The 144,179-nt window shown below is 44.6% G+C and overlaps 2 protein-coding genes, 1 long non-coding RNA gene and 1 pseudogene across 6 annotated transcripts; 2 read left to right on the top strand and 2 right to left on the bottom strand.

The window, feature by feature from the left end:
• The first annotated feature begins 24,707 nt into the window (after positions 1–24,707).
• nfkbiz (nuclear factor of kappa light polypeptide gene enhancer in B-cells inhibitor, zeta) lies at positions 24,708–34,643 on the top strand. Its single transcript, XM_078409497.1, has 12 exons — positions 24,708–25,010; positions 26,778–26,905; positions 27,141–27,174; positions 28,037–28,140; positions 28,378–29,087; positions 29,406–29,511; positions 30,210–30,356; positions 31,319–31,382; positions 31,651–31,826; positions 31,987–32,097; positions 32,324–32,491; positions 32,689–34,643. Exons 1-12 carry the CDS (start codon positions 24,845–24,847, stop codon positions 32,740–32,742), a joined length of 1,968 nt encoding a protein of 655 aa, XP_078265623.1. The 5' UTR covers positions 24,708–24,844; the 3' UTR covers positions 32,743–34,643.
• A 69,406-nt stretch (positions 34,644–104,049) lies between these two features.
• Positions 104,050–142,597, top strand: LOC144598915 (NXPE family member 3-like). Of its 4 annotated transcripts, XM_078409493.1 has the most exons (7): positions 104,050–104,150; positions 118,719–119,015; positions 127,846–128,013; positions 132,542–133,320; positions 137,704–137,777; positions 139,293–139,502; positions 141,528–142,597. In XM_078409493.1, exons 3-7 carry the CDS (start codon positions 127,897–127,899, stop codon positions 142,073–142,075), a joined length of 1,728 nt encoding a protein of 575 aa, XP_078265619.1. In that variant the 5' UTR covers positions 104,050–104,150; positions 118,719–119,015; positions 127,846–127,896; the 3' UTR covers positions 142,076–142,597. The 4 variants fall into 4 exon arrangements, with proteins under 4 accessions (XP_078265619.1, XP_078265621.1, XP_078265622.1 ...); XM_078409495.1 differs by lacking the exon at positions 118,719–119,015 and having other exon boundaries at positions 104,053–104,150; XM_078409496.1 differs by lacking the exons at positions 104,050–104,150; positions 118,719–119,015 and adding an exon at positions 122,152–122,244.
• On the bottom strand, positions 104,468–118,869 carry LOC144598916 (uncharacterized). The gene is made up of 3 exons (XR_013547931.1): positions 118,746–118,869; positions 113,689–113,905; positions 104,468–105,196 (listed from the first exon to the last, which is right to left on the bottom strand). It is a non-coding gene; the product is annotated as an uncharacterized LOC144598916 (long non-coding RNA).
• On the bottom strand, positions 138,992–139,109 carry LOC144599031 (5S ribosomal RNA; annotated as a pseudogene).
• Positions 142,598–144,179: the final 1,582 nt, after the last annotated feature.

Genomic DNA, 144,179 nt, shown 5'->3' with positions numbered 1-144,179 from the left:
CGGCATGCCCTCCAGGCAGCGTTGCGTGGCAACAGCGCGGGTCAGAGGCCGTGACCTCGCCTGCCGTGCAACCACTCAATTAAGACTGAATGAATTGCAGATGCTAGAATCTTAAGCAAAAACTTAACACTGGAGGAATTCAACGTGTCAGCCATAGGTAGTTAATTTATTGAGGTGGTTACTTAAGCACATGAGCTAAAGCATTAAAACCGAGCAGAAGTGAAGACATACTGGAGAAGTCAGGTCATTATCAGAAAAATAAAAACATTTGCTCGGTTGTACACCAAAAAAAGGACATAAAGTGTTCGTTGTCCTCATCCTGATGGCCACCTTTGTGTGTGGGTTGTGTTAGGCTTGGCATGGAACCAAAGCATGTGGGCACCAAGTGTCATTGCCTGCAGAGATTCTATCTCTCCGTTTTGCGAAGGATGTGACGAGTGCTGTTTCTGTGTAATGTGCTGGTTAGCTGGATATTGCAGCATCACCTGTACTCTGTGGAAAAGTTCTTCCACACAAACATCTTTGACCACAAGTCCAGTGGACAGTGGTCAACACAAAATATCTACAGGAGGAGGTCACAATAGATCCTTTGGCGTTGTTCCCTGAGCAGACTGCCCAGTTTGTCTGGCAAAATACCTCATCGCCAGAACTCACCAACAAGCACCAGGACATCGCTAGGCTGATGGTGAGAGGGGTTCTGCCGGTCAGATGCTTCCTATACCGTTGGTGTCTTACTACTGACGCCCACTGCGCTCGAGGAGAGGAGACGGTTTCCCACCCCTTCGCATAGTGTGGATTTGCAGAGGATCTGGAAAATGATGTCAGGGTCTTTGTCATAGTTCATCCCAAACAGCTCCATAACAAAGGGCTCTCCGATTTACAGGGATTTCCCAGGGACACATTCGGAGATGGGCATCAAGTCCTGCTGGAAGATCATCAACGAGATTGAAGATGTTCTTTTGTCCGCCCAAAACTTGTTGGTCTACCAGTACAACGAGATGTCCATCAGGGAATGTTGCCAACTAGCCCATCCAGACTGCAGGGACATGTGCTGAGGGATGCACTGAAGATTGGTGCAGTCTACGTCAAGGCTCTTTGGCGGAGCACCACAGTCTAGGGTTCTTATTCTGTTGGACATTGAGTGGCAGAGTCCAGTGGGGACACCCCTCAAACAGGGGAAGGGATATCACGCCAGGGTGCCACATGAGTGGCAAGGGTGTTTTATTTAAAGATAGGTCTGAGCACTACAGGTTATACAGTTTTATGTATTTTATATATTTATTCTGAATGAAGTTAATTTATTAACGTTTAGCACCCACCTAAATCTGGCTGTACCAGCCCCGACACATGGTTCTTCAAAACATCAATCAGTCAATGCTGAAATGCAATGTCAGTGCTGTCACTGATGAAGTTGTGCATTCCAGTGCGTGTCCTCTCTTAACCACATGCACACAAAAGCACAGCACTCCTCATTTGTGTTTTTGTAAGACAATCATGCAAAAACTTGCAGTTATCTCGGCTGACTTTTGCTGCTGTCGTTCAGTCTCCCCCACCCTTTAACCCAGAATGGTCAATGAGTGCTGCAAAGGACATATCCTATCAACTCCACCCCCAGATGTTGCATCATGTGCCACTGCCCCATTACTCATCTACCAATAATCTTGGTCAATAGGACTTTATGCTTGCAAGACATGCTTCATCCCATCCTCACAGGCTGAACACATTTGTATCTCATCAACACCGCCCAGCAACTATGGCAACCACATCACACAATAAGAATGCAGTTCCCTCTTGAAGAGGAAGATGGCGCATAACCCAAGGAGGAAGAAATAAATGGAGAGGAGAGATATGACTAGAGGAGAAATATGCCTTCGTGTTCAATCAGTCAGAGGGGAGACCCCGGAGAAAGGATCATGACGGAGGGAGTGAGGTGGGAAGAAGGGAGTGTGAGACAAGACCAGGGTAACAGGAGGAGAGAGAAAAAAAACATGTCGAGCGCGGGAAAATTGGAGAATTCAATGCTCATGCCAAAAAGGGTTGTAGACTGTCCAGAGACAATATGAAATGTTGTTCTGCTAGTTTGTGTTTGGCCTCACCTAGGCTGTGCTAAATGCTAAGGATAGACAGATTGATGTGTGAATGGAAAGAGGAATTAAAATGGCTGGTAACAGGGAAGAACTGGAATAGGGTGTACAGTGCATCCTGAAAGTAGTCAGACTCCTTCACTTTTTCCATGTTTTGCCACATTACAACCTTATTTTAAAACGGTAGACCGCCGAGATAGGATTGTGTCGAGACACAGATCTGGGAAAGGGTATAAAACAATTTCTGCAGCATTGCAGGTCATAAGAGTACAGTGGCCTCCGTCATTCTTAAATGGAAGAACTTTGGAACCACCAGGATTCTTCATAGAGCTGGCCGCCCGGCCAAACTAAGCAATCGGGGGAGAAGGGCCTTGGTCAGGGAGGTGACCAAGAACCCGATGGTCACTCTGACAGAGCTCCAGATTTCTTCTGTGAAGATGGGAGAACCTTCCAGAAGGACAACTATATCTGCAGCACTCCACGAATCAGGCCTTTTTTCAGTGGTAGGAATTGGGAGACTAATCAGGATCGAGGGAAAGATGAACGGAGCAAAGTACAGAGAGATCCTTGATGAAAACCTGCTCCAGAGCGTTCTGGACCTCAGACTGGGGCGGAGGTTCACCTTCCATCAGGACAATGGACACAGCCAAGACAACGCAGGAGTGGCTTCATGACAAGTCTGTGAATGTCCTTGAGTGGCCCAGCCAGAACCCGATCGAACATCCCTGGAGGGACCCGAAAATAGCTGTGCATCAACGATCCCCATCCAACCTGACAGAGCTTGAGAGGATCTGTAGAGAAGAATGGGAGAAATTACCCAAATACAGGTGCCAAGCTTGTAGCGTCATACCCAAGAAGACCTGAGGCTGTAATCACTGCCAAAGGCGCCTCAACAAAGTACTGAGTAAAGGGTCTGAATACTTATGTAAATGTGATATTTTAGTTATTTCTTTTCAATTACTTTGCAAAAATTTCTAAACACCTGTTTTTGCTTTTTTATTACGGGGTATTGTGTGTAGATCGATGATTTAAAAAAATGAATTTAATCTATTTTAAAATAAGGCTGTAACGTAGCAAAATGTGGAAAAAGTGAAGGGGTGTGAATACTTTCTGAATGCACTGTAGGTGTTTCGCAAAGCACTTGGTTGGTCTGCATTTGATGTCACTGATGAGGTGGAAACTACATGGCAAACACTAAGTAAAGAAAACAAGTTTGAAGGAGGTCGAGATGAATCTTGGATGGAGGCGAGGAAGGAAGTGTAGTGACTGGTATTGCACTTCCTATAGTTGCAGGGGGAAGTGCCTGGAGAGGAGGAGGGATGGGAGCAGAGAGAAGTGTGAACCAGGGATTGACTGAGAGAGTGGTCCCTACACAAAGCAGAAAGGAGTGAGGAGGGGTAGATGTGGCTGGTGAAAGGATCACATTGTAGCAGGCATAAATGTTGAAGAATGATGTGCTGCATACAGAGGCTGGTGCTAGATGATGGAGCCGAGTCGGAAGCCTTTCCAGTGACAAACGGCGTGAAGCAAGGTTGTGTTCTTGCCCCTACACTCTTCAGCATGGTCTTCTCTGCCATGCTGACTGATGCCTTCCATGACTGCCAGTATGGAATACACATCAGGTACAGGACTGACAGCAGGCTGTTCAACCTCAGGCGCCTGCAAGCTGTTACAAAGGTGAAGGAGACCATCATCAGAGATTTTTAGTTTGCTGATGACTGCACCCTCAACTCCAGCACAGAGCAGAAGATGCAGTATGAAATGGAGTGCTTCTCACAGGCCTGTGACAACTTTGGTCTCTCCATTAGCACCAAAAAGTCTGAGGTTATGTACCAGCCCGCGCCTGGAAAGCCCTACCAGGAACCACACATCACGGTGAAGGGGCAGAATCTACAGGCAGTCGACAGCTTTACCTATCTGGGTAGTACACTCTCGCGAGTGGTGAACATTGACGCTGAGGTCAACAGCAGGATTGCCAAGGCCAGCGCTGCCTTTGGGCGACTCCATGGGAATGTTTGGGAGCGGAGAGGACTCAGCCTTACTACCAAGCTGAAGGTCTACCATGCAGTGGTACTCACCACTCTTCTCTATGCCAGTGAGACCTGGACTGTCTATAGCAGACATGCTAAACAGCTCAACAACTTTCACTTGAGCTGCCTACGCAGACTCCTTCACATCAGGTGGCAGGACAAAATTCCCAACACAGAGGTCTTGGAACAGGCCGGAATCCCCAGCGTCCACACCCTCCTACGAAAAGCCCAAGCCAGATGGGCAGGCCATGTCGTCAGAATGCCCGAGAATCGACTGCCAAAACAGCTTCTGTATGAAGAACTGTGGCAGGGCAAGCGCTCAATAGGAGGACAGGTTTAAGGACTGCCTCAAAGTGTCCCTCAAAGACTTGGACATCAACCTCAGCACTTGGGAGTCTCTTGCTCTGGACTGTCCAACCTGGCATAGCAAGCTCACCACAAGAGCCCGTGCAGCAGAGAACAGACGCACTGCAGAGGCCCAGAGGAAACGCACCGCGCGCAAGGTCCGGGCTACCTCCACTTCCACTGCAGCAGCCATCCACTTGTGTCCTACGTGTGGGCGTGCCTTCCGGGCCCGGATTGGCCTCACCAGTCACTTCCGGACCCACAGTCACCAATCCCCCAACTGAAAGTGAAGTCATGGTCATCTTCGAACCCGAAGGACGAACAACAACAACAACAGAGGCTGGTGGAGTCAAAGCCAATGAAGGCCATTCAACCACAGCAGGATGGGGGTTGAAGCTGCATTTCTTGAAAAAGTAATACAAATGTCCTGTAGTAGAAAGCTTATCACGAAAACAGATGCGGAGGAGACTGGGAAACTGATAGAATGGGTTGACCCCCTTACTAGAGACAGGTTGGGAGGAGGTATAATCTAGGTAGCCGTGGTTTTGTAGTAGATATCAGTGCCTCCTGAGACAGAAATGGGGAGGACAAGAAGGAGGAGAGAGGTGTCAGAAATGGCCAGTGAATTTGAAGATAGTGGTGATGTTGATGAAATTGATGAGTTCTGCATGGATGAAGGAGGCAGCACCAATGCAGTGAAGAAATAATTGGGGAATAGTGCCAGTCAGCTTGGAATAAAGTGCTCTACATAGTTAAGGCCCACGCGAGTGCCCATGAATACACCTATAATTAGTAGAAAGTTGGAGAAATCAAAAGGGAAATTGTTAAAGGTGAGAATGTTCCAACAGGCGGAAGAGAATGTCAGTAGAGGAAAATTAGATAGGACATCCATGGTAGAAGTGAGGCTGTGGAGGCCAGGGAACTGTTTTTAAAGTGGTGGAGAGGATGCGGTCTTAGATTCATACAGCACAGAAACAGGCCTTATGACCCACTCATCTATGGTGGCCAAGAAGCTGCATAAAAACTAGAATCATTTGCCTGCACCTTGTCCAAATCTCTCAATACCTTTCCTTTTCATGTATCTGTCTCAATGTCTTTTAAATATTGGTATTGCACCATCCATAACTGGCAGCTTGCTCCATATACCCACCACCCTCTCTGTCATAAAGCTGCTCGTCATGTTCCTGTTAAAACTTCCCTCCCCTCACTTAAACCTGTGTTATCTCATTCTTGATTTCCCCATCCTGTGAAAGTCTGTGTGCATTCACCCTATCTATTCCCCTCGTTAATTTATATACCTCTATATGATCACCCCTCAGTATCCTGCACTCCAAGGAATAAAGTCCTAGAATGTCCAGCCTCTTACTATATCTCACGATCCCGAATGCTGACATCCTCATAAATTTTCTCCAGTCTTTCCAGCTTAATGGCATCGTTCATTTATTGGTCTTAAACTCTCCACATCACCATCTATTTCTCTCGTTTCCCTTATCCCTAATCAGTCTGAAGAAGGGTCTCGACCCGAAACGTCACCCATTCCTTCTCTCCAGAGATGCTGCCTGTCCCGCTGAGTTACTCCAGCTTTTTGGGGTCTATCTTCAGTGTTAACCAGCATCTGCAGTTCCTTCTTACACATTGCTAATTCTGTATCCAGTTAGCTTGCTTTCCCTGGATCTCATGTAACCAGAGCAGCCTACCATGTGGAAACTTTAGCAAAGTCCATATAAACTGTCCATGGCATTACCCTCAGCAACTTTTTTGATTACTTCTTCAAAGAACAAATCAAACGTGAGATAAAATCTCCATAAACAAAACCATGCTGACTTTCCTTAATCAACCCTGTCTATCCACATACAACCATAACTTATCCTCAGAATCCACTCCAGTAACTTTGCTACAACAGATAGTAGGCTTACTGGCCAAAAGTTCCCAGTTTTTCCTCTGCAATCCTGTTAAAGAGAGGCACAATATTAGCCAACTTCCAGTCTTTGTCACATCCCACGTTTCTGACAATGATTCATAACATAATCAAAGATTTGTCTCACCCCCTTTCTTAATTTCTCCCTGCACCCCTACAGGAGCTTGAAAATATGCACCACTAGAATCAGGAACAGCATCTTCCCTCCATTATCAGGCTTCTGAACGGTCCTTCCATAAGCTAGGGTGTTGTTCGGTTCACCACTACCCCATTGAGGACATTGGGCTTTATCTGAGGAACTGATGTGCTACAATACTGAGAACTATATTTTGCAAATTCCCCTTTGCTCTCTCTATTGTACGAGTTTAAATTGATTGTATCTATGTATGGTATATCTGAAGATAGACACAAAATGCTGGAGTAACTCAGAGGTCAGGCAGTATCTCTGGGGAAAAGGAATAGGTGACATTTCAGGTCGGAACCCTTCTTCAGACCCTATGGTATATCTGATCTGTTTGGATAACAAAGCTTTTCATTGTACCTCAGTACACGTGACAATAATAGATCTAAACCTAAGTATATCTCAGCCAGAGCTTCTGCAGTTTCTTTTCTCGCTTTCCAGTGTCCTTGGATGTACCTGATCCCCTTGGATGTACCTACATCCCCTTGGATGTACCTGATCATGCCTGAGAGATTTATCTACCTTCATTTACTTTATGACATCCAGTACCTCTTCAACTGTTACACAGAATCTTTTCAAGATATTGCCATTCTGTCTTCATGTCTTTTTTTGAGATAAAACAGAGGAGAAATATTAATTGAGGAACTTGCCTTTCTCCTACCGCTCCACGTACAAATGTCACTTTGGTTTGTGAGGGGCCTTATTCCTTCTCTCATTACCCTTTTCCGCATAATGTAAAATCTCTTTGGCTTCTTCTTAGACTTATCTGCTGAGCTATCTCCTGCCCTCTTTTTGCCCACCTGATTTATTTCTTAAGTAGGCTCCTCAATCCCCATACTCCCCCAGGGATATGCTGCTTTATTCCAGCTGCTTATCCCTGACCCAGGCCTCCTTCCTTGTCCTGACCAAAAGTTTCAATTTCTCTTGCCATTCAGGGTACTTTAATCCTATCTGCCTTGCCCTTAACTCTAGCAGGAACATGCATACCTTGAGCACTCATTATCAAACTTTATAAAGCATCCAACTTTCCAGATGTTCCTTTTTTTGCAATCAACTTTTGCAAGTTCCTGACTAATACCATGAAAATTAGCCTCACCCCAATTTATAACTTTAACTTGTGGCCCAGCCCTATGCTTTTGAAGGTAATAGAACTGTGGTCACTTGTCCTGAAGTGCTCACCCTCTAATATCTCTTTCACTTGCCCTGCCCAATGCCCTCAAAAGTAGGTCAACATTTATCTTTTCCATTGTAGGCCCTCTACGTGAGAAAATCTTCCTGAATGTACTTTACAGATTCCACCCCATCTGAGCCCATTGGCAGTCCCGGTCCATAATGGGAAAGTTAAAATCCCATACAGAGTCAACCCTATTAGACTTGCAACTGTTTGCAATCTCCCGACATATTTGTTCCTCTAATCTCCATTGACTAGTTGGAGACCTACAGTACAATGTCAACAAGATGAACATCCTCTTTTTATTTCTCAGCTCCACCTATACAGGCTCATTGCCACTGGACGATCCTTCAGTAATGTTATCTTTGACAACTGCATGATGTTTTTCTTATCAATAAAACATACCCCCTCCTCTTTTAACCCCATTTCTATTTCACCTATAGTACCAGTACCCTACAACATTAAGTTGTCAGTTCTGTCCCATCCTGTCTGGGTACGGGTGGGAAAGGATTGGACAAGGGAAAGGTCGCTTAACTTCCCTATTTTTCATTCAATTCCACAAGCAATTCATTCTGTTACCTTTTGCTAATTGCTATCAGAACCTGTATTCTTGACATAGCAGTTTATTAGTTTTCTGCAAACCGTGCAATAGGACACCTCTGCATTTCAGAGCTCAGTAATCACCATTGAGATCATATACTTTATAATTTTCCTGCCAAAATGGGCAATTTCTCACTTTCCCACACCATACTCCATTTGCCAGACCTTTGCCCACCTATACAATCTATCCATATCTTGCTGTAACCACTCAATTTTCTTTTCACAACTTACTTTACTCGCTGTATTAACATTAACAATTTTAGCAACCACACCTTCAGCGCATTTATCCAAATCACTTATATGAATAAAAAATTGTTAAACCTTAACATCAATCCCTATGACATGTTACTCATCCCATCTTGCAAACCATAAATAGACCTATTCATGCCTAATTTCTGTTTTGTGTTAATCAACTAAATCTACAAAGCCAACCATGCCACATGCTTTATTTAACGTTGATATTGCTTTATTATTGTCATGTGTACTGAGATACAGTGAAATGCATTGATTTGTGTGTTATCTAGGCAATTCATACCAAAAGATAGACACAAAATGCTGGAGTAACTAGCGGGTCAGGCAGACCAAAGAAGGGTCTCGAGCCAAAGACTAAAGAAGGGTCTCGACCCAAAATGTCACCTATTCCTTTTCTCCAGAGATGCTGCTCGACCCACTGAGTTACTCCAGCATTTATCTTTGGTGTAAACCAGCATCTACTTTAATCTACAAATTGGTAGCAGCGCTGAGGAGGAGGATTTCCTGGCATGTATACGGGATGGTTTTTTAAACCAATATGTAGGAGAACCGACTAGAGGACAGTCCATCCTAGACATGGTATTGTGTAATGAGGAAGGATTAGTTAGCGATCTTGTTGTGCAAAGCCCCTTAGGCAACAGTGACTATAATATGGTGGAATTCTGCATTAGGATGGAAAGTGACATGGTTAATTCAGAGAATAGGGTCCTGAACTTAAAGAAAGGAGACTTTGAAGGTATGAGACGGGAATTGGCTAGGATAGACTGGCACATTATACTTAAAGGGTTGACGGTGGAGATGCAATCGCAAAGATTTAAAGACCGCATGGGTGAACTCCAAAAATTGGTCATCCCTTTCTTTCGAAAAAATAAAACGGAGAAGGCGGCTCAACCGTGGCTAACGAGGGAAATCAAGAATAGTGTTCAATCCAAGGAAAAGGCATATAAATTGGCCAGAGAAAGCAGCAAACCAGAGTTCTGGGAGAAATTTAGAACTCAACTGAAGAGTTCAAAATTGGGTTAATTAAGAGGGGGAAAAAAAAGAGGATGAAAGAAAGCTTGCAGGGAATATAAAAAATGACTCTAAAAACTCCTTTAGATATGTAAAATGGAAAAGATTAGTGAAGACAAACGTAGGTCCCTTACAATCAGAGACAGGTGAATTTATAATGGGAAACAAAGAAATGGCAGAATAGTTAAACAAGTACATTGTTTGTGTCTTCCTTAGTGAAGACAGAACCAATCTCCCAAAAATACTAGGGGACCGAGGATCTAATGGGAGGGAGGAACTGAAGGGAATCCACGTTAGTCAGGAAATGGTGTTAGGTAAACTGTTGGATCTGAAAGCAGATATATCACCAGGACCTGATGGTCTGCATCCCAGGGTACTCAAAGAGGTGGCCCTAGAAATCGTGGATGCATTGGTGCGTAGGAAAATAACTGCAGATGCTGGTACATATCAAAGGCATCACAAAATGTTGGAGTAACTCAGCAGGTCAGGCAGCATGTTGCCTGACCTGCTGAGTTACTCCAGCATTTTGTGGATGCATTGGTGATCATTTTCCGATGTCCTCTCAACTCTGGATCAGTTCCTGTGGACTGGAGGATAGCCAATGTAACCCCACTTTTTAAGAAAGGAGGGAGAGAGAAAACAGGGAATTATAGACCAGTTAGCCTTATGTGGGTAGAGGGGAAGATGCTTGGGTTGATTGTTAAAGATGTTATAGCAGCGCACTTGGAAAGCAGTGACGGGATCGGTCAAAGTCAGCAGAATTTATGAATCATGCTTGACTAATCTGGAATTTTTTGAGGATGTGGAGTATCTGGACTTTCAAAAAGCCTTTGACAAGGTCCCACACGAGAGATTAATGTGCGAAATTAGAACAATAGACAATAGACAATAGGTGCAGGAGTAGGCCATTCGGCCCTTCGAGCCAGCACCGCCATTCAATGTGATCATGGCTGATCATTCTCAATCAGTACCCCGTTCCTGCCTTCTCCCCGACTCTGCTATCCTTAAGAGCTCTATCTTGCTCTCTCTTGAATGCATTCAGAGAATTGGCCCCCACAGCCTTCTGAGGCAGAGAATTCCAGAGATTCACAACTCTCTGACTGAAAAGTTTTTCCTCATCTCTGCTCTAAATGGCCTACCCCTTATTCTTAAACTGTGGCCCCTGGTTCTGGACTCCCCCAACACATGGTATTGAGGGTAGGGTATTGACATGAATAGAGAACTGATTGGCAGACAGGAAGCAAAGAGTAGGAATTAACAGGTCCTTTTCAGAATGGCAGGCAGTGCCACAAGGTTTGGTGCTGGGACCCCAGTTATTAACAACAAATATAAATGATTTAGACGAGGGAATTAAATGTGACATCTCCAAATTTGCGAATGACACAAAGCTGGGTGGCAGTGTGAGCTGCGATGAGGATGCTATGAGACTGCAGAGTGATGGCTAGGTTAGAAAATAGGTGCAGGAGGAGGCCAGTTGGCCCTTCGAGCCAAATGGCTCGATCATCCACAATAAGTAACCTGTGCTTGCCCTCTCCCCATGTCCCTTGATTCCACTCACCCCTAGAGCTCTATCTGACTCTCTTTTAAATTTGTCCAGTGAATTGGCCTGCACTGCCTTCTGTGGCAAAGAATTCCACAAATTCACAACTCTGGTTGAAAAAGTTTTTTTTCACCTCAGTTTTAAATGGCCTTCCCTTTATTCCTAGACCGTGCCCCCTGGTTCTGGACTCCTCCAACTTTGGGAACATTTTTCCTGCATCTAGCTTGTCCAGTCCTTTCATAATTTTACACGTCTCTATAACATCCCCTCTTATCCTTCTCCTGTGAAACTCCAGTGAATACAAGCCCAGTCTTCCAATCTTTCCTCATATGACAGTCCCGCCATCCCGGGGATTAACCTCGTGAACCTACGCTGCACTGCGTCAATAGTAAGAATGGCCTTCCTCAAATTAGGAGACCAAAACTGCACACCATGCTCCAGATGTGATCTCACCAGGGCCCTATACAACTGCAGAAGGACCTCTTTACTCCTGTACTCAAATCCTCTCATTATGAAGGCCAACATGCCATTAGCTTTCTTCACTGCCTGCTGCACCTGCACACTTACTTTCAGTGACTGGTGTACAAGGACACCCAGGTCTCGTTGCACTTCGCCTTTACCTAATCTGACACCATTGAGTTAATAATCTGACTTCTTGCTTTTGCCGCCAAAGTGGATAACCTAACATTTATCTACATTATACTGCATTTGCCATGCATCTGCCCACTCACTCAACCTGTCCAAGTTACCCTGCAACCTCCTAACATCCTCTTCGCAGTTCACACTGCCACCCAGCTTTGTATCATCTGCAAACTTACTAGTGTTACTTCTAATTCCATCATCCAAATCATTAATATATATCGTAAATAGTTGCGGCCCCAGCACCAAGCCTTGCGGCACTCCACTTGCCACTGCCTGCCATTCTGAAAAAGATGCATTTATTCCTACTCTTTGCTTCCTGTCTGCCAAACAATTCTCTATCCATGTCAATACTCTACCCCCAATACCATGTGCTCTAATTTTGCCCACCAATCTCCTGTGTGGGACCTTAACAAAGGCTTTCTGAAAGCCCAGATACACTACATCCACTGGCTCTCCTTCATCCATTTTACTTGTCACATCCTCAAAAAATTCCAGAAGATTAGTCAAGCAGCATTTCCCCTTCATAAATCCATGCTGACTTGGACCAATACTTTTACTGCTATCCAAATGTGCCGTTATAACCGCTTTAATAACCAGGGGGCGCCACAAGATGGCTCCCTCGCCTACAGTCTGTCTGTCCTTTTTGAACTCTTTTTGTTGTTTTGGTAAATTTCAAAAGTTTGTGTAAATGTTCTCTGGTTTGTTTTATGTGGGGGGTGGGGAAGGGTCGGGGGAAACTTTTTTCAAACTCTTACCTTGCCGGAGATGCGATTGTTTTCCGGATTGTATCTCCGGTCGCTCTGCGGCCTAACATCACGGAGCTGGAGGCCTTGCCTGGGACTGACGTTTAGCCCTTGCGGGGCCATGGACTTAACATCTGAGTATGCGATTCTTTGCCTGGGATCGACGCTCCAACGCAGCCTGCGGATTTAATATCAAGGAGCTCGCAGTCTCGTGTTGGGACTGTCGGGAGTTCCAAAGCTGCATGAGGTTCGACAAGCCTTGACCCGGGGTAGATTGCCGGCGCGGGGGGGGGGCTGAGATCCGCCCCCCCCCCGATGCTGGAGCTTGATCACCCCGATGAGGGAGGCCCGCCGCCGGCCACGGGAGTCAAGATCGTCCAGTCACCGGAAGGTTAGAGGCCCCCGACTGCTGGAGGACAAAGAAGGGAGAGATTGAACTTTTTATTGCCTTCCATCACAGTGAGGAATACGGAGGAGTCACTGTGATGGAAGTGGATGTTCATTAAAATGTTTTTTTATGTGTCCTGTTACTTTTTATTGTTATGACTACATGGCAAATTAATTGCCTCATATGTTGCAAAACATACTTGGCTAATAAAGTATTATTGTGATTGTGATTGTGGTAATTGACTCCAGCATCTTCCCCACCACCCATGTCAGGCTAACTGGTCTATAATTCCTCTTTTCTCTCTCGCTCCTTTCTTGACAAGTGGGATAACATTAGCTACCCTCCAATCTACAGGAACTGATCCTGAATCTATAGAACATTGGAAAATGATCACCAATGTGTCCACGATTTCTAGAGCCACCTCCTTGAGTACCCTGGGATGCAAACAATCAGGCCCTGGGGATTTATGAGCCTTCAGTCCACCCAATACTATTTCTCGCCTAATGCGAATTTATTTCAGTTCCCCTGTCTCCCCAGATCCACCATCTGGGAGATTGTTTATGTCTTCCTTAGTGAAGACAGAACTGAAGTACCTGTTCAACTCTTCTGCCATTTCCTTGTTACTCATAATAATTTCACCTGTTTCTGCCTTCAATGGATCCACATTTGTCTTTTTAAAATCTTTTTCTCTTAACATACCTAAAGAAGCTTTTACTATCCTTCTTTATATTCTTGGCTAGCTTACCCTCATACTTCATCCTTTCACCCCGTATTGCCCTTTTTGTTACCTTCTGTTGTCCTTTGAAAGTTTCCCAATCCTCTGGCTTTCCGCTACTCTTTGATATGTTATACATCTTTTCTTTTTGTTTTATTCCATCCCTAACTTCCCTTGTCAGCCACGGTTGCCTCTTGCTCCCTTTAGAATCTTTCTTCCTCTTTGGAATGAAAGTGACGACCAGCGATGGTGATTATACATCAAGGTACAGATACAGAAATGATCCTGCATCTTCTGCATTCTGCCCAGAAATTCCTGCCATTGCTGTCCCACCGTCATTACTGTTCCAGGTTGGTTGAGGCAGATACACTGGTGGCGTATAAAATAGTTGCATGGATAAGCAGGGAATGGAAGGATATAGATCACATGAAGCCAGAGATTAGTTTAATTTGGCATGATGGTCGGCACCTACACTGTGGGCCGAACGGCCTGTTCCTATGTTGTACAGTTCTGTGTTCCACATTCTTGCGATTTGAGGCAGATCAATTACCAAGCTCGCCTGAGGTGACGAGGGAGACAGCAAGATTTGGGTGGGCTGTCACCCGCTGTTGGTTCCTACAATATCTGCACTCGTCGTTAAATCCCGAGCCCTCGCATTGAACTGCTGAACAGTGGCTCGGGCACTAACACAAGCAGCCTTCTAACACAAGCAGCCTCTCCACACCGAGCCGTGGGGGATTTGCCGATGCGGGGGCAACAGTTAGAAGGCATGGTTCTTGGCACAACAGCGTGCAGGTGCTCAGGGCAACCCTGTTCGTCTTACTGAAGGGAGTGGGGGGTTTGTGAGTGTTCGGACTGGCAGACCAGGACCACCGCAACAGATGGGTGAGTGCTCCGGGGGTGGAGTACCGGTGTACTTCCCAATTACGCTGTTGTGTCCGTGCAAGTTTCTATGAAATTCCGCGTCAGCCACCAAGGCGCTGTATTTCCCCCAGCACTTGCTCTGTACACAATCCGGGGAATCAAATCTCGCACCTTTGTGAAGAAGTGCCCCGACCCGAACCCGAAATGTGTCCATTTCCCCCCACTTCCCCGCTTGGCGTGCTGAGTTCCTCCATCATTTTGATTTTGCTTTAAACCTTTCTGGTCTTCACCACGTCCGGTGTTCGCTTACTTTGCCACTCTGCTTTATATCCATATCTTTAAAAAATAATAATTTGAATGCCTCATATAGCCAGCTGGATCGATAAGTAACATGCGTTATTAAATTGATTACAAAGCTATTGGCCTGAATAGAGTGAATGTGGAGAGGCTGTTTCCACTAGTGGGAGAGTCGAGGACCAGAGGGCACATCCTCAGAAGAAAAGGACGTACCTTGGACTTGATGGGTCGAATGAACTAATTCTGCTCCTATTTCTTATTAGTGTGGCTGGATCTAAAATGCCACGTTTTTTTGGGGTGGAGAAAACGTAGAACATTAACTTTGACCAGGTGAAAAGGTGAGCGTTGTAGAAACAAACCGCGGATGCTGATTAATACACAAAGGACCAGGTTTCTTCACCTCCCCCACCCCCCCCCCCCCAGTCTTAAGAAGGGTCTCAACTCGAAACGTCACCTATCAATGTTCTCCAGAGATGCTGCCTGACCTGCTGAGTTACTCCAGCACTGTGTGTCCTTCTGAGTGTCCACCCCCGCCCCGCTATCATGCATGGATAGATCAGTGGCCATTCATTCGACGCCCATAATGTCAGCAGTAAGAATAGAAGGGTTCGCGGGGCATTTTAAGTGTTCATAAATAAACAATTGCTCGCATTGTGTTGCAGTTACAAACTGTAGCCGAGTGAAATGAGTGCTGGCGTCGCGGCGTTAATTAAGAACAGTTTCTTTTCCGTCGCTGTCATTTAGACTACAGTGACACCACTGTCGAACGACTGGGAATTTCCAAGACGTCAGACCTCGCGGCTGGGAAACACAGTAGAACTCTCTAAATAGTTTTCTGACCTAACCTGCGAATACCTCGTCAATCTTTGCTGAGGACTCCGAGGACACGCACAAGGCAGAACAAACATTAAAATTGTTCGCTTCAATCATTGCTAGGACCGAACTCTGTCGTGGACAACAGCGAAGAGGCAATGACTGGAAATTGCAGGTAACTCGAAGCAGCCGGAGTCCGCGTTTTCTGCCTTTTGCACGAGAATCAAACAGGTTTTTTAAAAATCATGATCGTCGCTTCGACAATTGAGGAAACAGCAGAGGAATGAAAGACTGGTTGGTTATTTATTTCAGTGTATGATTATTATTCAATTTGAGCAGATGAAACACCAGCTTCTGAGCGGATTGGATCCGATGGTTACTGTCTGCTTAATTCTGATGGTTTAAACAATGAACCACTAGTCCTGATAGTTAATTATATAACCATTCAATCTGCCAGTTATATTCTCATGTAAATACTGGTTTACAAGTGGTTCGTACCCAATATTAAGTGTTTTAAAGGTTCTGCGGAGATACTGTACAGAGCCCCTTCGCCAAGCTTCCGCGGGCTAGGGTCAATCAGCGGTCAGAATTGTGTAATCGCCGAGGAAATCGCAGCGAAAATAAAATCCCTTGTAGATACTGGACATCCGAAATAAAGAACAAAATGGTAAAATGCTTAGAGATGAGTAGCATCGCCGGGACTGCTTGCGTTGCTGGGCATTTCTGGCATTCTCAGCCACTGTGGAAAACGTATTGTACGCGTGTGGGGAAAAATGTGAATAATTTGCCAGTATGTCAACAGATAGAGATGTTAGGCGGAAATTTAAGAGCCGGGAGATTCCCTGTTTCTCCGTCATGGGCTGTCGCGGGTTCAGGAACTCCGAAACGAAAATATACTTGACATTCTTTAGATGGAAGCCAGAGATTGGGTACTTTACACATAACATGACTACTCTGCATGGGTTTCAGTCGGAAACTTAACTGAACGTGATTAAAAAGGTCAGCTCTGAAGGATGTGTGAATCTGTTGAGATATGTCATCTCTGTAAATGGCAAACTCTGATGAGAATGACGCTTTGAATTGACGATGCAAAAGGTCTGGGTGCTAAGGGTTTTTCTCCTCATTTCTTGAAGGTGCTGAACGTTGGGACATTGTTTTACTGGCACTGGGTGCATTGAGGTCTTATCCAAGTGGTCGTTTTTCATGCGAGGGCCCAAGGAAGCAAGGATTCTGACTAAACTGTCACAAGGTATAGCAGATTAAACATTGAGGTCTTCCTTGCAATCGGTTTGATGTAGCACATGAAGTGATTTTTATTCTATGATGAATGCCTGTTCTTTTTATAGCCCAAGGTGACAGGAGCAAAAATCCATGTCATTGTTGGTGCCCAAGTATCATTGCTCTGAAAGTATAGGACGAGGCTCCTTGATCCATCAATGCCTTCATTCTTCTGTGGCAAATTTGTTTAGAGAAATAATCATAATGTGAACAACTTGGCCCTTTTCAGTAAAGAAATTGCATTAAAAAAGTGACTGATGGGATGAAATTTCTCCTGTCACTAAAAACAGGAAAAGAAAAGTTGACAGGAATTATGTTGGAACATTCTTACAATAATGTTCTCCTTTGTATTGTTAATGGGTGTATCTTAAAGATATAATAGCATAGTGGTTATGGTAGAGAACTAATAATCCAAACATCTGACCCAGAGTTCAAATCCCAGTACATGGGCTGTTAAAGCCAGTTAATTTAATAAATCTGGAATTTATTTTGGACAAGAGACGAGTGGTGGTAACTGTGACCAGGAAACAGTTGAGATATCACAACTGGAGTAACTCAGTGGGTCAGGCAGCATCTGTGGAGGGAATGGATTTCCTTTGCACATGTTCTGAACATAAACAAGGAAATCAAACCATGCACCTTTGGGTTGGGGCCCTTCTTCAAATTCACGCAGGTGCTTCCTGACCCACTGAGTTCCTCCAGCACTTTGTGTTTTGCTAATAATCAGAACAAGTATGCTCAGATTCTCTTCACTCTTTTTATCATGCTCATGTGTGTCATTAGTGAAGCCACTGCTTATCTCGCTATTATCTCTAGAATCACATAAAAGCAAGGGCAGATACAAATGGAAGCTCTCCTTCCCTTATGGAGATCAGTGAACCACATGGGTCATTATTATTGTCGTCGTCGTGGTGGCTATCCGTCAAGGTTGATTTTATGAACTCTCAGGTGGCTTATGTCCAAAGTTGAGCGATTGAATCAAGTATTCACCGCTTCCGTGCCGGTTCTTGACTAGGAGCATCCAGCCATCACGTAGCCTGCTCCCGTCGCCCTTCCCCCATCGCCGAAAGTCTTGAGTGAAGTCTTGTGCTGCTCACAGAATGAAGATACCTGTGCGTGGGTTTGTTTAACATGTACTTGATGTTGCACTCCAAGAAGCACACGGTCCTTCACATTTCAATCAACTAATTCCTATGGCAATGGAATCAAGACGATTGAAGCTGATAGATCTGTTGCAGCCTTCATCCGCCTTCACAGCCTTTGAGTTCAAGATAACTTTGATCGCCTGGTCCGCCGTTGAGGTCTTGCAGGTTGGATCGTTCTTAGTCTGGACCTTCATCCTCGACCTTACTGCCATGGGTGGCCCGACCAGAAACTAGTGCTTCCGACAGCATCGCTCTCGGAATCATGGGGGCATGCAGGTCTCTTCATCACGACAAGGTGAACGATCCAAAGAGGTCATTATTGACAGTTCGACTGACACTAGCCTTTTCATTCCAAGTATATTTAAAGAATTCCTCAGCAGCTATTGTAGGATTTGAACCCTTGTCAGCCGAATCCCGATCATAGACTTTAGGTCCATTAATGTAACCATTGAGCGACCATACCGAACATTTTTAATGGTGATCGAATGTACAGCATTGGTTGTACCGGCACCATATGAAATTGCGTGATAGGAAATTTGACTGCATCACGTTTTCCCACATGTGATGTTCCTCATTGCAAAAGGAGGAAGTGCCAAATAAAGCCTGTAGTATCTAATATCTTTTCATAATTTAAATTAGCTTCTACCACTATCTAACCTTCCACCACTGCATAATTTTACCTTAGATAATTTGTATTATCCTACATAAGTAATACCAACTTAGCCCTTCATGAGTGAAGCTGGACTAATTCAGGGGCCCTTCATGTACGGGTCCTGTTTGGTCACCTGTCGAATGTAATTCGCAGGCAGTGGTCCCTGATGCTTGTCGTCTGGAGTATGTTCTGCCTAGTGAAAAAACTTTGGGTACCAACATCAACTGGTAGAACAGTCAATAGGGGTCTTGTGCTAACATGAAAATATTTCAAAATGCAGATTAAAAAAATTAACAACTTTATTATGCCTTGGAATGATAACCAACATTCTGAATCTACTTCATTGAAATAATCTTTATTTTTACGGATTGAAGTAAACAACATTATTTTTTCTAAATCTGGCGCATCTAAAATCATAGTAGATCAAAACAGAAATATATTAGATCTGTGGACTATGTGCATAACTAAAAAAAAATAGCTGATTTCAGATTTGCACAGAAATATGAACCTAAACTTAAAAGATATCTGTTTTTTTACATCTTACAGTGAGGGTTACTACTGGGGGTGTTTGGGACCTCTAAAGAAGTAGAACATGAATGTAGATGGGTTTGTTGATAAGTTTGCAGACAATGTCAAAATTGATGGAGTTACAGATAGTGAAGAAGGCAGTCAAAGGATACAGATTTAGAACAATTACAGATATGGTTGGAGAACTGGTAGAAATCGCAGATGGAGGTTAATCCGAGCAAGTGTGAGATGTTACACCTTGGGAGGTCTACTGCAAGGGGGAAGTATACAATTAATGGCAAGATCCGCAAGATCCTTAACAGCATTGATGTGCAAAGGAATCGTAGGGTTCCAAATCCATAGCTCCTTGAAAGTGGCAATACAAGTAGATAGCAGTAGAGAAGGCATATTAAATAAGAGTCTGGAAGTCATGTTGTAGCTTTATAGGACTGTGGTTAGGTCTCTTTTGGTGTATTATGTGCAGTTTTGGTCGCCCCATTATAGAAAGGATGTGGAGGATTTGGAGAGGGTGCAGAAGAGGTTTACTAGAATGATACCTGAATTAGAAGGAGAGGTTAGACATGTTTGCATTGTTTTCTCTGGAACGTAGAAGTTTGAGGAGAAACCTGTACAGAAACATATAAGATTGTGAGGCATAAATAGGGTAGACCTAGGGTTCTGAGAGAGGTAACTTTAGAGATTGTGGAGGCATTGATAGTGATATTTCAGGAATCACTAGAGTCAGGAGTGGTCCCAGATGATCGGAAAATTGCCAATATTGTCCCGCTGCACAAAAAGGGAGCAAGGCAGAATAGTGGGAACTACAGGCTGGTCACTCACTTCGGTGGTTGGTAAGATTTTAGAGTCCATTATAAAGGATGAGGTTACGTACTTTGAAGTTCACGATAAAATAGGGCAAAGTCAGCATGGCTTTGTGAAGGAGAGGTCATGCTTGACAAATTTGCTAGAATTCTTTGAAGAAGTAAATAACAGAACAGTGGTGGAGGCAGATACGATCGTGGCATTTAAGAGACTTTTAGATAGGCACATAGATATGCAGGGAATGAAGGGATATGGATCATGTGCCGAGGAAATTATGTGTCCGATGGATCATGTGCTGAGGACATAACGGGCTGAAGAGCCTGTTCCTGTGCTGTACTTATTCTATGTTTTCTCTGGAGCTTCCAAAGTATAGGGGTGATCTGACAGTAGAACAGAAATAATGAGAGGCATGGACAACATGGACAATCAAAACTTTTTTTCTGAGGGCAGACTGGAGGGCATAACTTTAGGTCGGGGGGGGGGGGTAGTTTACAGGGGATGCAGGAGTAAGTTTTATTTTACACAGAGAATGATGCCTGGAACATGCTGACAGGAGTGGTGGTGGAAACAAATATTATAGTGGCATTTAAGAGGCTTTTAGATAGGCACAAAGATAGGCAGGGAATGGAGTGATATGGATCACGTGCAGGCAGAGGAGATTGGTTTAACAGTTTAACTTTGCATTATGTTTTGCCTCGTCATCGTGAGTCGAAGGACCTGTTCCTGCTGTTCCTATTTTCTATGCTCCAGGGATACAGAATGAGAGGCAATGATACCTATAAATTCTAGTACTTCTTCACGAATGAAAGCGTCACGAGTAAAATAATTTTAACTACACCCATGTCCTACAGGCCTCAGGTAGAAATAACTAGACAGTGCACATTTTTGGCACGGGATATGGGCAATTATGGAAGGCAGATCTGATGACATAATCTCTGGGCCAATTAAGCATATGTCATGGTTTGTGGGGTGTGTGTAATATGGGCAAGAGATCCCAGCAAGCTGGTTGCTGGTAGGCATGTGGGAAAAACACCCAGCAATTTGGATGGAAATTGGGGAGGGGGAAAGTAGCAATTTCAATGGGGGTGTGCTGTGTGAAAGATATGTATTGCAGGATGGCTAGGTGATGAGTAGATTCAGCATTGGGCTCTGTAAATAGAGCTTTGAGAGGGTAGGAGGAGTGTACTGGAGATAAGAGTACCTGAAGGTTAAAGCCATTCAGCTACCTTGAAGCAATCGCTGTCAATCTCATTACCCTGGGAGTATCCAACAGTGATCCCTCCAGGACAACAAGGCCCAAGTTCTTTTGCAATGTGCCCATTGGTGTCTCCAATGTTTTGGAGTGATACAAAATGGCCAGGTCATCAGTATTATATTTCTCTTTGGGTTAAAGTTTTTGTTCAATTGTATAATGAATACAGATAATGTGGGAAATATTCAGCAGGTCAGGCAAGAACTTTGGGGAGAGAAAAAGTATCCATGTTTCAAAATCAATAACCTTTCATCAACATGATTAAGAATCCTGGGCTATAGACCTACAACACTAAAATCCGGTAATACAACATTCTGGCAAGTCCACACCCAGAGTACTGTGAGCAGTTTTGTTCACTGCATTCGCAAGGATGTTTTGACATTGCATGAAATCTATCTGAATTCCAAGAGGTAAATTACAAGGAAATATCACATAAATTAGTCATTAATTTAGAACCTGCTTTCAAAGCTCACCAGGCTAGGCAGCAGCTGTGGGAAAAGTGTAGGAAAATAACTGCAGATGCTGGTACAAATCGAAGGTATGACAAAATGCTGGAGTAACTCAGCAGGTCAGGCAGCATCTAGGAGAGAAGGAATGGGTGACGTTTCGGGTCGAGACCCTTCTTCAGACCCTGATTCTTCAGGTCTGAAGAAGGATCTCAACTCGAAACGTCACCCATTCCTTCTCTCCTAGATGCTGCCTGACCTGCTGAGTTACTCCAGCATTTTGTCATACCTTCGAGCTGTGGAAAGAGAATCGGAGCAACTGTTTCAGGTGGAGGACCCCAAAATAGCTTGGATGGAGCATCTTGGTCATCGTGCATGAATTGTAATGAAGGGCCTGTTTCCATACTGTATCACTTCATGACTCTTTGACGTTGTCAGAACTGAATATGATGAAACAATTTTTGCCATGGGTGTGAATTCTTAGGTTACCGTGTGTGGTTGTGGTTACTACTAACACTGACCTCAATCGTTTGATTTGGATGTGGTGCCAGAAGACTGGAGGATTTCAATTGTAATAGCCCAGTTGAAAAACTGGAGAGAGGTGTGAAAAAAATGGAGAGAGATAAATCAGGAAACTACAGGCCAAATAATCTAATATGAGAGGTAGAAAAATACTACATACTTTCAGTAAGGTGAAAATAATTCTAACGAACAAGTTTGAGCCAATAAAGGAGGAGTAAATAATATCTGACTAAACTGATTGAAGGAGGACTTTGGTGAAAAAAGATGTACAGTTTATAGATGTTGTTTTTGTGGATTTGATTAGTTCAGAAAGTAAAGGGAAATATAGGTATTGAGGTTAGAGAATTATTTCATCCAAAGAATCCAAATAGTGCATCATTCAATAGATAAATCAATTATCAGGATTATTGCTTTAATCGAGAAACTCAGCAAGTCAGGCAGCCTCTTTGGAGAACATGGATAGGAGACATTTTGGGTCATGACTCTTCTTTACACTCAATGTATCTGAAGAAGGGTCTTGACCTGAAACATAATTTATTCATGTTCTCCCAAAATGCTGACTGACATGCTGAATTACTGAGTGCCTGGGTCATAATGTGCAACAAAACAGTCTCTGTGATATCCTCCAATCTTTACCACCATGATAACTCCCTCTTTTCTTCTTGGGCAATGCCTCACAATCAATAATGACTTACTTCCACTCCAATTCTGACAGGTGGAAGATACCTGTATATTAATTTAATAATGTTAGATGGTCACTGACCTCGACAGAGCAAAGTCTTGGTCCAGAGGCATGGAGACCACAGACTTCTACCACAGTGTGTGTCACACAGCAGTGCACTCTGACCCACGAACAGATTGGCGTAGACATGTGATATTGTTTCCTATATCCTTGATCCTCAGCTGGCATTCGCATCCCTCCAACCTCCTTCAACCCGCCCATTCAGTCCCAACCTATTCTCGTCCAAGGCTGACCCCTTGCTCATTTTTTTTTTTTTTTTTTGCTCAGAGATTGCGGACCATGCTTCCTATTCCAAAGGCTCAAGTCCTGGAATTGCCAACCTACATTTTTCAAGTAGATTGGCAAATTTGAGGAAGGATATTCTTGCTATGGAGGGCGTGCAGCGTAGGTTCACTAGGTTAATTCCCGGAATGGCGGGACTGTCGTATGTTGAAAGGCTGGAGCGATTGGGCTTGTATACACTGGAATTTAGAAGGATGAGGGGGGATCTTATTGAAACATATAAGATAATTAGGGGATTGGACACATTAGAGGCAGATAACATGTTCCCAATGTTGGGGGAGTCCAGAACAAGGGGCCACAGTTTAAGAATAAGGGGTAGGCCATTTAGAACGGAGATGAGGAAGAACTTTTTCAGTCAGAGGGTGGTGAAGGTGTGGAATTCTCTGCCTCAGAAGGCAGTGGAGGCCAGTTCGTTGGATGCTTTCAAGAGAGAGCTGGATAGAGCTCTTAAGGATAGCGGAGTGAGGGGGTATGGGGAGAAGGCAGGAACGGGGTACTGATTGAGAGTGATCAGCCATGATCGCATTGAATGGCGGTGCTGGCTCGAAGGGCTGAATGGCCTACTCCTGCACCTATTGTCTATTGAAATGCCCTGCGCCTATCCCATTTCACCCTCCGAGTGAAAATAAATCCCTTCGATTGATTAAAAGATGCGTCAGTGAAACAGGCCCTTTCGGGTCACGCGTGTGCACGCCGAACATCGATCGCAGGTTCACACTAGTTCTACGGTTATCCCACGTTCTCAACACCTCCCTCGCACGCTTGGAGCCATTTCCAAAGGCCACTTAACCTGCACGTCACTGGGACGTAGGAGAAAAACCCCACCCTACAGAGATGTGTGGGGAGGGGGTGGTGTGGTGGGGAGGGGGTGGTGTGGGGGGGAGGGGAGACAGGCGAGGCAGCAGCACTACCAGCTGCGCCATCCACCTCATCTTTGCCTTAAGTAGATTTAAAAAAAATGCTGGACGAACTCAGCGGCTCAGGCTGCATCTCTGGATATGTGACATTATGGGTCGGCAAACACGCACTCTGGGTTATAATCTTCTCTTGGGGAGGAAGTGGGGTCTCTGTATTATCTATGCCCCTCAATTTTAAGTGTCACTGCTTATTTTTTTGTGACCCCTTTCAGAATCCTTTAATTTTGTGTGTGTGTGTGGGGGGGGGGTCGAGCTCACCTGCCCGAACCTCGCCTTATTCGGAAGCAACTATGACTTGGTCTAATTCTAAGCAGGAATCTTTTATGTTCGTTGTTTGTTCCTTCCCTTGCCAATCGCCCTTGGAGAGGGACAAACAATTGGCAACGCCGGACCCCGGCCGACTCCTCCCCTTCCCACATCATCATTGCCAGTAATGTCGCATGTTTTTTTTGCACTTACCGTAATTCCCGCCCCTTCAGGGGATCCTCCCCGTCAGACGGGACGAATAGGAGGTGAAGGGGAGATGTCATAAGACTGCCTCCCGGAAGGAGCCGCAGAAAAATAGTTGTGGGCGCATTAGGTGCGACTAAGACGAGGAAGCCCCTGCAGATCGAGGCGAACTCCCGGAGCTGCTCGGAGCACGTCCCCACCTCCGCATTCCGCCTTTCCTTTCTCCGCCCGAAGGATGATCCTGGACCAAGGGAGCGAGAACTCGTACGACGGCGAGAACTGGCTGATGTCGAGCCCCATCAATCTGGGCTCCTTCTACCAGAGTTCCCCCGCGGCCAGCGAGCCGCCATCGCCCGCCTCGCCGCTGTCCGACACGTCCAGCTGCGGCGTCCCGTCGCCAGGTATAACAGCTACACCTCCTGCCCCTGGTTAGCGTCGCGTCCCCTCACCCAGGCCAGCCCTTACAGGTGCGGTCGCCTGCACCTCTTAATTCCCCCCTGCCCACCAGGTTTAACGCCCCCTCCCCTTTTCCAGTCCAGTAGACCTGCCTCCCCTCCCCCTCCTCCTTCCCCCCTCTTCCCTCCTCCTCCTTCCCCCCTTTCCTCCTTCCCCCCTTTCCTCCTTCCCCCCTTTCCTCCTTCCCCCCTTTCCTCCTTCCCCCCTTTCCTCCTTCCCCCCTTTCCTCCTTCCCCCCTTTCCTCCTTCCCCCCTTTCCTCCTTCCCCCCTTTCCTCCTTCCCCCCCTTTCCTCCTTCCCCCCTTTCCTCCTCCCCCCCCCCTTTCCTCCATTTCCCCCCTTCCCCTTTCCCCCTCGTTCCATCCGAGCAGCTTTCTCCCGCCCAGATTCTAGTCGCTCCGGCCGGTCGAGGCACGGGTGGTCCTGTACTGCTGGTCCGAACGTCCCACGCATATCACCCCACTTCCTCCATACAGAAATAGCCACTGACCCTCCCCCTCTCCTCCCCGCAACCCAAACTAAGTGGGTGTAGATACAGCTGCCCTTCCCTTGCCTTGGCCTTCCAGCCACCTCTCCCTTCTCTACGGTGCAGTACTTGTACGGCCGCCCACTCAAAGTCGGCAGAGGTTCAACCGTGCCCTCTTTAGCTACCGGGACAGGTGTAGCCGCCAATCTTCTACCCCCCCCCATCCCCTCTATCCCCCCCCCCCCCCCCACCTCTATTCCCCCCCAACATCTATTCTCCCCCCAACATCTATTCTCCCCCCCCTCAATTCCCGGCCCACTGTCCCAGCTGCCAACTCTTCCATTTGTAACAGCATTTTTTCCCATACTTCTGAACATTTTGTTCCTGCCTCGTCAACTTCACTTACTGCTCAACTATTGGGTAAATAATTGAGCAGTAAGAGAAGCTGGCGTTTGGGTTGATCGATGAGTAGGGTGGGGCTGCGATGGACAACCGCGAACGGGATTATTTTGCGAACAAAAAAAATAAAGCGTTATTGTGCTGCTTTAATATAACTAGATTGGGAGAAAATAACCCTCTTCCCTAACTGCACCTTCCTTAATGGTATTCTTCAAAATAAAACGAGCGATTTTAATTTGACATACCAAGTGGTCTGGAACGGGAATTTGGTCTAATTTTTCGATTTGCACGAAGGAATCGCGTTTTACTGATCCAGTCTGCTTGGTGTAAGATAATGATTAAGAATTGTTCAAGCTGGAAGCAAACTTCTCCTTAGATTTATAGTAGATGAATTTGGTTTGGGCAACATATTCTTGCCTATTTCAGGCACATGCGAGTCATCTGCAGCCCTGGATTTTCCTCTGTGCCTTGACACTGTTATTCCGACTTCTCGCCTTGGCTTTCATTCCATGACCTTGTCCAAGACAGTTGGTTCCAGGATCAAGTCCAATTCGAGAGATTTGAACATGGACATCTTGGCTGATTCTTTGTGGCTGTCTATAACTTCCAGATAAGAAGTGAAACTAAAGTCCATCCACTCCCTCAGTTAGACGGAACAGGTCCCTCTGCGTTGTTTCAAAATAGAGTTTGCAATGTCAGGGTCAATGCACAATGCAGAGTACCTGGTGTTTACTGCAGTGGTGTTTGTGGGAGGTGGTTGGATTTAATATGGCTGCTGTGTTTCCTTGAGTGTAAAAAGCATTACTGTTGCTATTTAAAATGCTCATCCTTGCATTTCCTTTTCTAGTGGCCTGCTTGGGCACAGCAAGGGATCTGAAACAACCCTTCCAGGGAGTTAGAGTGAAGAATCCTGTCAAAGACCTCCTCAATTACTTCAGGACCACCCAGTCAGACACCAAGCTGGAAAGTCACCTGGTAACTCAGATTTTTATTTTTTTTCTGTTTTTTTGTTAAATTGCAATAAGTCAATTTAAATAGTCAAACATTTGAAAATTCGTCACTTGCTTAGATACTGAAATTTGCTTTTAACATTAAGCAATTCAATCTACTGTAATCATTGACTAAACTTAGCAATTGGATTTAGGTAAATTATCTGAGAATTATTTGGGAAATTATCTATATCCTTAGTTTTTTTTCTTCTTCAATTTAGGCTCATTCAAATTCATCGGAAGAGCCCTTTTCTCGTAAGTAATTATCTTGCAAATTTGTAGATGTTATTTAAAAAACATTAGAAAATGTGCTGTGCAGTATTTTGGGAAGTTAAACATGAGCAGAATATACACTGTGAATGACAGGGCCATGGGCAGTATTGTTGAACAGGGAGATCTCAGGAACAATTATATAGTACCTTGAAAGCAGCAACACGAGTTTTTTTAGGGTGGGAAAGAATGAATCAGTAATGCTTTCCTTCATCTGCCAAGAAAACAAATTGGGATGTCATGTTACTGATGCACAAAACATTGGTGGGACTACACCCAAAGTAGTGTTGCTGCACTATAGGAAGGATGTGATTAAGCTAGAGAGGATGTGGCAAAGATTCACAGTGATGTTGCCTGGATTGGAAAGCTTGAGTTAAAAGGGGGATTGGATAGAATTGGGCCGATTTTCCTAGAGTGAAGAAGGCTGAAATGACATGATAGAGCTATATAACATCACGGGAGACATAGATAGGGCAGATAACCAGTGTCTGTTTCTATTCTTGGAGTGTCTAAAACTGGAGGGCATAGGTTTAGTTGGAATTAACTACCAAAGCAAGTGGAGGTGGGAGCAGTAGCAGCATGGAAGTGACATCTAGGCAGGGATTTGAATGAGCAAGCCACAGAGATATATGGGCCAAATGCAGGTAAATGGAGCTAGTTCAGAAAGGCCCTTGGTTAGCACAGAAAGATTGGGCTGAAGGGTCTGTTTCTAAGATACATAATACTATGAATCTAAGTGGGATTCGTATAGATGGGCATAAGGACGAATGAAAACGGTAGGGCTAAGGGCCTGTTTCCATGCTGTACAAATCCATGACTTTGATAATTTGCTTATTGATCTGAACAGATATAAGAACTCTCCTGAGTGGCCAAAAAAGATCGGCTTTGGAGAACCTTACTGATGTACCTCCATATAAGCAATCTGTAACGCTTGCATCATCTTTCCCACTGGTAAGAATATCCAATGTTCAAAATATAGTCTTGCTTTTGTTATTTCTATAATGTAGTCTCTAGATTTGCACATTATAGTAATATGCTTGTGGGAACCCAGAGTAAAACAACGGTTGTCATTTTATCACAAGGCAGTGAAACCATGACACACTTACTATGGCTGTTGTCAAATAGGGTGTAATTTTTAAATAAGATGATTTATTTGACTAATTGTCTATAATTTGTTTTACAATGTAGACTCCGCCCCAGACGCCAAACTCCGAGAATTCAGATGGAGCCCATAAAACTGAATCACGAAATGATGTAAATCCAGATGTTCTTGAGGCCATAATTAAAATGTTGCAGAATGACACCCAAGAGATTTCTCTGAATACTGTCCAGGTCAACTGGGCCAATATTGCCAAGAGTGATCAAACTTTTCAGAGGGAAGGAAAGTTCCGCAACGACTGTTGTATGCAGGAACTCCGTGAATGCCATCTATCCCCTGAACCGTGCCAGGACTTTAAGCAATTCCCAATACACAGTCCGCCGCAAATTTCTGGACAACAGGAGGACCTGAAGTCAAATCAAGCTGTCCACCAATCTCCAACTTTCCAGCAAGTTCTCCCCTGTGGACAGGTCCTAGGTTTTCACCAGATGCCAAGTGATTTTCCAGATTGCACATTTGCTCTTCCTATGCACCCAAATCCATCCATACCCGATGAGTTATCATTTCCTCAAATTGGTGACCAGTTTGTGGGCAGTCAACAACCATCTGAATTTTATATGCCAAGTTGTGGCTCCCTACAGCCCAACTCCCAGGGTGATGTTTCACAGCCAGCCTCTTTGTACTATCCATCGCAAACGCAAGGCAAGTCCTTTTTTCAATGGCAACTTGAACAAGAGGAGAAGAAATTGTCCCATCTTACTCAAGTGCAACTTCTTTCCAAAGACTCTGATGGTGACACGTAAGTGTCTCTAAATCTTTGTTCTTGATGTGTTTTATTGTGCCCAGTTTTCAATGTGTTGCATTACCTCATTGTAAGACTTGTTTCTTGGATTTGCTCCCTAGACATTCTGGAAAATATAATTGCAATTTCATAGTGAAATTCAATGTTTCTTAATCTGAAATTGCAGCACTGAAAGCGATCTTATTTATGCTAATATGCTGGTTTTATTTTCAAAAATCAAAAATTGAGCACAGTGGTTGAGATCTTGCATTGGAAAGAGACTGATATTATAAGCTGCTTTTACTTTATAATCTATTTTTTGTTTATATGTTCCAGTCTTTTGCACATTGCTGCTGCACAGGGCAGACGAGCTCTTACATATATTCTTGGGAAGAAGATGGCTGCTGTTAACATGATAGATGTTAAAGAACACAATGGTCAGGTAAGCAAACATTGACACATCAGCCATGTAAAAAAAATTGTCAGGATTTAAAGGTGATTGTGGGAACATTGATTTTTAAACAGAAATCCCCCCCAAAACATAATTTGTTACAATCTATTTTTTCAATCGATTTATGTAGTTTGTTTATGTTTGGGTTTAAGGATATAGCAAGAAAACGGGCCCTTTGACCCGCGGAGCCTATGCTGACCATTGATCACCCGTTCATAATAGTTCTGCTACACTGTTTTCTCATACACACTCGTGGCAATTTACAGTGGTCAATTAACCTACGAACCTGCACATCTTTGGAATATGATAGGAAACCGAAGCATCTGAATGAAATCCATGCAGGCACAGGGTGAATGCGCATATACTTCACAGACAGCACCCATGGTCAAAATTGATCCCTGGTTACTGACACTGTGGTGCAGCAGCTCTGTGTCTCTGTGCCACCCTAAGTGCCTCTTTTGGACAAGATGGTTGATCGTTCATTTTACATTGCAAGCAATAATCTCCATCAATATACACTTTCTTGCTAATGTTTAAATGAAATGGTTTGTTTTTCAGTAACTGCATGACTTGCATTTTGCAATAGCTGCACTGTTTGCTTATTACACTAGTTTCTTATCAGTGTGGCATTTGTTTTTTTCATCCATTTCCTTGTATGAGTTGGTCAAACATTCCCTTCTCTTTTAAAGAGTGCTTTGCAAGTGGCTGTTGCTGCCAACCAACACCTGATTGTCCAGGACCTGGTCACCCTTGGAGCACAAATTAATACTTCGGATCGCTGGGGTAGAACACCACTGCATGTCATTGCCGAAAAGGGACACTTTCATGTGCTTGTGGTGGGTGTTTTTTTTTTCTTTCTTCATCTTGTGATTCCATAGAAGCCTCATCTTCAGGAGGCCGCTGATACTTGTAAAAACCAACATGTTTTGTGGTTGTGTTTTCCATTAAATTCCCAAACGCAAAACATTATGGATAGAAATGTATCTTTCAAATGTAATTTGGATTATATTAGAAATATTCATTATTTTGGGACCACTTTTGGAACATAAAGGACAAAAAAGATACGTTTGCCTCACTATTTCCCATAATTTTTGTCTTTCCACCATTTAATCCACCCTCTGGCAAACCTCAATCTATATACTAAAACTCTTGTTTGTTTGTTCCTGAACTACAGCCAAAACTACACGATAGCACAACAATTTTAGGCCCACCTTACTCACTGTCGTCCCTTTGGTGCTAATGGAAGAAGTTTCATTGAAATCTGTGTTATATTTTTAAAGTTATTCACATTTTTAAGTTTAAATCTATCTCCTGGGGAGGGAGGGGGTTGGAGGGTGGGGAGGGGTGGGAGGAGGGAGGATAAGGGGAGGGGGGAGGACGTAGGGGAGGAGGGGGAGGGAGGGAGGAGTGGGTGGTGCACCAATGCAGGAGAGGTTTGCGCCCAACGGGTCCACTTGGTCTAGTATGTTCTTAATTACGTCAGTGAGCTCGTGTACTTGAGGTGATTAAAACACCTTTCCTAATGTTCTTTCTTTAACCCAGGAAATCTGATTTTGTTTTTGCAAAAATATCTTAAAATCTTCTATTTGGTTGCCCTTTTATGTTGACATCTCTGAATCACCTTGGGCAATTTTGTATCTTAACTATTATGTGGATACATATCATTTTTTATGATCTTATTGTGTATTTACTCGACAAACCAATTGTGCCTCATTTGTTGTAACATTTGAATGAAGTAACAACACACAAAATGCTTTAAGTCGATTGCTATTTACAGATTCTCTTTGTTCCTTTGCAGGCCATTGAAAAGGGTATATCACTAAGTTGTCAGCATTTGAATCTGGAAGTTACAAACTTTGATGGTAAGATCTATTACCATTTCTAGCACAAGCAATAGCCAGATTAAAAATGGTCAAAATAAATTTACCAGACACCACTTTTCAACAGTCAGATAATGCTTGTATTGTTTTGTTGAAACAGACAGCAATTTCTCAAATAATATTCACTAAAGGTAAAAAGGGAGCAAAATGGAACTTTGGAATATTTGTTGCATTGTTTTATGGAACTTGTTTTGCATTTACAGCCAGCTGTAAATTGTGATCAGAACTTTGAACGTTTCTCTTATCTTAGGTATGACTGCTCTACATTGTGCAGTCCTGGCCCAGAATCAAGTGATTCATCAGCTTCCGAGTAAACTTCATCAACAACCTCTATCTGTTGAGACACAAGAACTGGCCATGAAAAGCAAGAGCTTGTTGGATACGATTAAAACCTTATTACAGATGGGAGCTTCTATTGAAACTCGGGTAAGTTTGGATTAGATTCTAATCAAGCTATGGAGATTGCAGGTGGAATTAAAATGCCTCCGGGCAGTCAAAGTGTTGTCAGTTAGTCAACCAAATGATAATTATTTTGTCACGATAAACAAATTAAAAAAGCTCAAATCAATGTCTTATTTTTCCCCAGGATCGGAAGAGTGGTCGCACTCCTCTGCATATGGCTGCAGAAGAAACGAATGTCGAACTTCTGCGTTACTTTCTAGAGCAACCCACCAGTCTCAATGTGGTAAATACCAAGGTAAGATTACAACTCAGTCAATAAAGGGAGTTTGTTGTAAAGAGTAAAACATTTGATGCCTTTCAATGTCTATGGCTTTGATAAATTTTCAGGCAGCACTCCATCTAACTGGCGATAGCCACTTCACAAAACATACAAGTGCTCAGAATGAGTGTTTTTATGTTGATGTAAAGGTGGATTAAAACCTATTGTTGTCTAAAAAGTGTGTTTTTGTTCTTATTTGCAGGCATATAATGGGAACACCGCACTTCACGTTGCAGCTGGCATGCAAGACCGAATCAGTCAGGTAGATGCTGTCCGGCTTTTGATGAGAAAGGGAGCTGATCCCAGTGCCAGAAACCTGGAGAATGAACAGCCAGTACACCTGGTACCAGATGGTTTAAGAGGAGAAGAGGTGAGTGAGCGGTTGTAGAGAAATCTCCCCATTCTTCAAAAAGTTGTACCTGGAGTCTTGACTGCAGAAGCAACCCAAAAAATAGCTTCATAAAAGCTAATTAATACGAAGAAAAGTAGCTTACTTCAAAAAACATTTTTAACTGAAGTGAAACAATATTGAAAGTCTAATTGTTTATTCTTGCTTCTTATTTGCAGGTTAAATGCATCTTGAAGGGTAAAGCTGCCCAATCGAGAATGTCCCTCTTCTGACTTCCTATTTTGGGATGTTTCTCGCCACCCTCACTGTCAGTTAGGCAGTCTTGTTAGTTTTGTACAGAGAAATTTGCTAGTTATGAGCAAATGTGTGTTGTTTCTTTGAAAGAAACTTTAATTGTTGACTACTGTGTAGTACTTAGTAAACAAAAGCATTCTAATGGTAGTATTAACCTTTTTAATGTTTTTAGAATTGTGCACCTTTTCCTTCTTTAGAGTTAACAGATGGGATTGAGTTGACTATATCTGTCAGCCTGGATTTTGTTGTCAGGAGTAAAGTGATGCTTCCTAATGTCAATCTCCCTATGAATTGGGTTCCCCTTATCATACCTTGTTTTGTATTTCTGGCAGCATTGATATTGAGCCAAGCAGTCAATCACATTGCAAATTTTGAATGGACCATAAACCAGGGACAAAATATATTTTTTAACTGGTTGTCACCACTTTATAGAGCACAAAATAAAAATTGCACCATGCATGAAATTTAGGCAGAAGCGGAAATGCATTTTTGACATAAAATATTTTTTATCGCTGCATTATATTTGAAATATTGATTAATTATAATCAGCAGAGGTAAGCACATGCGAGTTTGCTGATTAGTAATTACATCTGAAAATGCCATTTTAAAAGTTCCCTTAATCAGTGGATCATTTTCAGGGTGTTTAACTGTGAGGACAGTATGTATATACTTGGCACTTTCATCCAGTCATTGCTTTTATTTGGATTAGACTTGAAGGGGCAAAATCACATAGTTGAAGAAGAGCATGAATGACTGGCAGCCACTTCACTTTATTGACCGGCATCCCAGTGTTTCAGTGGTTGACAGTTTTGTTCTCAATGTAAATAACAAAATCCAGGCCGTGATGATTTAAAATTGTATTACAGATGATCATTGCAACATATAGTAGTGTTCTGATGCATATATCTTGTTGTAAATTCAAAATTCACTATATTTAGTTGTTCGAAACTAGGTACACATCTGTGGGGGCTGTTTAGATATATCCAAATTCAATGTATTCCATAGGTTGGTAAAACATTAAAACTGTTGTATTGAAACCATGTTCAGGTAAATCAATAGATATGGTTTTAATAAGAATTGATGAGGCTTGAAAAAAGTTGCTTTGTTTTTCAGCACTGACGTGGATATTTTGCCTTAGTTCATCCATTTATGTGAAAATAGATCTTTTTAGGTTTATTTGAATTTACCATTGATGCAGTGAAAGGAGATTCCTTCTGTAAATTGTACAGTTCTTCTATTTGGGAAATGTCTTAATTTGTTTGGTCAGGTGTTCATTCCTTCCAACAGGATGGATTTGCTGGATTTATTCCAGGTATTTGCACAGGAGATTCTGAGTTTGATAGATTATACTAATTAATACATTTGAAGTTTAAATATAAACAATGTGAAGATCATTACAAGGAGAAAAGAGGTTTAATGTAAAAGGGAAGTAGTGTGGCAAATATTAAAGTCATTGCTGACTCGGAAATTTCGGTTGATGGAAGAATTACTGGTCACAATTTGGAAGGTGGAAGTGATGGCATATGCTGCATTCGTGTTGAAGGAAAGTGACAAAATAGAAAGAATTTTGGATGACTACAAAATTGTATAAGTGCAAATATCTGAGTTCACTTGGGATATAAACGCATTTGTGTTTAGTATGTTTGTTACAACAGATATATAGTTGTAGTTCTCATTTAGGAAGATTTTATATTTTCCAATTTCACTATGCCTGACTTGGTTTTTTTTTCTTGTGATTATATAATAGTTTTTAAACTAATTTTGTTCATACTTTAAATTTTTAATCATTACATGTAGATGGATGAAATTTAGCCTTAACGTGCTAATAAATTGGCTTTTTGGGGATATTTTGTTAAATCACTCAATGAAGTATGTCTTGTGGACAAATTCTGTTATTTGATAAAATGTTATAATAAAGATTTGAAACATTGACTACCTTGGTGTCAGTATATTTCCTTATTTTGGCTCCTGGCTAGTAATTAAACTCAGACAGCATGGAAACATGCCCTCTGGCCCACTGTGTTTGTGCCAACTATCAGGTACCTACCTACACTACACCCACTTCCCAGCACTTGACCTGTAGCCTTCTACCCCGTGACATTTCAAATGTTCATCTAAATTCTTCTTAAATGAATTCTTCTTCTTCCACCCCCTTCTGTACTTTGTTCCCAAATTTTGGAGGGCAAAAGTCCACAAAGATAGCCCTGGCTGTGTTTCACAGAACAACTGCATGTACTGCAAAAAAATTACGTGGCACCATTACATTTACTGAAATCCTTATGATAGAATGGCAAGTATCTATAACATAGCATCACCAAAATAGAAACAAAATTTGATTTATATCTGCTCTGAAATGTTATTTCCCCACTCATTGCAGTTAAATTCATAGTTTCATTCTATGTAATTGTAGCCACATTTATTATGTCAGCCACGGAAACATTTATAAATACAGACTTGGATCAGTAGATTGAGCAGCCTAGAGCTTCAGATTATTTAAAAAACATATATTTTATGGTTGATTTCTGACAGCACTTTTTTACTATTTTCAACTGGGTGAGTTCATCTATTTGCACTGAGGCACAGAGAGAGATTGTTTAAAGGTTTATCAATGCTTGCACAAACAATATTGTAGGGTGGGGTTGCCACATTGCCCTGTGATGTAATGAAAGATACTGATGTTCAATTGTGTGCTAATTCTGACAAAGGCTCCATCAAAATTATGGGACAGCTTGAACCCAGGAAGAAAGGAGTGCCTGATCTCTTACATATTTTTAGTCTGAGTAAACAGGGAAGTACAGAACAGGTGCTTTCCCACAGTTGTGAAATCCAAAAAACATTGGGTGTTTCCTCTTAACTAGAATGACCAATGGCAGAACACCTGCCTGATTCATGGCTTGTACCTGACATTTGGCAAACAAATGCAAAAGAGCCTCGCACAGTTCTGTACAGACGAAGATGTTAAGAAGTACCTGTGTTTATATAAAACCTTTTCCTTTCTTAGCATGTATCAGAACCAGCGGTACTTTGAAAGGAAGGCACTGGTAAATTCTAATGCAATGTGATCGCTAATCTAGGCACAATAAGAAAGCCATGAATGGCAATATAGTATAGGGCATAATAATTTGCTTCAGACAACAAAAAAAAAATGTAGGAAAGAACTGCAGATGCTGGTTTAAATCAAAGATAGACCCAAAATGCTGGAGTAACTCAGCAGGACAGGCTGGGGGAAAAAAAGTGCCATTTGGTCCTTCAAGCATATTCCGCTATTCATGTCAATCATCTATCTCACTATTCACAAAATGCTGGAGTAACTCAGCAGGTCAGGCAGCATCTCAGGAGAGAAGGAATGCGTGACGTTTCGGGTCGAGACCCTTCTTCAGACTGATGTCAAGGGGGCGGGACAAAGGAAGGATATAGGTGGAGACAGGAAGATAGAGGGCGATCTGGGAAGGAGGAGGGGAAGAGAGGGACAGAAGAACTATCTAAAGTTGGAGAAGTCGACGTTCATACCACTGGGCTGCAAGCTGCCCAGGCGAAATATGAGGTGCTGTAACTCCAATTTCCGGTGGGCCTCACTATGGCACTGGAGGAGGCCCATGACCGAAAGGTCAGACTGGGAATGGGAGGGGGAGTTGAAGTGCTCGGCCACCGGGAGACCAGTTTGGCCAACGCGGACCGAGCGCAGGTGTTGAGCGAAGCGATCGCCGAGCCTGCGCTTGGTTTCGCCGATGTAAATAAGAAAGATCTATCTCACTATGGTTCCTTCCCAAACCACATATATACTTTTGATTTAAGAAAAGTACCCGTTTTCTTTTTAAATATATTTAATCACGTGGCTCTCAGAACCTCCACAGGTACACAACTCTCTACTGCCATCATATGTAGGTTTGCCTTCTTAAACTGCTTGCTAAACCTACATGGGACTGCCATACAAGAACATCATCTCTTTATTCATATGTACTTTCCAATCTAAAGCCTCTTTAAATAATATGCCACTTTTCAGTTTTTAATAGAAACGGGTACCCACATTATGCAATGTCATACGATGTTTGCCTTGATTTTGCCCATTCATTCCTTTGATGATCAGAATGAGTGAGCAGGCAGAGAGACCAATAGAGTACACTTTAACTTTTGGGCGGCATGGTGGCGCAGCGGAGTTGCAGCCTTACAGTGCCAGAGACCTGGGTTCAATCCTGATTACAGGTGCTGTCTGTATGGAGTTTGTATGTTTACCCAGTGACTGTGTGGGTTTTCTCCAGGTGCTCCGGTTTCCTCCCATACTCCAGGTTTATAGGATAGTTGGCTTTGGTAGAAATTCTAAATCGTCCCTAGTGTGTAGGATATTGTTAGTGTATGGGGATCGCTGGTCGGCACCGACTCGATACGCTGAAGGGCCTGTTTCCACACTATATCTCTAAAGAAAAGGCTTCCTTGAGCACAGTTTGAGCACTTTGAGACATACATTTTGTCTACATGAGAATCTCAGGGAGGTTAGTCGCTGCCTTGTGAAATCTGCTAATGAGAGCTGAGAAGCCTTCAATACCATTTAAATATAGAACATAAAAGGGCTGTTTTTCTTTGAATTGCCAAACAAGTCGTTTGAGTAATTAAAGTTCAGCAAGCAATTTTATCGGAGAAAAGTTAAAAAGAAAAGCATAGTTGATCTTTACATTAGTCAATGCTTTCATCTCTGGGCCTTCCCTTCCTCCCACCACTCCCAAGCAAATGCCAAATATGCTTTGGCATTTAGGGAGACATGTCAATCTTTAAGCAAAGTCAACATCAAAATAGTTTTACTTTAACTCTAACAGAATCTCAACAATGTTTTTGTAACTTCTACGCATATTATTGCGATGAAAGTCAAATGATAAAGTCATGTTTGAGAGAAGTCCCATGGTATTAAGCAAAGATTGTGTCAAGGTTTATGTGGTTTGCTGAATGACGCATAACCACACAACCGTGAAGCTTAATCTTTCCACCAGCTGAGCTTCCAAGATGGGGGCATGATGAGGAGGATGATCGAGAGATGAGACAACCCAAAATAGTCCTTTGCTGTTCAAGGAGTCCATGAAGAATTCATCCACCTACCACATTCTCAATTCCTTACTCACCAAAGATAGACACAAAACGCTGTAGTAACTCTGTGAGACGGGCAGCATCTCTGGAGAGAAGGAATGGGAGACATTTCAGGTCCACACCCTTCTTCAGACTAGAGTCAGAGGAAAAGGGAACAAGAGATACAGACGGTGGTGCAGAGAGATAGAACAAATGAATGAAAGATATGCAAAAAAGTAATGATGATAAAGGAAACAGGCTGTTAGCTGAATTCATAGGTTTAAGGTGAAGGGAAAAAGATTTACTAGAAATCTGAGGGGCAACATTTTCACACAAAGGGTGGTTGGTGTAAGGAACATGCTGTCAGAGGAGGTAGTTGAGGCAGGGACTATCCCACCATTTAAGAAACAGTTAGACAGGTACATGGATAGGACAAGTTTGGAGGGACACGGACCAAACGCGGGAAGGTGGGACTAGTGTAGCTGGGAAGTGGCGGCGCCTAACGGCTGCGGCTCGCTAGCAGTCTGTTCGTCTTTTTTCCTTTTTTTTTGTTGTGTGTCGGTGTTGGGATGGTTTTTGTTTTATTTTGGTTGTGTATGTGTGGGTGGGGGGGGGGGGGGTGGTGGTGTGGGGGGTGGGGGAAACCTTTCTCTTTTAGGTCTCTTCCTCACGGCGCGGGGTGCGGCTCGGCCGCGGGACCTAACATCGCCCGGTGCGGCTCGGCCGCTGGACTTAACAGTGCCCGGTGCGGCTCGGCCGCGGGGCCTAACATCGCTGGTGCGGCTCGGCCGCTGGACTTAACAGTGCCCGGGCCGCGGGGCCTAACATCGCCCGGCGTGGCTCGGCCGCGGGACTTTTCATCGCTGGTGCGACTCGGCCGCTGGACTTAACATCGCCCGGTGCGGCTTGGCCGCGGGGCCTTCCATCGCCCGGTGCGGCTCAGCCGCGAGGCCTTCCATCGCCCGGCGCGGCTCGGCCGCGGGACTTAGCTGCGCACGGCTCGGTCGCGGGGCCTTCCACCGCCCGGTTCGGCTGCGAGACGTCTCAGTGCCCGGTGCGACTCGGCCGCGGGGACTTCCATCCCCTTGCGGGGACTGTGCGGGTCGGTCGGGGACGAGCTGTCTGTCCGTGGGCGTGGGGAAGAGAGTGGAAGTTTTGTTGCCTCCATCACAGTGAGGGGGTGTTTGGAGTCACTGTGATGGACGTTTGTGTTGGGGTCATGTGTCTTGTGTTCTTTTTTGTGTGTGACTGCTATGTAGTTTCGTTCGGTACCTTGGTACCGAGTGACAAATAAAGCTCTGTTGTTGAACATGTTGGTTGGTGTGGGCAAGTAGGGCTGAAGGGCCTGTTTCCACACTGTATCATTCTATGACTCTATAAATAGAAGTACTGTATATAAAACTAAGGCAGTACCATCACTCTCCACATACATCTGCTTAATTCCTTTGGGATCAGTCTGAAAGGAACAACCCAAAACGTTACCCATCCATGTTCTCCGTAGAAGCTGCCTGACCCGCTGAGTTACTCCAGTACATTTTTTTAAACACATTCATATTGTGTCTGCCTTTACTTTGAACAAAGCATTTAATTAGTAATATATTCCTATTCTTTCCCAGTTTATTTTCAAGTATGTACATAATGTCCCTTTTATAATTTCTTAAAAAAATCCCCATCTTGCGCTGGTCCAGCTCAGGGTTGGTATAGATATATTGACAAAGATATTGAAAGTCTGATGAAGGCTCTCGACCTGAGACGTCACTTATTCCTTTTCTCCAGAGACGCAGCCTGACCCGCTGAGTTACTCCAGCATTTTGAGTCTGCCTTTTGTGTAAACCAGCATCAGCAGTTCCTTCTTACACAAGATACTTAATGTGTTCTTCTGTGGTCAGCAAAATTCTGCAAAGCTAAAATTGTTTTAGTTTTGCTCTGCAATATGATACCAAATTACCAAAAGCTAGTGGTTATGAATGAAATTTCAAATCTCCCTATGTTGACACACTGCTCAAGCCAAAAAATGCAATGGATAAATGAAGAAGTAAAAGCAACATTGGGCAGCATTTTGATTTTGACTTTCACTTTCCGAGGGCTCAGTTTCAATGATGTTGTAATTTCCTGGCTACTTGTAGCCACAGAACCAAAACTCTGCCCCGACTGTTTGATTGTAACTATTTTAATGAATAAAGTGAAGTGGTAAGATGAAAGCAGAACAAAGTGACCTTGGTTGGTTTCTCAACTAAAATATTCCGAATATCAGTAGAAATTTTCCGTTTACATTGATAAGATTTAAATGCAGAAGTAAGCATATCTACGGGTGTTCATTTATAATGGTGAACAAGTGGCTGCTAAGTAATAGGTAAATAACTGGAACTATTTAACTGAAGTCAACTGACTCAGATTATCTTGAAAAATATGTGAGTTTGGATAGCCTATATATTCTGGGTAACAAATGTAAAAGTTCCTAGTTTTGATGATAATTATTTTAAATGAATTGAGTTTTTGAGTACTGATGTGATTCATATAAAATCTGATTTGAAATACCAAATACCATTATTAATTATTCATCTGTTTTTTGTTCTATTTTAGATGAATAATTAATAATGTCTTGGTATTTCCTTGATAACAGAAAATATTTTTAGCTAGGTATTTATCTGATCAAAAAGTCCAAGGCCCACGATATGTCACCTAGTGTACATACTGGGGAAAGCCTGTGAGAACTTGGTTCTTCTTTTAAGAAGACTAACCTTTTGAGAAACCCTGAACGATTTCAACTTCTGAGTCAAGTGATGTTGGGGGAACTCTTATAACTAAATGCATGAGGAAACCCCAATTTGTTACTTGTGAAGATAGTTAATCAACGGTAACAAATGATGAGCCACAATGACGAGAAGGTATTTTTAGAATTTGTCTTCAGTTTCTCAACATTAGTCAATTTAGAAACTGCCACGCGTGTTTCCTTATTTAATGCATTTGCTTGAGCTTCTGCTTTTCGAATCAAATTTTCTTTTTTACAGTTTCTGTAAAGATTGACAACAGACCTACCCTGAGATCAAGGGCAATATTGTGGCACTTTTTTTGTTTGAGACTGACCTGGAGTATTCTTGTGACATGGGCATCTCCTCTGTCAGGTCCATCTTGCTCCATCTATGCCAGAGTCTGTAGATCCCATCAGGAAAAATGATACTTGGTCATTTGCTAAAGATCCGTAGCCAGGACCTCTTCACAGCTTGTGGTGATTCAATCACTTGCCCATTGCAAACAGGTGTCCTTTAAAACATTGGGAAGTGAGCAAACACAAGTGCCTACATTGTTAAAGTCAAGGTAATCTTAATTTCATGGTCCCCCAGAACCTCCAGTCCTCTTTCTAAAACCAAAGACAAAGAGGAGAATCTGCACCAGCTACTTGTTACTAAACATGATGTATCTGTTCCTTTTAAGACAAATACAATTGCTGGAAGTGCTGATTTTCTGGCTGAATTGTACATTGTTCTCTGAGTCTGGATTGTCCCAGAGCAATTGGGAGCTGGGTAGGCAGTCAGAACCTTTCTCACAGGGTGAAAATACCAAATACTAGTGGGCATACCTTTAAGGAGAAAGGGGCAAAGGTTAAAGGAGATGTGTGGGGTAAGATTTTTACACAGACGATAGTGGGTGCCCGGATCCCGCTGCCATGGGTGGTGGTGAAGGTAGATACAATAGTGGCTTTTAAGAGGCTTTTAGATGGGTATATGGATGTGCAGGGAATGGAGGGGTATGGCAGGTGAGATAAGTTTAGCTTGGCACAGACATTCTGGGCTGAAGGGCCTGTTGCTGTGCTGTACTTTTATATGTTTTATGTTATATGTTCTATGTCAAAATCCTTGAGAAAGGGCATCATCTCGCTATGTAGAAAGGGAGTGGGAAGAGATCAAATCTGGTGACATCTCACTGTGATATATCTTACAATTCTGTCCATGGCCATTGCCAGTCAAGTCTGCTCCGGGGAAGGTTGTTTACGTGCACTGTACTTGACAAGAGGGGATCTGTGACAGTCTTGTGCTACTCAGAGGTATAAATGCCCACAAGCAGGATTGGAATGGACAATTAGCTTGGTTGGCAGAATATTGCATTCTTGCATGATGAATACTTTATGCTTCGTACTTACATGCTCTCCAAAATGGGATTTGGGTATGGGATCTATAATTGGATGCAACTGTTTTTATTAGGCAATGCTGCTGAATCAAAAATAACTTGTTTCCACTCTGGTTGTGTGGATTCTGAGATAGCGAATAAAGTTCATGTGAGATCTGCAGACTCTCCCACAAGGACAAGGTTTTCATGATACAGCAGATAAGAGGGCAATTTGAGAGTGGTACATTCATTCTGCCACTCGCACAGGGTTTTTAGTGTACTCCCAATGCACGGACTTGAGGTTCTCCATACCATCCTACATTTTCAGTTATTGAGATACAGTATAGTCCACAGAGGCCAAAACAACCATCAACCAGCCATCTACACTAATCCTCCATTAGGGGTTGGCGGCCTTTGCTGGAGACCGACTTCAAGAGCTCCACCGCGGGTACCTGCTGACACCATCGCTGAGCCCATGATCCCTCTGCCAGGGATCGACCTCTGAGCTCCAACCGTGAGTGCCTGTGGACTTTAACATCATGGAGCTTGCCGTTTCTGGTTAGAGACCGACTTTGGGAACTCCAAGCCGCAGGAGCTACGACTGCCCCGACGTGGGAGCTTCGATCGCCCCGACGCAGCTTCGATCGCCCCGACGCGGGAGCTTCGACCGCTGGCTGCGGGAGCTTCGATCGCCTCGACTGTGGATGGTTCGACTGCCCCAACCGCGGGAGAATAAAGAGGAAGAATAAATTGGACTTTACTGCCTTCCATCCACAGTGAGGAACGTGGGGAATCCGCCATGGTGGATGCTTATGTTTTATGTTAACTTTTATGTATGCGTGTGTCTTGTTGCTATTTTTTTAGTATGGCTGTATAGTAATTCGAATTTCACTGTACCTTAATTGGTACATGTGACAATAAACTGACCTTGAAACCTTGAGACCTTGAAACCTTGAACTCTGTGGTCAAGTGGCATCTGGGAAGTGGGAGTGGGGAGAATGAAATCTATGACATTTTGAGTCGAGACCCTGCATCAGGAATGTTGGTGACATGGCCTGAGCAATCGTTGAGTGTAACCAAAGGTACCCAAACGCCAAGGTGTTTAGCTCATTTGCCTTCATTGGCAGGGCACTGAGTGTAACTCATGATGGAAGGGAAGACCACCATTGATTTTTTTTATTCTGTAAGTGAATATATTAGATTTTACTGAGGTGGTATTTTTCCAGTCCCTTGAAATGCCAGTTGTAGAATGTCCGGGTCTCAGAACATATAAAGAGGGCAGGGATCATTGCTGCCCAGTTCAGTGCCATGTCCATTGTCATGATCTCTCAATGGACCTTTCCTCAATTAAAGGCTGCAGTGATGTGCTGAATGTGTCTGCAGTTCACAGACATCTGTGGTAGAATCCAAATTAAAAGTGGCAAATGACAATGTTCCCTATTAATGCACTCCTCAGTCTCGTTTGTATGACATTTAGACTTTAATTGTGGCCATCAACAGGAAGATGATGCCAGGCAGCAGAAGAACTTGGGTCAAAGACTTCCTGTAAACATTGTTATTTTCTGCCTGGATCAACTGTCCATTACAAAGTTGGGCATGGATGTAGTGGGGAAGAAGGTGGAGATGGCACCAGTCGACCACAACTAAAGACACCATGTTCTTTGGCAACTGGTTTACTTGATCCTTCATTCACCTTTACTGTTATGCCCAGAGATATCCAGAATCTGCTTTTGAGAAAGGAACTGGGTGGAATAGCAAGCCAAGATGAGCCAGAAGAAAATGGGAATGTGGGACCAACATTCTCTCTTGATTGTGGGAGAGAACCTGGTCATCAGATCGGAGGTGCTGTACTGCACTGTTGCAGTACAGTCACCCCAGCTGTCAAAATGGATTGTGCCCACACAACAATGTGTACAAACCTCCAGAGTAAAAGGATAAATTGCACACATGATTGGCCTCAGACTGATAGCAATCCTTTCTTTGGTTGCATCAAACTTGGGTATAAATTTGGTTCACAAATACCAACTGTCACTGTGCTGAGGTTCTACCTGCCATAGGTTTGCGAAGGATGGCTATGGTTGTGTTGCCATGGAACATTTAATTCAATGAGATCATGTTTTACAACTTGCTCTTATTGAAGAATTTCTGCAGCCCTCTGCCTTTGATCATATCTAATGGGCAATGGTTGACATGAATCACGTCAGTCCTGCATGGGAAGGATATGGGAGATGATTTCCTGAGCAGCCCGTCAGACCTTTGGCAGAATACCTTCTCACAAAACCTTGTTGGGGCTGGTGGGGGAAAGTGCTGTTCTTGTCAGATCCTTCATTCCTCATTGCACATGAGTAGTCACTACAGCGCAGAGAAGTCTGTTGGCTGTCTGAAGAAACTGTTCTTAGATTGGAGGTAAAAGTTCTCATGAGACTGTATGTTCTTCCCAATGATTTTGGGAGACACAGCTGGTGCAGCACAAGAGTTGTTGCCTTACAGCACCAGCGATTTGCATTCAATCTTGACTGTGGGTGCTGACTGTATGGAGTTTGCACGTTCTCCCTGGCAAAGATAGCTGCATCTTGGATAAACACAGCTGAGGCACTGGAAGACTGGAGGTTGGTTAATATCATGCCTCTTTTTAGGAAAGGCTGCAAGGAAAAGCCCGAGTTCTACAAAGCAGTGAGCAATCTATTGCATGGGCAGTTGGAAAGTTTTACACGGAGTCACGAGTATACCTTCTGAACAAACTTCCTTTATTACAAGCTGACTTTAACAAACTTATTCGTCCTAATGCTCAAGGTTTCTGGCACTCTGATACTCCCTCATCTACCAATTGTCCTTCTCTTATTGCTACCACATCCGCTCAGTAATAGCTGGTCAACAGAGCAAGATATTTGTTTCAAAGCATTAGGCTCCAGTGGGGGGAGGGGGGGGGGGGTTGAGGGGGGGAGGGGAGGGGGCTGCACCAATGCAGGAGAGGTTTGGGCCCAACGGGTCCACTTGGTCTAGTTGTATATAAAACTTCACTGTAGTTGGTCTATGTGAAGGACTGGGCTACATCCACACTCTCAGGAATTTTGTGTGGTCTTGGGCAGAGCTGTTTCCAAACCAAGCTGTGATGCAACCAGACATCTGCTTTATGTCTGTTCAGCCCATCAAGTCAATGCCAGCTCCCAGAGCCATCCCATTGCACTATGCATTTCCCTGTAACCTGCTTTCTTTTTTACTTAGTTTTTAGAGATACAGCTGGGAAACAGGCCCTTCTGCCCACTGAGACTGTGCCGTCCAGCAATCACCCATGCACTAGTTCTATTCTACACACTGGGGCCAACTTACAGAAGCCAATTAGACTACAGACCTGCACATCTTTGGAGTGTGGGGGAGTAAACCGAAGCACCCGGGGAAAAAACATATGCTCACAGTACAAACTCTGTATAGACAGCATCCGTGGTCAGGATTGAACCCAGGACCCTGACGCTGTAAGGCAACAACCGTACTACTGCACCACTATGCCACCCATTAAGGAAAAACTGGAAATACATTTGGCTTATTTGGTGTGCTGGGCATTGGAGCCTAATGTTTTGAAACAAATATCTTGCTCTGTTGACTAGCTATTACTGAGCAGATGTGGTAGGAATAAGAGAAGGGCAAATGGTGGATGAGGGAGTATCTGTGCCAGAAAGCTTGAGCATTTTGATGAATAAGTTCCCTGTTAAAGTTAGCTTGTAATAAAGGAAGTTTGTTCAGAAGGTGACTCTGTGTAAAACTTTCCATCTACCCATTCAATAGATTACTCATGATTGATGTAATGCTCACTGCTTTGTAGAACCCAGGCTTTTCCTTGCAGCCTTTATTAAAAAAGAGGCATGATATTAACCGACCTCTAGTCTTCCGGTGCCTCATCTGTGTTTATCCTGCGTTGTCTTGGCTGTGTGCTTAGGGTTGTTGTCTTGTTGGAAGGTGAACCTCTGCCCCAGTCCGAGGTCCAGAATGCTCTGGAGCAGGTTTTCATTAAGGATCTCTCTGTCCTTTGCACTGTTAGTCTTTCCCTCGATCTTGACTAGTCTCCCAGTTCCTGCTGCTGAAAAACATCCCCACTGCATGTTGCTGTCACCACCAGGCTTCACCATAGGTATAGCATTGGCCAGGTGATGAGCAGTGCCTGGTTTCCTCCAGACATTGGCATTCAGGCCAAAGAGTTCAATCTTGGTTTCATCAGATCAGAGAATCTTGTTTCTCATGGTCTGAGAGTCCTTTAGTGCCTTTTGGCAAACTCCAAGCGGGCTGTCATGTGCCTTTTACTGAGGAGTGGTTTCTGTCTGGACACTCTACCATAAAGGCCTGATTGGTGGAGTGCTGCAGATATAGTTGTCCTTCAGGAAGGTTCTCCCATCTTCACAGAGGAACTCTGGAGCTCTGTCAGAGTGACCATCAGGTTCTTGGTCACCTCCCTGACCAAGGCCCTTCTCCCCCATTGCTCAGTTTGGCCGGGTGACCAGCTCTATGAAGAGTCCTGGTGGTTCCAAAGTTCTTCCATTTAAGAATGACGGAGGCCACTGTGCTCTTCGGGACCTGCAATGCTGCAGAAAATGTTTTATACCCATCCCCAGATCTGTGTCTCGACACAATCCTGTCATGGAGGTCTACGGACAATTCCTTCATCTTCGTGGCTTGGTTTTTGCACTGACATGCACTGTCAACTGTGGGACCTTATATAGACAGGTATGTGCCTTTCCAAATCATGTCCAATCAATTTAATTTACCACTGGTGGACTCCAATCAAGTTGTAGAAACATCTCAAGGATAATCAATGGAAACAGGATGAACCTCAGCTTAATTTTGAGTGTCATAGCAAAGGGTCTGAATACTTATGTAAATGTGATATTTCAGTTATTTATTTTTAATTACTTTACAAAAATTTCTAAACACTTGTTTTCACTTCTTCATTCTGGGGTATTGTGTGTAGATTGATGATAAAAAAAATGAATTTAATCCATTTTAAAATAAGGCTGTAATGTAACAAAATGTGGAAAAAGTGAAGGGGTCTGAATACTTTCTGAATGCACTGTAATTAGATGTTTGCTTAGAAATGATCAGCTTGAAGATTAAGGTGCTGTTTGTGTGGAAGCTTGCTCTATGCAAATCAACTTCCTTGTTTCTTACATTTCAAATGTGACCAAATGTATATTATTGGCCGTAAAGAAACCTAGGGTTGTGATAGCTGATGTATTAATACGTCTTGATTCTTCTGGATTTCATTTTTTGCTTTTGTCAGGTGACGTGTTGTCGGAAATGAATATGAAAAACTGTTTAAACAACCAAAAGCCGTTTGCCCTTCAAATTTGAGATAAAGCTTTCAAGTTCCATCAATGTTTTATGAATCTAGAATTGTTTTAAAGAAATAGAGGGAAACCCCATTGCAACCCACAGAAGTGCAAACTGAAAAGCAGATTGCCAGGTTGACATTTAGCAAAGATAATTTTTCAAATATCCACAAAGTTATAGTTAGTCATTCAAAGTAATCGCTCTTGGAAGTAATGTCTATGAAAGTAACCAATTATTTCTAGTGTTTTCTCTTTTAATATTAGAGAGTGATTAATAACAGAAACCCAATCTAGGAACAGAAGTGGGCCATTGGTTCCACAAGCCAGCTCCATTCAATAAGGTCATGGCTGACCTGATTAATCCCAACTGCATTCCCACCTATCCCTGGTTACTTTTCACCCTCTTGCTAATTAAGAATTATGGCTCATAGATGGTCTAAAGGTTTGAAGTGCCAGGAAATGAGTCGCTCACTACAAGATACCAATCTCAGACCTGTGCTTGCAGCTTCTGTATTTCTAGCTAGTCCAGTTAAGTTTCAGATTAACAGTGACCACCAGGATATGAATGGAGGGAGACTTGGCAACGGAAATTACATTTTGAGGGTAGTTAGCCTGTGTTCTTGCACTTGGTTCCATTCTTATCTATCTAATCCTAATTCGGGCATTTCCAGTTATGCCTTTTCTTCCTACCTCCTACAAAATTGTTGCTGGAGTCTTTAACCTTCTATCTGCTATTTGACTGCTACTTTTCTTAGCAGCATTGCCCAATCCATGTCTCCATCATTCATTTCAATGCACAAGCATCACTATTTTATGAACCATCACTTTGTCCAAGTAAACACAAGAAAGCCCAAAGCCATTGACTTAACTTAACACTCCCAACTCTTGTCACCTCACTACCTTGGTCAGTTCTCAGACTGAAGTAGATAGTAATCTTGGCATTCTACTTGACTTAGCTAACTGTCATTGTCAAAGTTCTCTCTGTCTGTCTGTCCGTCCGTCCGTCCGTCCGTCCGTCCGTCCGTCCGTCCGTCCGTCCGTCCGTCCGTCCGTCCGTCCGTCTGTCTGTCTGTCTGTCCGTCTGTCTGTCTGTCTGTCCGTCCGTCTGTCTGTCTGTCTGTCTGTCTGTCTGTCTGTCTGTCTGTCTGTCTGTCTGTCTGTCTGTCTGTCTGTCTGTCTGTCTGTCTGTCTACGATTTCTCCATCTATTTATTTATTCATTTATCCATTTATTTACCTATTTACCTTCCCCTCTATTCCTCTCTCCTTTTATTTTTATCTTTCCCTTGGCACATCTCTCCTCATTACACACTGACATGGCAGGTTACACTGCCAAGTAATCAAGTAACCATTTCCAAGTAATCAAGTTTATCCTGAGCTCCTAACTCCTTTCTAACCTCCTCCTTCAGATCCTCTGTAAGAAGTCAGCTTTGGTCTAACTGTGGCCTCTTGTGAATCATATTGACTTTCACTGAGATCATCGTCATATTTCTCCCCTCTCCACCCAGCACACCTGTTTATATATTTTAATAATTTCCTTATTAAAGAATCCTCTTGAAACTTACTTCCTCATGATCAAGCTTTTAGTTGCAACCCCAATAATGTATTTTCCTTTGGTTTTGGTCTGTGTTTCAAATGATCACAATGTTAACCATGTAATAGAAATACCATATCACTGCTGTTGAGGCATCTCAAAAGACAATAGACAAATATGTGCAGGAGTAGGCCATTCGGCCCTTCGAGCCAGCACCACCATTCAATGTGATCATGGCTGATCATTCTCAATCAGTACCCCGTTCCTGCCTTCTCTCCATACCCCCTGACTCCGCTATCCTTAAGAGCTCTATCTAGCTCTCTCTTGAATGCATTCAGAGACTTGGCCTCCACTGCCTTCTGAGGCAGTGAATTCCACAGATTTACAACTCTCTGACTGAAAAAGTTTTTCCTCATCTCCGTTCTAAATGGCCTACCCCTTATTCTTAAACTGTGGCCCCTTGTTCTGGACTCCCCCAATATTGGGAACATGTTTCCTGCCTCTAACGTGTCCAACCCCTTTATAATCTTATATGTTTCGATAAGATCCCCTCTCATCCTTCTAATTTCCAGTGTATACAAGCCTAGCCACTCCAGTCTTTCAACATACGACAGTCCCGCCATTCCGGAAATTAACCTAGTAAACCTACGCTGCACACCCTCAATATCCTTCCTCAAATTTGGAGACCAAAACTGCACACATCTCGACTGAATTCAGTCTTTATCTGCAAAACATTTTCCTGTCTTGTCTTGTCACCGCAGTTGTAAATTGGGTAAATTTGGTTATGTTTTCTTTTCAATCTTTCTCTGCACAAACACATGTAAAGACTGTATTGCCTGAGTTATTACCACAATGTTTCCAGGCCAGGGAAGATAATGAATGGTAAATTTCCTGTTTTGATTGTTTTGTGAAAACCTGAAGGGAAATTTGAGAGAATTACTGAGCTGACAACCAAGAGCTTTTTACCTCTTATTTGGAAAGTGACTTTTATCTTTCAGGAATTATAAGAAGCAAAATTGAATAGATCACAAACATTGATACAGAGATAGTATTGAATGATTAAATCCTTGTCGGTTAAATATAATGAAGGCACCACGACAGCTTTACATGGAAGAAGAGAAAGTAAAGAATGGTCAACATTAATTAGTTGGTCGCATCGGCAATGAGCTAACATCTCAAGTGGCTACATTCAGTTAGAGCAAGCCTCGTGATTTGATAAGTGGTTGCCAGCCATACTGAAGTTAAAAACAAACATGGTACTGGAGGAACTTAGCTGGTCAGGCAATATCTGTGAGGGGAAATGGACAGAACATATGGTATATTTGATCTGTTTGGTTAGCATACCAAACAAAACTTTTCATTGTATCTCAGTACACATGACAATAATAAACTCAAACCCTAACCTAAATGAGAACATCTCCTGAATTAAGTGGATCCCTCCTACTCAATCTTACGTCATGGAAAAATAATCTCTTAATTCCAGGTAACTGTCATTCCATTGCCTCTTGGGCATGTACATGGTAATGCAGCAAGAACAAAGAGCGAACTAGGTGTGGTCACATTCGTATAATTCCAGTCAAACTTTAACGCATAATCTGATTCATTTTTAATAATGATTGGCATGCAATTGACTTTGAGCCACATTCCTTTTCACACTAACATAGAAAAAGAAAGAAAACTTGGTCCTGGGACATCCAAACAGATAAGAAGGCAAGAGGAGCCATATCCATGGGAATTGTCAGAGTAAGCCCAGAGTAGGGGTAAAAGACAAACAAAAGGGGAAAAGGCCCAGAGTAGGGGTAAAAGACAAACAAAAGGGGAAAAGCCCAGAGTAGGGGTAAAAGACAAACAAAAAGGGAAAAGGCCCAGAGTATGGGTAAAAGACAAACAAAAGGGGAAAAGGCCCAGAGTAGGGGTAAAAGACAAACAAAAGGGGAAAAGGCCCAGAGTAGGGGTAAAAGACAAACAAAAGGGGAAAAGGCCCAGAGTAGGGGTAAAAGACAAACAAAAGGGGAAAAGGCAAAATTATCAACATCAATTTCTTATTAATCATTTGTTCATGGGGTACAAATGTTGGCAATGCTTAAGTGATCAGTCTAGAAAAGGGTCTGGAGCCAAAACCATTGTTTCCCCCACAGATGCTGCCTGACACGCTGAGTTCCTCCATGACTTTGTTTAAGACTATTTCTTGTTTGCTACAAAAAATATTTTAAATATGTGAATTGATGATCATGGTATAACAGTACCAATGTGTCATGAGTGGAAAAAGTTGATTTGATCTCCTCAAATATACATTTTGCTGATGCACTAGTTCTTACACAACAAACTTCAATCCATTTTGAGTGTGCATTTATAAGGGCTGGAAAGTTATTGCCTTTCTGCCAGCTGAAAATGCGCACTCTCTGAAATGATCACTTCATCCACTTGCATGTCTGAAAGAGTTTTTCCTTGATGGTTTAATTTAGATTAGAGATACAGCATAGAGGCCCTGCCATTTTCCATTGAGAAGAGTCTTCAGAACTTCCTTTAAGAACGTGCAGAACCTCTTTTGTAACTTGAGGTTTATTCTTTTAGCGATACAGCCTGGAAATTTGGCCCACCGAATCTACGATGACCGTCCATTGCCTGTTCACACTAGTTCTATGTTATCGCACTTTCTCATTCACTCCCCACACATTAGAGGCAATGTTACAGAGGGCAATTAATCAACAAACCCACACATCTTTGGGATGCGGGAGGAAACCGGAGCACCTGGAGGAAACATGCACAGTCACAGGAAGAACGTGCAAACTCCACATAGACAGCATCCTAGATCTGGATTGAACCCGGGTCTCTGGCACTGTGAGGTGGCAGGCAGCTCTGTCAACTGTGCTACTGTGCCACCCCACAGAATCTGCACATTTGAGATCAGCTATTGCAAATAGTTATCTATACCTTGATAATAACTTTGTATAGCCTTCATAATGACCGCCTCAGTGTATTCTCAGTGTGACTATTTTCTCAGGACACTAAAGATGACCATCCCATCTCTATGCAGGGCAGTGGACAGTTCAACATTAACCTGCAATGGGGCTGACCCTTGAGAATTTGCCCAAACCTCTGAAAACTGTTGTTCTGAGTTGTTCAGCAATTCGAGTGACAATAACTGGAAACTATTCCACCAGATGTAAGGAAAATATTGTGGTTTCGGAATTTTTATGCGGTAATCTGAATAAAGAAAAAGCATTTGTTTTGCTTGGAAGAGAGATACTCAGGGTCATAGTCCAATTGGGCAACATCACCCTCCTCTGCATTCTGGAAGGTTTCACTTTTTGAATAACTAATGCTTGGATCTAGCATTGCCAACAGCTGTTTGTAATCTGTAACGAGAACAAAAAGTCTTCCAAACAGAACTTGGTGTGAAACTTTTTCCACTCGAAAACAAAATGAACAAGCTCTCATTTCATTTTGCAGACAGTTCTGTTCAGTTGGTTTGAAGTGTAAGAAGTCCTTCCAGGCCATTATCTATGTGACCATAGTTTGAGGTTGGGTTCGGATGCCTTTGTTTTGCCATTGCATAAAATTAAAGATTCATGTTTACAATGGTAATATGTACCCAAATGTATTTTGATTTAAAACAAAAAGTTAAACTTGAGCAGCCAGTGCAGTGGTGTAAGCACTATTACCAAATACGATAAGGATCTTGAGCAACATTGAATCATACCTCAAACTAATGATAGACACAAAATGCTGGAGTAACTCAGCGGGACTGGCACCATCTCTCGATAAAAACATAGAAAAACCATAGAAAAATGGGTGCAGGACGGGGCCATTCAGCCTCTCGAGCCAGCCCCGCCAGTCATTATGATCATGGCCGGTCATGTAAAATCAGTACCCCGTTCCTGCTTTTCCCCCATATCCCTTGATTGACTTACCCTAAGAGCTAAATCTTTTGAAAACATCCAGTGAATTGGCCTCCACTGCCTTCTGTGGCAGAGAATTCCACAGATTCACAACTCTCTGGGTGAAAATGTTTTTCCTTATCTCAGTCCTAAACTGTCTACCAATTATTCTTAAACTGTGACCCCTGGTTCTGGACTCCCCCAACATCAGGAACATTTTTTCTGCATCTAGCCTGTCCAATCCTTTAAGAAGTTTATATGTTTCTCTAAGATCGCCTCTCATCCTTCTAAATTGTAGTGAATACAAGCCCAGTCAACCCATTCTTTCATCATACGTCAGTCCCGTGATCCCGGGAATTAACCTGGTGAACCTATGCTGCACTCCCTCAATAGCAATAAAGTCCTTCCTCAAATTAGGAGACCATAATTGCACACCATACTCCAGGTGCGGTCTCACCAGGGCCCTGTACAACTGCAGTAAGAGCTCCTTGCTCCTGAACTCAAATCTTCTCGGCTGAAGGCCAACATACCATTAACTTTTTTATTGCCTGCTGTACCTGCATGCTTACTTTCAGTGACTGATGTACAAGAACACTCAGGTCTCATTGCACCTCCCCTTTTCCAAAGCTGACACCATTCAGACAATAATCTGCCTTCCTGTTCTGGCCAACAAAGTGGATAACCTCATATTTATCCACATTGTACTGCATCTGCCATGTTTCTGCCTACTCAGCCAACCTATCCAAGTCACCCTGCAGCCTCATAGCATCCTCCCCACAGCTCACACTGCCACCCAGGTTTGTGTCATCTGCAAACTTGGAGATGTTTCATTTAATTCCCTTGTCTAAATTGTTAATATATATTGTAAATAACTGGGGTCTCTGGGGACCTGGTCTCGACCCGCAACGTCACCCATTCCTTCTCTCCAGAGATGCTACCTGTCCTGCTGAGTTACTCCAACATTTTGTGTCTATCTTTGACTGAAACCTTTATTTGTTTCTATCTAGATGCCACTACACCGTAATATCATGGTAGAGTCCCAACCCAAAATGTCACCCATCCCTGCTCTCCAGCATGATCCACTGAAGCTGGCGAGGCTTTGGCCAGGCTGGTGAACATGGATGCATGACATTTTGTGTTGGAACCCTCCATCCCAAAACGTCACCTGCCCATGTCCTCCAGAGATGCTGCCTGACCCACTGAGTTAGTTTCTTTCTTTTCTTTCTATCATTTTATTTCAGCACTTTGTATCTTTTTTTTGTAAACTAGCATCTGCAATTCCTTGTGTTCTTCCATAATCACAAATGGCAAAGCTCAGCCGCAGAGAAGAAAGTGTGCTGACTCGCAGAGGACATTTGTCCAGCTCATTTCTCCACTTATCAAGCTTTCTTTCTGATCAAGATTCCTTCCTCATTCAATTATTGAAGCCGCAAAAATATCAGGAAAGCCTCAAAGCAAGCTGCGAAAGGGGGAATGGAATAAAATAAGATGCATTATCTCTCAGCAGAATCTTCCTACATCACTCAGTTACACGTGACTGCAGACAGGAAGGAGTGGAGGCAGCAGAAAAGGAACTGATAACAGTCCTTTTATCGGAGCTGATAGCTAGTATCGATTTTGCTCTGACTTGTAGGTTTGTGCTTTTTGTGGTAGACAGTGGGAGCAGTGGGACATTACTTACATCCGGCTACTCTCTTCGAAGGTATCACAAAATGCTGGAATAACTCAGCAGGTCAGGCAGCATCTAGGATGTTGTACAGCTACTCTCTTGCTCTCCAGCTAGAGTGTACTTAAGTCTTGATGCAGGATATCAGAGGGTTAGAAAAACCAACAGCTTGCCACAAAACAGACTGGTGGAGATTATTGACAGTGGGTTTAGACTAACTGTCTTCTCAAACTATGCATAAAAACGTTGTGAATAAAGTCTGGTACTCCTGTTCCCACACGACTTTTTCAGAGGCACAGAACTAAATACATTAAATATGAGTTTTATTTTTATTTCTTAAAAATTCCGTAAATGCCAATTTTGATAAGATATAACAGGTATAACAGGTATAACAGAGCTTTATTTGTCATTCGGCACCGAAGTACCGAACGAAACTACATAGCAGTCATAGAAAAAAAGAACACAAGACACATAACCCCAACACAAACGTCCATCACAGTGACTCCAAACACCCCCTCACTGTGATGGAGGCAACAAAACTTCCACTCTCTTCCCCACGCCCACGGACAGACAGCTCGTCCCCGACCGACCCGCACAGTCCCCGCACCGGGCGCTGAAACGTCCCGCGGCCGAACCGGGCGATGAAAGGCCCGCGACCAAGCCTTGCGCAGCTAAGTCCAGTGGCCGAGCCGCACCGGGCGATGTAAAGTCCCGTGGTCGAGCCGCACCAGCGATGTTAAGTCCCGTGGCCGAGCCGCACCGGGCGATGTTAAGTCCCGTGGTCGAGCCGCACCGGGCGATGTTAAGTCCCGCAGTCGAGCCGCACCAGCGATGTTAAGTCCCGTGGTCGAGCCGCACCAGCGATGAAAAGACCCGCAGCCGAGCCGCACCGGGCGATGTTAAGTCCCGCAGCCGAGCTGCACCGGGCGATGTTAAGTCCCGCAGTCGAGCCGCACCAGCGATGTAAAGTCCCGCGGCCGAGCCGCACCGGGCGATGTTAAGTCCCGCGGCTGAGCTGCACCGGGCACTGTTAAGTCCAGCGGCCAAGCCGCACCGGGCGATGTTAGGCCCCGCAGCCGAGCCGCACCCCGCGCCGTGAGGAAGAGAAAGGTTCCCCCCCCCCCCACACCACCACCCCCTCCCACACATACACAACCAAAAAAATATATAAAAACCATCCCAACACCGACACACAAAAAAAAAAAAAAGGAAAAAAGACGAACAGACTGCTAGTGAGCCGCTGCCGTTGTGGAATGCCCAATGTCAGGCTGAACATTTAAATTGTACTTCAATACGGGTTACTGTATTTACAGAAGCAGTTGAATATTTTTATACCACAGGGGCTCGTGTGGTGGGGATATCTCAGGGAACTGCTTGTTACCTATGATAATCATTTAAATCTTTCAGGACATGCACTTTAAACAGCTGAAAATTATATGTGTGCCTTTTCTAAATTGGTTGTTAACATCTTTAATAAATTTACATTGATCCCTGAAATTGTTCAACTAAACTTCACGAACCTTACACTACCAAGCAAGAGATACGTTTTTTCCCCGGGATTTTAACATGAAGCCCAAATGGCATGGGACAGTGTGGCCACAAACACCTCTGTTGAACAGGATCACACTTTCAGTCTGAAGAAGGGTCTCGACCCGAAATATCACCCACCATTTTGTGTCTATCTTCGGTTTAAACCAGTGCCTGCAGTTCCTTCCTGCAACACCTCTGTTGCAGAACCCACTTCGAGTCGAGTCGAGTCTTGTTTCTTGTCATTTGCACAAGTACGGTGAAGCACAGGTGCAATGAAAGTTTTGCTAACAGCAGCATTACTGGCACATAGACTCAGACAAATGTACAAAACATAAATTATACATAAATTACGCGTCAAGTGCTGCAAAGCAGTGAAATAAAAAGAGACTGTGCAAACTAAAGGACATTACTGCAAAACACAAATAGCAAAAAAATGTCCATGGTATTGTAGGAGATGGTCCATGATGTTCTGTTGTCGATTTAGGATTAGGGTTGTGTGGATTGGCTCATAACCCTGACAGCTGTAAGAAAGTAGCTCTTCCTGAGGTTGGTGGTGTGGGTCTTCAGGCCTCTGTATCTCCTGCAAGGAGAAGAGGGCATATCCTTGACACCTGATGTCACCATCTTGAGGCAATGCCTCTTGTCGATGCTTTTCATGGTGGGGAGAGTTGTGCCTGTGATGGACCAGGCTAAGTCCACTGCTCTCCGCACCCTCTTGTATTACAATGCCTTGGCATTGCCTTACCTTGCAATTATGCAGCTAGTCAGCATACTTTCTACAGTGCACCTGTAGAAGTTTGTTAGAGTATTTGGTGACATGCCAAATCTTTTGAAACTTATAAGGAAGTAGAGGCATTGGTGCACCTGCTTACTTGCTGGGCCTAGGGCATGTCATCCGAGATATCAAAGCCCAGGAATGTGACGTTGCTAACTCTCTCCACTGACAACCCACCAATAACAATTGGTGCGCAGTACTTGTCTGAAGTCAACAATTAGTTCCTTGGTCTTGTTGACATGGAGCAAGAGGTTGTTGTTGCAACACCACACAACCAGGTGTTATATCTCTCCACTGTACACTGAATCAGCACCACCCACGATTCAACCAACAACAGTGATGTCGTTGTCAAAAAGATTTAAATGAAGGAATCAAATGTAACATCTCCAAGTTTGCAGATGACACAAAGCTGGGTGGCAGTATGAGCTGCGAGGAGGATGCTAGGAGGCTGCAGGGTGACTTGGATAGGTTGGCTGAGTGGGCAGATGCAGTATTATGTGGATAAATGTGAGGTTATCCACTTTGGTGGCAAGAACAAGAAGGCAGATTATTATCTGAATGGTGTCAGATTAGGAAAAGGGGAGATGCAATGAGACCTGGGTGTCCTTGTACATCAGTCACTGAGAGTAAGCATGCAGGTACAGCAGGCAGTGAAGAAAGCAAATGGCATGTTGGCCTTCATAGAGAGAGGATTTGAGTATAGGAGTAAGGAGGTCCTACTGCAGTTGTACAGGGCCCTGGTGAGACCACATCTGGAATATTGTGTGCAGTTTTGGTCTCCTAATTTGGGGATGGACATTCTTGCTATTGAGGGACTGCAGTGTAGGTTCACCAGGTTAATTCCCGGGATGGTGGGACTGACATGTGATGAAAGAATTGATCGACTGGGCTTATAGTCACTGGAATTTAGAAGGATAAGAGGGGATACATATAAAATTCTTAAGGGATTGGACAGGCTAAATGCAGGATATATGTTCCTGATGTTGGGGGAGTCCAGAACCAGGGGTCACAGTTTAAGAATAAAGGGTAGGCCATTTAGGATTGAGATGAGGAAAAACCTATTCACCCAGAGAATCTGTAAATTGTGAATTCTCTGCCACGGAAGGCAGGGGAGGCCAATTCACTGGATACTTTCAAAAGAGGGTTAGATATAGCTCTTAGGGCTAACGGAATCATGGGCTATGGGGAGAAAGCAGGAATGGGGTACTGATTTTGGTTGAACAGCCATGATCATATTGAATAGCGGTGCTGGCTCAAAGATCCGAATGGCCTACTCCTGCACCTATTTTCTATGTTTCTATGTAAATGGATAGATGGCGGTGGAGCGGTGCATAGCCAGAGAGTCAAGAGTGTAAAGTGAGTGGATGAGGTGGATAAGCATGCAGCCTTGAGGTGCCCTTGTGTTGATGGTCACTGAGGAGCAGATCTGCATTGATTGAGGTTTGCCGATAAGGACGTCAAAGATCTAATTGCAAAGGGGAGGTACAGAGGCCCAGGACTTGGAGCATGGAGTTAAGTTTGGAGGGGAAGACACTGTTGAATGTCAAGCTTGTAGCGACCATAGGGATTGGTCCTGAGAGTCGAACCCTCGGATTGGCCAGTAAGGTCACATGGTGGTACGACCATAGGGATTGGCCAGCTAGGTCAGGTGATGGTTTTCGGGCCCAAAACAACAGGCAGTGGGAAGAGAACTTCGATGTGAACAGTTTGAGTTAATGGTTGTCTGTAATCTCGTTTGTTATCCTTTGTAATTGAATATTGCTGCCGCAATAAACTTCTTGAACAAAGTACAAGCCTCCAGACTCGCCATAAGCTGTAGTTAATGAATAGCAGCCTGTCAAATGTGTTTCTGTCATCCGGATGGGCCAGAGCAGCGTAGAGAGGCAGTGGGATAGAATCTGACATTGACCTATTGTGGCTGCAGGTATCGAGGCAATAGACAATAGACAATAGACAATAGACAATAGACAATAGGTGCAGGAGTAGGCCATTCAGCCCTTCGAGCCAGCACCGCCATTCAATGCGATCATGGCTGATCACTCTCAATCAGTACCCCGTTCCTGCCTTCTCCCCATACCCCCTCACTCCGCTATCCTTAAGAGCTCTATCCAGCTCTCTCTTGAAAGCATCCAACGAACTGGCCTCCACTGCCTTCTGAGGCAGAGAATTCCACACCTTCACCACCCTCTGACTGAAAAAGTTCTTCCTCATCTCCGTTCTAAATGGCCTACCCCTTATTCTTAAACTGCGGCCCCTTGTTCTGGACTCCCCCAACATTGGGAACATGTTATCTGCCTCTAATGTGTCCAATCCCCTAATTATCTTATATGTTTCAGGTTATAAGATCCAAGTTATCCTGAGGCAGGAGTTGACTCGCTTAATAACCAGCTTCTCTCCACACTACATTATCCTACCACATATCCCTCCAGGAAATCTGAGGAGTTCATGGATATACAGGCTGCATTGATATTTATATCACATTATTTCTCTTGAGACATTCCCTTTCTGAGAGCTGAATAGTTAATAGTCCTGGTTCCTTTTAAAATCCAATAGCAATTGCAAATGTGATGAGATAACTCTTACCAAATTTACCTTGCCTAATTTGGTTTTTATAGGACAATTTGCTGACGTTTTAGTTTTAAATTGCAGTGATATATAGTAGTAAGCAAAGAGACTTTAGTCTCCCAGTGTATTAGGAGATCAATAAGAACTAGTTAATTGGTCTGGTGACTCAGATGCTAGTACTTAGGAACATCTGCGTTCTCAGCTAAAAGCAAAGTGACTATGGGTGTGTCCTTTAGGTCAGGAGCTGATTTTATGTTCCTTTGAAAAATGCATTAGTGTGGTTGGTCTGGATGCAGTAGAAATCAGGCAAGACGCCAGGTAAGTATTCACAGTAATTTTAATGTAGCATCAGAACATCCACTCTCTCCAGTCTCTGGCACGAGTTCTTTCTAGCCCCTTCAGGCAAACCCCATAGCACTAGTCCCCTCCCCAGCCCTGTCCAACCCATGCCGAGGGGGATGACCCAGGGAGTGGCCTAATCCCCGGGCACCGCCACAGGACCCACCCCCCCCCCAAGAACCGGAGGCATGAAACGGACAGGGGGATGTATGAGATGACTAACCCGTGTGCGCACCACGGGAACCGGAACCACACTGCCAAGGGAAGAAAGCTGCGGGGACACTGGGGGTAAGGGCCAGGACGCAGGACGACCCCGAGGGTGAGGCCTTGCCAGTAGGACCGTCTGGCTAAAGTCCACGTGCGCCGGATTCAGCCGCGAAATAGAGACAGTCGCAGGACGACCCCCCATGTCCAAAATGAAGGTGGCAGAGCCACGCTCGAGCATCTTGAATGGCCCTTCATACGGACGCTGAAGGGGCGTCTGGTGTGCATTCCCGGCGCAGGAAAACAAACGGACAGTCCTGCAGAGCAGAAGGGACATGCGACTGCACCGAACCATGGCGAGACGTTGGCACCGGTACCAGCTTGCCCACCGTCTCCCGAAGGCGTTGCAGGGCAGCCGACGGTTGTTCCGACTGACCCTGGGCTGATGGAATAAACTCACCGGGCACTGTCAGCGGGGCCCCGTACACCAATTCAGCCGAGGAGGTGGCCAAGTCCTCTTTGGACGCAGTGCGGACGCGCAGTAAAACCCACAGCAACGCGTCGAGCCAGTCCGGGTCAACGAGCCGGGCTTTCAGGGCAGCCTTCAGCCACGAGGGCTGTTGTTGCCCGAATGGAAGGGTGGGCCAGCCCCTAGAGCTAATCAAACACTCGGCGCCGCCAGGCAACGGGAACGATGGAGCGCGGCTGCCCGGTGGATACATCGCGCAGCAGCATTGCGCCCCCAGTGCCACAGGGAACATCCTCCAACCACAGGCACGAAACGGCGGTACGATAGGCGGACATCTCAGTGTCCGTCAACTGGGCCGCCGCCAGGGCTGAGTAGTCGATGCCATCGGCCACTTGCAGGACGGCGTGGACCGCAGGTCGAGACAAGGCGTCGGCCACTCTGTTGTCTTTGTCCCCGATGAAACGGACGGAGGTAGTGTACTCAGAGACGAAAGCCAACTGCCACTGCTGGCGAGCTGACCACGGGTCGGACACCTTGGCGAACGCAAAGGTGAGGGGCTTGTGGTCAGTGTATGTGGTGAAGGTTCGCCCCTCAAGGAAGTAGCGGAAGTGGCGGACTGCAAGGTAAAGGGTGAGGAGCTCGCGGTCAAAGGCACTGTAGTTCCGCTGTGCGCCGCTGAGGTGCCTGCTGAAGAAAGCGAGAGGCTTCCAACACCCAGCAAACTGCTGTTCTCGCACCGCCCCAACCGCCACATCCGAAGCGTCGACCGTCAGGCTGGTTGGCGCATCCGCCCGTGGGTGCACGAGCATCGTGGCCGTAGCCAGGGCTTCCTTGGCGTGTTGGAACGCCGCCACCGCATCGTCAGTCCATTCGACCTCCTTGCGCTTGCCCGCCATGAAGTGGAACAGCGGGCGCATGATCCGGGCTGCAGACGGCACAAATCGGTGGTAAAAGGCCACCATCCCAACGAACACTTGGAGGCCCCTCACAGTGGTCGGGCGTGGAAACTGGCGCACTGCGTCCACCTTGTCCGGAAGCGGCAGTATTCCCCCCTGCCGGATCACGTGGTGGCGCAGGAAATTGATGGACGTCACCCCGAAACGGCATTTGGCGATGTTGATGGCCAGCCCACGATCGCTAAGAGCGCTGGCGTAGCTGGCGGAGATGGGTACCATGCTCCTGTCTTGAGCGGCTCGCCACCAAAATGTCATCGAGGTAAACGTAAACAAAGTCCAGGCCACGGCACACGCAGTCCATAAGCCGCTGAAAGGCTTGCACAGCATTCATAAGACCAAACGGCGTACGGAGGAATTCAAACAGGCCAAATGGCATCACGATGGTCATCTTGGGGACGTCGTCTGGGTGGACGGGAATCTGATTGTAGCCACGCACCAGATCGACCTTTAGAAAACACCGCGGCCCCAGCCAGGTGTGCGTTAAAGTCCTGAATGTGGGGGACCGGGTACCTGTCAGCGATGGTAGCATCGTTAAGCTGACAGTAGTCTCCGCAAGGGTGCCAGCCACCGTCTGCCTTGGGGACCATATGGAGCGGGGACGCCCACGGGCTGTCTGAGCGGCACACAATATGGAGTCCGCCCGAGCGAGATGGAGCTTGCCCGGTGGAAGACGCCGCGCCCGGGCGTGCAGGGGCGGGCCAGTGGTGGGAATGTGATGCTCCACCCCGTGCTTCGGGGCGGAGGAGTGGAACTGGGGGTCGAGTATTTTGGGGAACTCAGCCAGAATGCGCGGGAACGTAGCTTCCACGGACGACAGGGGCCCATCAGGCAGAACGACCGGGTCACCCACGCTGAGGGAAATAGGCTGCAAGGTGACAGAGTGTATCAAACGCTGCCGCTTGACGTCCACGAGCAGGGAATGTGCCCGTAGAAAGTCCGCGCTCAGCAATGGCTGGGACACATACGCAATGACGAATGGCCATGAGAAGCGGCCCTCTCCGATGTTGTGGGAGAGCGTGCGCGGTATGAGCGGATTGGTGTCCCGTTTGCCGCGGCGAGGATGGGGCCGCTTTACCACTGCGGATGTCATCATTCGAAGGGGGAAGAACGCTCACCTCAGCCCCTGTGTCCACAAGGAAACGAGCCCCGGTGCGGCGATCCCACGCAAACACGCAATGAATCTGGCCGGCCGCCGAAGCAATCACTGACGGCCGGCCCCTGCGTTTCCCGGGAACGAGCAGGGCTGCCGCATTGACGGGCTGAAGGGTCCCAGCGCCGGTGAAAGTAGCACTAGCCCCCTGTGCTGGCGTCTGTGGAAACAGGCGGCTGTGCGGGCTGATCCGACCACCAGCGACCTCCGGTGGCGTGCGGAGGAACTGACGGTAGGCTGTGCGGGAAAGACGTGCTGCCGGCCGGGTGTACCGTTGCAGCCGGGTCCCGCCGCGAAACGCGGGCGATCGAGGCACTGACCTGAGAATCGTCGTCGGACATCGGAGGAAGCCCTGTAGTCGTTAATATTTCCTGCCTGGGGAAAAAGGTTCTGACTGTCTGCCGTATCTATGAGTCTCATAATTTGATACACTTCTATCATTTATCATCTGACCCAAGGCTCTTGGTTTCCTGGTGTTAATAGACCTACTCAGTCTTCACTGCACGGGCAGGATTCGCATGCCCACTTCCTAGCAGATGTGCACCATCCTTGATACGGGGAAATGGCTTTAACCAGAATCATGCTTGTAATCATACTCCTGTAATTGAAATAGTTTACCCCACTCAGCAACCGTGACGAGCAGCAAATCATGTTGCTTGCTACCAAACAGGTATTTATTTTACTTTGAAGAAGGGTCGCGACCTGTAACTTCACCTATCTATGTTCTCGAGAGAGAGAGAGAGGCGCTGCCTGACCTGTTGAGAAACTACAACATTTTGTGTCTATTTTTATATTGAATGCAAATCCCTAGTTTAACTGAAAAGATAGTAGAACAGTTTGATCAGTCTGAACAAGGGTCCTGACCCAAAACATCCCCGATCTATTTTCTCCAGAGTTGCTGCCTGACCTGCTGAGTTGCTCCAGAAATTAGTATCTACCTTAAGACAATTTAACTATTGTACTGTAGAAAGTTAATGATTCCTACTTTATCTCTACATTGTAAAATAATGTAGAATCATAAGGAATTAAGGAAGCCAAATGAATGAAGTTTAATAATTGCTGGTGTTGCAATAGTCACACGAAGGATGTGTCACTGAATGAATGCACGTCATGATACTGCTCAGACTGCACGTCAAGATACCATAGTGCTGCAAGACCGTTTCTTCAATTGGTACATCTGAGCAGGATGTGGTTTTAACAGTTTAGATAAAAGATAATTGGATATACACATAACATTGGTGGTGTTTGTTTTAACATCATCAGAGAATAACTTTCTTTACTGACATCTTAACATTTCCTGTGGAATGAAGTAGAATTAAATGAGCTTTCTACATCAAATTGGACTGGCAATACCAGAGAGGAGAAACATGTTTAACTAACAAGTACAACCAGAGTCCCTTGCGGTGTAATTGAATCTCCTGATGTTTTATGGTGGCTCATATTAGGATAGCCCAGACTCACGGTACATTGGAGATCCTCAAACAGCAGGGGGTCAGAAAAGAAAAACTGGACTGGGTTTCATATTCATAATGAAATAAAACACCTATTCATATTGAGCATTTCATCAAGTCAGGACATCCTATACCATTTTTGAGTCAATATTGAAATGAAGAAAACATATCAGATTGGCACCTAGCAATACAATAACAACTGGATATACTAGGTGTGGAATTCAGACTGATTAGTAGGACTTGATGTTACAACCCCTAGGGTTTGCACTACAATTGACTGGTGTTGTTCTTGGGGATGACCACTAGGTGCTACCATTCAGACACAGCTTCAGTTGTGTACCTTAACGTCACTGGATGTTTTGGCCTTTTTTATCACAAGACACCCTCAGTCGAGGCAGGCCCCACCGCAGGGTGATCAGACCTGGGAGTGTTCAGGATATTCAGGATTACCCAGAATAATTTACTTCCTCTTATTTGTTACAGTCAAGGAGTAATGGACCAACTGACATCCATTGGACATTTGTAAGACTGCACTTCCGATTGGGCAGTATTCTTTCTCAACCGTATGGGAGTGTCAGACTTGATTTTTGTACTCAAGTCTCTGAGAATGGTACCTGAAACCTCAGCTTTCTGACTCCCTTTTATTTATTTCCCTTATGGGAAATAGTTATCAAGGCCAGGTTTTATTGCCTATCCCAAATTCCCTTTGAGAAGTTGGTTGAGTGGCACCATCTTGAGTTCCTCCAGTGTTTGACGTGAGGCTACTTCACAGTGCAGTCAGAAGTTCAAAGGATTAAACGCAATGATGATACAAGATTTGTTTCCAAGTTACGGTGGTGTGTGACTCAGTGGTGAAAGTGCTACCCACTAAGTCATGTCTGACGTAAGTGATATAGATTTTACAAAGCTATGTGGTGAGTTGGTGAACATAAGAATTGGATGACACTGAATAAGACAAGGAAAAATAAAGGGATGATTGCAGGAATAATAAATCCCATTGATAAGGTTTATGCGGCAAGGATTTAGGAGGCAAATATACATGTTACATCATTTAAATTATTTGGTTTAATGCTTTTTAAATTATTTTTTTGTTTTTAATTAACTTCAATATTTTAAAAACGTATAAACAAGAATAGTTTATAAATATTTTAAATGTTTGAGAATGCCACAAAACTTGTTAAAATCTAGTAACATCAATGACAGCTTTGACAAAAAGCAAAGCAGTTTTGCCTTCCGTCAGTGGTGTTTCAAGGGCAGGGCCTTGAACTTGTTAAAACCCAGTTAAAACTTGGTCATCATTGATACCTCATTGCTGGTCGTGAGATGTGGAAGGCTAGTCAATAGTCTCATTGCGTCTTACTCAGCTTAGTTTACCTACAAACCTGTACATCCTTGAAGTGTGGGAAGAAACCGGAGCATCAGGGGTAAACCCAGGCGGTCACGGGGAGAACGTACAAACTCCATACAGACTGCAACCGTAGCCAGGATCAAACCCTGGTCTCTCGCCTGTAAGGCAGTATTCTACCACTGCGCCGCTGTGCCACCCTTGGGATCATGTTTTTCCTTAGCAACTGTATCTGGCTTCAAGTCATCCCATATGAATTCCTTCAACCCTTCAATTCAAATCCAACCAGGGTTAGAGGCATGTTCAATCTATCTTCCTCCCCTCCTCCATTATAGATAAGGCTCTCACTAGGGTCTCTTCTACATCCCGCAGCTCCGCTCTTGCTCCCCCTCCCCCCACTCGCAACAAGGACAGGATCCCCCTCGTTCTCACCTTCCACCCCACCAGCCAGCGGATCCAACATATCATCCACCAACATTTCCGTCACCTACAACGGGACCCCACCACTGGCCATATCTTCCCATCCCCTCCCCTCTCTACGTTCCGCAGAGACCGTTCCCTCCGTAACTCCCTGGTCCACTCGTCCCTTCCTACCCAAACCACCCCAACCCCGGGCACTTTCCCCTGCAACCGCACGAGATGCAACACCTGTCCCTTTACCCCCCCCCTCAACTCCATCAAAGGACCCAAACAGTCTTTCCAGGTGAGACAGAGGTTCACCTGCACCTCCTCCAACCTCATCTATTGCATCCGCTGCTCTAGATGTCAACTTATTTATATCGGCGAAACCAAGCGCAGGCTCGGCGATCGCTTCGCTGAACACCTGCGCTCGGTCCGCATTAACAAAACTGATCTCCCGGTGGCCCAGCACTTTAACTCCCCCTCCCATTCCCAGTCTGACCTCTCTGTCATGGGCCTCCTCCAGTGCCATAGTGAGGCCCGCCGGAAATTGGAGGAGCAGCACCTCATATTTCGCCTGGGCAGTTTGCAGCCCGGTGGTATGAACGTCGACTTCTCCAACTTCAGATAGCTCCTCTGTCCCTCCCTTCCCCTCCTCCTTCCCAGATCTCCCTCTATCTTCCTGTCTCCACCTATATCCTTCCTTTGTCCCGCCCCCCTGACATCAGTCTGAAGAAGGGTCTCGACCCGAAACGTCACCCATTCCTTCTCTCCCGAGATGCTGCCTGACCTGCTGAGTTACCCCAGCGTTTTGTGAATAATTCAATCTATCCAACGTGTCCTGAGGTTTAGTTTAGTATAGAAATACATAATGGAAACATGCTCTTCGGCCCACCAAGTCCACGCTGACCATCAATCACCCATAGACTAATTCTATGTTATCCCATTATTGCATTCTACACTCGAGGGTCAATTTATAGAAGCCAACTAACCTACAAACATGCACGTCTTTGGACTGGAGGTGCACTCCAATAACGGTGCTCTCATTGCATTCTCAGATGCGATTTGAATGACTGCGTTGACAGATGCATGCACTTCACCATTCTTTGCAACAATAACAACCCACTCGTTGAAAGCTGTTACAGTCTGCAGTTCCATTATATTCTTTGTTACATCTGATGCTGCAATAGGTCATATTTTCCTTTCCAGTCAGATCTCAAAGTTGACAAGCTGCAAAAGCTCCTGAAATCGAATACTCCCTGGGATCTCCCCACTACCCCCCCCCCCCCACCCCCACCTACCACTTTTCTTTGATTCCCCACATTTCTCTGCACAGTTCCATTCACAGCTGTGGTTTTGCTATTCTGTTCTATCATGTCAGTTCTCAGCTGCACTGTCGCATCTTCCACTAGATCATGCCCCCACCACTGAACATCACGCCCTGGTCTGCCAGGCAGCCATAGGCCTCATCTCCTCAGGAGATCGCTCTGCAGCTTCCACCCTTGTAGTGTCCAAGTCACACACAATCTTCTTCTACATACTGCCCAGGATTCACGAGTAGGACCTTCTGGGCAGATTTATTGTTTCAGCCTGAATTTGGCTCTCCAAATGTATTTCTTCCTACGTTGATACCATCCGTTCACCCCTGGCCCTTCCCACTCATGTCCCTGACACATCTGATGTCCTCCACATCTTTGATAGTTTTCAAGGATGCAATTCTGGCTGGAGGTCTGTGACCAGTAGAGTTCTGCAGGGACCTGTGTTGGGACCCCTATTGTTCGTGATTTTTATATTGCATCGGGGATGACTCTGGGTTTGGCAGTGACCACACCAACACATGCAGTCGGGTGAACTTAATGTTATTTCTTATTTACAGTAGTAAAGAAGTCCAGGACCACATGGGAGACCTGTCCTTCGCCGTCAGGGTGTATGTATGGTGACACTGGCAATCTCTGCTCTGTCTCGGCCATTCGAAGGAGGAGGCATGGGGATCTAAGGCTTATCCCTGTAGTTCACCTCTGCCTCAAGAGGAGGTGCTGGCGGTCTCAGATTTATCCTGGCGACTCAGGTTTGAGGCTTGAAGAGACGTTGCTGGCGGCGGTCTCTGAATTATCACGGTATACGGTATATATATATATATAATATTTTATAGTGGGATATAGGTTAGCTGCAGAAATGGGTGTAGAAATGACAAACGATGTTCAACAAACTCTTATGAGCTCTTAAGGATAGCGGAGTCAGGGGGTATGGGGAGAAAACAGGAACGGGGTACTGATTGAGAATGATCAGCCATGATCACATTCAATGGCGGTGCTGGCTCGAAGGGCCGAATGGCCTACTCCTGCACCTATTGTCTATTGACACATGGAATGCAACACCCAGATTGAATATGAGGGGAAAGTATACAGTTACTGCAGGACCCTTAACAGTACTGAAGGACAGAGGGATCTTGCGGTCCAAGTTTTGGGAATCCTGCACCGCCAGGTTCCTTTGCACCACCGATTTCTGAATTCTCTCCCCATTTTGAAAATAGCCTATGCCTTTACCTGGTCAACGTTCAATGGAAGCAGTTAGAGAGTGAGAAAATAAACCCCCAAAGAACATGGACAAAGACTGTCAGAGTTGGGAACTGCTGGGCAGGAGGATGAAAGCAGCAGCTCAGTCTGGGCATGTCGACTACTCCCAGAGAGGAAAAAATGGATTAAGAAAGCAAGTTGAGTCAATGTAATTGACGCAGTAGTCATCCAACTGCCAGCGTCGTCCAGCTTGGGTTTTTTTCCTTTTGTGTTTCTCTCGTTTCATGTATTCCTGTTCTGTATTTCCCAACTCTTTTGTCTATGTCCTCATTCTCTAACAGCTCGCATTCAATCGTTGACCAGTTAACCTTGTTCACAGCTTATCTCCATGGTCTGAAGTGTCTTGTCAGTTACAGTGTCCTCCCTTTGTGAATATGGAATTCAATGGAATCATTTCCCTGAAAATTTGAAAATTTGAATTGCAATCTGCTTTCCAATTGGACTTGAAATTTGCTTTGAAAAATGAATTGAAATTGGACTCATTTGCATTACTTTGTTCATGCTGCTATAGGAAGGGTGTCATTAAGCCAGAAAGAGTGCAAAGAAGATTTACAAAGGGTGTTGTGAGGTCTTGAGGTCCTGAGCTATAGGAAAAGATTGGGCAGGCTAAGACTTTATTCCTTGGAGCGCAGGAGAATGAGGAGTGATCTTATAGAGATGTATAAAATCATAAGAGGGGTGGATAGGGTGAATGCACAAAGTTTTTTACCCAGGCTGCCGGATCTACCATTGTCTGAAGAAAGGTCGCCACTCGGAACACCACTCATCCTTTTTCTCCAGAGATCCTGCATCCACTGAGTTACGTCAGCACTTTGTGTCGAACTTCTTCTGCACTTCTACAGGTAAAGTCCTATGAAGTAAAGTCCTCTGAAGTAAGCTGCCCCTTGGCTACCATTTCCCCCTGTCTGGCTGCAAACTACTTATGCCTGGTGACTTGCTAGATGCAAATGCCACATCTAACCCACACATCTATTGTACTTAAACTGGTGACGGTGAATGCCAGATCAAGTGGCGGTGTGAATCCATCTCAACTGTCTAGCCTTGACTAGCCTTGACTTCTTGGCTGTCCAATAAGAGAAAAAGGAGGTTTGTACTGGGGGACCATTTACACCATTGTAGATTAAAATAAATTGTAGGATGAGGATCAAGTGGGATGTAAACTGAAGGATTAGGAATGACATGATTATGAATTAGAAGGCTAGTGGGACATTGCAGATGAGGATACATTATCTGACCTTGACTATGCTCCTGAGGTCATATAACTTTCTACACCATTGTGTCAGGGTCCTTGGCATTGCACTTCTCAAAATCACTTCTACACCCATCTCCGCCTTGTTTCACACTATTTCAGTTAGATGGTTGTCTACAATTACTTTGGTTCATTTACCTGATCGACTTGCACTTTTGTAGTGCCACATTTAAGACTGGTTACTCTCACAATTGCTGAAATTTCACATTTCCTTTCTCATTTAACTCTTTTCCGTATTTCAGTTTTGTACGTGGATATAAAATGGATAGGTAAATAAGCCAGACAAACCTGTAGAGAGTGATGAATCACACTAACCTTGGAACAAATTCAGTCAGGTACTCAAACCACTGACATAAAGTGGAATCTCCAACAGATAAACCTTTTTCCGACGAAGGCACTCGGTAACTTTTGCAGGAGTGTGGAAGCGACGAATATTGCAGGTCAGTGACATCCACTGGTCCTTATAATAGAAGCCAGATGGTGATAGCATTGGTTTTCCCCGGACACATTCATCAAGAACTGTGGCTGAAAATAAGGAGACAAAGAGAAACATTTCGTCTTTGGCTATCAATATATTTTTGAGTGGTTAGAAATAATTTCCATACACAGAATGTACAGAGTAAACTAATGTGAGCAGTACATGAACAATGTTGTGTCAATTAGTTGGCATCAGGCCCACTGGGTGGATGCTTCCTTTGTTAAGATCCATTAGCCCGAAATGAATTTCTGAAAGTTGGGAGGGTGGCTAATGTTGCACCATTATTTGAGAAAGGCTGTCGGACAAACCAGGGAACTACAGGCCAGCGAGCCAGCTGCCAATGGTGGGAGAGTTATTGGAAGGGATTCTAGGGGACAGAATTGATGAGGATAGTCAGCGAGGCTTTGGGTGTGGGAAATTTGGGTGTGGGAAATTTGGGTGTGGGAAATCTTATCTCATGAATCTGTCAGGTTATTTACAATAAGTCAACAAAACGACTGAAGAGGTCAGGGCAGTGAATATTCTCTATATGGACTTTAGCAAAGCCTTTCACAAGATCACACATTGGTAGACTTGTTTGCAAGATCAGATCATATGGATTCTAAGGTAGGCTAGACAATTGGATTCAAAATTGGCTTGGAGGACGAAGGGTAGCTGTGGAGGTTGTTTTTCAGATTGAAGGCCTGTAAGCAGTTGTGTATGGCCGGGGTCAGTGTGGGTCCACTACTGTTAGTTAACATTGTGAGTAAATTTATACCAAAATTGCTGATACAGCGGACAGTGAGTAATACTTACACAACAGAGCTCATTTTCTCCATATTCTACAGAATCATAGAGCTATAGAGAGAGCATGGCAACAGGTTCTTCGGACTACTTTGTCCAAATTAACCATTCTGGGATTCTGAGCTAATCCCATTTGCCCACATTTGGCCAATAACTGTCAAAACCGTTCCTATCAATTTCTGTCTTTTTAAAGTAGCAATTGTATCTTCTTCTATAGCCTCATCTGGCAGCTCATTCCAGAGTGAAAATGATGCCACTGAGATCCTTCTTACCCTATATTCTCTCAAACCTCACAGTGATATCGAAGTACATGACAGAATAGATCAGTTGGGTTGGGCTCAGGATTGGCCAATGGAATTTAACTGTGATAAGTGTGATACATTGCATTTTGCTATGTCAAACCAGGGAAGGACTTGCACAGTAAATGGTAAAACCTTGTAAAATGTTGCAGATGGAGTTACTTTAATAATGAATATCAAATTAGGAGAAGCATCAATAAAGTGAACACCCAGTCTTTATCCCAACTTAAAGGATTCTAAAATTAGAGAGCATAGAGTAAGACGGATCTCAGGGGCATCATTTTCACTCTGGAATGAGCTGCCAGAGGAGGTCACAGAATTGCTACTTTAAATTTTCATCTCAGCAAAGTGATTAGTAGCGGGTTAACCAATAGTTCAAGCCCATACCTTTTCTATTCAAAAAGTTAACACCTTCATTTATTGGTACAGTTGCTGTTGAGATCTGGCTCGGTGAATTCAATGAAGGAGCTGCACTGGCTAAATGTATGTTGGCTGATGATCTGCCTCCACTAATGATCGGCCAAACCAGGAAAGAGGGTTCAGTCCCAGAATAATGCAGTTTTATCTTAAATTATATTGATTGATTGATTGATGCATTTATTGTCATTCAAAAGATGTCTTTGCCATACAGTCATAACAATCAAGAGCACAAAACACACAATTACATAAATTTAACATTAACATCCATCACAGTGACTCCTCCAGGCACCCCCTCACTGTGATGGAAGGCAAAAAAAGTCTTATCTCTTCCTTGCTTCTTCTCCCGCGGTCAGGCAGTCAAATTGCTGCGTCGAGGCGATCGAGGCTCCCGATTTTTTTTGGTAGAAGCTGATTGAATTTTATTACTGAGAATCAATGCTATTAGCTGATATAGTTAATTAGAGATATTGATATTTTGTTGGAGATGGTTGAAGATGGTTTATTTTGTTGTTGTCTTAGCTAATATAAAATTAATGCTTATTTTCAGTAGAAAGCAGTAAGATGGATGCTTGTGGCAGAAATGTTATCATTAAGAATGGAATGTGTTTGTCCCTTTACGAGTGATAGGGAGTAGACAGAGGAGTATAGGGGTTCTTTGTTCTTAAATTACTCCCTTGTCTGATAGTGTGAGCTTGTGTAATTAAACAGTTAGAAGCAAGGTCGTGCAGCTGCGAGATTGCTCGCATATAGATAAAAAGTTTCTTTCTCAAGAACAACTCCTTTTATGGGTGCGTGCGAATGTAGGAGGTTTCGAATTCATTCTAGGTAAATTGATGCGTTTCCCCGAAAGCATGTGACCTATATATATATATTTTTTTACTTTATTTTTTTTATTATTTTTTTTTTTTACATACATACAAACACAAACTAAACAAACATAGGAGATGCATATTGAATGTAAATACCCTTACTTTAAGTTCCCAAAAACGGAAGAGACTCGAGTCCCGGCATTGCCTGTATTAATAATGACCATCTTTTTTCAAACATGTCTGTTGTCAACTGTAACCTTGCTGTGATTTTTTCCATTATATACACATTTTTTACCCTATCTCTCCATTGCATTATGCTTGGAGGCTGTGGTTTCAACCACGAAGTTGTTATCGTCTTCTTTGCTATCAGCAGCAGGATTGTCAGTAAATGTTTCGAACTCTTATCTGTCATACTGTCAGGAATTATACCCAAAATGTAAAGTGCTGGTTCCAGAGGGAAGTTAATGCCCATAATCTGTTTAATTTCCTTTTGAATATTCTTCCAGAAATCCTGTATTTTTGGGCAATCCCAGAATATATGAGTGGAGTCCCCAACTTCTCCACACTCCCTCCAACATAAATCAGTTGTATTACTATATTTCGATGTAATGAATGGAGTATAAAAGTAACGCATTTTAACTTTCCAGTCAAATTCCCTCCATGTTGGGCTCTTAGTTAGTTTATGTCCCTCTTTAAATGATTCCTCCCACCCTTCTTCTGATATTATGATATTCGCTTCCAGTTCCCATTTTTCTTTGATATGTAAGTTGTTCTCTTTGGATTCATGTTGTAGTGCTTCATAAATTTTTGATATAATCCCTTTTTTTGACTTGTCTTCCGAGAACCCCCACAACACTTCCTCTAATTTAGATGGAGTCTTGCAGATGTTCTCCCATTCCTGATGTTTCTGTAGGTAATCTCTTAGCTGTAAGAATTTGTAAAAGTCATGAGCAGGTAAATTGAATTCTTTTTGAAGTTGTGTGAATATTTTCATTGTTTGTCCCTGAAACATTTGATCTATGTATATTAGCCCTTTGTCAGCCCATCTGTCAAATCCTGAGTCCATGGTAGATGGTACAAAGTCTGGGTTTTTTGCTATTCTAGTAGCCCTGCTTACCGAATTTGACAGCTTCAGCTTCTTTCTTACTGCTGACCAGATTTTCATTGTTACCCTAATCCACTCGTTGCCCATCCTGAGCCTCTTCAGGGCCTTCTCGTTTAAAAATGGGAGTGATTCTAAAGGCAAATTTTTACAAGCGTTTTGCTCCATCTCCACCCACATTGAATCTTTCTCTTTAGTGGTCCACATGATTAAGGCTCTGAGTTGCGTTGCCCAATAATAATTTCTTAAATTAGGCAAGTTCAACCCTCCCTTTTCTTTTTTGCTAAGAAGCGTCTTGTATTTAATTCTTGCTTTTTTACTTTGCCATAAGAATTTCGATATAATTTTATCCAGTTTTTTTAGAAAAGCTCCCGAGATCATAATAGGCAACGATTGGAACAAAAACAACAGTTTTGGCAATATATTCATTCTGACTGTTTCTACTCTTCCCACCAGAGTCAACGGTAAAATCTCCCATCTAGCCAAATCATCCTTTATCTCAGATATCAGTTTCCCATAATTAGCTTCAAATAGCTGTGCTGTATTCGAAGTGATAATTATACCAAGGTATCTAAACCCTTTTTTGGTCCATTTAAAATGGACTTTTTCTTTAAGTTCCACTGGACAATCTCCTGAGAGCATCATTGCTATTGATTTGGCTTCATTTGTCAAATATCCTGATATTTCACCATATTCTTTTAGGTTATCTAGTAGAGCTGGTATAGACGTGGAGGGCTCCACTATGTATGTTAATAAATCGTCCGCAAATAATGACGTCTTGTGTTCTATGCCCCCTTCATCTTTTATTCCTTTAATGTTTTTATTTTGTCTTATTGACTCTGCTAACGGTTCAATACTTGCAGCAAACAGTAGCGGGCTCAGGCAATCTCCTTGCCTGACTCCTCTTTTGAGGTAGAAGAAGTCTGAGCAGCAGCCATTAATTCTGATCCGTGATTTGGGATTTTTATAAACAATTCTTACCCAGTCTATAAACGTTGAGTGAAACCCAAAAACCTTCAATGTTTGATATAAAAAGTTCCATTTCACACGGTCAAACGCTTTTTGTGCATCTAGGCTAAGCAGCATGGTAGGTCTGGGATTATTTTTAGCACATGATATAAGATTTAGTGTTCTCCTGATATTGTTAGCCCCCTGTCTCCCCGGGATAAACCCCGTTTGATCTGGCTTGATTAATTTAGTTATATGTTGTTGCATTCTCTGTGCTAGTATGCTTGTTAATATTTTTAAATCATTACAGAGCAAGCTATATCCCTCACATGAAGTCGGATCTTTGCCCTCCTTATGTAATACGGAAATTATGGCTTCTGACCAAGTATCTGGGCGGTTTCCTGTTGATAGCGCATAATTAAAAACTTTACATAATTCTGATGTTATGTCTTCTGCAAAACATTTATAATACTCCCCTGAGAAGCCATCTGTACCTGGGGATTTGTTACTTTTAAGGGTTTTTATAGTATCGGCTATTTCTTGTGACGAAATTGGTTTTATCATTTCAGATGCTTCTTCTACCTTTAATGCTGGTAAATGTAGTTTTTTGAAAAATTCTTGTGTTTTGGTCTCAGTGAGATTAGATTCTGAGTCACTGTATAAGTTTTTATAATATTCTGCAAAGGCCTTTGCTATCTCTTTTGGCTTAGCCATAATAAAATTGGAAGTGGGATGTCTTATTTTTGTAACTATTCTATTTGTTTGAGCTTTTCGCAGTTGGAATGCCAGTAACCGGCTTGCTCTGTTACCCATCTCATAATATCTTTGATTTATAAAACGAAGAGCTCCTTCTGCTTTATATGTTAAAAGTTCGTCTAACTCTTGTCTCATTTTTTTTAATTCGACGAGAATAGAGTTGTTTCTTGTTCTTTTATGTTCTAACTCCAACTCTCTGATTTTACTTTCTAGCTTTCCTTGCCTTTCCATTCGGGTTTTTTTCAATCTGGAAGTTATCTCTATTATTTTCCCTCTCATGACTGCTTTTCCTCCCTCCCATAATGTCGATGGTGAGACCTCGCCATTGTCATTTATTTGAAAATATTCCTTTAAGTTTAGTTTTAGTTCTTTGACAACCTTTTCATCTGATAGGATTGACACATTAAGTCTCCAGTACTTAAAGAAGGATTCCCTGCCCAGCTCAATGGATAGTATGACAGGGGCGTGGTCACTTATAGTTATGGATTCTATACTGCAGTCCCTGACTGTATGTATCTGTTGTTTTGACACACAAAAAAAGTCTATTCTCGAATAACTCCCATGTGGGTTAGAATAAAAGGTAAAATCTCTTCCTTTAGGATTATTATGTCTCCATGGATCAACCAGACCTAATTCTTTTATAACATTATTTAGGACTCTGGATTTTTTTGTTTTTGGTCCCCTCTCAGATGGCAACCTGTCTAAGTTACCATTCTGTATGGTATTAAAATCCCCTCCCAAAATTATCATCCCTCGTCCGTTACTGGTAAGTATATTGGCTATGTTTTTAAAGAATGTTTCATTTTCTTCATTTGGGGCATAGATGTTTAATATTGAAATACTCATATCTCCTATTGTGCCAACCACCATGATATATCTTCCCATATCACCTTTAATCACTTTCTCTACAGAAAATGGTAGGGATTTATTAATTAGTATGGCCACCCCCCTTTTCTTGCCATATGAAGCCTGGAATACTTGGTTTACCCATTCCCTTTTCAGTTTTTTATGTTCATTTTCACTCAAGTGAGTTTCTTGGATTAGTGCAATGGCACATTGTAGTTTCTTCAACTGACTCAATATTTTCTTTCTCTTAATAGGGTGATTTAGACCGTGCACATTATAAGAAACAAGGTTCAACTTATTCATGACATTTTAAGATGTAGGCCATAAACTCGGTTCCTCCTATAAATCAAAACAACTGTGCAAAACGATACACAGCGAAAAAACAAACAAACAATACACATCTCCCTCTGAACTACTATACAAAAATAACATGTGACTCCCAAAAGTCCCGTCATCAGAGAGTGTGGCAATCTCTCTGGGGAAATAGCACAATGTGCACCTGCAACTTCTCAGAATTAAGTTGCTCCTTGCTCAAATTGAGATCCAGCTTTGCTCCTTCAACCAATTTTGACATTATTCAGTATAAGTGTTACTTAAATCCCATAACTAGCTCCTTTTCAATTCTTTGAACATTAAACATAAATTCAGATTGTCCGCATTATATATACTTCAGGATTGTCCTTATTTTTTTACCCTTAGTTCCAGGCTGTTTTTTTTTTTTTTTTAGTCCTTACCACTGTGAACCTCAGAGTTCACAGACCGAGGGCTTGTATGTCCGCCTCTGTGATGGGTGGCTGTCTCCTCTTTCCCTTCTGTCCTGTCCCCGTAGTCCAGCTGCCCTCCATCCTCACTCTCTGTAGTTTCTCCCACTCGTCCTCCTCCACATGGATCCCCATGTCCTTCAGCATGGGGGCAGCCTCCATCAGTGTATTGAATGTCTTCGTCTCTGTTCCCAGAAACACCTTCAGTCTTGCAGGATATGGGGACTGTGCCTTTATGTTTTTCTCCTTCAACTTTTTTATTACATCCCGCACTTGTTTCCTCTTCTTCTGTATCTTGGTAGTGTAGTCATGGTTGAAGTAAATGGTCCGTTCCTCATATGTTATTTTTTGTTTCCATGCTTGTTGTATGATGCGGTCTTTCACCTGGTGGTCAATGAAGCGGGCGATGATGGCTCGCGGGGGAGCCGCACTCTCTTTCGGTTTGGTAGTCAGCGAGCGGTGCGCTCTTTCGATGCGGATATCGACGGCCGCCGAGATTTGTAATGTTGTTCGGATGAAATGAGTCACAAATCCTATGGTGTCGCCTTTCTCAGCGCCCTCCGGGATCCCATGTATCCGTATGTTATTACGTCTCGCTCTTGCTTCCAAGTTGTCACATTTTGCGGCTAACGCCGCCTCTCTTTGAAGAAGAAAGGCGACTGATCTTTCCAGCCGCGCTGCCCTGTCTTCCGTCTCCCCCAACCTTTCTTCTATGTTCACTGTTCGTCGCTCCAGTGAAGCGGTTCTCTCCAAAAGCTCCTTTAAATTAGTTTCTAGTCTCACCAGAGCTTTTTTGTTGTCATTTACCGCTTCTGTGTGCTCTTGTCTTAACTTGCGTAGCTCCGCCAATATTACGGAGTCTTGTTCCCCACAGCTGGTTCCCTTATCTGGCGTGGCTCTCTTTGCCGAGTCCGTAGCTTTAGTATCCGCATTATCCTTTTTGTTTAACCTTGTCTCCATATTTTTATTTATCGTTAACTTTCGTTGTCGATATAACTTGCGATTGGCCCGCTTCCTGTTGTTACTAATGTTTAAAAGAGCTAGTTTTAATTGGTTTCTTTGAGAGCTAACTTTTTAGATTGTCTAGTCCAACATGGCGCCACCGGAAGTCGCATGTGACCTATATTAATGGTTTGTTTTCTAAGCATGTGACTTGAATTAATGGTTTTGTTTTATCTGTAACCATGGGAATTGTATTAGAATTGTAATTGGTCTTTGATTTTATCTGTGACACCCCTTTTTCCTTTCTGTATAAAAAGTAAACAATCGTGGAAAAGTTGTTCTTTCCCTCTCCCCAGTTGAGATCTTTTCAGACACTAGCATTGTATCTGGAGATCCTCACGGGAAGAACCCCACTGTGGAATAAATCTGTTGTACTCATCCAGTATACGAATATTATTCAGGCGGAAGGTAAAGAACTCGGATTGTCATTACCTTCCATCACAGTGAGGAATGTGGAATCCGCTGTGGTGGATGTTTATGTTAAATTTTATTTTATGTGGCTGTGTGTCTTATCGCTTTTCACTTAGTATGGCTGTATGGTCACTCAAATTTCACTGTACCTTAATTGTTACATATGACAATAAATTGATCTTGAAATCTTGATCTTGAAATCATGCTGTTTGTGTGGAAGAAATTAATTTAGAGGGAAATTAAAGGAAAATGAAAAGCGGAGACTTTGCAGGTTTGCTTCAAGGGACTTTATTGCATGATATCATGGAGCGATGAGGGCAGTTAACTGCTCACCAGTTCTCTGACTTCACAGCAGAATTAGCCGACAGTTATACTGTGCAGTAAACAACTTTTGTTTTTTGTTTTTTTATATGAAAACATACTTCCTCCTGTTATTACTATCTACTACATGGGTACCAATTATTTTTTTAGTCAAACATACTTTTTGTTTATGTCAATCTTACTCAACAACAGATGGTTAATACAAGTCAAACATAATGCAAGGGCATCTTGACATTATTCTATCTCACCTTTAAGGCAGGCAGCGCCACCATCCCCTCTCCGAGTCAATCATAGACCTCCCATTTACTGCCACATTTCTATGCTACTAGTGGTCGGGTGGTCTGCTGTAACTTCCCACAGAAGAAAACAAGCTTCCATATCTCAGTCCTATCTTTGTTATGTTTACAGTCCCTTGCAAGGGGTGACATAGAATCAGGAGATGTAGAGTCAGTATGGATAGAACTGAGGAATTGTAAGGATAAAAAGACCCTAATGGGAGTTATCTACAGGCCCCCAAACAGTATCCTGGATATACGGTGCAAGTTGAATCAAGAGTTAAAATTGGGATGTCGCAAAATCAGGTTGGTACTGGACCCCAAGAAAGGGAATTTGTGGAGTGCCTCCGAGATGGATTCTTACAGCAGCTTGTACTGGAGCCAACCAGGAAGAAGGCAATTCTGGATTTCGTGTTGTGTAATGAACCAGATTTGATAAGGGAACTCAAGGTATAGGAGCCATTAGGAGGTAGTGACCATAATATGACACGTTTTAATCTACAATTTTTGAGAGGGAGAAGGGGAAATAGTGATTGTCAGTATTACAGTAGAGCAAAGGAGACTACGGAGGCATGAAGGAGGAGTTGGCCAAAGTTGACTGGAAAGAGACCCAAGCAGGGAAGACGGTGGAACAACAATGGCAGGTATTTCTAAGAATAATACAAAAGGTGCAGGATCAGTTCTTTCAAAAAGAGGAAGATTCTAAGGGGAGTAAGAGGCGACCGTGGCTGACAAGGGAAGTCAAGGACAGTATAAAAATAAAAGAGAAGTATAACATAGCAACGATGAGTGGGAAGCCAGAGGATTGGGAAACTTTTAAAGAGCAACAGAAGATAACTGAAAAGGCAATACAGGGAGAAAAGATGAGGTACAAAGGTAAAAAGAAAATGGAATTGTAGACCAGTTAGTCTCACATCGATGGTGGGGAGGATGCTGGAGTCAATTATAAAAGATGAAATAGTGGAACATGTGGATAGCAGTAACAGGATTGGTCCGAGTCAGCATGGATTTACAAAGGGGAAACTAAACTGGCTCGAAGGGCTTAAACTAAACTAAACTAAAATGTACTCAAATAGATGTTAAGCTTATCGAGATCCAATATGGATTTTGATTCCTCTTTAATTTACTTGGGGTTGGCCTGTAACCATGGTGGAGAGCTGCATTGATGTGTTCAAGTCCCCATGGTGAAGTTATGTCAAACTGTTGTTAAGTAGAGAGTTCCAGGATTTTAACCCTCTGACAATACAAAATAATACAATATAAAACAATACATTTCAACTCAGGATAATGTGAGCCATAGAATAACCTAGCAGGTTTCAGTTCACTCAGTTGATTGCCACTTTTATCGCTCCAACAGGTAGAATTTAATGTGAGGGGGAAAAAGTTTTAATAGGAGCCTGAGGGGCAACATTTTTACATAAAAGGTGGCAGATGTATAGAATGAACTGCTGGTGCAGGTAGTTGAGGGCGGTACTATCACAACGTTTAAAAAACATTTCAACAGGATAGGTTTAGAGAGATATGGGCCAAACACAGGCAGGTGTAGGTGTATTAGTGTAGATGCGGCATGTTGGTCGGCGTGGGCAGGTTGGGCCGAAGGGCCTGTTTTCACGCTGCGTGACTCTTATGACTATAATTTCCAGGTCAGCTGAAAAAGCCTTTTAAACTGTTCCTGGTAAACACTTTGTAGATCGCTTGTAAAGCCTACAGCCAAATGGTGAATGCTCAGGACCATTGTCATTGCCCCAATTGGCTTTGGCCCAGAGGCTTTGATCTGGATGAACTCTTCAGTGTGATTGGACTTGCTTTCATCTGGCATTCTTTTCCAATGCATAAATACTGTATAAATGATGGAATGACTTTGCAAAGTCAGGAATTGAGTCCTCGGCTATACGATGTAACCTTTTTAACATAAGCCAAATATCAAGGGTTACCACAAGGCCAAGAAATTGCCACAAGGTTATAGAAGATAGGACAGGAATAGGCCTTCAACCCACAATGTCTGTGCCGAACATGATTTAAAATGAATATACACTGCCTGCACGTGATCCTTATCCCACAATCCCTGCATTTGAATGTACAAATCTAAAAGCCTCTGTGAACTGTTTATGTATGTGCTGTTATGTTTGTGTGCCATTGTATGTTCGTTCTTAGTACCTGAACTGAACAGCACTTTGGTCAACGTGGGTTGTTTTTAAATGTGCTATACAAATAAAATTGACTTGACTTGACTTGACCTAAAGGCCACTACAGTACCTGCTTCCACCACTATCATTGGCAGTACGTCCCAGGGACTCACCACTCTCAGTGTAAACAAAATGTATGCTTTCTATGGTGCATCTGTAGAGGTTTGTAAGAGTCATTGGAGACATGCCAAATTTCCTCAGTCTCCTGAGGAAATCATCTGATACAACACTGTGGGCAAAGAAGATGCTGCCTTTATCTCTCTCTTCCACATGAGGGACACCCACACATTCCATGAAACAGCTTCACATTTTTGTGTGTTCCCATGGTGAAGACCATCCAACATGACCCAGAAATGTCAGGTCCACCATGTCAAATGGCTCTGGATTCTGCCCATTAGTTGGGTAGCACAGTGGCAGAGCGGTAGAGTTGATACAAAGGCTTCCAATTAGCTTCCATTTCCTGGCACATTGTAGGTTCGTTGATAAGTAGGAAACTGGAAAAAGGGAACATTGCTGTTGGAATACATCTTTCTTTTCTAATGTTATATTTCCTAACGTCATAAGAGATTGTGGGCGTATATTTACTCAAATATGAGTAAAGCATTTACATTTATTGAGAATTAATATATGTAACAATCATGGCAGAATAGATGCATTTATTGTTGAGAAAATACAATAATGCAACACCTCACATTATACAATAACGTTTTTAAAGCAATTATGCTGAGAACAGAAGGTCATTCTTAACAGAATAGATTCATAGATTCATAGCATGGACTCGACAACCTCTTTGCCAAATATTTATGCCTCCAAGGCCTAATGGATCTCCCAGTTGCTCTACATTTCAACTCCCTTTCCCATTCCCACATTGACCTTTCTTTCCAGGGGCTCTTCCACTGCTAGAGTGAGGCCACATGCAAACTGGAGGAACAACGCCTCATATTCTGCCTGGGCAGGTCGCAACCCAATGGTATGAGTATTAAATTCTCCAATTTTAGGTGACTAAGCCCCAAACAGCCCCCTTCCCCTTCCCCATTTCCCCCCTCTCCCCCTCCGCACATTACTCACACTCCTTCCCCTGAACCCTGGCTATCCTTGTTTCTCCCCTCTCCCTGTCCATTCCTATGCGTCCCTTCTGGCTGCACAATTCACAATGTTTCTATCCCCAAGCTTCACAATTCACAACCCTTCATCCCTTTAGAGCTCACATCTGTCTTCGTTCTGGCCTTTGTCCAACAATCTGCCTATCAAAGAAAACCATCATCTGTGATAGACAAATCTTCCGAGCCTGAAGATATATATCCGAGGATATAAATGGCCTACTCCTGCACCTATTGTCTATTGTCTATTGTCTATTGACACATCATCTGCTTCCTTTCACACTGTGGGAAGCTAGAGAGAAAGTTACAGGAGCCCTCAGGGAGATTTCGGCGTCATTGTTAAATACAGGCGAGGTGCCGGAAGACTGGAAGCTGGCAAATGTTGTGTCTCTATTCAAGAAGGGTTGCAGGGAAAATGCTGGGAACTATAGGCCAGTGAACTTAACATCTGTAGTTGGAAAGTTACTAGAGAGCATTCTGAGGGATAGGTTATACAGGCATTTAGATGGACAAGGGCTGATTAGGGATAGTCAGCATGGTTTGGTACGTGGGAGGTCGTGTCTCACAAATCTGATTGAGTTCAGAAACATAGAAACATGTTCTTCAAGCCAGCACCGCCATTCAATATGATCATGGCTGATTATCCAGAATCAGTACCCCGTTCCTGCTTTCTCCCCATATCCCTTGATTCCAAATTTGAAGATGGCACCAATGTGAGGGTAGAGCTGTGGATGTTGTATACATGGACTTCAGCAAAGCATTTGACAAGGTTCCGCATGGTAGGCTGCTCTGGAAGATTAGATCCCATGGGATTCAAGGAGAAATAGCAGAATGGATAGCAAAATGGCTTCATGGAAGGAAGCAGAGGGTGGTGGTGGAAGGTTGCTTTATGGACTGGAGGCCTGTGACTACTGGTGTACCTCAGGGTTTGGTGCTCGGCCCGTTACTGTTTGTCATCTATATCAATGATTTGGATGAGAACGTACATGGCATGGCTAGCAAGTTTGCAGATGACACAAAAGTGGGTGGTATTGTAGATAATGAAGGTTGGCAAAAATTGCAGCAGGTTCTTGATCGGTTGAGCAGGTGGGCTGAGGAATTGTTGATGGAATTTAATACAGAGAAATGTGAGGTGTTGCACTATGTTCAGAAACCGCCTATAGTTATTATCAGGCTCATATCATCCATTCTGGAACATTATAGTATTAATGTTTAGTTTAGCTTAGTTTAGAGATAAAGCGCGGAAACAGGCCCTTTGGCCTACCGAGTCCGCACCGACCAGCGATCTCCGCACATTAATACTATCCTACACATACTAGGGACAATTTATACTTTTACCAACCCAATATACCTATATACCTGTATGTCTTTGGAGTGTGGGAGGAAACCGAAGATACCGGAGAAAACCCAGGCAGTCATGGGGAGAACGTACAAACTCTGTACAGACAGCACCTGTAGTCGGGATCGAACCAGGGTCTCCAACGCTACAAGAGCTGTAAGGCAACAACTCTATCGCTGTGCCACCGTGCCGCATTGTGTAAAAAATACTGAGCCAGCCTGCGATAATTGTATTTATTGAAAGGGCTGTAAAGTATATTAATTTCTCTGAAATTATTTAATTTGTTAAAATGAGCAGTGCCAAAGATTTCATCCAGTTGCTCTTCTGTGTTGAAACTGGGTTTGGATTGTTTTTCACCATCTTGTATTAATTCATAGTTCTAACAGCAAAGCAAATTGAAAACCCCAGAAACAAATTGAAAGGAAACTTCTAGCTCATATTTCAAAAGGGAGGGAGACAGAAAACGGGGAATTATAGACCAGTTAGCCTAACATCGTTAGTGGGGAAAATGCTAGAGTCAGTTATTAAAGATGTGATAGCATCACATTTGGAAAGTGGTGAAATCATCGGACAGAGTCAGCATGGATTTATGAAAGGCAAATCATGCCTGACGAATCTTATAGAATTTTTCGAGGATGTAACTAGTAGAGTGGATAAGGGAGAACCAGTCCAGTGTTATATCTGGACTTTCAGAAGGCCTTCGACAAGGTCCCACATAGGAGATTGGGGTACAAACTTAAAGCACACGGTATTGGGGGTTCAGAGGTGGATAGAGAATTGGTTGGCGGACAGGATGCAAAGAGTAGGAATAAACGAGTCCTTTTCGGAATGGCAGGCAGTGACTAGTGGGGTACCGCAAGGCTCAGTGCTGGGACCCCAGTTATTTACAATATATATTAATGATTTGGACGAGGGAATTGAATGCAACATCTCTAAGTTTGCGGATGACACGAAGCTGGGTGGCAGTGTTAGCTGCAAGGAGGATGCTAGGAGGCTGCAGAGTGACTTGGATAGATTAGGAGAGTGGGCAAATGCATGGCAGATGCAATATAATGTGGATAAATGTGAGGTTATCCACTTTGGCGGCAAGAACAGGAAAGCAGAGTATTACCTGAATGGTGGCCAATTAGGAAAAGGGGAGATGCAACATGACCTGGGTGTCATGGTGCACCAGTCATTGAAAGCAAGCGTGCTAGTGCAGCAGGCAGTGAAGAAAGCGAATGGTGTGTTAGCATTCATAGCAAGAGGATTTGAGTATAGGAGCAGGGAGGTTCTGCTGCAGTTCTACAGGGCCTTGGTGAGACCGCACCTGGAGTATTGTGTACAGTTTTGGTCTCCTAATCTGAGGAAAGACATTCTAGCCTTAGAGGGAGTACAGAGAAGGTTCACCAGATTGATCCCTGGGATGGCAGGACTTTCATATGAAGAAAGACTGGATGGACTAGGCTTATACTCGCTGGAATTTAGAAGACTGAGGGGGGATCTTATTGAAACATATAAAATTCTTAAGGGGTTGGAGAGGCTAGATGCGGGAAGATTGTTCCCGATGTTGGGGAAGTCCAGAACCAGGGGTCACAGCTTAAGGATAAGGGGGAAGTCTTTTAGGACCGAGATGAGAAAACATTTCTTCACACAGAGAGTGGTGAGTCTGTGGATTTCTCTGCCACAGAAGGTAGTTGAGGCCAGTTCATTGGCTATATTTAAGAGGGAGTTAGATGTGGCCCTTGTGGCTAAAGGGATCAGGGGGTATGGAGAGAAGGCAGGTACAGGTTACTGAGCTGGATGATCAGCCATGATCATATTGAATGGCGGTGCAGGTTCGAAGGGCCGAATGGCCTACTCCTGCACCTATTTTCTATGTTTCTTTGTTTCCAGTAATTGATCCAAAATTAATGTCTGTGTTTCAGCAATTCCAACAGTTCTGAACAAGGGTCTCGACTTGAAATGTCACCTATCCGTTCCCTCCAGAGATGCTGTCTGACCTGCTGAGTTTTTCTAGCAATTTGTGTTTTGCTTATGATTTCAGCTTCTGTAGTTCCTTGTTTTTCAATTCCAACAGTTTGTGCTTGTTACATTCTCTGTTTGAAATTACCTTTGACAATGCCTGACTAAACACCTTGAGAGGGATAGAGGTACCTGGACTATTGCTTGTGTTTATTTATGTTAGCTTTGGAGAGTTATGTTAATTATATTTTATTAATTAAACAGTAAAAACATTTATTTTACCCAGTGCTTTTTTTGTGATGGTATGTGGTGATATATAGTGGTCCCCTAAAACATTGAGAACTACATTTTCAATTAAAAAAAAATAACATTGGAAAAATATTACTAAAGTTTAAAAAGCATATTTTTAAAATAAAATTAGGCAATCAAGCCCTTCAACAGCTTTAACAGCAAGTAACGACACCTGTATCTGCACCTTTTTGTGTACAAAAAAAGCACTGATTTCATTCCGTTCCTCTCATAGTGATAAAATGAATGCTATCCAGGACTGTTCGAGGAATTGTTTGGCTATTGGGGATTTCTGTGGTTTTCTTGGAAATATCTAAACATTTCCAAATATTCCGGTCAACGTGCTGTTCAATTGCCAAAGGACTCTTCATGTGCAAATTTCCGATCTTAATTAAACTGGCATCAACAGAGTTCTGTGGTGAAATCACTCCCAGTTGCTATGAAAACAATTTTTTTTTCAGTGAAATCTTCCGGTCATCATAAAACGGTTACTAATAATGTTCTGTGGTGAGACCACTCGCAGTTGCTGTGGTGGGTTTCCAAATTGTGATGTATTTTCCAGATTTGCAAAGTCATCTAACTGGGAATGACATTTGTATCATTCCTGTTCCTCCTCCTCTCATGTAAAATGTGCCAGGTAGCTGGAAGGTTGTGAATGAGGAACACAATAAATCTAATGGTCTACCCAACCTACCTAGAGAGTCATCATCAACACAGATGTGCCTGGCTTGACTTCAAATTGATAGAGAAAACAAAGAGGGAATGACAGTGAAATGCTGCGGGAAGGACCTGCAGATGCTGGTTTAGATGGAGGATAGACACAAATGCTGGAGTAACTCAGCAGGACAGGTAGCATCTCCAGACAGAAGGAACATTTCAGGTTGAGACCCTTCTTCAGACTTGAAGAAGGGTCTGAAGAAGGGTCTGGACCTGAAATGTCACTTATTCCTTCTATCTAGAGATGCTGCCTGTCCCGTTGAGTTACTCCGGCATTTTGTGTCTGTCTTCGACAGTGAAATACGGTTGATCTGAGATACCTTCAATCACCAGTAGATGGAATTATATTATAAACTGCTGTGGTGTACGAGCCAAGCTTTCCAATTACTTGGGTTTTATTTTAGGCTTGAAACAAATGATTAAAGGGCAAACTCATTCACAGGGTGCGAATGCATTCAGTTTGTATGTTGAGAGCAAGGTCAATGTTTTCTGTGCTGGAAGGCTGTTTGCAGAAGTGGCGTGGATTGGCATGAGACACTGAATTTGATGTAACTGCAGTAAAATGAGGGAACTCTTACACACTGACCCGAAACAATATTTTTCCATGTTCTCCAGGGATGTTGACTGATCCACTGAGTTCCCACGGCATTTTGTCTCTTTCCTTGGGAACACAATCCACCAGTTTCCTTAGTTCATTTCTCAACATTTTGATCTAGAAATGCACTTTGTGTACGTTCCATTAATTCATCTTCCACCATGTTACAGCGAATTTGATTTGTCCAGTCCATGTAAAGGTTAAAGTCTCCCATAATTACCGTATTACACACATCACTTATTTGCCATATCGACTATATATGTGCCATATATTTGCCATATCGACTATATATGTGCCATATATTTGCCATATCGACTATATCTATTGTTTCCCTTTTCTCTAATTAGTCTGAAGAAGGGTCTCGACCCGAAAGGTCACCCATTCATTCTCTCCAGAGATGCTGCCTGTCCCGCTGAGTTACTCCCGCTTTTTGTGTCTATCTTCAGTTTAAACCAGCATCTGCAGTTGCTTCCTACACAGAACAACTTGGTTATGGTGTTCCTTTTAACAGAAACCAAGTTTTATTGCTCGGTTTTATTGACTTATTAAAAGAGATCTGGTTGGTCTGCTCTGTGATGCTTTTGGCAGGTCGAGGCTGAGCTTGATGAACATCTAAAAGGAAACAGTGGACTGGTGTTCTATCTTTGCTGCACTGGCAATGATTTGGTCAACAATAGTGGTGGCATTGATGAATTTGCAGAAGGCGTTGGAGGTGTTAACTTATGGAGTCCAATGAGCTTCATTACAGAACTAAACACATTTTAAAACACTTTCCCTACACAGATGCCAAGTGTCTTTTCTGATTTACCGGTTTACAGAGACATCAATTTTCTATTGCACAGACAATCGGTTTGTTCACAAATTCACAATTAAAATACACCTTGCTAAGATGCAGCAAGAGGCTGCACGGCGACACAGTGGTAGAGTTGCTGACTTACAGCACCAGAGACACGGGTTCGATCCTGACCACGGGTATGGGGATCGCTGGTCGGCATGGACTCGGTGGGCGAAGGGCCTGTTTCCACGCTATATCTCTAAACTAAATTAAACTAAGATATAAATAGACCAAGACATGCCGATTACTTGGGTGGCCTGACTCGAGATGTTTATCCTTACTCTGTTGCTAGTGTCGATAGTCTATTCTGCATTGGCTTAAAGGCTGCAGGGAGGTTTCCATTGCTTTTGGGTTCAGATTCTTCTTTTAAGCCTTGTGTTCTGCCTCTGAGAATGGAATTAAATTCGCTGCAGAAAGCTGCAGAGTGGCTCCCTCTATGGGCTGTCTGCAGATGCAGTTAAAGTCTTTAACGTGGCTGCAGGAGTGTCGGAGGGTCAGCAATTGAAAGTCAATGACAACACTGTGCGATGTGTTAAGGCATTGCAGTACCTTGCCAAGGTCAAGGCAGATGTGACTTTTCTACGAGGGTATGGGCTGCCACTGCTCTGCAGGTATTGGAGGTGATGGCGATGGTGTCCACATGGACGGCCGCCATGGTCAGGAGCCAATCACTGTCTCGCTTCCGGCCTGGGGATTCTGCAACTTCTCAAACACTGAAGTCAGGGAGGTGGTTGGGGATGGATTCCTCCTTGTGGTGGATATAGTGTACCATGACTCTCCGGTGAGGCTGATCAATGTGCACACCTCGCCCGTGCGGGGCGAACGGCTGGCCATCCTCCAGCAGCTCTCACTGCTGTTGGCGACATCCCAGTCGGTCGTTCCAGCCGGTGACTTCACCCGCACCGTCGATGCGGTTGGGTGATACGGCAGTGCCCACAACAGATTGGACAACACCTCCAGGCTCCTGATGGAGATGGTCAAAGACGCAAAGCTGTGTGACGCTTTCAGCAACCCCAGCAGGCAGAGCATGGCTGCAATTCACCTGGTGGAGACCGGATAGACTTTTGCTTCGCGTTGAAGGCCGTCATGGCCAGACTCACCAACACCACGCTGTTGTTCTTCTCTTCCCACCGCTTCCACTGGGCTTCCCGTCACCTACAGTAGAACCATGGGGTGAGGAGGGAGAGATAGATCAGCCATAATTGAATGACGGAGTAGGGTTGATGGGCCGAATGGCCTAATTCTGCTCCTGTCACGTAAGACCATATGACCTTATAACCAGAGGGCAGGCAGGGCGACGTGGAGGTTAAAGGTCAAACTGCTGACTCCATAGAATGTCGAGGAACAAAAGAGGGACTATGCAGGTTGGAGAACTTTGGAGCCCCTCTTTGACTGCCCGATACACTAGTGGGAAACACTAAGGTGAACATCAAGGTGTTCCCCATATTCTAAGAAAGTATGATGGGGTCAGAGGGAATTGTACCAACTCCAGACAAACTTGCAGCAACTCCACCACCTTCTGCAGTCGAGGGGAGGATAAATGTGAGGGAGGAACTCCAAGAGGCAGAGAGCTGATAAGCCACAGTTTTTGCCTCAGAATTCTCCCAAATCATCTTCCGATCCAAAGCCAACTCCATGGAGCAGGGAGAAATGTGTTTACATTTCTTTTTCTGAAGGTTGATTTGGGGGAGGGGGGGGGGAGGGGGGGGAGGGGGGGGGGAGGGGGGTACACTCTGTAATCCACAGCCATAAGGAAGAGAACAGCTGGGTGATATCCTCACAGACAGACATATTGATAATCTGCAGATCTTCAATGCTGGTCTGTATGACAGAAAGGTCACAGATAATGCAGCCTCCCATCCTCTATCATGGAGATCTTGGAGGACAGCAAATGGGAGAGTCCGGACCAACCACTGGCCCTGGAGGAGCTGACTAGCTCTATCCATTCCTTTGCCTCAAATAAAATTCCCAGAAATGATGGCTGACCAATTGAGTTGTACTCAGCTCTGTGGGACTGGGTGGGCCTGGACCTGCTAGAAGTGTACAATGCTGTTATGGAAGGGCTAAGGGCAGCATGGTGGTGCAGCAGTAGAGTTGCTGCCTTACAGCGCTTGCAGCGCCACAGACCTGGGTTCGATCCTGACGATGGGTGCATGTCTGTGTGGAGTTTGTACGTTCTCCCGGTGACCTGCGTGGGTTTTCTTCGGGATCTCCAGTTTCCTCCCACAATCCAAAGACCTACAGGTTTGTAGGCTAATTTGCTTGGTATAAATGGAAATTGTCCCTAATGGGTGAAGTGTTAGTGTGCGGGGATCGTTGGTTGCTGCGGACTCGGTGGGCCGAAGCACTTGTTTCCGTGCTGTGTCTCTAAACTAAACTAAACTAAAAAAAATATTTATTACAAAGAAAAATGTCAGACTCCATGGGAAAGGGCATTATCACCTTCATCTACAAACCAAACGGGCAGAAGCTGGTGATTGACAAAGGTATTTTGTTTAAGATAGGTGCAAACACTATTCTGTATGAAACTGTTGAATGTATAATACTGAGAATGTATGAAGAGTTTTTGGACAGTTTTAGTTTTAGATTTAGGTTTTATTCTGCTACAATCAGTCTAAAGCAAAGTCTCAACCTAAAAAGTCACCAGTCTATTCCCTCCACAGATGCCGCCCGACCTGCTGAGTTATTCCAGTACTTTGTGTTTTGCAGGACGTTGTTAAATCATGTTTAACACGGATTATTCTCAACTTTAAAATAATTGTTTGGTCTGTAGAATTGTTCATGGAAACGACTTGTAGGTTGTTAGAGCAAATGGAAAGGTTATGGCGAGTCTGGAGGCTCGTTCTTTGTTGAAGAAGTTTATTGCGACAGCAACATTCGATTACAAAGTTTAACGAACGAGATTACAGACAACCATTAACTCTAACTGTTCACTTCGAAGAACTCGCCTAACTGACTGGTTTTGGGCGCCAAAACCACACGCGACGACGCTGTCCAATCAGCGGGCTCAACTCCCTGGACCAATCCCTACGGTTGCACTCACACGTGACCTTGCTGGCCAATCTGAGGGTTCGACTCCCAGGACCAATCCCTATGGTCGCTACATGACCCCCCCCCCCAGAACCCGAGGTACGGAACCTAGCAGGGAGCCGGACTTCACGACCAGAACGAGTAAGGAGAGGGACTGCCGAAACCGCAGGAGCAGGGGGTCCCGGATCGGGTGGAACTGCAGGAGGACGGCCCCGCCGAGGCGGTTGGCCGACCAGGACAGGGCTGTCCGGATCCAAATGCGCAGGACGAGCTCATTCCTGCCGCCCACATCCAAGGTGAAGGTGACCGTCCCTTTACGCAACACCCGGAACGGGTCTTCATAGACCCTCTGCAATGGGGAACGATGGGCATCCCTACGCAGAAACACAAACTCACAGTCCTTCAAGGCAGGCGGGTCGTGCACCATGAAACACCCATGACGCGAAGTAGGAACCGGAGCCAAGAAACCCACGCGTGCCCGGAGTGATGCCAAAACCGACGGAACCGAGGGCTGCTGACCCGAGGACTCCGGCAGGAAATCCCCGGGCACTCGAAGTGGCGAGCCATATACTAGTTCTGCGGACGAAGCTCCAAGATCCTGCTTAGGAGCAGTCCGGATGCCCAAAAGGACCCAGGGAAGTTGGTCTACCCAGTCCGGGCCTTCCAGCCGTGCACTGAGGGCCGCCTTAAGTTGCCAGTGAAACCTCTCCAAGAGCCCATTAGCCTGTGGGTGGTACGCCGTGGTGTGCTGCAACCGGGAGCCGTACAGCTCCGCCAGTGTGGCCCAAAGGGCAGAGGCGAACTGGGCTCCCCTGTCAGTGGTAATGACGGACGGAACACCGAAACGGGCCACCCAATGGAGGGCCAGGGCCCGGGCACAAGAGGCAGCAGAGGTATCGGACAACGGGAAAGCCTCCGGTCACCGGGTGAATCAATCAACCACCGTGAGCAGATGAGTGTAGCCCCGGGAGGAAGGTAAAGGTCCAACTAAATCAACATGAATATGGACAAAACGGACCGCTGAAACCGCAAACTCTTGTACCGGGGGTTGAACATGGCGGTGAACTTTAGCAGTCTGGCAGGGAATGCAGGAACGCGCCCAAGCGGCAACCTGCTTGCGCAGGCCATGCCACACAAACCGAGCGGCCACCAAGGCAGAGGTTGAGCGGATGGACGGGTGCGCCAGCCCATGAATGGCATCAAACACCCGGCGCTGGAGGGAGGCCGGCACCACCGGCCTGGGACGGGGAAGGGAAACATCACACCAGACATTTGTACCCGCAGGCCCGCAGGCCACCTGGGCCAACTTCAACCCCGAAGTGGCGGACTGGTATGCCGAGGCAGTGTCGGCCAGGAGCTGTGCCTCCGCAAGCTCCTGGAAATCCACCTCGCAGTCCACCGCTGAAATGGGGGAAACAGCTGGCCGGGACAGGGCGTCTGCAACAGCATTAAGCTTACCCGCGACATGATGGACATCGGTAGTAAACTCAGAGATGGCAGTCAGGTGCCGCTGCTGGCGGGCCGACCATGGGTCAGACAATTTGGAAAAAGCAAAAGTCAACGGTTTGCGGTCCGTAAAGGCCACAAACGGGCGGCCCTCCAGGAAGTAGCTAAAGTGACGGACAGCTAAATAGAGCGCCAGAAGCTCTCGGTCAAAAGCGCTATACTTCAGCTCAGCCGCACATAGCTGTCGGCTGAAAAACGCCAAGGGCTGCCAAAGGCCACCCACCTGCTGTTCCAAAACCCGTCCCACCGCCACGTCCGATGCATCGACCGTCAGGGCCGTGGGGGCGGGGGCGCTCGGGTGGACCAGCATGGTGGCGTCTGCCAGAGCCGCTTTAGCTGCCTCGAAGGCTGTCTCAGCGGCCGCGGACCATTCTAACTCCACAGGTTTGCCCGCGAGGCACAGGAAGAGCGGGCGCATGACCCGTGCCGCTGCCGGGACGAACCTATGGTAGAAGTTCACCATGCCCACGAACTCCTGCAACCCCTTCACTGTGGTGGGCCGCGGGAATGCACGGATAGCCTCCACCTTCTCGGGCAAAGGGGTGGCGCCGGCAGGGGTGATTCGGTGTCCTAAGAAATCAAGAGCATGGAGGCCAAATTGACACTTGGAGGGTTGGATGATGAGCCCGTTGTCTTGGAGCCGCTGGAACACGGTCCGCAAGTGGGCCAGGTGTTCCTGCTCCGAGGGGCTAGCGACCAGGATATCATCTAAATAAATGAAAACAAAAGGCAAATCGCGACCAACACGGTCCATGAGTTGCTGAAAAGCCTGTGCCGCGTTCTTTAAACCGAAAGGCATACGCAACCATTCGAACAACCAGAACGGAGTGATTGTGGCAGTCTTTGGTATGTCCTCCGGGCGCACAGGGATCTGGTGGTAGCCCCGCACCAAATCGATTTTGGAAAAACCACGGCACCTTCCAGCCCAGACGAAAAGTCTTGGAGATGCGGTATGGGGTAGCGGTCGGCCGTGGTGACAGCATTGTGATGCCGGTAATCGACGCATGGTCTCCACCCCCCAGATGCTTTGGAGACCATATGCAACGGAGAGGCCCACGGGCTGTTGGACTGACGGACAATGCCCATTTCCTCCATCTTCTGGAATTCTGCCCGCGCCACCACCAGTTTGTCGGGCGGCAACCTTCTGGCCCTAGCGAAGACGGGAGGTCCCTCGGTGCGGATGTGGTGGACTACGCCGTGCCGGGCAGAAGGGGCGTCGAACCGCTGAACGAGCAGCTCCGGAAACTCTGCCAGGACCGCAGCATACGGGTCGGGGGCCGCGACGACGGCCTGGACAGTCGGGCTGGGCGGGGTGGCGGCCAGTGGAGCGGCGGGCTCATCGCTGCTGGCGGATGGTCGAAGGCCTTTACCGCGGACATCGGGGACTAGTGAAAAGGCCCAGAGGAAATCGGCGCCCAGGATCGCCTGACCGACTTCCGCGATGATGAATGGCCATTCGTACGTGCGGTTGCCGAGAGCCAGGGATATTGTCCGCGTACCGTACGTGCGGATGGGGCTGCCGTTAACCGTGATGAGGGTAGGTCCTGTCTTACCCGATCGGGCTTCGAGGTCGGTCGGCGGCACGATGCTGACTATGGCTCCCGTGTCAACCAAAAATTCCGTGTTCGTGATTCGATCTCGGACGTAGAGGCGTCGGTTCTGGCCAATCGCGACCGCCTCTATGTACGATCGGCCGAGGCATTTCCCGAGAAGGTGCAAGGTGAGCGGCAGTTGCGGGCTTCTCCACCCCATCGTAGATGGTAATAACACCAGCCGCGCGGACATCTCCGGGGGTAGAGCGCTGATGAGGTAATAGTACTTTGTCGCGTCCATCGAGATGTTTCTTAGGTGAAACTGGGCTTCGGCATGGACAAACCAGGATTGCGGTTGATGTGCCCAAAACGGCGGAAGGTGAACGCTGACCGCGCTTAGCTGCGGTGTGCCGGGCGTAGGAACCAAAGACGAGGCGTTTTGTTCATTCATGGTAGGTGATCGGCTGGATCACGTCGGGGTCACCAATATGGCGAGTCTGGAGGCTCGTTCTTTGTTGAAGAAGTTTATTGCGACAGCAACATTCGATTACAAAGTTTAACGAACGAGATTACAGACAACCATTAACTCTAACTGTTCACTTCGAAGAACTCGCCTAACTGACTGGTTTTGGGCGCCAAAACCACACGTGACGACGCTGTCCAATCAGCGGGCTCAACTCCCTGGACCAATCCCTACGGTCGCACTCACACGTGACCTTGCTGGCCAATCTGAGGGTTCGACTCCCAGGACCAATCTCTATGGTCGCTACAAGGTCATGTGGAGTTGCTGTTCAAAGTAACGGGTGATTTATTAAAACAGGTGCTTACCAGGAGACCAGGAGACCAGTCAAGACTGATCTCTTGAGCATAACTTTGGTACAGCTTTTACATTTCAGCTGACAAGACTGCACAGAGAATTGATTAACAGTAAAACTAGGTCTTGATTCCAGAATGGTGCTTACTGAAAGACTTAATTATGTAACAAACTAGGTCTTGATTGCAGAATAAAATGATTATCCACACATCTAACTTAATTGACAGTAGATCCAATTTTCTGTTACGATGGGTGCATGCCATAATATAATCAATGAATTTCTTGAAACTTGGGTGTCATCACTGCTGCGTTCCATGCTGCTATTTTTAGGCTTTGTCTGTGGTTTCCTCTCACCACCTTAGCATAATCCACATCACTATTTACTGGTAATTAGCCCTCACTATTCTTTCCCTTGCAACATATGCATTTGTACATCCCATCAATCATGTTTAACCAACTTTAGTTTAGTTTTAGCTTAGACAGAAACAGGTCCTTCAGCCCATCGAGTCCATGCTGACCAGCGATCCCAGAGCACTAACACTATCCTACACACACTAGGGACAATTTACAATTTTACCAAGCCAATTAGCCTACAAACCTGTGTGGCTTTGGAGTGGGAGGAAACCGGAGAACTCAGAGAAAACCCACACAGGTCACAGGGAGAATGTACAAACTCCGTACAGACAGTACCCACTGTCAGGATCGAACCCAGATCTCTGGCACTCTAAGGCTGCAACTTTACCACTGTGCCACCGTGCCGCCAAAGTCTTTCAATTTTCCGTTGTCATAGGTTGGACATGCAGCCTGCAAGGTTTTCACCCTATCTAGATATTCAATCCATAAATAGATTGAAATATTCAAGGAATATTAAGTTTCAATCATGTTCACTTTGATTTTCTGTCACAAAATTACTAATGGGAGCACAATAAATTAAATCAATGAAAATCAACTTACTCTTTTGTGGGAGCCATTTGTGTTTGTGCTGACTGTTTTAGCATATTATATTATTTTGCCTAGACATTTTGCTGTATTATTTTAGTCACTTGGGGGCTGTTGTGTGGCTGGGAGGAGCCAGAATTAAGGAGTATATCTGGAGATGCAGAGACGGGAGGGGTCGGACACAGGGAGTGTGGCGAGATGCAGTTCTTGGAGAGATACAGACCTTGTTTGTATTACTACTTCAATAAACGACTAATTAAACTGAAAATACATTTGGAAAATCTCTTTGTTGGCTCGCATCAAGTTCATTCCCACTCCCTGTGGAGTAATGGTAAGCTGAAAGGAATTTATTGGAAAGGACTGAAGTTGCCATCACACCCTTAATAAACCCTGCTGATCCATACTCCTTAATCTCATCATAAATTCATGTCAGTGGAGTAGAATTAGGCCCTTCGGCCATCAAATCTGCTCTGTCATTCAATCATGGCTGATCTATCTTTTCCTCTCAACATTCTCCTATCTTCTCCATATAACCTTTTACCCACCTACTAATCAAGAATTTCTCAATCTCCACTTTAAAAATAACCAAGCTGCAAACTGTCAAAACATTTGTTCAGGTTATTTGCCATTTATCAATATATTCAAACATACATCAAAATCAATACCCTTATTTAGCAATTATTTGTACTTTTGTAAAATATTGATCCACTAGAGGTTAACAGGTTTGCAACAGATAACACAGCGAACCTTGAGCCCTCCTATGGTGGCAAGACCCTCAGGTGGCGCTGAACATTTTCCTGATAAGCCTAATGCAAGACTACCTTATAAAAGTTCTTAGAATGCCCAGGGTAACACTGAACTGTGAGATGTGCAAAAATGGCCACCTACTATGTCGCAAAGAAATATGGAAGGCCTTGAAGCTGACACATTTACCCCAGAATTTCAGATTGTGTTTGATTTTGATCGAATTGTGTTTCGTTCAATTTTTCTAGGTTGGGCCAACACTTTTGTAATTGGAGGTAGTTGGGGTTTTTTTATGTGAAGACACCAGAAATTGCATATATGAGTGCTGAAGGAACCCAACAAGTCAGCCAACATCTGTGGAGGGAACAGACATTCTGCGAGCTCTTTGTATTTCGCTTATTTTAATCATGGAGCTTATTTTAATCATATCCCTGGAGATCAGGTTGCTTATACAATGGCATCCACACACATATTTTCTTTTAATCTGTAACTGGAACAATGCTTTTCTACAGTAGCACCCCAGCCTTGAGGGAGCTACAAGAATGCTCAAATTATGAGTTCTTTATCTGGGCTCTTCTTTGCGTGAACAACTATTTACCTCTTTGATGACCCTTGGACTAACCTTGATAGGATAACCTTGAAAGGCTGGTTTTATCTTGCACTAAACATTCTTCTTCTATCATGTATCTCTTGTGATATCATGAGAGGTAGAGTCATAGAGGGGAGATACATTTCCTCCCGGTGGATGCAACAAGGACTACAAACCATCATGGCTGCCAGCAAAAGACTACAAAACCCACAGTCAGCAGGGCTGCCTGCCCTGCTGACACTGATTGCTGCTGACACTGATTGCTGCTGACACTGATTGCTGCTGACACTGATTGCTGCCCAGCTGAACCAGATGAGCTGATTGCCTCAGTGAGAGAGCTAAAAGGGAAGGGAAGCAGTGTATTTAAAAAGAGAGACAACGACTGGAGCAGACAGACAGACAGACAGACAGACAGACAGACAGACAGACAGACAGACAGACAGACAGACAGACAGACAGACAGACAGACAGACAGACAGACAGACAGACAGACAGACAGACAGACAGACAGACAGACAGACAGAGAAGCAGTGTTTGAGTTATATTTTGTATGAAGGCAGCAAGCTACAGTTTTGATTTAACTACCTGTTTTGGTTTTGTGTACCTGTCTGCAAACAATTAAGTTTGCCTGTTTTTGGAAAAGACTAAATATATGGAATTTAAGTTTGGAAACAAGAACTTTTCTGTCTTCATTTCCGGCACCCACACCTCCCAACCTTCAACAGAAAAGCTCCCGACCTCTCAAGACATCACACTCTATACACTGTAATGACCTGATCTGATAAGGGGACTCGAGGTAAAAGAGCCATTAGGATGCAGTGATCACAATATGATATGTTTTACTCTACAAATTGAGAGGGAGAAGGGAAAATCGGAAGTGTCGGTATTACAGTATAGCAAAGGGGATTACAGAGGCATGAGGCAGGAGCTGGCCAGAATTGACTGGAAGGAGGCCCTAGCAGGGAAGACGGTGGAACAGCAATGGCAGGTATTCCTGGGAATAATGCAGAAGTTGCAGGATCAATTTATCCCAAAGAGGAGGAAAGATTCCAAGGGGAGTAAGAGGCACCCATGGCTGACAAGGGAAGTCAAGGACAGCATAAAAATAAAAGAGAAGAAGTACAATATAGCAAAGAAGAGTGGGAAGCCAAAGGATTGGGACTCTTTTAAAGAGCAACAGAAGATGACTAAGAAGGCAATACGGAAGAAAAGATGAGGTACGAGGGTACCCTAGCCAATAATATAAAGGAGGATAGTAAAAGCTTTTTTAGGTATGTAAAGAGGAAAAAAATAGCCAAGGCAAATGTGGGTCCCTTGAAGACAGAAGCGGAGGAATTTATTATGGGGAACAAGGAAATGGCAGACAAGTTGAACCGGTACTTTGGATCTGTCTTCACTAAGGAAGATACAAGCAATCTCCCAGATGTTCTAGTGGCCAGAGATCCTAGGGTGATGGAGGAACTGAAGGAAATCCACATTAGGCAGGAAATTGTGTTGGGTAGATTGATGGGACTTAAGGCTGATAAATCCCCAGGGCCTGATGGTCTACATCCCAGAGTACTTAAGGAGGTGGCACTAGAAATTGTGGACGCATTGGTGATCATTTTCCAATGTTGTATAGATTCAGGATCAGTTCCTGTGGATTGGAGGGTATCTAATGTTGTCCCATTTTTTAAGAAAGGAGGGAGAGAGAAAACAGGAAATTATAGACCAGTTAGTCTGACATCAGTGGTGGGGAAGATGCTGGAGTCAATTCTAAAAGACGAAATTGCAGAGCATTTGGATAGTAGTAATAGGATTGTTCCAAGTCAGCATGGATTTACGAAGGGGAAATCATGCTTGACTAATCTTCTGGAATTCTTTGAGGATGTAACTAGGAAAATTGACAGGGGAGAGCCGGTGGATGTAGTGTACCTTGACTTTCAGAAAGCCTTTGACAAGGTTCCACATAGGAGATTAGTGGGCAAAATTAGAGCACATGGTATTGGAGGTAGGGTACTGACATGGATAGAAAATTGGTTGACAGACAGAAAGCAAAGAGTGGGGATAAATGGGTCCCTTTCAGAATGGCACGCAGTAACTAGTGGGGTACCGCAAGGCTCGGTGCTGGGACCGCAGCTATTTACAATATACATTAATGACTTGGATGAAAAGTACCATTAGCAAATTTGCAGATGATGCAAAGCTGGGTGGTCATGTGAACTGTGAGGAAGATGCTATGAGGTTGCAGGGTGACTTGGACAGGTTGTGTGAGTGGGCAGATGCATGGCAGATGCAGTTTAATGTGGATAAGTGGAGGCTATCCACTTTGGTGGTAAGAATAGGAAGGTAGAGTATTATCTGAATGGTGTCAAGTTAGGAACAGGGGACGTACAACGAGATCTGGGTGTCCTAGTGCATCAGTCACTGAAAGGAAGCATGCAGGTACAGCAGGCAGTGAAGAAAGCCAATGGAATGTTGGCCTTCATAACAAGAGGAGTTGAGTATAGGAGCAAAGAGGTCCTTCTGCAGTTGTACAGGGCCCTAGTGAGACCGCACCTGGAGTACTGTGTGCAGTTTTGGTCTCCAAATTTGAGGAAGGATATTCTTGCTATTGAGGGCGAGCAGCGTAGGTTTACTAGGTTAATTCCCGGAATGGCGGGACTGTCATATGTTGAAAGACTGGAGCGACTAGGCTTGTATACACTGGAATTTAGAAGGATGAGAGGAGATCTTATCGAAACGTATAAGATTATTAAGGGGTTGGACACGTTAGAGGCAGGATACATGTTCCCAATGTTGGGGGAGTCCAGAACAAGGGGCCACAGTTGAAGAATAAGGGGTAGGCCATTTAGAACTGAGATGAGGAAAAACTGTTTCAGTCAGAGAGTTGTGAATCTGTGGAATCCTCTGCCTCAGAAGGCAGTGGAGGCCAATTCTCTGAATGCATTCAAGAGAGAGCTAGATAGAGCTCTTAATGATAGCGGAGTCAGGGAGTATGGGGAGAAGGCAGGAACGGGGTACTGATTGAGAATGATCAGCCATGATCACATTGAATGGCGGTGCTGGCTTGAAGGGCCGAATGGCCTCCTCCTGCACCTATTGTCTATTGCCTATTGTAAATGGATCAAGTGGAATCATGAATTGTTTTTCTGCTGACTGGTTAGCACGCAACAAGAAAGCTTTTCACTACACCTCGGTACAAGTGACTATAGACAAGTGACTTCAGACTAAACTGAACTGAACTGAACTAACTGTAGGTGGCCATTTTGGTGCATCTCATAACCCTGGCCATTCAAAAAACTTTTATGATAAGATAGTGTCTTGCATTAGGTGTATCAGGAAATTGACATTAAAACAGAGATTTGCAAATCTCAATGCAGCTTTGCACAAATTATCAGCGACTTTCTCCTCACTGTTTATCTTTTTTTTTTGCCAAAATTGTTGGGTTGTGTATTCTTAGTGAATGGTTTCATGTTGAGTTGCTGTTACTGTTCCCCCAAAAAATCCAGGACTTTCAATGTAACGACAACTGAACAAAAAGGAACCAATTATTGGCCATGGTTACTGTGATTCTTCTGGATTTGGAGACATTTCATATTGTGTCTTGGGGTGGTCCAATAATGCATGTTACAGCCAGTTCTGCTGCAACTTCAGTGGCACGGAGCGGCAGAGTAGTGGTGGGGGGCATCGACAGCATCGCCAAGCCGGGCCGACCCCTGCAACTCTGACCCAGTGCTGCCACCAGGACAATGGCCCTTTAAGGCCAAGATAAGACTCGTTTTTAAGAACTTGAAGGGCAAAGATGATGCCGGAACCTTGGACTCTTTGTGTTCTGCTCCAGTGTAATTTACTATTCTTAGACTACAATTATTGCACTTCTGCACTTGTTTATGATCGGACTGGAGGCCGGTGACAAGTGGTGTGCCTCAGGGTTTGGTGCTGGGCCCATTGCTGTTTGTCATCTATATCAATGATTTGAATGAGAATGTATATGGCATGATTAGCAAGTTTGCAGATAATAACAATGTGGGTGGTAAAGTAGATAGTAAAGATGGTTGTCAAAAATTGCAGCAGGATCTTGATCGGTTGGGCAGGTGAGCTGAGGAATGGTTGAATGGTAGGCCTCTGGAGAGTGTTGTAAAGCAGGGGGATGTAGGAGTACAGGAGCACAGTTCCTTGAAAGTCGAGGGGTACCATTTTCACACAAAGGGTGGCGGGTGTATGGAACAAGCTGCCGGAGAAGGTAGTTGAGGCTGGGACTATCACAATATTTAATGTTCCCAATGCAGGAAAGATATTCCCGATGTTGGGGGATTCCAGAACCAGGGGTCACAGTTTAAGAAAAAGGGGTTTGCCATTTAGGACTGAGATGAAGAAAAACTTTTTCACCCAGAGAGTTGTGAATCTGTGGAATTCTCTGCCACAGAAAGCAGTGGAGGCCAATTCACTGGATGTTTTCAAGAGAGAGTTAGATTTAACTCTTAGGGCTAAAGGAATCAAGGGATATGGGGAAAAAGCAGGGTCAGGTTACTGATTTTAGATGATCAGCCATGATCATATTGAATGGCAGTGCTGGCTCAAAGGACCGAATGGCCTACTCCTGCACCTATTTTTCTATGTTTTTATGTTTCTATGTTGAAATAGTTAGACAGGTACATGGATAGGACAGGTTTGGAGAGATATGGACCAAACGCAGGTAGGTGGGACTAGTGTAGCTTGGACATGTTGGCCAGTGTGGGCAAGTTGGGTCAAAGGGCCTGCTTCCACACTGTACCACTCTATGACTCTAAGACCCATTTGTAGCTTTTCTCCATTTCTTGTCAGGCAGCCAATCTTCTACCCACTGTGAAGGTTCTGTGCTAACGTGCTACACACACGGCAGCAACCTGAGCCCTCAGGCTTTGGCCTTAGCCTCCTGTGGCCCAACTGCCTATACTCCACCAGCCATACTTGACTAGGTTGGAGTCTATAGTGAATTATGCCCTCATGCGTCCAATTGTTTGCATGTTCTATCCTCTCCTGCCTCCCGGATACACAGTGCATTCAGAAAGTATTCAGACCCCGTCACTTTTTCCACATTTTGCTATGTTACAGCCTTATTCCAAAATTGATTCATTTCTTTTTTTTAATCATCAATCTACACACATTACCCCATAATAAAAAAGCGAAAACAGGTGTTCAGAAATGTTTGCAAAGTAATTAAAAAGAAATAACTGAAATATCACATTTACAAAAGTATTCAGACCCTTTACTCAGTACTTTGTTGAGGCACCTTTGGCAGCGATTACAGCCTCAAGTCTTCTTGGGTATGATGCTACATGCTTGGCACACCTGTATTTGGAGAATTTCTCCCATTCTTTTCTGCAGATCCTCTCAAGCTCTGTCAGGTTGGATGGGGAGCGTCGATGCACAGCTATTTTCAGGTCCCTCCAGAGATGTTCGATCAGATTCAAGTCCGGACTCTGGCTGGGCCACTCAAGGAGATTCACAGACTTGTCACGAAGCAACTCCTGCGTTGTCTTGGCTGTGTTCTTTGGGTTGTTGTCCTGTTGGAAGGTGAACCTCCGTCCCAGTCTGAGGTCCAGAATGCTCTGGAGCAGGTTTTCATCAAGGATCTCTCTGTACATTGCTTTGTTCATCTTTCCCTCGATCCTGACTAGTCTCCCAGTTCCAGCCACTGAAAAACACCCACAGCATGATGCTGCCACCACCGTGCTTTACCGTAGGTATGGTATTAGCCATGTGATGAACGGTGCCGCTTGGCATTCAGGCCAGAGAGTTCAATCTTCATTTCATCAGACCAGAGAATCTTGTTTCTCATGGTCTGAGAGTCCTTTAGGTACCTTTAGGCCAACTCCAAGTGGGCTGTCATGTGCCTTTTACTGAGAAGTGGCTTCCGTCTGGCCACTCTACCATAAAGGCCTGATTGGTGGAGTGCTGCAGACATAGTTGTCCTGGAAAGTTCTCCCATCTTCACAGAGGAAATCTGGAGCTCTGTCAGTGTGCCATCGGGTTCTTGGTCACCTCCCTGACCAAGGCCCTTCTCCCCCGATTGCTCAGTTTGGCCGGGCTGCCAGCTCTATGAAGAGTCCTGGTGGTTCCAAAGTTCTTCCATTTAAGAATGATGGAGGCCACTGTGCTCTTCGGGACCTGCAATGCTGCAAAAATTGTTTTATACCCTTCCCCAGATCTGTGTCTCGACACAATCCTGTCTCGGAGGTCAACAGACAATTCCTTCGACTTCATGGCTTGGATTTTGCTCTGACATGCACTGTCAACTGTGAGACCTTATATAAACAGGTGTGTGCCTTTCCAACTCATGTCCAATCAATTTAATTTACCACTGGTGGACTCCAATCAAGTTGTAGGAACATCTCAAGGATAATCAATGGAAACAGGATGAACATAAGCTCAATTTTGAGTGTCATAGCAAAGGGTCTGAATACTTATGTAAATGTGATATTTCAGTTATTTCTTTTTAATTACTTTGCAAAAATTTCTAAACACCTGTTTTCACTTTTTTAAATTATGGGATATTGTGTGCAGATTGATGGTAAAAAAATTTTAAATCCATTTTAAAATAAGACTGTAACGTTACAAAATGTGGAAAAGTGAATGTGATGAATACTTTCTGAATGCACCGTACATGGCCGTTATTTCAACTGACATAGTCGTGACATCCTTGTGTTAGAACAATATGCCCCACGCATAAATGATTACATCAGCAGATGCTGGGTAAATGAAATCTAATTTTGCAATATTTATGTATCCATTATTGGAATGTTGACAGATCTTTATTCTCACAAAAGTTTGTCTCCCTATGTCACCAGGCAGGAGCTTGGGAGGGTAGATTGGGAGCACGTGGTATTGGGGCAAGTCCAGATCCCAATCTTTGCCATTGGGATCATAGTGGTCTTCTTGAAGCAGGTGGGGACCACAGAAAGGAGTAGTGAAAATCTGAAAGACTTTACCTGGTTGTGTGCAAAACAAAGCATTTCACTGTACCCAGGATAGACACAAAATGCTGCAGTAACTGAAGAAGGGTCTCGGCCTGAAACATCACCCATTCCTTCTATCCAGAGATGCTGCCTGTCCCGCTGAGTGACTCCAGCATTTTGCATCTATCTTCGGTGTAAACCTGCACCTGCAGTTCCTTCCTGCACTCGTTGTACCTCGGTACGTGTGACAATAAGGTGTCATTAAATTTAATTTGAAAATGACAATTGAGTTACACCAGCACAGGGTTTTTAAAAAAAAAAACAGCATTTGCAATTCCTGGCATTGAAATGTAATCTGACGTATTTATTCTGGCAAGCTGTCCGTCTGAGAGCTGGAAAGCCTTGCTGAAGTTGACATAGATGTGCTGTGGCAGCGAGCGTTAACACAGCACATCAGCAGACACAGTGGCACTCCTGACACACACTTACCACAAAACTCTGCACGCGGGACTTTTGCAAAGTAACAAAGGTAGGTCTGAACTGCCATGGAGCAGAACATAATTGTCAATGATTGCTAAACATTAAGCTCTTGCACAGAGAATAGATGACAGAAATATGGTCGGGGTTAGATAATACTGCCGGAAAACAGTTGCTGGTATTTTGATAACCAACACTCAATTAACCAAATGTTTATACTCAGCTGGTTTGCATGATTTCAGCATCGAGACAGCACTAATCAAACCGTTGCTAGTCTTGTTGTAACAACCTCCACCTTTCCACGTTATGGTTGCCCCGAAAACGAGTTAAAACGTAGCTTAATCTTCTTAAACCAGCCTCTAGGCTTTGAAGAAAAGTGCTCTGTAAATTGCAGATTAAAATTCCTGGGAATTAATATCTCAGCTGACCAGTCCAGGGTCCAGGTGCATTCACAAAGAAGGCGCTTTATTTGCTCGGAAAGCTTAAAGGGATTTGACATGTCGCTAAATATTACAACAAACTTCGACCTGTTGCATCGTAGAACGTATCCACACTCTCCACACTCGGCATTGTTACAGTAATAGGCTTTCGAGACGAAAGATTGAAAGCCTTCTCAAAAGCACCTTGAGCTCTCAAACTGGACAACATTCCAAATATATTTAGTTGACAGTTTGCGGCGTTTTGCCATGGTATAATTTGCTTTTAACGTTTGTTTTGGTTTGGAAGTATATTTATATGTTCGGTTAAAAAATGCAAATAGGTAAAATAGAGACAGCTAGTGATTTGGGAATTGGTCACGGCCACCGGTGTTGTTGTCTAATGAATTCATCACAGACAGCCCAGTAAATTAGGTGTCCAGATTACCTCCTCTTCGTCCTCCTGCTCTGCTTCCAGAGCTGAGCAGAAGGAAGTTTGTCCATGTATTTTAACATTGGAAGAAATGAAACGTTGCCATCTGGGGTGAGTATTCGCGACTGTGAAATTGAATAATGAGCTGTGCATCCCGATAAACCTTAAGATGCAAGGGGCTGCAGATACCAGAAGAGTGGGCAAAACAAAAGCTGGAGGAATTCCGTGGGTCAGGCAGCCAGGCAGCATCTGTGGAAGGAAATGGACAGACATGTCAGTCTGAAGAATGCTAAAGAAGGGCCATAACCCGAAACGTCACCTGTCCATTTCCCTCCACAGATCTGCCTGGACCGCAAAGGTCCTACAGCAGTTTGTGTATTAAAAATCTACAGGCTTGCACTGCAAAGTACTTAAGGATTTTGCCTTACAGTATCAACATCTATTCCTGTGACATTGTAAATTGTTAACTGTTTTGGAACATACGATAAAAGTAAGTGGCGGGACTCGTTGTTTTTTGTTTAATGGGAACTCAGTGCTCCCAGCACTGATTGTTCGCCCAAAATACGTGCACCGTGACAATAAAGAGTTTGCTGGCCTCAGACATCCGACATTTCTTGTTCAAAAAATAAACTTTATTCAGAATAAAATGTATATGTAAAACAAAAACTGCAAAAAAAACTCCATACATTCTCAGTCTATACATTCAGCAGTGTCGTCTACACATTCAAAAGTGTCAGATCAGGCAGCTAATTCGAGCGTGGAAGAGCCCAGTTTTGAGTTTGATTCCAACACGTTACTCTTTCTGTCAATATTTTACGATGCAACGATTACCGATTGCAGTCATTTGCATTTCATGTTTGGCAACGCTCTGTTCACTGGGTTTCTAAAATGCAGAAGCACCGTGAGTCCGAGTAAGTGTTGCCCAGGCAAGCTAAGGTCTCCGAAAACTCTCAGAAAGATGTGTATTGTCGTATTTTGCCATCAAAGTACGTGCTCCTTCTCTGTTTCTTGCCCGTTTTGGTATCTTCTGTGTCCTTTGAAAGTTTCCCAATCCTCTGGCTTCCTGCTACTCTTTGCTGTGTTATACATCTTTTCTTTTAGTTTTGTTCCATCCCTAACTTCCCTTAGCTGCCATGGTTGCCTCCTACTCCCCTTAGAATCTTAAATGTACACCGATGAGCCAAAACATTATGACCATTGATAGCTGAAGTGAATAACATTGATTATCTTGTTTCAATGGCACCTGTCAAGGGGTGGGATATATTAGGCAGCAAGTTCTTGAGGTTGATGTGTTGGATGCAGGAGAAATGGGCAGGAGTAAAGACCTGAGCTAGTGGAGTGAATGAACAGGACGAGATAACTGACCGAGAGGACGAGATAACTGGAGGGGCAGGGGTTTATTACGGAAGGGAAAGAGTTTTCTCACGCGTCGGGGAAAACATTTGCACAAACTTAAAAAATGAAGTAATTGATCGGTAGAGGATCAATGATTGGGAAAAGAGAAAGACAGTATTACAGTTAAAATGCCAAAGGACCGAGATCCAGTAATGATTAAAATCCTGCCAGATAGGCTGGTCTTCAGCCCCAGTGTGTGAAATTAAATAGTGTTATAGCGACACGAGAGACATGCAATCGGGGGCATGTTACCTCACTTCTGCATGAAGTGTCATTTGTAGTGGCCCTTTGCGTTGATACCCTTCTCCAAGCTCCATAAAGCCGGAGCAAGTAGCTGCGATAAACTGTGCCGCCCATACAGGAGCTCTCGATATGGTCTCAAAAGGTAATGATTTGGCTGATAAGGGAGCCAAAATTGCTTCCCTGATGCCCTTTATCACTCTACCATCTTTCTCTTTGAATCCTGACGGATTTATTAAAGGACATTCAGGAAATTGCCCCTAAAGATATGTTCCCCTATTTAGCAGCTGTTGGGATGATTAAATCGCTATACAAACACTGCCATGCACCGCCCACAGCAAGTCAAGTCAAGTCAAGTCAATTTTATTTGTATAGCACATTTAAAAACAACCCACGTTGACCAAAGTGCTGTACATTTGATTAGGTTCCAATAGAAAAAAAAATGAAAACATACAGTAGCACGCAAACAGTTCACAGCGCCTCCTCAATGAGCCTCAAACGCTAGGGAGTAGAAATATGTTTTGAGCCTGGACTTAAAGGAGTCGATGGAGGGGGCAGTTCTGATCGGGAGAGGGATGCTGTTCCACAGTCTAGGAGCTGCAACCGCAAAAGCGCGGTCACCCCTGAGTTTAAGCCTAGACCGTGGGATAGTGAATAGCCCCAAGTCGGCCGATCTGAGGGACCTGGAGTTAGAGAGGGGGGTTAGAAGATTTTTGATGTAGGGGGGGGAGTGTCCATTTAGGGCTTTATACGTGAATAGGAGGAGCTTGAAGTTGATTCTGTACCGTACAGGGAGCCAGTGGAGAGAGGCCAGAATCGGGGTGATGTGGTCCCTTTTACGGGTACCCGTCAGGAGTCTCGCTGCGGCGTTTTGGACCAGTCGCAGGCGGGACAGGGAAGATTGGCTGATCCCAGTGTATAGGGAGTTGCAGTAGTCTAGGCGGGAGGAAATGAAAGCGTGAATGATTTTTTCTGTGTCGTCGAATTTGAGGAAAGGTTTGATTTTAGCTATGGTTCGAAGTTGGAAGAAGCTGGCTTTTACCACAGCGTTGACTTGCTTATCAAATTTTAATGCAGAGTCAAATATCATGCCGAGGTTTTTGACATGCGGTTTGACTAGGCAGGATAGGCTTCCAAGACTGCCTGTTATCAATTTGATGGAGTCGGGGGGGCCGAATAGGATGACCGCAGACTTGCTCTCATTTAATTGGAGGAAGTTCTGTGCCATCCAACATTTTATGTCCTCAAGGCAGTGTGAGAGGCTGTTTAAATTTGACTGGTTGTTGGGTTTCAGGGGGAGGTAAAGCTGAGTGTCATCGGCATAGCAGTGGAAAGAAATGCCGTGCCTTTGAATGATTTGGCCAAGGGGGAGCATGTAAGTTACTGCGCAGGATTTGCAGTTTGTTAGAAGTATAATGCAGGGAAAATAATGCAGGAAGTTTGCAAAACACTGGGAGTTAAACAGAATTACATTGCCCGCATCGCCCACAATCATCAGGCACGATGGAAAGACGCAATGGGGTGATCAAGAACAAACTGGCAAAACTTCGTCAGGAAACTGGGCTGAAATGATCTGATGCACTACCTTTTGTCCATCAGATCGGGAGTCATTCTCACACCCGTTCGGAGGATGTGGAGACAGGAAGATAGAGGGAGATCTGGGAAGGAGGAGGGGAAGGGAGGGACAGAGGAGCTATCTGAAGTTGGAGAAGTCGACGTTCATACCACCGGGCCGCAAACTGCCCAGGCTAAATATGAGGTGCTGCTCCTCCAATTTCCGACGGGCCTCACTATGGCACTGGAGGAGGCCCATGACAGAGAGGTCAGACTGTGGAAATCGGTAGGAAGCCTCTTAAATACTTTCTTAGGGTTGGGAGGCTCTGTTGAAGGGAGGCTGGATGGGGCTATTTGCCTTATCAGGCAACAGAGGGGAGGCCACAATGTCTCTGGTGGTCCCTATGATGGTACAGATACGGGCTTCAGTCAGATTATGGGCCTTAAGCATTCAACTGGAGACATTTTTCAGGACACCTGGGTCCCCCTTTTACCACCTACAATAATAATAATAATGCATTACATTTGTATAGCGCTTTTCTAAAAACTCAAAGACGCTTTACAGGGTTTACTAAAACATAGAAAAGAAAAAAAAAAAAGTAAACGAATAGAAAAGGAAAAATAAGGTGAGGTGACGGTCAGTGATTGAAGGCAGTGCTGAACAGGTGAGACTTCAGTGATGTTTTGAATGTGGTGAGTGAGGAGGAGTCTCTGATGGTCTGAGATAGTGAGTTCCAGAGGGTGGGAGCAGCGATGGAGAAAGCCCTGTCCCCCCAGGATCTGAGTTTGGTCCGGATGGGGGGGGGGACAGGAGGTTAGCAGCAGCAGAGCGGAGGGTACGGGTGGGAGTGTGTCTGTGGAGGAGGTCAGTCAGGTAGGATGGGGTCAGGTTATGGAGGGCTTTGTAGGTCATGAGGAGGATTTTGTACTGGATTCTCTGGGGGATGGGGAGCCAGTGGAGCTTGTAAAGGACAGGGGTGATATGGTCACGGATCGGGGAGTGGGTGAGTAGACGGGCAGTGGAGTTCTGGATGTATTGAAGTTTATTGATGATTTCTGAGGGTGAACCATAGGGGAGGCTGTTACAGTAGTCCAGACGGGAGGTGATGAAGGCGTGGATGAGGGTTTCTGCAGCTGTGGAGGAGAGGGACGGACGGAGACGGGCGATGTTTTTGAGGTGGAAGAAGGCTGTCTTGGTGATGTGTTTGATGTGTTTGTCGAAGGAGAGGGTTTGATCAAAGATGATTCCAAGATTCCGGATGTGAGGGGAGGTGGATACTGGGAAACCATCAATATTGAGGGTGAGGTTGTGGGTGGATTTGGTGAGCGTTTTTGGTCCAATGATGATGATTTCAGATTTGTCGCAGTTTAGTTTGAGGAAATTGAATTGAAGCCAAGATTTTATTTCAGTGATGCAGTTTGTCAGGGTAGAGTGTGTGGTGGTGGAGATTGACTTGGTGGAGATGAGGAGCTGGATATTATCGGCGAAGCAGTGGAAATTGAGACCATGACGGCGGATTAATTGACCAAGGGGGAACAGGTACAGGATGAAGAGGAGGGGGCCAAGGACTGAGCCTTGGGGGACACCTTGGGGGAGGGGAGCGGTGGGGGATTTGCAGTTATTAATGGAGATGAACTGGTGCCTGTCGGAGAGGTATGATTTGATCCAGGAGAGGGCAGTGCCGGTGATGTTAAAGGAGGTTTCAAGTTGGGTGAGGAGGATGGAGTGGTTGATGGTGTCAAAGGCGGCGCTGAGGTCGAGTAGGATGAGAATGTTGAGGTTGCCAGCATCAGAGGAGAGGAAAAGGTCGTTGGTGATTTTGAGGAGTGCAGTTTCAGTACTGTGGTTGGAGCGGAATCCGGATTGGAATGTTTCATACAGGTTATTGGTAGAGAGGTGATGTTTGAGTTGAGAAGCTACAGCGCGTTCCAAAACTTTGGAGATTGGTCTGAAGTTGTTTGGGGTGTCAGGGTTGAGTCCAGGTTTTTTCAGAATAGGGGTGACAGCAGCGATTTTGAGGGATGGTGGGACGGTGGACAGGGAGGAGTTTATTGTTGCAGTGATAAGTGGAGAGAAAGCAGGAAGGCAGGCCTTGACAAAGCTGGAGGGGATGGGGTCCAGAGAGCAGGTGGCAGTTTTCATTCCTGTGAAGAGGTCAGAGAGGTCGTGGTGGAGACTGGGGAGAACTGAGACAGGGGTTGACAGGATAAGGGGGAGCAGGTGGTTTGAGGGGGAGTTGTTGGTGGTTAAGCTGCTGTAGATGTTGTCTATTTTGCTTTGGAAGAATGAAAGGAAAGAGGTGCATTTGTCGACTGTGAATGACTGGGAGATGGTGTCCAGGGGGCTGAGGAGTTTGTTTATTGCAGAGAAGAGTGCTTTTGGGTTTCCGGAGCCAGAGTGAATTATTTGAGAGTAGTAGGTGGAGTGGGCGTGGGAGAGGGCATCTTTGTAGTGCTGCAGGTGGTCTTTGTAGGCTTGGGAGTGAATTGTGAGACCTGTTTTGTTGCGGAGTCTTTCAAGTTGGCGGGCATGGGTTTTCATCATGCGGAGTTCGGGGGTAAACCAGGGAGCAGAATGGGTGAAGGAAACTGTTTTGGTTTTTATAGGTGCAAGCTGGTCGAGGCAGGAGGAGAGAGTGTGGTACCTACTTTGCTTGTGACCATAAAGCTTATGCCTGGTTGCCCAGGATTGGTCAGGTTCCTGTTATTTGACCTATGTGATGCCTTTCATTCGCCAATCCATCTCCTCATCCCAAATGTACTCTAAATCAACACGGATCAAAAAGGAATATCACTGAGATTGAAAGGTTCTTTGCTATTGCATTTCCTTCGTACAGTGTAGTAAAGGTGACGAGAGAGAGCATCAATTTAGCCTCTGCTGTAGAAAATGTAGCTAATGTTACCTCCATAAACTTTAAATAAATAAATGCGGAGGCTGAGGCAATCCGGGCGGGTGCTCTGCAGAAACTAATGGCGTTGGATTTCCTCCTAGCACAAAGAGGGGGAAACATGTGCTGTAATAGGATCTGAATGTTGCACAAATATCCCTGATGCAAGAGAAAACATCACCAACCTGGCTGACGGTATCCGCACAGATGCAGCCACAGTACGTGATGGTAATTGGAGGGGTACATGGTCTCTGTGGGGGGTGGGTTACGGGTAGGCTGGTATAAATAGGACGCTGTGTAGGAAAGAACTACAGATGCTGGTTTAAATCGAAGGTAGACACAAAATGCTGGAGTAACTCAGCGGGACAGGCAGCATCTCTGGAGAGAAGGAATGGGTGACGTTTCAGGTCCAGCCTGAAGAAGGGTCTCGACCCGAAACGTCACCCATTCTCTCCAGAGATGCTGCCTATTAATAAGAACCTCCTTGGTGCAAGGGTTAATTGTTTTCGTTATCATCACCCTAGTATTGTACGTTGCTTTTGTGCTGCTGAAATATCGATGTGTGAGGATGATGAAAGAAAGTATCCCTTGAATCTAAAGGAACGGGGCTCGAGTGCTAAGAAGCTTTTAGAATGCATATATTTAGGATGCATAAATATAGGCATGGTTACCCTGCAAATAGCGCCTTGTGATCACACGTGTATTGGATGGCATGAATTAATTGTAAATGATTTACAAACATTGGCGCAATTAATAAATTGTAAGTAACATTTGTACTTTGTCGTCAAAGTACGAAAGGGGGGAATTGTCAAAAATAAATTGCAAAGCTTTAAGAAGACAGCAAGGGAGAGAGATAGGTAGAGTGCCTAAAAATGCTCAGTCCTCTTCATGTGTTATAATCATTCTGTGCTTTAAGGAAGGTTGAAACTGAGCGTGTGCACCTGACACTCACCACAGTCTACTTTAGTCAGATTCTGTTCCCTGTTGTCAAAGGACAAATGGAAATCGTAAATCAATAAGAAGAGGTTGAAAGGGTAACATGATATTTGTTTTTCTGTAATGGGGTGGAATTGGGCTGTATTTATTTTGCTGTGTGTTTAGGAAACATAGAAACATAAAAAATAGGTGCAGGAGTAGGCCATTCGGCCCTTCGAGCCTGCACCGCCATTCAATATGATCATGGCTGATCATCCAGCTCAGTAACCTGTACCTGCCTTCTCTCCATACCCCCTGATCCCTTTAGCCACAAGGGCCACATCTAACTCCCTCTTAAATATAGCTAATGAACTGGCCTCAACTACCTTCTGTGGCAGAGAATTCCACAGACTCGCCACTCTCTGTGTGAAGAAATGTTTTCTCATCTCGGTCCTAAAAGATTTCCCCCTTATCCTTAAGCTGTGACCCCTGGTTCTGGACTTCCCCAACATCGGGAACAATCTTCCTGCATCTAGCCTCTCCAACCCTTTAAGAATTTTATATGTTTCTATAAGATCCCCCCTCAGTCTTCTAAATTCCAGCGAGGAGTTGCATGATTTATAATTGTTATGACCAGGAAAAATGCTAAAGTGCCTGCTGCAGTAAACAACACATCAAAGGAAAATTCTGCATATAAGGAGATGAATCGTTGTTCGGTGAGCAACCTCCTAGATTGCGCCCAGTGATCGTTGTATTTCGCGCTCTTAAATAAAGTCTTGATTGTCTTTTCTGATGTTTGTGTTGTGTTTTAAAGTTTCCTTTAACAACAGGAGGCCACATCGGTAACACCAGACGCAGTAGATGGTTGAGTGCTTTTCCAAGTGTTATAGCACAAGTACTTTGTGTTTTAATTATAATTTAACATCTAGTCCGGCTGGTCACTGGTATGACTAAAGCAGCTGACATCCAGGGCAAGTCCATGTGACAGCTTGGAAAGACAGCTGACAGGAGGGAATGGACCCTGCTGGAGGTGGTTTGGGTCAGCACCTTTATCGCAGCAGTGGCGTAGATTTTAAACAGTCTCGCTGCACCCCTCAAATGCTATGACTAATAACGGAAAGATACTTCTTGACTATGAATAGGATTCGCGCATCAATGAAGGACAGCGGCTCAGTGGTAGATGGTCCTGTGGTTGGCAGAAAGTAACAGCAGCAAAAGGCCTCAGAATATCACAGGGAATGAAGAAGTGCTTGTTTGAGCGGAAATCGCATTGAGCAGTACTTCTTGACAAGTCAGTGGTCAAGTCAGTCGAGTGAAGTCCAGCGACGGGTGGAAAACCACAGTTCGCAGGATATCATTACCCCTGTCACTGACGAGGAGGGAACAAGCGCTGGTAAGGGGGATGTAGATTGTGGCGAGGTTAATCTGCCAGTCAGGGAGAAGAGCGGTGGGCTGAAACCTAGAGTTACATGGCCTAGGGCAAGTGAAAGGAAGGATTGGGAAACCGTTAATATAGATTTGGTAAAGGTGTTAGAGAATCTGAAAGGGACGGTGGAAAACAAATGGGAGAGATTATTTTCTCAATATGGTGCGGACAGGTTTGGGTTACTGGAAAAAAGAAGGTGCAGGTTTTACAGGTGGTTAGATCTAGACAAGTGGGAGAAATCAAGAGATTAGTAAAGGTGAGTCTAGACAATAATGTCCATCTGTCATCCTTGCTGAACAATTCATAATGTTCATGAACTTTACCTCTTCTCTGGACATTTATTCCTTTTTCTTGCTGGATCCTTCATCGAAGTCATGATTATATTGTTTGACCAGAAGTTCCTCCAGACTCGCAATGGATATTCGATTGACAGCCACAGCAGGAGAGCCATTTCCATCGCTGCTGCCATGGTCTTTTCTCAGAGGACCATAAATAACCCATCTCAACAAGGTTTTCATGGCGTACGGTTCATCTCCTTGGCTGTTGACCAACATCTGCATTAGACAACACTATTACAGAGCTGGAATAATTATACAAATACTTCCAAGTAAGAAACCTTGTGATGAAAGAGTAGTAGCAATGAAATCTTTTCGATAGTTTACCAGGCCAAATGCCTTTTAAACGTAAAATTGTTTCTGCCTCTGCAACTTCCACTGGCTGTTTGCCCTTAGTGATTACTGAATCAAATACTGTACAACTTGTCCTATGTTTTAGTTCTGGACGCAGTGTTATGGTAGTTACGCTCTGTAGACTCCAGAAATTCCAGTTTTCCCTCTCCCCACACAAATGCCTCCCCTCTCCACCCACGCACGCCTCCCTTCCCCCCTCTCCACACATGTACAACCTCCCTCTCCCCTCTCCACACATGTACGCCTCCCTCCCCTCTCCCCTCTCCACCCGTGTATGCCCTTCCTCTCCCCACTCCCCTCTCCCCCTTCCCCTCTCCCCCTTCCCCTCTACCCCCTTCCCCTCTCCACCCACATACGCCTCCCCTCCCCCTCTCCCCCTCTCCGCTCCCCTCTCCACCTACATACGCTCCCCTCCCCTTCCCCTCTCCATCCACATATGCCTCCCCTCTCCCCCTCCCCCTCTCCCTTCTCCACATGCATGCCTCCCCTCTCCCCGTTCCCCTCTCCCCGTTCCCCTCTCCCCTTTCCCCTCTCCGCCTTCCCCTCTCCCCTCCCCACCCACATACACCTCCCCTCTCCCCTCTCTCCCCTCCACATGCACGCCTCCCCTCCTCCCCTTCCCCTCTTCCCACTCCACCCTGGCACCTCGCTCCTCACCTCCCATGTACGCCTCTCCTCTCCACCCGTGTACGCCTCCCACCTCCCCTCTCCCCCCTTCCAGTCCCCTCTCCCCATTTCCCATTTCCCTTTCCCCTCTCCCTCCTTCCCCTCTCCCCTCTCCCCCTTCCCATCTCCCCTCCATCCCCTCTCCCCCTCTCCACCCAGGCACCTCTCTCCTCCCATGTTCTCCTCCCCTCTCCACCCGTGTACGCCTCCCGCCTCCCCTCTCGCCTCTCCCCCTTTTCCCTCTCCCCCTCTCCCCTCTCCCCTCCCCCCAATCCCCTCCCCCCTCCCCCCTCTCCCCTCTCCCCTCCCCCCTCTCCCCTCCCCCCTCTCCCCACTTCCCTCTCCCCTCTCTCCTCTTTCCCTCGCTCCTCTCCCTTCTCCATACACGCATGTCTCCTTCTTCCGGCTCCATGCTTACCATCCACCAATCCCCCCGCCTCCTTGTACAATCCCACAGCTCCTTACCCAACTCTCCATTTTCTCCTCTTGCCCTGTTTTTCTTCCTCTTTTCCTTCCATTGCATTCTCACTACTCTAGTTAGAAATATTAGGGAAGTCTTGATCTCCAGTCTCTCAATCTGTTTATTAACAGAAAGCAAAAACGACCAGACAGCAGTGGGAGTGCTCCAGTTGTGCCCAAACGACAGGGTTTCCATGGCCGATGGTATTGTAATATATAAGACAAGGGGGATGTTGTGATATTGCTGGGACTACTTTGTGTATCCAAGAACTACTTTGTATGCCTGTGTATATAAGTGATTGGTGTGATTAGGCGGTCACTCTGGATCCAGGCGGCCTTGGAACAAACAGCCTGGAGTACAAGCTGCACCATGATAACATCATAACATGTGTACTCGTGGTCCTTCCAGAGTCACAAAAAAGGTACAACAGGTACAGGACCACAAAGAACAACATGGTGGCAGCGGTTTGGGTGTTTAGCCTAGAAAAGGAAAACAACAAAAACCCCAAGAAAAAAAAGTTAACAAGTGCGTAAGAAAGAAAAAAAAAAAAAGGTTAACAAAAAGGAACCCAGCAAAAAGGTTAACAGGAAGATAAGATAGAGCCCTGAAGAACGAAAAAAGTTTCCCGCTCAGTAAGGGGCCAATATATGTAGGTATCCTTACCTGCTCAGTAGTCAGCGGCGAGCTGCCGATGTGACGCTGCAAGCTGCTGAGGGCGGTGTGTGAAGGCCCACATCGCGCCCCAGCACCTGTGCAGGCCCGAGATTAGGAGTCTGCGACTGCTTCGTGGGGGAGAGACCGGAGGCAACCGGGAGACCCGACACCCACGGAGGTGTGCGGTGACCGGGGAAGACCGACACCCACGGGGGGGTGCGGCGACCGGGAGACCCGACACCCACGGAGGTGTGCGGTGACCGAGAAAGACCGGGAGACCCGACACCCACGGAGGTGTGCGGTGACCGGGGAAGACCGACACCCACGGAGGTGTGCGGCGACCGGTAAGACCGACACCCACGGAGGTGTGCGGTGACCGGAAAGACCGGGAGACCCGACACCCACGGAGGTGTGCGGTGACCGGGGAAGACCGACACCCACGGAGGTGTGCGGCGACCGGGAGACCCGACACCCACGGAGGTGTGCGGTGACCGGAAAGACCGGGAGATCCGACACCCACAGAGGTGTGCGGTGACCGGGGAAGACCGACACCCACGGAGGTGTGCGGGACCGGTAAGGCCGACACCCACGGAGGTGTGCGGCGACCGGGGGAGGCTGACACCCACGGAGGTGTGCGGCGACCGGGAGAGCCCCGGAGGAGACCGACACCCACGGAGGTGTGCGGCGACCGGAGGGGGTCGGTGACCGGAGGGACCGACCACGCGCGGAGGTGCGGCGGCCGGTAAAGGCCGAGGCACTACATACTTACCCAGGCACGTCGACCGTAGAGTCGGGACGGCCCTGGGCCCGAGGCAGCGGCAGCGCGTTCGAATTGCGCGGCAGCTGCCGGGAGCACCTGTGGACGGGGCCGGGAGCGCCTGTGGGTGGGGCCGGGGAGCACCTGTGGGCGAGGCCAGCGCGCAGCGGCAGCGCGTTCGAAAAGTTGAGCGGCAGCTGCCGTGGAGCACCTGTGGGCCGGGCCAGCGCGCACTGCAGCGGAGGCGCGATCGCACCACGATTACAGCAGTGGGAGCCCAGCAGTGCCAGCCCAGCAGTGGGAGCCCAGCAGCGCCAGCCCAGCAGTGGGAGCCCAGCAGTGCCAGCCCAGCAGTGCCAGCCCAGCAGCGCCAGCCCAGCAGTGGGAGCCCAGCAGTGCCAGCCCAGCAGTGCCAGCCCAGCAGTGCCAGCCCAGCAGTGGGAGCCCAGCAGTGGGAGCCCAGCAGTGCCAGCCCAGCAGTGGGAGCCCAGCAGTGCCAACCCAGCAGTGGGAGCCCAGCAGTGCCAGCCCAGCAGTGGGAGCCCAGCAGTGCCAGCCCAGCAGTGGGAGCCCAGCAGTGCCAACCCAGCAGTGGGAGCCCAGCAGTGCCAGCCCAGCAGTGGGAGGCCAGCAGTGGCAGGCAAATCATGGTGGTGGAGCATCTAGAGCCTACACTACGTTTGATCTAAGCACGTCTTCTTGAGGGGAAGATATGGAACAAAATGAATATTTTGTGTTTAATGACCTGTGTAGTGATCTGTGTACTGAAAGCTTAATGTATTATATTTGATGCTTTTGTATAAATGTATATATCTGTGGAGTGACCACACGGAGTGAGTGACCACACGGAGATGAGTGACCACACGGAGTGAGTGACCACACGGAGATGAGTGACCACACGGAGATGAGTGAAATTCCGCAGAGGAGTGACCACCATGATGGTGAAAAAAGCAATTGTGTTTAATTGTGTTTAGTTGTGTTATTGGTTTTGTTTGCAAAAAGCAATGGTGTTTTGGTTTTGTTTGTTAAATATATTTTAGCCCTCGAATGGTAAAGAAAACAATTTAATATAAGACAAGGGGGATGTTATAATATATAAGACAAGGGGGATGTTGTGATATTGCTGGGACTACTTTGTGTATCCAAGAACTACTTTGTATGCCTGTGTATATAAGTGATTGGTGTGATTAGGCGGTCACTCTGGATCCAGGCGGCCTTGGAATAAACAGCCTGGAGTACAAGCTGCACCATGATAACATCTTAAACATGTGCACTCGTGGTCCGTCCAGAGTCACAACAAAGGTACAACAGGTACCGATCAGACCACGAAGAACAACAGATGGCACCTCTCTAACACTGCAACTTGTGAAATGCATACTATCACGCTGTTCTACCGCCGTTTGTCAATTTATAACAGGCATTCTTTGCAGCTCCCCCTGCAATCAGTCTAAAGGGTGCTGATCCGAAAGGTCACCTCGGTGGCCTCTCGGTACCCCGCAGATCCGCTCTTGCTCCCCCTCCCCTCCCCCTAGTCCTTACCTTTCACCCCATCACCTGTCACATACAACATATAATCATCCGCCATTTTTTTCACCTCCAACGGGACCCCACCATTGGTCACATCTCCACCCCTTTCCGCTTTCCACAGAGACCGTTCACTCTGCAACTCCCTGGATAACTCATCCCTTCCCACGCAAACCATATCCTCCCACGTACCTTCCTCTGCAACCGCATAAGATACAACACCTGTCACTATACCTCCTCCCTCGACTCTGTCCAGGAACCCCGACAGTCCTTTCAGGTAAGGCAGACGTTCACTTGCACTTCCAACCTCATCTACTGTATCCGTTGTTCAAGATGTTGAGTCCGATACATCGGCTAGACAAAACGCAGACTGGGCGATCATTTCACTGAACACCTTTGATCAGTCCGCCTGGACGTACCTGATCTCTCAGTTGCCAAACACTTTAATTCCCCTTTCAATTCCCAAACTGACCTTTCTGTGCTTGGCCTCCTCCATTGTCAGACTGAGGCCCAGTGCAAATTGGAGGAACAGCACCTCATACTTTGCTCGGGTAGCTTACACGCCGAGTTACTCCAGCATTTTGTGTCTTTTTTCATAACTAGTACCCATTTGAGTGCCCATGGCCACACCTTTAACTTGAAGAAAGTGAGAGGCATCAGTCTGAAGAAGGGTCTCGACCCGAAACGTCACCCATTCCTTCTCTCCTGAGATGCTGCCTGACCTGCTGAGTTACTCCAGCATTTTGTGAATAAATACCTGGAATCAAAATAGAAGTTGTTAAGGATGAGGACAAGATCTTCCAGGCAAAGGAACTGATTGGTTCACTCCAAGAAAGAAACAATGGTTCTACGACTTTCTTGATGGGAATGGAGGTGTCAACGGACTGGACTGTGGTAAAGGTGAGGTGATGGGGGCAAGGGATTGGAAAGTATTGCAGTGTTAAAGATTGTGTGTGTTATCTTGGATGTGTGGGCCAGAAGGGACTGGACAAGGGGGGGACAAGGTAGAATCAAAGTATTTGGAGGTCAATTGAGTGGAGCAGAACCAGGCAGAAACAAATGGGTCTGCCAGGACGGTCCTTTTCTGGATTTCGGGAAGACACTCACACTAGGGACAATTTACAATTGTACCAGGCCAATTTACTTACGGACCTGTACGGCTTTGAAGTGTGGAAGGAAACTGGGGATCCTGGAGAAAACCCACGTAGGTCACGGGAAGTGGGCACAAACTCCATACAGACAAGCACCGGTCGTCTGGATCGAACCCGGGTCTCCGGCATTGTAAGGCAGCAACTCTACCGCTGCGCCACCGTGCGGCCCCAAATGGTTGTGATCTGACAACTGTTTGAGATGTGCTCAACCCTTCCTCCCACTATCCACACAAACGATCAAGCATCCATTTTTACATTCATCCTGTCCTAATCCATTTTATCCTCACTGTGATCACAGGGAGAACTTGCAAACTCCCCACAGGCAGCAGCAGAGACCAGGCCTGAATCCAGGTTGTGGTACTGAGTGAGGGAGAGCAGCACTGTAGAGCTACCTGCCAGGGTTAGATGTTGATGAAGTGTAATAAAGGCAAGAAATTATTAGTAGGTGTGTTGTACTGGCCTAATGTACTGCTGGTCAGAGAGAAAATTGAATATAGCCCTAAGTAGTAATTTCATTTGTAATCATTGCATTTTACACTCGGGTCAAGGAAGGGAATGTTGATTCTAGACTAGTATTTATAACTTGTGTTTCTAATTAATCAGAATCTCCAGGACAGTAATAAACAGGCCCTTTGGCTCACAATGTCTGTGCCAAACATGATTCCAAAGCAAATTAATCCCTTCTGTATGCAGATGATCTAAAATCCCCCCCCCCCCCCCCCACTCCCAACCTAACACATATCCTAAATATTCATGTACATATCCAAAAGCCTCTTAAGCACCTCTTATTGTACTCACTTCCACCTCCACCCCTGGCAGCGTGTTGCAGGCACCCACCACTATCTACATTTATAGAAAAATGTGCCCTGTACACCTCTGTTTGCAACCCACTCACCTTAAAGCCATGCCCTCTGTATTTGACATTTCCATCCCGAGGTAAAGACTCCACCCAATCTGTGCCTCACATAATTTTATATGCACTTAACAGGCCTACTCACCTCAACCTCCGACGATCCAGAAAAAAAAGATTCAAGTTTGTGCAGCCTCTCATTATAGCTGAAATCCCATAATCCAAGCAGCACCCCCACTAAACCCCTCTGCACCCTCACCAAAGCATTCACAAGCTTTCTGGAATGGGGCAACAAGAACAAGACGCAATACACCTCATAGAAATAAATGCAAGTTGGGAATTAAAAGGGTGACCCTGTTCCTACCTCCGTACAATTGAACCCATAACTAAAGGCATTATACCCAGAGTCTATGCAAGAAATTAAAAGCACTGAAGCAAAGTCAAGATGGTTCAGTGGAAAGGAAGATGGGGACCAAAGGAACTGCAGTTGCTGGAATCTTGAGTAAAGCACAAAGAGCTGGAATAACTCAGCAGCACAGTCAGCATCTGTGGAAGGGATGGATGGAGACTCTTTTTCAAACTGATTGCAGGAGGGAGGAGAAAGCTGGAGGAGAGGTGGGTGTGAGACAAAGCCTGGCTAGTGATGGGTAAATACAGATGAGGGTGGGTGGGTGAGGGGTTCATTGACAGATGTGTAGACAAAGGCTAGAGATGAAAAGGAGATAAAAGAGTGAAATATAAAGCCAGAAGGAGAGATATAAGTGGAAGGGGATGGAGATGGGGGGGGGAGGGGGTGCAGTAGTGAGATAAATTAATGTTCACTGGGATTAGGGGGGGGGGGGGGGGGTGTCACATGAAAGAGAGGGGAGGGGTCAAGACCCTTCTTCAGACTGAAATGTGATTTGTTTATTGTTTATCTACTTTTTCACATCATTTCCGAACCTCAGGTTTTTGGGAAGTAATTTGTGAATTGAGTAAGGGTGGATTTCCACACACTGAATGGCTGGCTGTAAGGCGGGGTAAATTGCCTACACTAAGACGGGCAATGGCAGGTCATCTTACGAGGAAAGAACGAGTGGGCTTGCCATGTATTTCCCATGTGGTTCCCAGTTCTGTCAAGGGATCTTTGATCTGAAATCCCTATTCGTGTTTTCTTTTCCACAGAACCAGCTGTAATGAAAGGGTTAAACAGACTATGTCAGCCTAATGGAGGAGTCAGCTAAATTAGCAGCACCACATTTCAAACCCTGCTTGGGGAAAACAATGAGATATTTTGGAGGAATGCTTAGGCTAACTTTCACGGACCACTTAGTCACAAGGCCACCTGCGAGATCACAAAGATAAACATGTGCCTTCCCAGAGACATCTGAGACGAGCTTGGCATCTGATAGGGCAAAACCCTGGCGTTATTTTGTACACAAAAGAGTGAAGCTAGTCTTGAAACATAGTGCTCCTTAGTTCATAGGTTATTTGATTATATAAGTGCATGCTTTAACTGGGCTGTTAGGAAAAGACATCCCCTATGGGGGGGGGGGGGGGGAGAAAGAGAGAGGAGAAAGAGAGAGGAGAAAGAGGGAGGAGAAAGAGAGAGGAGAAAGAGGGAGGAGAAAGAGGGAGGAGAAAGAGGGAGGAGAAAGATAGAGAGAGGAGAAAGATAGAGCGAGGAGAAAGGAGAGAGAAGAAGGAAAGAGGAGAAAGAAGGAGAGAGGAGAAAGGAGAGAGGAGAAAGGAAAGAGAAAGAAGGAGAGAGGAGAAGAGAAAGAAGGAGAGAGGGGGAGAAAGGAGAGAAGGAGGGGAAAGAAGGAGAGAGAGAGAGAGAGAGTGTGTACGTACGTGTTGGTGCGAACAGGAGAGAGAGAGAGAGAGAGAGAGAGAGTACGTACGTGTTGGTGCGAACAGGTGGCAGGACTCTCAACTTCGCAAGGTCAGGGACGTGAGTCTTTTTGCTTTATTAATAATTAGCCTGTGCTGTGCTGTAATAGATAAGGTTTGTTTGTGCTCTCCAAAATATTCCTTCTCCATTCAATGATCGGAATTTCTGAAAGTGGCTTGTATTTTGTTGCAGCAGCCTGATCTGCCAATTATCTACAGCATTTTCTTTTTCTTCGCTTTAAATTTCCAGGCATCGGTACTTCTTTTAAATGTTCTTAGTTTAGTTTAGAATAATGTGGGTGTGGAATAAATGTTAAGTCCAGAAATATCTGAACAGGATGAATGTAAAGCAGATATTGCCATGTGTGGGAGAATCTGGAACGAGTGGTCACTGTTTAAAAGCATAGGGTCGGGTCACCCATGTAAAACCGAGGTAGGTGAATTTTGTTTTCTCGGTGGATTGTGTGTGATATGAGCTCTCATCCATAATAGTATTTGAAGGAGAGCCTCATTAATTTTAAGGCAGAAATGGATATTAGGTAACAATTATTTGTGTTAGTTTACAATGGGAATGATGAGTTTATGGTACAATCGGATGAAATGTTGTCCTATTAAATGATGGAGAGTTTATGGAGTAATGTGGCTTACTATCTGTGTCCCGCATAATTTTTATAATCTCTTTAAGGTCATTCCTCAGTCTTTATGTTGCAGTGAGAATAAAAACAGCTAATCTAATCTTTTATATCTTTAGCTCTTTATTCCAGGCAACATTCTGGAGTTGAACATGACTTTGGTCAAACATAATTTGTCTTTCATAAATCCATGTCGTCTTTGTCTAACCCCATTAATATTTTCTTAAGTGTCTTAGGTTTAGCAAGTTGTCATATCCTTTGTAATAAACATCAGTATTTTCTCTACTACTGATAGAGTCATAGAGTGATACAGCATGGAAACTGACCCTTCAGCCCAACCTGCCCACACCAGCCAACATGTCCCAGCTACACTAGTCCAGTGCTTCTTAAACTATTTCAGTATCATTCACCCTTGAGTCTTTATCACAAAATTTCATTCACCCTCGACTAAATTTTCTTATGTTTTTTTTGGTAATTTTTGTCTTATTCTCTCTTGTGTATAATTTCATATATATTAAGTCATTCACCCTTCGTTCACCCCTCTAGTTTCATTTACCCCCAAATAATTTTACTCACCCTTGGGTGAACCATTCACCAGTTTAAGAAGCACTGCACTGGACCCACGTGCCTTTGTTTGGTCCATATCCCTCCAAGCCCGTCCCATCATTATACCTGTCTAACTGTTTCTTAAATGTTGGGATAGTCCATGCCTCAACTACCTCCCCTGGCAGCTTGATCCATACACCCACCACCCTTTGTGTTGAAAAAGTTACCCCTCAGATTCCTATTAAATCCTTTCCCCTTCACCTTAAACCTATAAGTCGGTCTAACCAGTCTCTCCCTTTCTCAAAAAAATATTGCAATCAAATTTGCCACCTTCCATTTTGTAACAACTGTTCTGTAATGTTTAGAAATTTAGCAGGTCTGGTCTTATCCCTTTGAGAGGTTCATGTGCGGCACAAGTGTTATTCAGGTGTTCATTGATATGTTCAGGTTGATTTAAAATAACATTATCCTACAATTGTAACATTGTACCAATGTACTTCGAAGAGTTGGTCACATGCTACAATTCTTAAAGTTGTATCAAGCAAAATTTCCAAGTAATGTTAGTGATAACAGGTGGAGAATAGTTGGACAATTCTAAGTATACATTGGCATCATTGTCAGCACGGACATCGTGGGCCACAGGACAGTTCCCATGCTGTGCTGTTCTAGCTTTGCAGAACACAGATAGGGACGGATACAGTAGTTAAATTGTTGCAATATTGTGATCTGTGGGAGCAGCTGAAACATGCGAGGAGATACAGTAATAAAATTTCCATAAGCAGAGTACCTGTATAACGAAGGCAACATTGAAAGTCCTTGGAAAGGATACAGATACATTTAATGAAGCTGTTACAATCGACAAGGGACTTTAGCTATGTGAAAGAAATGGTGAAAAAATAAATTCATGAGGGAGACCTAAATGCATTGTTCACAATGTTGAGAGTTGTTGTCAGAGGAAAAGTGAATGCTCAGTCTTTTTCACAGGGCAGAGGATTCTAAAACTAGAGGACATTGGCTTAAAGTTAGAAGGATCTCGAGAGCAATGTTTTCACTCTGAGTAGTTCATATCAGGAATTAGCTGCCAGAAGAAACTATAGAAGCAGATACAATTACAATTTTAAAAATATATTTGGACAGAGATATAGGGTAGTAAGTCTTTACAGGGCTATGGGCTAAATGCATGCAAATAGTACTAGCCCATAATACCAACTCAGCATGGCAATTAGGCCAATTGGCCTGTTTCTGTGCTGAGCAGTTCCATGTCTCTGTTGGAGTAGGTGGGATAACAAAGGACAGGGGAAATAAAAAGATCATTAGATTAGAATGGCTGGGATATTAATGTGTGTGAAAAGAAATAGCAGAGCGGCACGGACTTGGAGGGCCGAAAAGGCCTGTTTCCGGCTGTATATATATGATATGATATGATAGAGTGGAATTGGATGGATTTAGGTAGTAGAGAATGTGAGGAGGAAGGCAAGAATGGGATTAGACTTGATGGGTTATTGGATATGAGGGATGAGAGGTGAATACAATTGCACAGTATAGAATAATGGAAAATGTGGAAAATTGAGATTAGATTTTTTTAAAAAAAAATTATTTTTTATTTTCCGGTCAATACAATACAACAGATTGACTGCACAGTTGTGAAAGTTAAATAGTGCAAAATCATTGTATCAAAAACAAAACAATATAATCACAGATGATATTTTCTGACTGAAAAAAAGGTGTAGGCAGAAGCCAATGCTTATTCTGCCTACCCTTAATACTTAACAAAACATAATTTAAAAAAAAACACAACATCATACATCAGAAGCAGATAAACGAAACATAGAAAGAAATACAATATAGTCAAGAACCATCCTTTCTGTCATGTCAGTCATTTCTCAGTGCTGATCACATATTTTGTATCTTTCAAATATAATATTTTTGAACATTTTCTTGAATTTACACATATTACTACACTCTTTTAATTCATCGTTGCAACTATTCCATAAATTGACCCCTTTAACAGTCACTCATCTATTTTTCACGTTTGTTCTTACCCTCATTTTTTCAAATATATAATTACCCCTGAGTGGATACCTGCTCTCCCTCACTGAAAACAAACCTTGGATACAGTCAGGAAGTGTGCTTTCTTTTGCTCTAAACATTATTTGTAGAGTTTTAAAGTCGACTAGGTCCATAACGTTTAGGGCATATGATTTCATAAATAATGGGTTGGTTGGGTCATTATAACCAGCCTTATTGACAATTCTTATAGCTCTTTTTTGCAATCTAAAGATTGAATTAGTGCTAGTTTTGTAGGTGTTTCCCCATACTTCCACACAGTATGTAATATATGGAATAATGAGTGAGCAATATAACGTAAATAGTGAATTGTGATTCAAGATGGCCTTAGTTTTGTGCAGTATTGCAATGGATTTAGACAGTTTTGATTTGATATGTTTAGAGTTTATGATCTATTATCACTCCCAGGAATTTATTTTCATACACTCTTTCAATTTCTACATCATTAATCATAAGTGTTACCTTCAAATTTATTTTTAAATTTCCAAACACAATAAATTTTGTTTTACTTAGATTTCATGACAATTTATTAGTATCAAACCACTTCTTTAGGGTTTCCAATTCCCCTTCAACTGTGTCCAAAAGTTGCTTCATGTTTTTCCCTGAACAACATTAATTTGTATCATCCGCAAATATAACTAAATGTAACAATTTTGACACCTTACAAATATAATTTATATAGAGTATAAAGAGCTTTGGGCCCAGCACCGAGCCTTGCGGAACCTCACAGGTAACCTTCATAAGTTCTGAATCAAAATTATTTACTTGAACATACTGATATCTGTTTTCAAGGTAGCTTCTTAACCAGGAGTGTGTTACTCCTCTAATACCATATCTTTCTAGCTTATTCATCAGTAAACCATGATCTATGGTATCAAATGCTTTTTTGAGATCTATAAATACTCCCACAGTATATTTATTATCAATTGCAGTTGAAATATTCTCTACTAATTCCATTAGCGCTAGTGAGGTAGACCTTTTAGCTGGAAATCCATACTGGTGATCACTATGTTTATGTTTAACAATAAAGTTTTCAAGTCTTTGTACAAATAATTTTTCTAATATTTTTAAGAATTGAGGAAGCAGAGATATCGGCTTGTAATTTGAAAATAAATGTCTGTCTCCAGTCTTGTAGACAGGAATGACTTTAGCTATTTTCATTTTGTTGGGAAATGTGCCTGTGAGGAAGGTTTGATTACATATATGTGTCAACGGTTTTACTATACATTCAATAATATTTTTGACTAGTGTCATATCAATGGAATTGGAATCAGTAGACTTTTTGTTACTGTATTTTTTAACAATATCAATGACTTCATTTTCGTGTACTCCACTGAGGAACATGGAGTGAGCATTTCTATCAGAGCTCTCATGTTCTGGACCTTCCTTGCTACTTGGTTTAGTAATCTCATTTGCTAAGGTAGGCCCAACAAAGTAGTCATTAAATTCATCAGCAACCTCTTTTATGTTATTTATAGTTATATTACAATTTTTTTAAAAGCAGCTCGGGTAATCTGCTTTCCCAATACCTGTTTTAATTATGTTGTTAATCACTTTCCATGTTCCCTGAATATTACTTCTATTTTTTTCCAACAATTTGCTATAGTACTCCTTCTTGTTACATCTCATAATGCTTATCAATTTATTTTTATATCTCTTATATTTATTTTCATTTTCTTTTGTTCCACATTTTAGGAATTTCCTGTAGAGTACATTTTTCTTCTTGCATGCATTCTGCAGCCCCCTTGTGATCCATGGTTTATCTACATATTTATGCTTCCCACTGGATTTTTTTAATGGGTGATTTTTTTCATAGAGTTCTGTTAATATAGCCAGGAATGCATTGTAGGCTTTGTCTGGTTCATCAACATAAACGTCTTTCCAGTCTTGTTTCGTTAAGTCTTCCTTAAATGCATTGATGGTTTCCTGTGTTCTGTGTCGTACCAGTTTGCGTACATTAGTATCGACTTTGAATCTAAGGTCCTTCTGCAGAATGGCAAAGACTGGTAGGTGGTCACTTGTATAATTTATAAGCAATCCACCCACCAGTTCTCTATCAATTACATTTGTAAATATATTATCTATCAATGTTGCACTGTCTGTTGTTATTCTACTTGGTTTTATAATCATGGGATTATAGGCTAATGCTGAACATTGTGTTAATAAAATCTTTGTGTGACCATTTGGGTTCAACAAATCAATATTGAAATCACCACATATAGATTGTGTTGTTGAATAGTATTTGTAGTAAGGGAGAGCATGATTGCTTAGGTGAGTTATTGATAAGTATGGGGACTGAGAGGAGAGCCGCATAAGAGTGGGTAGAGTTTAAAGAGGATGAAGAATGAGAAGACAGTAGAATAGGGCTGGGTGATGCATGAATGGAAATGGAGTGAAAGTAGAAATGGGATTAGACCATTTGGCTGATTAAAGGTACAAGGAATATACTGTGGATGTTAAAAATCTACAATAAGAACAGAAAACGCTGGGATAATTTAGAGACGTAGGAGTGTAACCAATGTTGTTTGAGTGTTTGGATGGAAGTCTGCATATGAAGCACTAATAAAATGTTTCCAGTCCTGCATTTCAATATTTGTTTTGCACTATTACAGATTTATGAAGTTTCACTTCCTGATGAATAAGGACATACTGTGACTCCAAGCATGGAAGACAAAGACTCGAATAAGTCCACCCATCTCTTTTCCATTTTGCATTTTGGTTGTTTCCTGTTGGCACTGATGGTAGTGATAGGGATGGTTCTAAATTTTCAACAAACGAAGGTGTGTAGCATAACGAAACCCAATATCCAACATAAATAGATGGATAAGGGCCTGTCTATGTGCCGTATGACTTCACGAGATATGTAAAACAAGACAAATGCATCTTATGGTGACTTGATGCAACAAATGGAAAGCAACATAATGTTTGATGATTTTTAAACTTCGTTGAAATTTCCATTTAATCAGATGGAAACTCGTTTCACAAATTTAAATGTTGTTGAAACAAATTATCTGCCTCTTTCCCATATCCCCTGTACCTTTGCTTCCCAATTCTAGAAATTTTGGAATTCACATTTGGTAACGTTGGATATCTATGAACGGCGATTCCAAAGTTCTATTAGCTTTGTGTCTGGAAATATTTCCCAGCTTCACTCCTGAAAGATGGCATTCTGATTTTTAAAATAAGTTCTAGTCACAGACTCTCTGATAAGCCGGAAAGAAATATCTTTATACATAGAGCATAGAACAGCAGCAGATCCTTCGGTCTATAATGTCTGCCGAACATGATGCCGAGTGAAACTAATCTCCTCTGCCTGCATGTGATCCATATCCCTCAATTCCCTGCATATTCATGTATCCTTCTTAAAGCCTATTAAATACCAGTATCACATTTACCTCTGCCACATTCCTGGTAGTGCGTTCCAACCACCCACCACTCTGTGTGTAAACAAAAATCTTGCCCTGCACATAGAAACATAGAAACATAAAAAATAGGTGCAGGAGGAGGCCATTCGGCCCTTTGAGCCAGCACCACCATTCATTGTGATCATGGCTGATCATCACAATCAGTAACCCGTGCCTGCCTTCTCCCCATACCCCTTGATTCCATTAGCCCCCAGAGCTCTATCTAACTCTTGTTTAAATCCATCCAGTGATTTGGCCTCCACTGCCCTCTGTGGCAGAGAATTCCACAAATTCACAACTCTCTGGGTGAAAAAGTTCCTTCTCACCTCAGTTTTAACTGGCCTCCCTTTTATTCTAAGACTGTGGCCCCTGGTTCTGGACTCCCCCAACATTGGGAGCATTTTTTCCTGCATCAAGCTTGTCCAGTCCTTCTATAATTTTATATGTCTCTATAGGATCCCCTTTCATCCTTCTAAACTCCAGTGAATACAATCCTATACATCTCTTCTTAACTTTGGAACCTAAGAATACATCTCTTAACTTTGACCCTTTCACCTTAACGCGTTGCCCTTTTACATTTCCACCCTGAGAAAAAGGTTCTGACTGTTTATGTTCTATGCCACTCTGCGCCCTTTCCATAGCCTCCACGTCCTTCCTGTAATGGGGCGATTGAAACTCCACTTAACACACCAAATGCTGCCTAACCAAAGACCTATAAAGCTGCAATATGATATCCTGACTCTTTTAATCAGTACTCCAGCTGATGAAGGCAAGCATACCATATGCCTTCTTCACCAATTTATCTACTTGTGTTGCCACTTTCTGAGACCTGTGGACTTGGACCACAAGATCCCTCTGTGCATGATTGGTGTAAGGGGTCTTGCCATTAACAGTATACTTCCCCCTGACAATCAACCTCCTAAAGTGAAACACCTCAAATTATACTCCATCGGCTATTTCTTCACCTATTTCTGTAGCTGATCGACATCCTACTATATACTTTGGCTATCTTCCTCACTTCCTTATTTATCTTCAATTCACTGTTAATGATTCAATCGCTCCTTAAACTTCTGAGTTCCATGAAATGCAACCCTAGTTTATATAGTTCTTGGGGTTCAGTATCATCCTAAGAACCCCTGTTTTAATGGCTCCGTGAAGTATATTCATACTTGCTGTCGGTGCTCAGAATTGCTCCCAATATTCCTGATATAATCTAACTCGGACTGAAGCAAAATTGCTATCCTTGTATCGTGATGGTCCAGTTAGAAAGGCCAGCATTCCACGAGTCTGACTGTTTCTCTTTCTCTTTATGAGGATGTTGCCAGGACTCGAGGGTCTGAGTCTCTTTCAATGAGACTCTCGTTATCTTTACACGTGGGATCTCCACACATTTCAGTATCTGTGTGTATTGAAAGTACTGCCTCCTTTTTTGACAGCAGTCCTTTTTTGTGCATGTCCTTATAGTTGATAACAACTTTTTCCATTGCCTTATTCTATTAATACATGTGTGTTTCAACTTTTTTCCATCTGCAGTGCTGAATTTTTCAGGCTACAATCTGCCTGATGCACTGCTATTCAGCATTTAAATTTTCAACATTTGGTCATTCTATTATCCAGCAATGGATGTTAAGCTAACTTATCTATTATGGTTTTCCACCTTTCACATTCCTGAAATAAAATGGTGACAGTTTCGATTTTCCATTCTGAAGGAATAGTTCCTAAATCAAGAAAACTTTGGATGATTATAATTGGAATATCTCTTGCGTTCTCGTATTCTTTCCTTAAAATACTTGGAAACCCACTGATCCACAGAACAAATCATTTGTGATTGTAATTTGATCGTAATAATGCAAAACAATAAATATTTGCCACATTAACACAGTTAAAAGTTTAGCACCGTGAAGATTTCTGCTAACGTGTAAATCCCAGAGTTGTGGTCTCTAAGGCTCTTTCAGACTATGCTGTATTGTAACTTTCTCCCCAATAATCAAGAGAGATCAGTTGTCAAAGAAATCAAGTCTTATGCATCACGTTTTAAAATATCCTGAAAAGATTAGGTGTTCTTGTGTGACCTTGGTGATAACATTCTTAAGTGCAGCAGATCTTAATTACTGCTTACTCACTACCCTTAATACACAGAGAATGGTAGGGCTCAGGGAAGTGTTGTAGAGCAGAGGTGATCTCGGAGTGCAGGTACATAGTTCCTTGAAGGTGGTGTCACAGGAAGATAGGATGGTCAAAAAGGCTTTTGGCACATTGGCCGTCATCAGTCAGAGTAATGAGCATAGAAGTTAGGAGGTCATCTTGTAGTTATATAAGATGTTGGTGAGGCTGCATTTAGAGTATTGTGCTCAGTCCTGGGCAATGTGTTACAGGAAAGATGTTGTCAAGTTGGAAAGGGTGTAGAGAAGATTTATGAGGATGTTGCCAGGATTCGAGGGTCTGAGCGATAGGGAGAGGTTGAGCAGGCTGGAACTCTATTCCTTGGAGTGCAGGAAGATGAGGGGTAATATTATAGAGGTGTATAAAAACATGAGAGGAATAGATCAGGTAGATGCACATTCTCTTGCCCGGAGTAGGAGAGAACAGAGGATATAGGTTTAAGGTGAAGGGGAAAAGATTTAATCGGAATCTGACGGGTAATCTCACCTGCCTGCGTTTGGCCCATATCCTTCTAAACCTATCCTTTCATATACCATGTACTATGTGGAAAAATTACAGAAAAATAATTTACCATAAGGAGAAAGCCGTGGATGGAAGCTGAAAATAAGGTGTTTCTTTGGTAATAATCAGATTCGAAGGAAATTTGAGAGATTTGAGGACATTCAGTGGGAATAAAATTCAAAGGATTAGACAACATGGATATGATCAAGAATCTTATTCCTTCCATTCAACGCTTTAACAAAGTCTGTTCCTCCAAGGTACACATCAGGATAATTTTCCAATATCTGCCTTTTACTATGTTTATCTAATACTGCTTGTTTCCTTGGAACCAAACTACAGTTTTTTTTCCCTCCTTTCGATAGACAATAGACAATAGGTGCAGGAGGAGGCCATTTGCCCCTTCGAGCCAGCACTACCATTCAATGTGATCATGGCTGATCATTCTCAATCAGTACCCCATTCCTGCCTTCTCCCCATACCCCCTGACTCCGCTATCCTTAAGAGTTCTATCTAGCTCTCTTGAATGCATTCAGAGAATTGGCCTCCGCTGCCTTCTGAGGCAGAGAATTCCACAGATTTTTCCTCATCTCTTCTCACTTACATATGTGATTGTACAAACGCTACCCATCACTTGACCATTTCTAGTTTCTGGTCCCATTTTCAGCACAGACATCTAACCCACTACATCTATACTTTTACCAAGATAAGTTCCAGACTCCTCTTCCTTCCTTAAACAATGTCTTTACATCTTCCCATCCACGAAGGTTCTGAACAACTCCCTTGGATTGTTTTCCCTTGCTTGAATTTCCTGTTCTTTCTTAGGCTTGTGATTATTAAGTCAGTTCATAAGTTCAAGGAGCAGAATTAAGCCATTCAGCCCATCAATCATGGCTGATTTATCTTTCCCTCTCAACCCCATTCTCTTGCCTTCGACCCATAACCCCTGACACCCTAACTAATCAACAATCTGTTAATCTCCGCCTTAAAAATATCCATTGATTTGGCTTCCACAGCTGTTTGTGGCAATGAATTCCACAGATTCACCAAAGAAATTCCTTCTCATCACCTTTCTAAAGATGTCCTTTTATTCTGAAGCTATGGCCTCTGGCCCTTGACCCTTCCACTAGTGGAAATATCCACTCCACATTCACTCTATCCAGGCCTTTCACTATTCAAAAAGTCAGGAAGTTCAACCTTAAGTACAAATATAGTTATTTTAATAACCTATCCCTTTCCACAGTTTGGTGGCTATAAAACAGATGAAAACTTTAAGAAATATCCAGTTCCAAAGGTTGAAGGGAGGAAAGCCGAGCTAATAGATGAAAAGAAGACTCTATGGACTGACAGACTTCTACAATGTGGCTATCAGAATCATAGTTTCACCCCTGAAGAAAGGTCAGAGGGTACGCTTCTGATGAATATGATTAAATGGCCAGAGCCTTTAGTCTCTGCCGTGCCTTTTGTGAAAAGCAGCAACCCATTGAGTACTCGCTTTGTTATTTTAAATTCTGCAAACACCTTCTACGTCGGAGATCAGTTACAAGTGATGCTACGTATGCTTGACTTCGACGGAAAACCAAAGAAATATGGAGGTGACTATCTCCAGGCACGGATCCACAGCCCCGAGTTAAAGGCTGGTTCAGTAGGAACAGTTGTGGATAACCAAAATGGATTTTATTATGTAAATTTTACACTGTTCTGGCCGGGGAAAGTCCAAGTGTCTGTTTCTTTGGTTCACCCCAGTGAAGGGATCCAAGCCCTTGAGAGAATAAGGGAGGAATCCCCGGATCGAGTGTATTTTAAAAGCACTTTCCAGTTAGCGAGTAGCATGGAGGAAACAGTGTGCAACCTGTGTTTGCCTGGGACTGCACCACTCTGCAACTTTACTGATCCCAGGACTGGAGAACCCTGGTTCTGTTACAAACCCAAGAAACTTCCCTGCTCTTCTTGCATCAGCCACAGCATGGGAGGTTACAAGCAGAAGCTCTTAACTGGAGTAGAAGCTCATTATTTTGAAAGGTATGGAAATCATTTGCATTTAGATGCTGCAATTCCTTTTCTTCACTTCTCGAAGGTCATGCCATAAACTAATCACACTCATTCTCTGCACCTTAAGGAACAATAGGATTCAATTCTGTAAGTGGAAGCCTTGCCACCAATCCAAATTCCTATCGAGTTTAGGCAAAACACGATGCTGTAATCTCGAATCATAAACAAATCGCAGGGGTCCCGATGCAGGGTCTTTACCCAAAATGTTGGCCATCCCTCTCCATGCACAGATGCTGCCCGACCTGCTGAGTTGCTCCAGCAGTTTGTTTCTGTTTTTTGCTCCTCTGGACTATAGATCCCATCCAAGAATGGGAGATGGTTCGATTCAATCTGCTATTGCTGAAATGGAAGTTCGAGCACTTTAACATGGGAAACACCAACACTGTTTATGAAGGGTATTGGGCTGGATCATGCTGGGCTGATCTCTCTTCCTGGAATTGCCATTCATGATCTGTCATTGCCTAGGCTGGGTGCAGAGAGGCATTCACTCTGGCCCTCCCCACACCAGAATCAAGGGGACTGCTGAACCAGCAGAACCTTGAGGAACACAGAGTGCCCTCACTCCTCTCTGCCATTGACCACCAGCAAAATGAAGACAGAACCATGACACCTTTCCAAAGTCGCCAATGGTTTTTAAACTGGCATTTAAACTGGTATTGAAAGTCACTTGAAAACAATTTGAGTAATTAAAATATGAAATAGTTTTTCGTCTGAAATATGTTTTCGTTTCCAATCTTCCACTATCTATGTATTACTAAAACTCTCATCTTGTTTGTTCCCCACTTCCTCACTTCCCCACTTCCTCTATGTTTGTCCCGTATTTTTTGTGTGGTTTTCATCCGGAAAAAAGTGGTACACAATAGCACGACAATTTTAGGCCCATCTTACTCACCATTGTCCTGGGGTGTGTTTCACCCAAGTTTCATTCAAATTAGTCTTATATTTTTTGCTATTGACATTTCAAAGTTTAAAAATAAAGTTTAAAAATTCACCTTTCCACTTACCTTGCCCGTGTTCAGCGTTGACGTCACAATGGCACCCGCCCGAGTGACGGGAGTGGCGGCCAATTAGTGAGGGGGGGCCAGCACGATGACCGCTGGGGGCGGGACCCACCAGAGAGACAGGAGTGGCAGCCAATGATGGGGTTGGGGGTGTTCCGGGCCGATGAGCTGCCGCTAACTCATCCATTACACCCCCCCCTGAACCCCCCTCCTCCCCTCCCCTACTCACCCACTCCATCCCCCCTCAACTCCCCTCCCCCACTCACACACTCCATCCCCCCTCAACCCCCCCTTATCCCTCACCCCCAACTCACCCACTCACCCGCTCCGCCACCCCCCGCCGGGAGGACATGCTGTGTTTTCAATGTTAGTCCGCGCGTGCACAGTTGGGGCGACCTATGGTCTTTCAACTTTGAGATGATGCAAATGGCAGCGACCCATAGCCAGCTGCAGCTCGCTTCCGGTCACGTGAGGGGGGATGGAGTGGTTGAGTGGGTGAGGGGGGCGGGGGGGGGGGGGAGATAAGCGGGGTTGAGGGGGGATGTATTTGGGTGAGTGGGTAAGGAAGGGGGGTGGCGAGGAGGGGGGATAAGGGGGCTTGAGGGGGGATAGAGTGGGTGGGGAGGGAGGTAAGGGGGGGGTGAGGGGGAATGGAATGGGTGAGTTGGGGGGGAGGGGAGGAGGGAGTGATAGGGTGGTTGAGAGGGGATGGAGTGGGTGAGTGCAGGGGGAGGAGGGGGAGATAAGAGTGGTTGAGGGAGATTGAGTGGGGGGGGAGGAGGGGAAGGGGAGAGTGTGCGAGGGGAGGGTGCTAGACCAATGCAGGAGAGGTTTGGGGGGTTGAGGGGGGATGGATTGGGTTAGTGGATGAGGGAGGTGGGTGAGAGGAGGGGGGGATAAGGGGGGTTGAGGAGGGATGGAGTGGGTGAGTGTGTGAGGGGGGAGGGAAGGAGGGGGGATTATGTACCTGAGTGGGGGGAGGAGGGGGGGATAAGGGGGTTCAGTGGGGATTGAGTGGGGGGGAGGGGAGGGGGGGATAAGGGGGGTTGAGGGAGGATTGAGTGGGTGAGAAGGGGGGAGGGGGAGAGGGAGGGGAGGGGGGAGCGGGGGGAAAGGTGGAGGGGGAAGTGGGGGGGGAATGGGAGTGGCGGAGATGGGGAGGAGATTGTGTTGCACCAATGCAGGAGAGGTTTGGGGCCAATGAAGGGGAGGGGGCTGCTGAGCTGACGAGCTGTCACTAACTTTAATAGATGTGCTCCCCCCCCCCCCCCGCCAGAGGACCGGCGCCTGTCCCAGAGTGCCCCGTGCCTGATCTTCCTCCAGTGGTGCAGCGCGGCGGCTGAGGGTCCAAAAAGATGGTCGTCGCTGCTGTTCGCCGATGATCGCCACTTTGCTGCAGGAGAGGCTTTGGGTCCACAGCTCGCTATGCCTGCAGCGATGGCAGCACGGGGCCAAGGTAAGTGGCTCCCTCTCCCCTTCCCTGTCCCCCCTCACCCGCCCATGGCCCCGGGGGACACTCACTGCCTGGCAACGGGCTTCGTCAGTTGGAGAGGCTTGCCGGGACCGCAGGATCATCAGCTGGGGGAGGGTTGCCCCAGGAGAGGCCCGCAAGAGAGATTTGGACCCAATGGGTCCACCTCAGTCTAGTATCCCATAAATCTTTGGCCTACAAATCCTATTGAAATCCAGATCATTTGATCCAACAACAAGACTGACCTGGCATAGGATCTAAGTCATAAATTCATACAGCGTGAAAACAGGCCCTTTGGCCTAACCTGCCCACGCTGACCAACATGCCCCATTTACACTAGTGCAACTGCCTGCGTTTGGCTCATATCCCTGCTAACCATGTACCTGTCTTAATGTTTCTTAAACCTTTATTAAACGATGTGATAGTACCTGTTAGTGAACGTGAAATACCGGAAAGAATAGGCTTCAGTACTCCCCTATGGGCATATAATAATAATAATAATAATAATGTATTTTATTTATATAGCGCTTTTCATATACTCAAAGACGCTTTACAGAGATTTAGAGAACATAGGGAAATGAATAAATAGATAAATAAGTAAATAAATAAACGAACAGAGAAAGGAGACAGAAGGTGAGGTGACCTTCAGTGGTTGAAGGCAGTAGTGAACAGGTGAGACTTCAGCGATGTTTTGAATGTGGTGAGTGTGGAGGAGTCTCTAACGTTTTGGGGTAGTGAGTTCCATAGGGTGGGAGCAGCGATGGAGAAAGCCCTGTCCCCCCAGGATCTGAGTTTGGTCCGGATGTGGGGGGATAGGAGATTGGCAGCAGCAGAGCGGAGGGTGCAGGTGGGAGTGTGCCTGTGGAGGAGGTCGGTCAGGTAGGATGGGGCCAGGTTATGGAGGGCTTTGTAGGTTATCAGGAGGATTTTGTACTGGATTCTCTGGGGGATGGGGAGCCAGTGGAGTTTATAAAGGGGGTGATATGGTCACGGATCGGGGTGTGGGTGAGTAGATGGGCAGCGGAGTTTTGAATGTATTGAAGTTTACTGATGATTTTTGAGGGTGAGCCATAGAGGAGGCTGTTGCAGTAGTCCAGACGGGAGGTGATGAAGGCGTGGATGAGGGTTTCTGCAGCTGTGGAGGAGAGGGATGGATGGAGACGGGCAATGTTTTTGAGATGGAAGAAGGCTGTCTTTGTGATGTGTTTGATGTGTTTGTCGAAGGAGAGGGTTTGATCAAAGATGATTCCAAGATTCCGGATGTGAGGTGAGGTGGATATTGGGAGACCATCAATGTTGAGGATGAAGTTTTGGGTGGATTTGGTGAGCGTTTTTGGACCAATGATGATGATTTCAGATTTGTTGCAATTGAGTTTGAGGAAATTTGATTGAAGCCAAGATTTTATTTCAGTGATGCAGTTTGTCAGTGTAGAGTGTGTGGTGGGGGAGATTGACTAGAGCAGTTTGGAGTTCCTGGCTGAGGCTCAAGGGTAACTGAAGAAGGGTCTCAACCCGAAACATCACCCATTCCTTCTCTCCAGAGATGCTGCCTGTCCTGCTGAGTTACTCCACCATTTTGAATCTATCAAGGGTAACTTTAATCTATTGCTCAAGACCGGCAGGAAGAGTAATCTGACTGGAGAGAGTGAGAGAGAGGGGGAGGGAGAGGGAGAGGGAGAGGGAGAGAGGGAGAGAGGGAGAGAGGGAGAGAGGGAGAGAGGGAGAGAGGGAGAGAGGGGGAGAGGGAGAGAGGGAGAGAGGGAGAGAGGGAGAGAGACTGCCAAAATGATAAACTATTCTCTTTCATCTCTACGCTTCCTACAAAATTAATTGTTTACATTCCGTTTCATGGATGCTTAAGAACTAATAATATATTTTCAGTGGGAAAAATATCAAGATTCCAATTTTGCCCAATGGTCAAGGTTATGTAATTGTAAAGTCTTCAACGCACACAGGTAAGAGAACAATGATCTACTGACAAGCAATTTTGTAGACTAGAGATTGGAGAACAAGTAGATTAGAGATTAATATACATTAGAGGGGCTGCATTAGAAAAAAGTTGTGAACAGTGCTTTTGAGCTGCAGATACTTCATTATACGCTAAATAGAAGTTGTATGTTTTGTGTAGATTTATATTGATTTAAGTAACAAATTGGAAATAACTTTTTGGTTACTTTAACAAATTTTTGTTTGTGGAGCGAAAGTACTGATATTGTGCTGATATTTGCTGGACATTTTCAAGTACGTGAAGCCACACCTTTGAATACTATGTTAATCTCTAAATTGAATTGATTAATTGAATATCTGGGCTGATACTCCCTTGCGGCACAAGGGATTGTTGTAAAATGTCATTAACCAAGGTTAGCTCTACCCACTCAGGTACTCAGACAAAGAAAAGGGGGTGTGCGTTCCTTGGTCTCCAAACCAATTCCACCATAGGGTCATCGATTTCATAGTGTGGAAACAGCCAACCAGCAATCACCCATGCACTAGTTCTATCCTACACACTAGGGACAATTTACGGAAGTCAATGAACCTAAAACCTGCGTCTTTGGAATGTGTGAGGAAACTGGGGCACCTTGAGAAAGCCCGTGTGGGCACAGGGAAAACATACAAACTCAGTACAGACAGCACCTGTAGTCAGATTGAACCCAGGTCTCTGGCGATATGAGGCAGCAACTCCACCGATGCGCCACTGAACCATCCATGGCACCTGGCCACTGTATGTTTCTTTTTTTTCCTAATCAGATGTGCAGCACTTTGGTCAACGTGGGTTGTTTTTAAATGTGCTATACAAATAAAATTGACTTGACTTGACTTCATTGGACACATTAGAGGCAGGAAACATGTTCCCAATGTTGGGGGAGTCCAGAACAAGGGGCCACAGTTTAAGAATAAGGGGTAGGCCATTTAGAACGGAGATGAGGAAGAACTTTTTCAGTCAGAGAGTAGTGAAGGTGTGGAATTCTCTGCCTCAGAAGGCAGTGGAGGCCAGATCGTTGGATGCTTTCAAGAGAGAGCTGGATAGAGCTCTTAAGGATAGCGGAGTGAGGGGGTATGGGGAGAAGGCAGGAACGGGGTACTGATTGAGAGTGATCAGCCATGATCGCATTGAATGGCGGTGCTGGCTCGAAGGGCTGAATGGCCTACTCCTGCACCTATTGTCTATTGTCTATTGACTTGGTATTCCCAGGTGGAATCCCATCCAAGTACTAACCAGGCCAGAGCCTGCTTAGCTTCCAAGATCAGATGTGATCGGGTGTTTTCAGGCTAGAATGACCACAGACTTAGGCTATATGGCTGCAGAGATTCATTTCATATTTTCACAATATTTTCATTGTTTGTTCTTCTATCCAATATTCTCTTGGAATTAGTCATTGCCTCAGAGATAAGATAACATGATGAGGTAATTAAAAAAATTAAAATAAATTAAGGACATTGCACATAAATTTCTTCCTCCTATTTCTTAGACAAAGATCCCGGCAAATGTCTGCCTGGCACACCATTGCTTTCACCATCCGGATTTTATTATCAGGATAAATGGAACTCAAAAACCTGCAAAATCGAACACTTTGACACTCCAGCAAGTTTTACCAACTGTCTTCGGGGAAAATATATTCATCTTTTTGGAGATTCCACCATACGTCAGTGGTTTGAATATATGACATCTTTTGTACCAGGTCATGTTTACCCCTATCTCATTGTGAATTATAGTCTAATCTGTTTGGTGCGTTATATTTAGTTCCATTCTTAACCTATTTCGGGTCTTCTCATGCAATTTTCACTTCCTTCTATGTGAACTTTCCTACTTAGTTTAGTGATACATCGCGGAAACAGGCCCTTTTGGCCCAACGAATCCGCGCCGACCAACGATCACTGCACCCTAATGCTATCCTACACACACTGGAGCCAAATTACAAATGTACCAAGCCAATTAACCTACAAACCTGTAAGTCTTTGGAGTGTGAGAGAAAAACAGTTCCCAGTGAAAACCCACGCAGGTCACGGGAAGAACATACAAACTCCGTACAGATACCACCCGCAGTCAGGATGGAACCCGGGACCCTGGCGCTGTAAAGCAGCAACTCTACCGCTGCACAACTTCTTGGGGACCAATAGGTTTCCATTTCTGTACAAGAAACCAAAGCTACAAGACTACTTAAAATCACCTCGGATAACAGTCCTGTGGGATATTCATCCCTGAGCATTAAAAATAGCCAGTAACATTTTCGAAAGGAACCCTAGGCTTTGACATTTCTACACTGGAAAAAAAGGATCTGATTTTCTTATAGATAAGACATAGATGTCTTTCAAAATTTAAAATACTTATATCATGTCTCCTCTCAATCACCACCATTCCAGAGGAAACAATCCAGGTTTATCGGACCTCTCCTTATTGCTTAAACCTTCTCATCCAGCCAGCATTCTGGTAAACATCTTCTGCACCCACTTCAAAGCCTCCACACCTTTCCTCTAATGGGGAGATCACTACTGCACATGTTACTCCAATTGCTGCATAAGCACAGTCCTTTTCAGGTGCAACATAAGTTCCTGACTCATAGTCAATGACCGCACCAATGACGGTGAGCTAACAATATGCCTTCTTTTTCACTGTTGCCACTGAGCAATGGGCTTGGATCCCAAGACCCCCATATATATTAATGCTGTTAAGGGGCTTGCAAGTAACTGCATACTTTCCCCTTACATTCAACCTCCCAAAATGCAACACCTCACACTTGTGCAGGTTACATTCCATCTGTCATTTACCCACCTCTTTCTGCAGCAGATCCATATTCCATTGTATACCTTGTCAGCCTTCCTAACTATTTACAACTCCACCAATGCAGATGCAAACTATCCATTTAGTACCTTGCCTACATCTGCAGACTCCAAGCAAAAATGTCATACTTTATTCTTCAGCAGTCCTACCTTCACCCTGGTTAGCCTCTTGTTTTTAATGTGCATATAAAAAACCTTGGGATTTTCTATAACCTATCTTGCTAATGATATTTCCTAGCCCCTGGGAATAATTAAGGGGAGTCAGCATGGATTTGTACAGGGCAGGTGCCGTCCCCAGGTTGAGTTTTCTGAGGACGTAATGAAGGTCATAGAGTGCGACATCAGGGAAGACACCGGGTTCAATGGTGTCACGCACGCACAGTAGGGTGGACTCACATAATATATTTTATTTGCAGTGGTAAGAAAGTCCAAAGCTGCACGAGGGCGTTGTCTCTTGCTGTTAGGACTCATGTGCTGTGGCACTGGCAATCTCGGGTCTTACATTTATCCTGGCGGCTCAGCTTTGGACTTTCCCCCTCCCCTCTTCCTCCCTCCTTCCTCTCCCTCTCTTCCTCTCTCTCCCCTATCCCTCCCACTCCCTCCCTTCCTCCCCCTCCCTCTCACCCTCTCTCCTTCTCTCACTCCCTCTCCGTCTCTGTCTCCTTGAGAAGAATGATTTTCATGATTAGTTTCCATGAAAGCCAGTGGACAGAAAGGGGATAATTGTCGGTCAAAGTATCTCTTCTTTGACATGGTTAACTTGTTCTAGCATGAGCTTTAATTTTATTTAATGACAGAGCAGACACATGGGCTAAATGGCTCATTCCAGCTTTGATTTATGATGTTCTTTTTGCTATTGGCTATGTTTCATATCCAGGAGATAATATTTTTGACTCAATGCCGTTTAAATCGTTTTTTTCTTTTAGGCATCAAAAAGTTTAATCTGGGCAACGCAGTAAAGTCTGGACCCCACCTTGCTCTGGATCTAGATAACACGATCAAGGTGGATTATTTTGCACATGGGAAACCAATACGCATCCAGCCCATATCAAATCAGAACCTGCCATTGATTGCAAATAAACTGGATGATATTGAAGGGGGAAAGGACACAGTTATAGCCTTCACCATCTGGTGCCATTTCAACACTTATCCGGTGGAAACTTATATTCGAAGGCTGCAGAATATCCGGAGGTCAATTCTACGTTTGCTGAGTAGAAGTCCCGATACGGTGATTGTAATAAAGACAGCTAATGTCCAAGCTCTTTCGCGAGAGGTCAGCCTCTTCAACAGTGACTGGTTCTCCTACCAGCTTGATACAGTAATGAGAAAGATGTTCAAAGGCATCAATGTGGCATTTGTAGATGCGTGGGAGATGACCATAGCCCATTACCTGCTGCATGATTTACACCCCAAGCAAATCATCATCAAGAATGAAATAGATATGTTTCTATCATATATATGTGCAAAACGTTAACTTGAAAAGTTTGTGTAAAATGCATCAAAAAGTCTCCTTCCAGCTGTAAATAGTCAAATTTTGTACTTCCAATGCAGTTGTTATGTTTCATTCAATTGGCACAAACCAAAAAAAACCTGTAAAATAACTGTTTATAAATAACTTTATTTTCAGTAATTCATGGTCCTGAATCAATTGTAAACATTTATTTGATTGTAAAACCTTAAGTTGAGGAGGTTAAATATGATAACAAAGAATTGCAAATGCCAGTGCACCACAGAAAGATACGACATGCTGGAGTAACTTGACGGGTCAGGCAGCATGTCTGGAGAACATGGATAGATGATGTTTCAGGTCGGGTCTGAGGAAGGCTCCGGGCCCAAAATGTCAACTATCCGTGTTCTCCAGAGATACTGCCTGATCTGCTGAGTTACTTCTGCATTTTGTGTCTGAAAAGATTGTTCAAAATGGCTCAAAGATTCCTCTTTGCTGCAAATAGTCAAAACCTGATGGTTCCAATGTAGAACTACCACTAAATAGAACTACCGCTAAATAAAGTGAAATAATTGAATGTGATAACTGGATGTAAAACATTTTATTCCATGTAATTCATGTTCCTGACTCAATTGGGAATGTTTATTTGTCTGAAAAAAACTCATCAAGAAAAATTATCAACAGACCCCAACTGTACTTTACCAACAAATCTACTTCCGTGCCCTGCGTTCTACAGTGGCTGCGATGCGATGCGCCGGCACCAGCAGGCTCTTGCTCTGACTCTCCTGCAGCTCCGGGCCACACTCACCCACACCTGCAACGGACCCCAACTATACTTTATCCTAAACCAACTATCTCCCCACCTGACATCGCCTCAGCCTTCATCTGCTCGCCTGCCTTCATCCGACCCCAACCCCCACACTTTCCAGGTGTTCACCATCCCCCCTGACCTCCCCCTTTCTGATACCAAATGGACTGTCCTCAGCAGAGGCCTTACCTTTGTTCCCCTCCGCCCCCACCTCAACGAGTTCCGAATCCGCCACGATGTGGAGCACTTCTTCCATTGCCTCCGCCTCCGAGCCTTTTTCCATGGGAATGAGTCCTCACCACCTAGTGATGACCCCTTCTCCCGTCTCTGCCCTCTAATGCCTCCAACCTTATAGTTCCCCAGCCCCGCATGGCCCGATTTTACCTTCTCCCTAAAATCCACAAATAGAACTGTCCTGGCAGACCCATTGTTTCTGCCTGTTCATGTCCCACCGAATTAATTTCCACCTACCTCGACTCCATCCTATCCCCCCTAGTCCAATTCCTCCCTACCTATGTCCAAGACATCTCACATGCTCTCCGTCTCCTCAATAACTTCCATTTTCGAGGCCCCCACTCCCTCATCTTTAATATGGATGTCCAGTCACTCTACACCTCCAACCCCCACCAGGATGGTCTTGAAGCGCTTTGTTTCTTCCTCGACCGCAGAACCAGCCAATCTCCATCTACCAATACTCTCCTCCGTCTAGCAGAGCTGGTTCTTACCCTCAACAACTTCTCCTTTGACTCCTCCCACTTCCTCCAAATCCGAGGCAGAGCTATGGGCATTCGCATGGGCCCTAGCTACGCCTGCCTCTTTGTAGGGTACGTTGAACAATCCCTGTTCCGGGCCTACACTGGCCCATCCCCGAACTCTACCTCTGCTAAATTGACGACAGCACTGGTGCTACCTCTTGTACCGATGCAAAACTCACTAACTTCATACATTTCACCATTAATTTCTATCCTGCTCTTAAATATACTTGGACCATCTCCAACATCTCACTACCGTTTCTGGATCTCACCATCTCCATCACAGGAGACAGACTAGTGACCGACATCTACTACAAACCTGCTGACTCCCATAGCTATCTTGATTACACTTCTTCCCACCCTGTTTCCTGTAATAACTCTATCCCCTACCAATTCCTCCATCTATGCCGCATCTGCGCCCAGGAAAAGGTGCTTCATACTAGGGCACCGGAGATGTCCTCGTTCTTTAGGAAACGGGGTTCCCTTTTTCCCTTATAGATGAGGCTCTCATTAGGGTCTCCTCTATATCTCGCAGCTCCACTCTTGCTCCCCCTCTTCCCATTTGTAACAA

This window comes from Rhinoraja longicauda, chromosome 12 (assembly GCF_053455715.1).
Source record: "Rhinoraja longicauda isolate Sanriku21f chromosome 12, sRhiLon1.1, whole genome shotgun sequence".
NCBI classification, from domain to species: Eukaryota; Metazoa; Chordata; class Chondrichthyes; order Rajiformes; family Arhynchobatidae; genus Rhinoraja; species Rhinoraja longicauda.
This window is presented reverse-complemented; position numbering and strand designations above follow the sequence as displayed.

Excerpts from the sequence above, each read along its gene's own strand:
- nfkbiz (XM_078409497.1), top strand. The coding sequence starts at position 24,845 with ATGATCCTGGACCAAGGGAGCGAGAACTCGTACGACGGCGAGAACTGG. Across the intron at positions 29,088-29,405 it reads AAAGACTCTGATGGTGACAC|TCTTTTGCACATTGCTGCTG; the intron begins GTAAGTGTCTCT and ends TATATGTTCCAG. Across the intron at positions 31,383-31,650 it reads GGAAGTTACAAACTTTGATG|GTATGACTGCTCTACATTGT; the intron begins GTAAGATCTATT and ends CTCTTATCTTAG.
- LOC144598915 (XM_078409493.1), top strand. The coding sequence starts at position 127,897 with ATGGAAGACAAAGACTCGAATAAGTCCACCCATCTCTTTTCCATTTTG. Across the intron at positions 128,014-132,541 it reads TAAATTTTCAACAAACGAAG|TTTGGTGGCTATAAAACAGA; the intron begins GTGTGTAGCATA and ends CCCTTTCCACAG. Across the intron at positions 139,503-141,527 it reads TATGACATCTTTTGTACCAG|GCATCAAAAAGTTTAATCTG; the intron begins GTCATGTTTACC and ends TTTTTCTTTTAG.